Here is a 144,179-nt window from a genome sequence, read left to right as displayed (position 1 = left end):
TATTCATTGAAAGGACTGATGCTGAAGCTGAAGCTTCAATACTTTGGGCACCTGACGCGAAGAACTGACTCGTTGGAAAAGACCCTGATGCTGGGAAAGATTGAGGGCAGGAGGAGAAGGGATCAACAGAGGCTGAGATGGTGGGATGGCATCATCAACTCAATGGACATGAGTTTGAACAAATTCTGGGAGATAGTGAAGGACAGGGAAGCCTCGCATGCTACAGTCCATGGGGTCACAAAGAGTCAGACCCAACTGAGTGACGGAACAACAACAACTGTTTAGTTTGTTTTCCCATTAACATGTTTCCCACAGAACTACAGCCTAAGTTCCATGAGTGCTGAATGTTCTCACCTCTGTATTTCCAGTCACTACATAGGCATCTGGCATGAAGAGGTGGTATCACAGGCTCTGTTTAAGGACAAGCATTCTGCTTAACACATGTGAGTATGAATCCCTCACTCTGCCACTTACTTAGTGTGTGATCTTGAGTAATACTAAGCCTCAGTTTAATTGGCATGATTACTGGGATAATTTAAATTGGGATAATTATTGTACCTACCTTATAAAATGGATGGGAGAATTAAATGAGATAATACAGGTAGAGCACTTGTCACAGAGCTTAGCACACACTCAGGCTCAGTTAAGTGTGAACACCATTACTTCAGAGGAGTTAATATAAACATCTGAATGGAGCTCTACAGTCATTTTAGGGAGAGTTTCAGGAAGGAGAGAAAGTTCAACAGACTCAATACTAGTAAGAAGTCTAGAAGGATTATGGCCGTCAGTTTGCTAAATTCTCAACCAAAGCATCCTTCTATCCACAGCAGTTGGGTTTCCTTAACCTCACCATTAGGCTCATCCCTGCCCCAGTCTCTATAACAATAAAGATGAAAAAACTGGGAAAAAACAGAAAAGCACCTCCTGGACATAGTCAAGTCCTAGGATCAGCAAAAGGAGTGTGACTGAAGTCAGGATAATTCTTCTGAAATAGGAAGAAAGCAAGAATACGTGAAAATATGATGTTCAGAAGTAGAGGTGTGTTCTTGGTTTTCTTTTATAACTGAAGAAGATGGCTATAAAAGAGGCATTCACGAATAAAACATTTTGTACTCAGATGAAAGAATTAACTCAGTGATACAGCAATCTAAGCTTTTAACAAAAATAGAGATAGGACTTTCTAATTTGACATGCAAGGTCTTTTATCCAAATAGTAGTCTGATTTAGTCAACAGACTCTTACTCTTGTACATTTTAGCTATTTATATTTATAAATTCATGTTTTCTTAAGGCAAACATTCATTCATTGGTATCTAAATAGAATCTATGAGAACTAACAAAGTTATACAAATACTTGATAAACATCATGGATAGCAAATAATACTAAATATACTGATTTATTGATTATTATTTTTTAGCTCAATAGTGCAAATGTATAAAATAAATATTTTTCTTTTTAAACTGGCATTATGAAAGTGATTAGCCCATAAAATTTACATTAAATATGTCTTGTACTCTTAAATTTATAAGCTCACACAATTTAAGCAATATCACAAAATCATGCATCTAATATTCTTGCTTGTGTTTATGACTATCAATCATTACATGGGGCAGCAAATTGGTTAAACCAAGTTAAATCCAGTTCCAGAAAAGGTTTATTTGACTTGCCTGATCCCAAAATAAACTAGGGTGAAATAACCTTATGATATTAAAGCAAAGATGGACATCAAAAGAGAAACACACTATTCATAAAATCTGTGGGACGATTTCTTTTAGTTTTATAAGCCTATTCTTAGGACAGTCAGAAAACAGGTCAGATAAATGCAATATATTAGATCACACACTGCAGAAAAATGATGTGATCCTTCTACATTTATTACCATAAGAATTGAATAAAAGTTAATGGATTTGAACAATTGCATTTCCTGGAGTTTGATTTTCAATACTAAGTGGCTGGCAAGCTACCATCTATTATAAAGGAAAAGTGTTGAGATATACTTATATATAAAGATAGTGTACGATTTCACTGCAGGGCATGCGGGTTCAATCCTGTTTGGGCAACCAAGATCCCACATGCCATGCAACATAGCCAAAAAATTAAAAATAAATACTAAACAAATATAGTGTAGAAGATTTGAGATTTGTTACTACTTCAGCCTATGGGAAATAAAGCATTTAAAAGAACAAAACTGTTCTCAGACCTTCTCAGGTAAAATAAAAGAATGTTTCATTTCCATTAAAAGAAAAAAATAAAATCCAGATGAAGCACCTGCCAAGAACTCAGATCTTGATATTTCCTCTAATTTTTTTCAGCTGTGAGATACCATTCTCACTGAGCATGATCACATCTTTGATTTACTGCTGGGCTTCCATTCCCCAAACTTGAGCACATCCCCGCGGACTCTGCTTCTGGTCATGTATGATATTGGAAGTACCAGCATTCTGCCCAACGGGGTCTGTTTTGAGCTTGAACTCTCATCCATAAATGACCTAGTAATGTAAGCTATAACTTAAAATAACTTTCCCATCACCTGCTGCTACTGCTGCTGCTAAGTCGCTTCAGTCGTGTCCTACTCTGTGCGACCTCAGAGACGGCAGCCCACCAGGCTCCCCCTTCCCGGGGATTCTCCAGGCAAGAACACTGGAGTGGGTTGCCATTTCCTTCTCCAGTGCTTGAAAGTGAAAAGTGAAAAGTGAAGTCGCTCAGTGGTGTCCGACTCCTAGCGACCCCATGGACTGCAGCCTACCAGGCTCCTCTGTCTGTCCATGGGATTTTCCAGGCAAGAGTATTGGAGTGGGGTGCCATTGCCTTCTCCGTCCCATCACCTACAGCTCCCCAAATGGTGATCATGGCCAAATACACGTTCTCAAGACAGAAGACCCTGATTGGAGACCTATCATTAACAGGATAATAGATATATAACCGGAGAAGGCAATGGCACCCCACTCCAGTGCTCTGGCCTGGAGAATCCCAGGGACGGGGTAGCCTGGTGGGCTGCTGTCTATCAGGTCGCACAGAGTTGGACACGACTGAAGTGACTTAGCAGTAGTAGCAGATATATAACAGTAGAAGATTTATAAAGTGACAGTGGCAAAATAGTCCACAAATCATAGGATAAAACTTAGTACTTTGAATAACGTTTAAATTAATTTTTAATAAAATTAATTAACAATTTCCAGATTAAACACAGCATCAAATGACATTAATATACAGATAGTGATAATGACCTTAAAGAATTGATCAACCACAGCACAAACACTACTGGAAAAGATATGGATTTAGAATGTGATCAGGCTCTATCTGGAAGAAAGGAAATCCAGACAGGACTCAGAGATACTAAAGAAGCACAGAACTTCATATGAAACCCCACTGAAGAATATTAATAATTGCAAGGATATGCTTAACTTATTGTATCTTTAAATACAGGTAATTTTCATTCTATCTTGCGAGTTCCATTATTACCTATATATTCTTTTATTACCTTTGTAAAGTCCTGAAGAACTTTTTGCAAGCATTGTTACAAAAAAATATCTAGTGTAATTCTCAGACAGTAGTCAAGATTCTGGTACTCAAATGAGACAAACCAGACAGTAATAACTACTAAAATGCTCATTTTTTTTTCCTGAGTGTTCTACAAGTTACATTTGCACAAAAGCATCTCAGTGACAGCTATAATTTTAAATTTATTATTGTTTAGCCTTTGAAATAAATTAGTCCCTCAACTAAAATCCCGACATGTAGCAAAACTCCAAAATTTTTTATTCAAGAAAAGGCAATCTGATCAAAAGACACAGAGAATCTAAGGGAGCTTGGCATGAAGTTATCTGTGCAGAGAGTAAACCTATTGTTTTCCTTAGATTTTATGTTACAAAACAGATGAAAACAGCAGTATTTCCTAAAGTAACTTTTATTCACAAGATTGTGAAAATATGGCATATCCATGATTAGGTGATGATGAAGATGATAATTTTATTTGAAGGTAGCTTTTATCTGGGGATGAGAGAGAGGTGGACAATAAAGCCAAACCCTAGCAAGAGTACTCATATTCTAAAGAATAAAGACCAAACTCAGGTAAATTGAAGACTCTCCATGATTTCATACCAATTTTCTTTCCAGTTTTGTCTTTCACTAATCACTCCTTGTCTCCTACTCTGTAGCCAATCGGGATTGATTACTAACCATTCTGCCTACCCTCTAATATTTTTCCATCTCTATGTGTCTCTTCTTGCTGTTTATTCTGGATCTGAATGCTTTTTATCTAATCCCTACCTGTCAAAATGAAATCCATTCTTCACTATTTAACTCAGATTTCAACTGTTTCACCAAACCTAATATGATTTCCTCTAACCAAAATAAAGTTCTTTTATCTTCCTCCCAAAGTATTTTGTACTCTATTATGGTACTTACCATATTCTATATGTATTATAGCAAGCTATAACTGCTTGATATCTTCTTATAGAGGACTGTAAGATTTTGGAGAGCAGGGATGGACCGAACATCCTTTTTAGGAAGAATTTTCCAAATGAACTACAGCTGATTTTATAGAACAACAGCTTTTCTTTTTGAAAAATCTGAGAAAGTTATCTCTTTAAATGGCCACTAAGGTATATCCTATAAGTGACAATTGAAAATAAATTTGATTTCTCATTTTAGGAGCTACTTTTTATATATCCAAGTATATACTTTCTATATCCAAGTGAAAATGTAAAGAAGAGTTACATTATTAGTAACCTTCCACCAAATGATAGTAAAAATTGAAAATGTGATTGACTGATCTCTTGTTGTTTAAAATACAGTATCTTTTCACTGGATAAGGAGCAAATAATTAAAACTAATCAGGGCTCTGTTCAGACTGCCTTCATTTGCCAGATAATCCTGAAATAACTATTTATACTGTTTGTGCATCCACTTAACTAATCTGAAATCTAAAATATGGATTATCTGCTTTGCAAGTTGCTACACATATTGGTCATAAGTGATTTCCTCTTTTGGCTGTGCTGGGTCCTCGTTGCTGCTGCACGCGGGCTTTCTCTAGTTGGAGCAAGCGGGAGCGCCTCTCCTTGTGATGTATGGGATTCTCATTTCGGTGGCTTCTCTTGTTGCGGCAGAACTTGGGCTCCAGGTGTGTGGGCTTCAGTAGCTTCAGGACACAGGCTCTAGAGCCAGGGCTCAGTAGTTGTGGCCCATGGTCTTAGCTGCTCTAAGGCATGTGGCATCTTCCCAGACCAGGGATCCAACCTGTGTGTCCTACATTGGCACGTGGCTTCTTAACCACTGGACTGCCAGGGAAGTCTGGTCATTTAAGTGATTTTAAGAATTACTGGGTCCAGTATTCTTGCCTGGAAAATCCCATGGATAGAGGAGCCTGGCGGGCTACAGTCCAATGGGGTCACAAAGACTCAGATAAGACTTAATGACTAAACAACAAAATAACAAAATCTCTTAATCCATAATAAAAATTTAATCTGTAATGAAAAGAAAAAAAGAAAAAGAACTATTGGGAGGCTTCCCTGGAGGTCCAGTGGTTCTCCCAGTGCAGGGGGTACAACTTCAAATCCTGATAGGGAAAGTAAGATCCCAAGTGCCACACGGCATGACCAAAAAAAAAAAAAAAAAAAGAACCCTTGAATGACACATTGCAAAAATCAGCTCAAAGTGATTGACAAACAAATGTCAAAATGATAGGGTTTTTTAAAAATAGGAGAAAATCTTTGTGACTTTGGATTAAAGAAAGATTTCTTAGATACAACAAAAGGACCACTCATTAAATAAAAAACTGATAATTGGACTTGATTAAAAAAAAAAACTTGCTCGAGAAAAACACTAGAAAGAGAATTAAAAGAGAAGAAATAGACAAAGAGAAAATATCAAGTCATATATCTAACAAAGAACTTGTCTCCAGAATATATAAAAAACTCTCTCAACTCAAAAGGAAAACAACAACTCAATTTAAAAGATGGCCAAAATATATGGACACCTCAACAAAGAAAATGTTGCCAAAAGCATTGAACATCATTTGTTATTAGAGAAATACAAATTAAAATCACAATGAAATGCCTCAGTGGATCGAAATGCCTCAGTGGATCTATTAGAATGACTAAAACAATGCGGGGAAAGGCCTTACCAGACTTGGAGCAATAGGAACTCTCATTCATCCTTTCATCAAAGGAATGCAAAAGCAGGACAGCCACTTTGGAAAATAGTCTGGCAGTTTCTTATAAAGTTATACATATATTTACTATATGATCCAGCAATCCTACTCCTAGGTATGCATCCAAGAGAAGTGAAAAACCTATGTTTACAACCTCTACACAAATATTTAATAGCTACTTGATTCAAAATTGCCCCAACCTGGAAACAACCCAAATGCCCTTCTTCTAAATGGCTAAACACTCATACAGTGAACTACTACTCATATAAAAAGGAACAAAATATTGACAGATGCAAGAAGTTAGATAGCTATTAAGGACATTATGTTGAGTGAAAAAAAAAAAAAAAAGCAGTTTCAAAGGGTAATGTTCTGAATGATTCCATTTATATAGCAGTCTGAGAAAGGCAAAAATATAGGGATACAGGACAGCTTACTGGCTGCCAGAGGCTGAAGGTAGGAGGATTTGTTTGACTACAGTGGCATAAGCACAAGGGAATGTTTCCAGGAGCTAGAACTGTACCATCCTTAGATTGTGCTGATAAGATACACAACTCTAAGATTCTGTCAAAATTTATCCAAAATATAAAAAAGTGAACTTTATTGTATGTAAACTAAAAAAATTAAAGATTGAAACTAATTATATCAATGAATGACTATATTCACTTATTGCTTTTCTCTCTCTCATCCTTTCACCATCTAAAGGAATGAATCCTCTTTTTGTAACTCAAATACTTTACATAACAAGAAAATTCAAAAATATAACTTACTTTGACAAGCATAAACAAAGAATAGAATTAATACTGGAAGAAACTTAAAAACCTTGAAAATGAAACCCTATTATTTATTTATTCCTGAATAAGAAGACTCTCCATTAACCCAACTCATTCTCAAAATTAATTATTATCTCAACTCATACTCAGGAACAACAAGGAAAGAGCAGGAATAACTGAGAAGCGCTCAGAGAAAACCAGGGCTTCCCTGGTGGCTCAGATGGTAAAGAATCTGGCTGCAATGCAGAAGACCTGGGTTTGATCCCTGGGTCAGGAAGATCCGCTGGAGAAGGGAATGGCAACCCACTCCAGTATTCTTGCCTGGAGAATTCCATGGACAGAAGAGCTTGGCGGGCTACAGTCCATGGGGGTCACAAAGAGTTGAACACAACTGAGTGACTAACACTTCACATCAGGGAAAACAAGAACTAAATGAGCGCCTTAGTTTCTCCTCTTAGCAACCATGAAACTGGAGAAATGCTATCTTAAAGAATACAGAAGTAGAAATGGAATTCAAGTCATTCTCATTTGATGAATTGATATAATGAAAAATATTTCAATTCTGTTGTGAATCCTACAGTTAATCAAGGCAAACCAAAGGAGAATTCCTGAGAATGGTTACACATGGCTCAAAGGAGCAAGGGTACTAAGAAGACCTTCTCCAATAGTCACAAATTAGATGAAGAAGACCAAAAAACAATAGTGAGTGTGAAATAAGGCATCAAGTGAGTGAGTGAGTGAGTGAAGTCGCTCAGTCGTGTCCGACTCTTCGCGACCCCGTGGACTGTAGCCCACCAGGCTCCTCCGTCCATGGGATTCTCCAGGAAAGAATACTGGTATGGGTTGCCATTTCCTTCTCCAAGGGATCTTCCCGACCCAGGGATCGAACCCAGGTCTCCCACATTGCAGGCAGACGCTTTACCATCTGAACTGAAGGGTTTAGAGGCCATCAAATGGACATGACCTATAAAGGCAATTCTGATGGTTTTACATAGAAATGACCTCTAATGGAAGAGAACACAAATGGGAACTATTTGAGATACATTTCTATGTAAAATATAGTTTGCACATAATTCAGCATTTTAAATGAGCACTCTGCAACCGAGACCAAATATCAATCATCTCTTGAGGTTAAGGCATCAAGACCAAGTTTTAAATCCCCACGTTGCATAGTTGCAACTTACTAGCTATGACTTTGAGGATGTAGGTTAGTTTCTCTAAACCCACACTTCTCATCTGGAAAATGGGAATAATAACAATATCTCCTTCACAGGACTGTTGGGAAAACTGTACCTTGCTTAGCATCACACCTGCCCATTGTAAATATTTTATTATTACCATCTGGGATGTCTCTAAGTTTCTACAGCAAAGAACGAACGAACACTGGTTTGCTGCCAGAAATGAAATAACACTAAGACTCACAGATCTTGGAGAAGGATTGATCAAGAAACAAGAAAAGGACACTAAATTTTACTAGTACCAATTAAAAAGGATGTCTTAGAGCTCTCCAATTCTCAAAGTAATCGATGCTTTGGAAACTCCTATCATAGCTCATTGGGCTTCCCTTGTGGCTCAATTGGTAAAGAATCCAGCTGTAGTGTGGAAGACCTGGGTTTGATCCCTGGGTTGGGAAGATTCCCCTGGAGATCTACTCACGGAAAGGCTACCCACTCCAGTATTCTGGCCTGGAGAATTCCATGGACTATACAGTCCATGGGGTCACAAAGAGTCGGACTCGACTGGGTGACTTTCACTTTCACTTTTCATCATAGCTCATCAGAAAGATAAGGCCCAGAAAGATGTTAGCTAAGTATCTTAAGTCAAGATCTTAATCAATACTCATTTAATTAACTGATTTAAATTTTCTGGCAATAGCCATAGAAATCATATGGATCTCCTGAAGTATGTAATATATGTAGACAAACTATTTCAAAACTTAGTTGCAAAGCTATCATTTCTTAATCTTTTCTTTTATGTTCAGAAAATGAATATAGAATAAATACAAAATGAAATCCAGGAAATTTGTAGTTTGGTAGCTAATTTGACTTAAATATTGTAAAAAACTAGTGAAACTTCTGTACTATAGTTATCTTGCATAGAAAATAAACAAAATATAACCTCTTTCTTAAAAGAGGAAAAAATAAATATCTATTATCTTAGGAGCCTGAGAAGATAGAGCATATTAATAATTTGTTCTTTCCCTTAACACGATAGTTATGGATAGAATGAAACTGAAGGTCATTTTTCCTTGATCGGCTCATTTTTGGAAACCTCGATTTTAACTGCACTATGCAAAGGCACTGGACTATTTCAGCTATTTCATGCTACAACAGCATTTTCCAAAAGCTAAAAAAAATTAAAAACTTTGTCTAAAAGATCAAGTTGTAAAAATAATATATACTGTTCAATATGGCATTCTAATAACAGATTAAGTAATTAAAAGATAATGAAATATATTATATATCAAATGTATGTAAACATTAATTCAGTCATACAATGACTTTTTAGGTATATACAGGTTTAGGAATTAGACTCACTATTACAAGAATGATCAAAACAAAAAGCTGAGAAATACATTTTTAAATAATGTGGAAAGGCCCCCATAGGCAATTTAAATTTCAATTACTTTAATGCTTGTCCTCATTAAAAACACCTATACCTCCTAATGGATAAGATTTTTATCTTTTTCATTTCTTTATCTTTAGGGTATGAAACATTACATTGTACTGAATAACTGTTGGTTGAATAAATGAGTCTTCACATAGCATATTTTCACTGAAAGTTAAATATACAAATTTACAAGATATATATATATATTTACTGAAAGCCTTTCTAAAATATATTTCTAGGGGCTTCCCTGGTGGCTCGGTGGTAAAGAATCCACCTGCCAATTCAGGAGACACAGGTTCAACCCCTAGTCCAGGAAGATCCCACATGCCACTGGCCAACTACACCCTTCTGCAACAACTATTGAGCCCGTGCTCCACAGCCAGGGAGCCGCAACTACTGAAGCCCACATGCACTAAAGCCCAGCTCCTCAAGAGAAGCCACTGCAATGAAATGCCTGCACACCACACCTAGAGAGCAGCCCCTGCTCGCTGCAAAGAGAAAAAAAGCCTGCACAGCAATAAAGACCCAGCACAGCCAAAAATAATAACACGGATAAATAAAATTATTAAAAATAAAAAATGTGTCTATTATATAATTTAAATGATGACCAATAAGTTTATCTGTTGCTAAAACCCATGCTATGTATTTCATTAAAATCCTTCACCTTTGGACTTTTCTGTCCTTTCAATAACACTTTTTCTGTCAATTATGGTTTAAAAACAGGAAAAGAATTCAGATTTTATTTTAATTCTGATTCAGTCCAGAATTGATTTGGAAAAAGAATTGCTAAAGAACAAGGAGAAACATGTCGGGGAACCAGTGACATAGTGAAAATACACTAGGACTGGAAACTAAAATATTTCACTGCTTCGCAGGAAAACACTTTATTCCTTCTGTTTGTTTAATTTCTGATTTGGTCAAAAATCACTTGCAGGAAAGTGGTGATGCTGCAGTCAGATGTCAGTACTTCCATTCCACCTGCCTGAATGAATCAGGTAGACCAAGATGACCAATGATTCCAGCAACCCATTTCTACATCCTATGCAAATTAATGCACCAATCACTAAAAAAGTGCTTCTGTAAGGTCATATAAATGAAAGGCTGAACAGAAGATATCAATTACTTGTATGTTGCAGCATGATGTCATTGGAAGTCCTCTAAGTAAAGTATCTACTCTGCAAAACAGCAATGACCTTTCATGCACATTTTTTCTAGTAGCTATTTTCATAATACTATTTCTTAAATCAGCAGAATTATCCTAAATATAGAATGAGACTTCAGAGAGATTCCTATGAGTATTTACATTTTACTAAAATTAACATATTTTACTTCCTCAATGCTTATATAACTATGTACACATACATACATACATATTTAGCCAAATAGGAATAAAAATTATTTTTCCTGTAGGATATGACTTTTTTAATATTGCAAATAGTAATTTCGCCTTCATTTTTAGATGTCTAAATATCACAAATATAGGTCTAATGATGCCAGCTACCACAGTTTTTCAGGGGAAATAAAACAGCTCCAAGTGCAATTAAAAATGTATTGTCACAAAATTAGAGTCTTGGATTGTGTAAGCATTTAAAACCCTAACAATTTCATTGAGACATGGAGGGCCATTTAAAAAAAGTACACATTGATTTTTTTTTTAGTCATTGCATTAAAAATGCACATAACGGTTATCCCTAAAATAACATTATCGATACACATTAAAATTCAAATGTGGCAAAGACCTTGTTAAGTGTCAACCAAATCTTACTGTCATGTTATAAATTCTAGAGCTGCTGGGTTCTTCAAAATTTCCCCACAGCTTGGAGAAAAACCATTCTATTTGACCTGATCTTCCTGCTCCATTATCCAATTTTATCCTATTTCTAAACAGGAGTTCAATTATCTTTGGTAAAGAGGTTGCCTATGGCAGTCAGGGGGATCGTATTGTCACACTCATACACTACCCTGCGCAGGGCACACTGACATTTGTGTTACTACTGCGATAACCTAAAGTGCTAATGCTATATAGCTCCTGACACTGAAATAGTAGCACAGAAAGAAGGAGAAAAAAAGAGCTCTTTTAGATACCGAATCACAGATCACAACCAGATGGAGTACTCTCATGTTTTAATATTACCATATAAACAGAAAACAGGGCTTATTCAGACAGCCAAAGACATGTGCATCACCGCCCGCCCTCCCCTTGCACTGCTGGGGAAAAACTGTGTCTCTGCAGACGTCGGGAGAACAAGAACACATGTTTTCTTTCTAGTACTAAGGTCTAATACAGGGCTGCAATTGTTGGGTGTAGCTCTGTCTGAAAGTTGAGAACTGGTAAGCAACCTCCAGACACGGTTACTTCTCTCCCGAGGGCGGGAGGTGAATGCTGCCAGCCGTCCCTCTCAAGGTCGTCAAGGGGATGGGGTCTAGGGTAGATGTCCCCCAAGAGGGCACCACGGGCTTCTTTTTCATGGTGTAGCGCCGCAGTGGGTCATGTGATAGCTGGGTGTGTGCCTCTGTGCGCGACGGGGGAATGAGTTTGCGGGGTGTGTTTGAGCCTGCGTATGTATGTATGTGTGCGCAGAAGTTACACGTCTGGTTTTGGAGAAAGCGTTTTTCTAAGAGTGCGTGTGTGTTTCTGTGCATGTTTCTATGCTCCTGTGTGAAGCGAGACTGAGGAAAGCGGATTCCGAGAAAGGTCCTGGGCCAGGCGACACGGCCAGGTCCGCCAGTGTCCGTCCCACTCGTCAGCCTCTGCAACGGGGGGCGAGGACCTCGTCCTCGGGGGAGGCGAGGACAATGGGGTGCCGGCGCCCCTCCCCGCGCTCCGTGCACCCACCTGACGAATCCGCGGCGGGTTCGGCGGGGTGGAGGCCCCGCCTTCCGGGGCCGGGGAGGTGGGAGAAGCCATCTTCCCGGTGCTCCGGTTTCCTCCTGCTGTCACGCCCGGGTCTCTCGAGTCTCCCGCGGCTTCTCAGCGTCGGGCCTGCAGCCCGCGGCCCCAGACTGGCCGGGAGGCTCCTCCGGCGCCCCCGCGGCCCCGCCCGGCCGCTCCGCCGCAGAGTGCCAGGGGCGGCCGCCCCCGGGGCTGGTCTGGCCCGGCCGGGAGTCCTGGCCGGAGCCTCTCGCCCCCTACCCGCGCCCACCTACCTCCCGGCGGGGAGACTCGGGGCCATGGCGGGCGGGGCCGGGCGCGACCTCGGCCGCGGGGCTGGGTCGGCTGCTGCTGCTTTCCGGCGCCGCTCGCCGCGCGTGTGTCTGGATGTGCGAGCGGCGGGGCTTATTCTAGCGGCGCCGGGAGAAATGCGGCTGCTTCTCTCGCTGCTGCTGCTGCTGCTATCGCCGGGAAAGCGATGAGCTCATGGACAGCTCCCAGAAATATGTCTATATGCACCACTGACTGCCGGCGTTCGGGAGGTGGGTGGGGATAAGGAGGCTCCTCGGCGGGCGCTCCCGCATCACAAGCAGACGTTCCCTCGGGAGGCCCCCGGCCGCTGGGGCGCGTCCGGCTCTTCCCTGCGCGTCGCCACACTCGCTCTGCTCTTTTCCATTCATACAGCGCACACACGTCCTATTCAAAAGTGTTCGCCGCTTTCGCGTTGTGATAGGCACCCACCCCACCGCTAGCCTCCGCAGACACGCATTCTTTGTTCTGCCAATCACTCCCTCTTGATAAGGAGGAATTAATTTCTGGAGTGAACGCAGTGTGAAATGCCACTGCGACTTCAACCTATGTCACATGTGAGCTGGCCGAGTGAAGTGACTTCAGCCGTGTGTCTTTCACGCTTTGGGCGTTTCCGGCTTCCCCAAGATCCAGCTTCTCCCTTCCCACCTTCTTCACTATGAGAAAGCATCTCCCACCTACTGTACAGGGTAGGGACGGCCCCCATCCTCACTAAGACAGGTGGCACCCCTTCTGCAGCACTGTGAAGACTGAAAGGGCAGGACGAGGTTTTGCAGACCTTCGTCTGTGCCAGGCCTCGTGGCAGGAGAGGTAGATTCCCGCACAGGGGCCAGCCTTGTGCGCATCACTATTTCTCAGGAATGCATTTGGCACTGTCATTGACTGAGGGCCAACTGCTTTCCAACACCTGATCATTATCTCCCTCAGCTGCCTCCTGGAAGTGGGAATTATGACTCTTTACAGATAAGAAGATGACTCTCAAGAGACTACTTTGTTGCCTCATAATTTTTCCATTGCCACAGACACCCTCCTCTGCCTGCTTTCTCTCTCCCCCAAGCTAGTATTCAATTTCTACACTGCTTTCCAGCAAGATCCTCTATAAAGTTTTAACATCGCCAGTTCCTCTCTTCACATTCTTCCTTGAACCCACTCCAGGCAGGCTTTCTTCCACCTTCTCCACCAAACTTTCTCTTGACAAGCTTTCCAGTGACCCCTATAGCACTATGTCCAATGGCCAATTCTCCGTCCTCATTTGGCTTGTCCTCTAAACAAGAGTGTTTAAAATCACTCCTTCCTTCTTGAAAATGTCTTCCCTTAGCTTCTGGACACCATTCCCTTTTGATCATCTTCTTACCTCACTGGTTGGTTGCCAGTCTCCTTTACTTGTTCTTCCTCATCTTTCAGACCTCTAAGCTTTGAAATGTCAAAGAGTTTAGTTCTGGCACTCCTTTTCTTCTCTATCTCAGTTGTTAACAACTCTGCTGTGGTTCTCACAGTTTCATTGCTTTGAATAAACTCTATATTCTGATATGTATTTCCAAATGTATGTCTCCATTTCGAATCTTCCCCATCAAATTCAAACCCCTATTGCCAACTGTCTTCACCTGATTGATATCTAAGAGTTTCAAACTGATCATATGCAAAACTGAGCTGCTTTTTATTTTTAATTGGAAAAAAAACTGGGCTCTGTTTTATCTTTCACTGCCAAGTTAACTGCTCTAATATAGCTTTTCCTGCCTTTCAGATGCTCAGGACAAAAACCTCAGAGATATTTTTAATTCCTTATTGTTCTCACAATCCCCACTTGCTCTAACAGCAATTCATACAGAATCCAACTACTTCTGTGTTCCCACCACAATGTGTCTAGTCCAAATCACCGTTATCTTTCATGTGCCTGATAGCAAAAGTCTTAAACAGTCTGCTTCTCCAGCCTTGCTCCTCACATGTGGCTCACTCAGAGCACCTGGGAGGGCTCAAAGTCCTGTGTCTCCCCTTCTCACTCAGAGTAACAACCAAGGCCTTTCCATCTCCTGATGTAAGATAAGATCTATGTAACCCATCCTCCATTCCTGCCCACCATCCCTCGAACTTTATTTCCAGCCATCCCCTCACTCAGTCACCATGGCCACACTGACCTTGTTTCATGTTTTGGTTTTCAGCATGCTAGGCCTACTCAGGTCTCAGGTCCCCTATATCTGGACCACTCCTCCCCTAGATATCAGCATGGATCATTCTCTTACTTCCTTCAAGCCTCGGTGCCACTATCTCCTTATCAGTGAGGTCTTCCTGATTACCCTGTTATGGGGTAAATTGTCAGTTCAGTTCAGTTTAGTAGCTCAGTCTTGTCTGACTCTTTGCAACCCCATGGACTGCAGCACACCAGGCTTCCCTGTCCATCACGAACTCCTAGAGCTTACTCAAACTCATGTCCATTGAGTCACTGATGCCATCCAACCATCTCATCCTCTATCGTCCCCTTCTCCTGCCCTCAATCTTTCCCAACATCACGGTCTTTTCCAATGAGTCAGTACTTCACATCAGGTGGCCAAAGTATTGGACCTCATCTTCAACATCAGTCCTTCCAATGAATAGTCAGGACTGATTTCCTTTAGGATGGACTGGTTGGATCTCCTTGCAGTCCAAGGGACTCTCAAGAGTGTTCTCCAACACCACAGTTCAAAAGCATCGATTCTTCAGCACTCAGCTTTCTTTATAGTCCAACTCGCACATCCATACATGAATACTGGAAAAACCAAAGCTTTGACTAGACAGACCTTTGTTGACAAAGTAATGTTTCTGCCTTTTAATATGCTGTCTAGGTTGGTCATAACTTTTCTTCCAAGGAGCAAGTGTCTTTTAATGTCATGGCTGCAGTCACCACCTGCAGTGATTTTGGAGCCCAAAAAAGTAAAGTCTGTCACTGTTTCCACTGTTTCCCCATCAATTTGCCATGAAGTGATGGGACCAAATGCCTTGATCTTAGTTTTCTGAATGCTGAGTTTTAAGCCAACTTTTTCACTCTCCTCTTTCACTTTCATCAAGAGACTCTTTAATTCTTCACTTTCTGCCATAAGGGTGGTGTCATCTGCATATCTGAGGTTATTGATATTTCTCCCAGCAATCTTGATTCCAGCTTGTGCTTCCTCCAGCCCAGCATTTCTCATGGTGTACTCTGCATATAAGTTAAATAAGCAGGGTGACAATATACAGCCTTGATGTACTCCTTTCCCGATTTGGAACCAGTCTGTTGTTCCATGTCAGTTCTAACTGTTGTATGTGCCCACCCCCCAAAATGCAGATATTGAAATCTGAATCCTTATTATATCAGAATGTGACCGTATTTGGAAATAGAATTATTACAGATGTAATTAAGTTGAGGTCATACTAGAGTAGTCTGTACCCAGTCTGATATGACCAGTGTCCTTATTAAAAGGGAAAATTTGGACATAGACATATAGATAGGGAGAACACCTGGAATGTGAACATTAAGGGAGAGATTGAGACGATCTACCTAAAAACCAGCACACTACCAGACTCTAGGAAAGCAGCATGGAACAGAATCACCTTCATAGCCCTCATTAGGAACCAACCCTGTAGAGCTATATCACAGACGTCCAGCCTCCAGCACTGTGAGACAATAGATTATTAAGCCACCTGCTTGGTGGTACTTTGTTATAGCGCCCCTAGAAAATTAATATATACTATAAAATAATAACATGCTACCCTTCTTGTTTCTATTATCTTGCAGAGCATCTCCCCTATATATTTGTCACTGTTCTGACAGAGTTTATGTATTTACTAATTGGTTTATTTACATTCACCTATCACTAGAAGGTAAGCATGAGGACAGGGAAGTGGTTTGTTCACTGTTTTGTTTTGTTTTTTTAATTTATTTATGGCTCTGCTGAATCTTCGTTGCTTCTATACTTCCCCATCTGTGAAATGGAAACAATAATAGTACTTACTTTACAGTTACTGTGACTGTTAAATGAGATAGTGTACATAAACATTATAAACACATAATGTAAAAACTCAATAATATAGTTACTGCTGCTATTGCTGCTGCTAATTCACTTCAGTCGTGGCCGACTCTGTGCGACCCCATAGACGGCAGCCCACTGGGTTCCCCTGCCCCTGGGATTCTCCAGGCAAGAACACTGGAGTGGGTTGCCATTTCCTTCTCCAGTGCATGAAAGTGAAAAGTGAAAAGTGAAGTCATTCAGTCGTGTCCGACTCTTAGTTTTTAAATTCTTATTGGCGTATAGTTGATTTACAACACTGTTAGTTTCTGCTTTACAGCAAAGTGAATCTGTTATACATATATCCACTCTTTCAAAAATATTTTCCCATATAGACCATCACAGAGAATCAAGTAGAGTTCCCTGTGCTATACAGTAGATCCTTATTAGTTATCTATTTTATTTATAGCAGTGTGTATATGTCAATCTCAATTTCCCAATTTCTCCCTCTCCTCTTTACTATTATTACCTATTTATGTAATGATAGCTACCTAGGTTGGTCATGATAGCTACCTAAAAAATAGGAGGCTGAGTCATAGGAGGGATAAATTAGGAGTATGGGATTAATAAATATACACTCAGTTCAGTCGCTCAGTCGTGTCCAACTCTTTGCGACCCCATGAATCGCAGCACGCCAGGCCTCCCTGTCCATCACCAACTCCCGGAGTTCACTCAGACTCACGTCCATCGAGTCCGTGATGCCATCCAGCCATCTCATTCTCTGCCGTCCCCTTCTCCTCCTGCCCCCAATCCCTCCCAGCATCAGAGTCTTTTCCAATGAGTCAACTCTTCGCATGAGGTGCCCAAAGTACTGGAGTTTCAGCTTTAGCATCATTCCTTCCAAAGAAATCCCAGGGCTGATCTCCTTCAGAATGGACTGGTTGGATCTCCTTGCATTCCAAGGGACTCTCAAGAGTCTTCTCCAACACCACAGTTCAAAAGCATCAATTCTTCGGCACTCAGCTTTCTTCACAGTCCAACTCTCACATCCATACATGACCACTGGAAAAACCATAGACTTGACTAGACGAACCTTTGTTGGCAAAGTAATGTCTCTGCTTTTGAATATGCTATCTAGGTTGGTCATAACTTTCCTTCCAAGGAGTAAGCGTCTTTTAATTTCATGGCTGCAATCACCATCTGCAGTGATTTTGGAGCCCAAAAAAATAAAGTCTGACACTGTTTCCACTGTTTCCGCATCTATTTCCCATGAAGTGATGGGACCGGATGCCATGATCTTTGTTTTCTGAATGTTGAGCTTTAAGCCAACTTTTTCACTCTTCTCTTTCACTTTCATCAAGAGGCTTTTTAGTTCCTCTTCACTTTCTGCCATAAGGGTGGTGTCATCTGCATATCTGAGGTTATTGATATTTCTCCCAGCAATCTTGATTCCGTCTTGTGCTTCTTCCAGTCCAGCGTTTCTCATGATGTACTCTGCATATAAGTTAAATAAGCAGGGTGACAATATACAGCCTTGATGTACTCCTTTGGACTTCCCTGGTGGCCCTGACTAAGACTTCAGGCTCTCAGTGCAGAGGGCCTGGGTTATACCCCTGATCCGTGAACTAGATGGCACATCCACCAACTAAGAGTTTGAATGCTGCAACTCAAAAGATCTGGCATGCTGCAAGGAAGAAGATCCTGTGTGCTGCAATGAGACCCGGGCAGCCAAATAAATGAATACATTTTTTAAATGAAGACTTAAAAAAATAGAGAAGCTGCAAGGATTTACTGCATAGAACTATATTCAACATCTTGTAATAACCTAATATAATGGAAAATAATCTGAAAAAAATGTATATCTGAATCACTTTGCTATACACCTAAAACTAATGTTATTGAAAATCAGCTATACTTCAGCTTAAAAGAAAAGAAAAAATAATAGGAGGCTGAAGATAAAGATGGTTAAAAAGAAAAATTCTATTTCAGAGAATTGGGGAAAACTTGGTGAGGCAAGCAAATGACAGTAATTCAGCTATGACTTCCTGCTCTTCTATGTCATGACTGGGCACATGGAAATCCAAGCAGAATCTTCAGTCTCTAGTGGCTTGGGGCATATAATTCAAATTAACAAAAAAGGAGCATATCAATAAATAATGTTAAGGTTTGAAGTAGACAGATAAGTAAGTAATAGGTACAAAAATAGAGGTAGAGATTGAGATTGATAGATATGGATAGATTTATAACATAATCTTATGACTGGGAAATATTTCCTTTTTACTTTCATAAATCTTGGCATCACTTGTCACCTGCCACAACAGTGGAGAGTATTCTGGGAAAGTCTTTGCTCCAGGGGGTTAACTAATGACATTATTCAGTCCCTAGAATAGGCAATGTTTTAAGCACAACACATCCCTTTTTTCTTATCCATCCCATCTATTCATCCATATAACAAATACTCAAAACCTGCTCCATCCTCTTCATTCCTAACCTGGATAAAGATTCACACCATCAGCTGAGTGGCTCACACGAGAAACTGCACTGTAACTCTAGGCCTCTCTATGCGTCTTCCACTCTATAATCTCTCACCAGACCCTGGGAACTCTCATATGGTAACATCCTGCTTCTTTTTCTCCATATCCATGGCTTCAGTCCAGGCTTTCAGCTATGCCTAGTGTCGTTTCTTAATAATGACACGGCAGAGCTTTTTGTATCCTGAGACATCTTACATAATTCAGCCAGAATTACCTTCCTTAAAAAAGATATTCTCTGATTTCAAAAGCCCTGATGGCTTTTCATCGCCCTCAGGATAAAATCTATAATATCCCTTTACTTTGAAGTAAAAGCCCTTCTTAATATTAATATACCTTTTGTGTTGAAGATGTTTTCAAGAATGATAGCTATATTGTTCATTCCCTAAGTCATGTCTAACTCTTTGCAATCCCATGGACTGCAGCATGCCAGGCTTCCTTGTCCTTAACTACCTCTTGGAGTTTGCTCAAACTCATGTCCATTGAGTAGGTGAGGCCATCCAACCATCTCATCTTCTGTCACCCCCTTCTCTTCTTGCCCTCAGTGTTCCCCAGCATCAGGGTCTTTTCCGATGAGTCAGCTCTTTGCATTAGATGGCCACAGTATTGGAGCTTCAGCTTCAGCTTCTGTCCTTCCAATGATTATTCAGGGTTGATTTCCTTTAGGATTCACTGGTTTGATCTTGTTCTCCAAGGGACTCTCAAGAATCCTCCAGCACCACATTTCGAAAACGTCAATTCTTCAGCGTTGTTCCATGTCCAGTTACAACTGTTGCTCCTTGACCCGCATACAGGTTTCTCAGGAATAGGTAAAGTGGTCTGGTATTCACTTCTCTTTAAGAATTTTCCACAGTTTGTGGTGATCCACACAGTCAAAGGCTTTAGTGTAGTAAATGAAGCAGAAGTAGATGTTTTTCTGGAGTTCCCTTACTTTTTCTATGACCCAACAGATGTTGGCAATTTGATTTCTGGTTCCTCTGCCTTTTCCTAAATCCAACTTAAACATCTGGAAGTTCTCAGTTCACACCCTGTTGAAGCCTAACTTGAAGGATTTTTGAGCATTACCTTGCTAGCATGTGAAATGAGCGCAATTGTGTGATAGTTTAAATATTCTTTGGCATTGCCTTTCTTTGGGATGGGAATGAAAACTGACCTTTTCCAGTCTTGTGGCCATTGCTGAGTTTTCCAAAGTTGTTGATATTGAGTGCAACACTTTCATAGCATCATCTTTTAGTATTTTAAATAGCTCAGCTGGAATTTCATCACCTCCACTAGCTTTGTTTGTAGTAATGCTTCCTAAGGCACATTTGACTTTATATTCCAGGACGTCTGGCTATAGGTGAGTGACCACACCATCATGGTTATCCAGGTCATCAAGACCTTTTGTATAGTTTTATGGATAGCTATAAAAGAATAAAAACAAAAAAGATGGATTTTTTTCCCATATGAGAGTGTAATATTTATTTATGTTAAAGCTCACATTATTATAATTTGGGTATGAAAATGTGTAATATATTTATATGTATGAAGAGAAAAAATGTAAAGAGTTAAATAACACCAATAAAAAGTATTTACACAATTTTTATGGACAGATGGAGTTAATATCCTTAGTATGTGGGGAAGACAAACACCTTATCAAAAGGAAGGAGGGATTTTAGGAAAACTCACAAAAGAATAGTGACTTCCAATGAACAGATGAAAAAAAAAGTTTAGACTCATTAAAAATAAAAGAAATTCAAATGCAAAATACTATTTTCACTTATAAACTGTCAGAGAAGAGATTTCAAGTAATGAAAATTTCCCTAGAGCTTCAGAAAGAATATTCAGGCATTGTTGATAGAGATGTAAATTGGTTCAAACACTTTGAAGTATACTTTGTCAGTCTGTACAAAAAAAAAGCCTTAAAAATATGCATAACTTTTGAATTGGGAAAATAATCATGAACAAGAGCAAATTCTTTTTTTACTTGCAACACTCTTTATGATGCTAAAAACATAAACAAATAAACAATAAAACCTGGAAATCACCTAAATTGAGTATATCCATTATATAAACTCCATATATCGGGGTGTATAATGGAATGCTATTCATGCCATTCACATACTATTTACTTTAGGCAACTATTTCCGGTATAGCTGTTGTCCTAATAAAATTGTTTCAAGTTATTAGTTGGTTGGGACTTTTTCTCCCTAGTGCCTGCCTTTCCCAGGCTGCCCACAACTGACCTTTTGAGCCTGTTTCCTTCTGTTCCTCATTGATGTTCTGTTCCTGCCGCTCCTCAGTTTTGTTTTGTTTTTTCCTTTGGCTGAGCCACATGATATGTGGGATTTTAGTTCCCAGGCCAGAAATCAAACCCTCGCCCCCTGCCTTGGAAGCTGGAAGTCTGAACCATTGGACCGGCAGGGACGCTCCACTTCTCAGTTCTTGAAAGCTAGCCTTGCCTGTGACTGAAGCCTCACCTGTGCTGGCTTCTCTCTGGCCAGAATGCCCTCATCTCTCTTCTTCATCTGATAACCTCCATGTACCTGGCAACACCTGCATCAAAAGAAAGCCTTCCTGACTCCCTGAGACACACTAGAGTTTTGTTCTCTGTGTCCCATAAGCACTTTTTCCTGGTTCTGTTTTAATGTTTGCACTCTTGTAATTTGTCTGTCTACACAGTTATCTCCCCAAACAGACTACAAGTGCCTAACAGTTAAGGCTGGGTTTTATTTTTTCTAAATTCCCAGTGCCTAGCATATTTCTTCACATTTAAAAAGTACTTAGTAAAGCTTATGATTTAAAGAACTACAACTTGAAACAATATTGAATCATAATCTATAACCAGAGATAGCTGGCTGCATTGAAGTTCCACCAAACTGTGTGTGTGAAAGTGTGTGTGTTTGTGTGTGTGTAAGGTAGGTATGTGTCTTTGTATAAATAATTTTGAGAAACCACTATATCAAATATGAAGCAAAGAAACATAAGCACAGGACTTCCCAGGTGGTCCAGTGGTTCCAACTCTGAACTCCCAGCGCAGGGGCCATGGGTTCTGTCCCTGGTTGGGGACCTAAGACCCTGCATGCTGCACAGCAGTACCTTAAAAAGAAAAAGAAAAGAAACATGACCATATAATTCTTAATTTACAATTCTCAGAAAACAGCCAACACTTCTCAAAGGTGAATGCTTTGTTTCCTCTAAGAGATTATAACTTCTTATAGACTAATAGAAATTTACACAGAAATTCATGATCTTGTGACTTTCTTAGAGTCACAAAACTCCCCCAATACTATTATATGCATCATAAATACATATATATGTTAATAATATATTTTACAGATGCATTAATTAGCATTTCAAATCAAGCTTCTAAAAACACAGAGCCCCCAGGCTCTCAAAAGTTTCCGATTAGCTCCTATTCTCTGTTTCATAATGGACACTCATTACCATCTTGCCAAAATGCATACATATTTGTGTAGGTCCAGAAAAATAAAAGTATGTCTTTTGGTGTGACAAACTTGGCTTTGAGTTTGGATTCTGTCTCTTATATCTGTTACATTAAGCAAGTTACTGCTCTAAACCTCCTCAGTTGTTTTGTGTGTGTGTGTATGTGTCTAGTTGGGGACGGAGGTCTAATTGGGGTATGTGTGTGTGCTAGTCACTCAGTTGTGTCCGACTCTTTGCGACCCCATGGACTATAGCCCACCAGGTTCCTCCATCCATGGGATTTTCCAGGCAAGAATACTGGAGTGGGTTGCCATTTCCTTCTCCAGGGGATCTTCCCAACCCAGGGATTGGACCCAGGTCTCCCACATTGTAGGCAGACGCTTTACCATCTGAGCCACCAGGGCAGAATTGGGGTATAAAACACTTAATTATTGTGTCTGGGAATTAAGTGAGTGTGAAACAACATTAGATATTATTTTTTCATTAATCTAAAGTTCCCATTAGACTTACTCTTTCACTCCAGTACTCTTGCCTGGAAAATCTCATGGATCGAGGAGCCTGGTAGGCTGCAGTCTATGGGGTCGCTAAGAGTCGGACTGAGCGACTTCACTTTCACTTTTCACTTTCCTGCATTGGAGAAGGAAATGGCAACCCACTCCAGTGTTCTCGCCTGGAGAATCCCAGGGACAGTGGAGCCTGTTGGGCTGCCGTCTATGGGGTCACACGGAGTCGGACACGACTGAAGTGACTTAGCAGCAGCATACCTATCACAGATTTGGTCTTCACAACTAGTACATGGGGTAGCAGAAGAGCATGACACTTATGTTACAGTTAAGGAAAACAAGGCCCAGAGAAGTCTCCTTCTATGACCCTAGTCACATGGCTAGTAAGCACTGTTTTCAGAACCCTTGTCAAATACTTTGTCAATTTTACCACTGTGGAACCTTATTAAAATTCCCAGGTGTTTTCTGATTCTGACTAAAAAGCGTTCTTTTCTTTCCTTTTCTAGCTCGGGGGCTTGATTTCCCTCCACCTGCTTTTACTTGTCTGCTCAGATGAGCTGAAGACCATGAATAACATGAAATAAATGCTTCAATGTGTAACCAGACTAGGTCACATAAAAAGCTGAATCAAGCCCCTAAGAAGTTATGGGTCTGCCACTAATATGCCATTACTCCACCCATTCGGATGTTTCTCACGGGCCGCACGCCCGAGGATGAAGTCCACGTGCTAGCACACTCTGCGTGGTAAGTGGGTATGGCACATGAATGCTGAGAATCATTACCTGCAGCACAGCATCTGGCAAGAACTTTGTAGTTGGCTTGCGGGCATTTTCTCCTCCTCTACTTCCATATATAACTGGAAAAGAATCTAAGGACCCATCTTATTCATAAGAGAAAATAGTTCTAATACAGTATAGTGGATATTTTAGCTGGGATTTGTAGTCTAAAACCCTAGTCCTTGAATTCCACAATATACCCTGTTGTTGTTCTTTAGTCCCTAAGTCATGTCTGACTCTCTGTGACCCCATGGACTATATAGCCTGCCAGGTTCCTCTGTCCATGGGATTTCCCAGACAAGAATACTGGAGTGGGTTGCCATTTCCTCCTCTAGGGCATCTTCCCTACACAGAGATCAAACCCACATCTCCTGCACTAGCAGGCTGATTCTTTATCACTGTGCCACCAGGGAAGCCTAGCAAAGGTTAAAAAACTCTTTCTCCAGCTTCCAGACAAATTGGAAAAGGGTAATAAATCTCTAAAGATAATTGGGCCCATTCCCAAATAAACATGCTAAAACAATATTCGCTTTTCAAACCAATATGCATAAGCTCCAAAACAATCTTAAAACTAATCAACTAAAAAGACAGGAGTTTCCATTACACAAAACAAACCAAGAGACTGAAATTCAGATATTCTAGCTTATATAGATCTTTTTGTTTTTGTACTTTTATTTTTTTAATTTATTTTTAATTGAAGGATAATTGCTTTACTTATATAGATCTTGATCCAAGTTTTATTTTCATATTAAATATAGACTGTTAGCAAACTGATATTGAAGACTACATGTTAGAACTGACCTGCTTGTCTTCAATTTTATTTCCTATCTTTTCTCTACATAAATCTTTGTAGGGCTGAACCACTCATTAAATAAATCCCCACATCTATTTTGGCCTGCTAGCAAAAGTATTATTGGATTTCCCTAAACTTCTGTAACTGCCTCATCCTCTGATAATTTATTACCACTTACTGTCTGTAGCAATTGTATAATTCTTACATATATATAATACTTATGTATAATGCTTATTGTACAGTATCTATATTTTATTTCTATACTCTATTTCTCAGTAGCTATATCATCATCTTGAAGTCAAAGAGTATGTCATATGCTTGCTTTTTTTTTTCTCAAAACCCGGCACAAATACTACAAATAGACATGAAATAAAAATGATGATTTTTTATTATTTGAGGGAGTTGCCAGAAAGAGAGGGAAGAAAACAATAAAAATGAACTTGATTTTACAAAGGAACTTTTTAAAAAAGTGTTATTTGGGGGGCCGCCGGGGCTGGACGTAGCCGGGCCTCTGGGTCGGGACGCGCAGGGGCAGCGCAGATGTGGAGAGGTTCTGGCTCACGAGGGAGTGGACCTAGAAACCCTATTTCAACGTTAGTTTCATGACCTCAGGAACTTTCAGTTGGTTTCTCTTTCAGGAAGCCGGAACTCTTCATTCCTGTCTCCAGGGCAGGCCTTCCTCTGAGACCGCACACCCTCCAGGCCCCTGCAGGACACGCTCGGCCACCTTGGATGAACTTGAGGTGGGCGTGGGAACTTGGGTCGCGGTCGCCGAGTAAAGGGCGGAAATGGAGAGCCTCCAGCGAGGAGAGTCTACAGTCTGGAGTAGCGTGAACTAAAGACCCCAGAGAGAGGCCTTCAGCCGCTGCTCCCCCACCTGCCGGTAGACCTTGGTGAGGGCAGACCCACCCACCACCTGCCCCACCCCCGTCAGTCGCGTGATCTTCGCCATCAACCACAGATTAACGACGTTCCAGAAGGATACTCCCTTAGCGTGCTCTCCAATCCACCCTGTCTCCACACACTCTTCTTTCTAAGCAAATTGTAGTTCAATATGTCAGTTAAAAATCCTTACATGGATTCCCAGTGCCTTCAGGATAAAGTCCGAGTTTAAGCATGAACTGGGCCCCATCTCCCTCTCTGAATTAGCATGTCCCCCATCCCATGGACTTGCCTGAAAAGTCACACCTCTGTGTTCCTGTGTCTTTCCTGTCCCTCCTTTCATGTTGCTCACCCCTTCGCAGACCGTTACAGTCTTCAACACCCAGCGCAGGTTGGATGTTCTCTGATCCTCCCAGGGCTTCCTTGTGGGCACCTCGCCTGTACCGCTGTACGCTTTGTCTCCATCTGACACAGCTGACCTTGACTTATTTTCCTTCATCTCCACTGCACAGAAGCAGCATGACTGCACAAGCTCCTGTTGACGCTCTCTGTCCTCATTAAGACTATACTTAATAAGTGAATGATAGACTTATAAACCCATATATTATTTCAACTTCATTAATTAAAAAAGTTCTTTTCAAGATTCCACATTGTATTTAGTTGCATTGAGCAGCTCCAGCTGCATGCAACGAATTCTGGTAAATAATCTTTTCATTTTTATTCTGTTACAAATATTTTCTAATATAATTATATTATATATAAATTATATAATTTATAAATAATTCCTTGTTACAGCTTCTTGGTCTTGTATGTACTCAATTGTGTCTGACTGTTTGTGGCGGACTGTGGCCCACCAGGCTCTTCTGTCCATGGGATTTCCTAGGGAAGAACACTGGAGTGGATTGCTATTTCCTCCTCCAGGGGATCTTCCCAACCCAGGGATCAAACCCGCATCTCCAGCATATTCTGCATTGGCAGGCAAGTTCTTTACCACTGTGACACCTGGGAAGCCCATGGCTTCTTAAATACACCCATCATTGAAAAGTGGACATTTAATTTCCAAATACATAGGGTTTTTAAAGTTAAAAAATATATATTATGTTTCTCATTTTCAAGTCATTTTTGGTTTCATCAAAATAATATGGTGTATAGAGAGGCAACTTTTGAAGAACACATTGGTTTTTAGTTGACAGCTTATTGATACCATACTACCTAAAGTTATTCCAGATATTTTTGACTCTCATATTTACAAATATATTTCAGTATTTCATAAATGTTATTAAGATTTAGAATAGTTATTAAGCTATAATCTTTTTTGTAGACTGTTAATTAAAAAGGTAAAGGTAATATCTGTTCATGGTAAACAACAAATATAAACATTACAGGAGTATATAAAGCGCAAATTAAGAGTCCTCCATTCCCCATTATTCTAGTACCATGTCTCAGCAGCAGGCTACCAAAAACTGTCTCTTATTGTCCTTCCTAAATTCTTAGCACACATATTTGCAAAGAGATAATAAGTATAATTTGGTGATTGTGTTATACACCCTATTTCTTTTTCACTGTACAGTATAGCATGTTTCCATATCAGTACATATAAATCTACTTTTAAAAAATTTTAATACCTACAAATAACTTATGTAACAAATTTATAATAATTAAAAAATATGAGCCTATATTGATATAATCAAACTATGAATTCTTCACATTACTTATCAAATTGTAGTTTTTATTGAGATAATTGTAGATTCACTTCCAGTTATGAAATAATATGCCTAGATTCCTTGTACACATTGTCTAATTACCTGTCACGGTAACATTTTATGAAGTTATAATTTCACAACAAAGATATTGACTTTGATACAATCTACCAATCATATTCAAATTTCCTTAGTATTATTTGTATTCATGTGTGCAGTTGAGCTATTTCAAATCCTGAAAGATGATGCTGTGAAAGTGCTGCACTCAATATGCCAGCAAATTTGGAAAACTCAGCAGTGGCCACAGGACTGGAAAAGGTCAGTTTTCATTCCAATCCCAAAGAAAGGCAATGCCAAAGAATGCTCAAACTACCACACAGTTGCACTCTTCTCACATGCTAGTAAAGTGATGCTCAAAATTCTCCAAGCCAGGCTTCAGCAATACGTGAACCATTAACTTCCAGATGTTCAGGCTGGTTTTAGAAAAGGCAGAAGAACCAGAGATCAAATTGCCAACATCCACTGGATCACCGAAAAAGCAAGAGAGTTCCAGAAAAGCATCTATTTCTGCTTTATTGACTATGCCAAAGCCTTTGACTGTGTGGATCACAATAAACTGTGGAAAATTCTGAAAGAGATGGGAATACCAGACCACCTGACCTGCCTCTTGAGAAATCTATATGCAGGTCAGGAAGCAACAGTTAGAACTGGACACGGAACAACAGACTGGTTCCAAATAGGAAAAGGATTTCATCAAGGCTGTATATTGTCACCCTGTTTATTTAACTTATATGCAGAGTACATCATGAGAAACGCTGGACTGGAAGAATCACAAGCTTGAATCAAGATTGCTGGGAGAAATATCAATAACCTCAGATATGCAGATGATACCACCCTTATGGCAGAAAGTGAAGAGGAACTCAAAAGCCTCTTGAGGAAAGTGAAAGTGGAGAGTGAAAAAGTTGGCTTAAAGCTCAACATTCAGAAAACGAAGATCATGGCATCCGGTCCCACCACTTCATGGGAAATAGATGGAGAAACAGTGGAAACAGTGTCAGACTTTATTTTTCTGGGCTCCAAAATCACTACAGATGGTGACTGCAGCCATGAAATTTAAAGACGCTTACTCCTTGGAAGGAAAGTTATGACCAACCTAGATAGCATATTCAAAAGCGGAGACATTACTTTGCCAACAAAGGTCCATCTAGTCAAAGCTATGGTTTTTCCAGTAGTCATGTACGGATGTGAGAGTTGGACTGTGAAGAAAGCTGAGCGCCGAAGAATTGATGCTTTTGAACTGTGGTGTTGGAGAAGACTCTTGAGAGTCCCTTGGACTGCAAGGAGATCCAACCGGTCCATTCTAAAGGAGATTAGTCCTGGGTGTTCTTTGGAAGGAATGATGCTAAAGCTGAAACTCCAATACTTTGGCCACCTCATGCAAAGAGTTGACTCATTGGAAAAGACTCTGATGCTGGGAGGGATTGGGGACAGGAAGAGAAGGGGACGACAGAGGATGAGATGGCTGGATGGCATCACCGACTCAATGGACATGGGTTTGGGTAAACTCCGGGAGTTAGTGATGGGCAGGGAGGCCTGGTGTGCTGCGATTCATGGGGTCGCAAGAGTCGGACACTACTGAGTGACTGAACTGAACTGAACTGTGTGTGTTTCTGTATGTGTGTGTGTGTGTGTGTGGACGAAGGTAGGTATACATTTAGTTCTATACAACTTTACCATTTATGTGACTCATATATCCACCACCAAAGGTAATATATTGAAGAGTTTTAACACCACAAGGATCTTTCACATTGCCCTTTTATAGACACCTCTCTCTGTCCTTAACCCTGGTAAGCACTAATCTGTCCTTTCTATCTAAAAATGTTGTCATTTCAAAAATGTCATACTGAATATAAATGAAATCATATATTAGTATGTCATCTTTTGAGATTAACTTTTTTGTTGAATTCCCAATTAAGCTGTTGCATCCACCAGTGAGTTTTTCACTCCTTTTTACTGCATAGCAGTATAACTTAGAATCTTAATACTATAAGAAGTGTGCTGTTATCAGATGCCACAGGATCTCCTATCACAACTTATTTTAAGAAATCACATCACAGTGGCTCTAACCATCAGGAATTATGTTATGAGGTTGATATAGGCCATGCCTGTTTTCAGGAGTGTAATGGTAACTTCATGAATATTGTCCTGGGTGTGACTCAGGACAGTCTTTCCAATAGAAAATATGTAATATTCAGAAAACATTTCATTTGTTATGTGATTTATCATTTGGTCAACATGATTTAATTTGAACTTAAGAGACAGAAACAGTCACCTTGGGTTGGAGGAAACCCAGAAGACTTCTGATGTTCTTCTCTACTGGGATATCTTCCAGCTCAACCAGGGCAGAGTGCCTGGTGCATAAAGAGCTAAGGTGAAAACCAGCTATCCGAGGAGGGCACCCAGGCAAGCAGTCTTTCATGGACTCACCCTTGTGTTTGGAAAAACTTCCTCTTGAAGAACAGGGAGTATCTTAGTGTACTAAGATAATATCGCCCCTTCAGAGCAGTTAGCAAACTGTGAAGGAAAAGGAAGACTGAGGAAAACTACAAATTTAGGACACATTTAACTTCACAATTGCTGAAACAGCTAAAGTGTTTCAGAAAATGTGAAATAGTATGCTCTCAAATAGCTCTGTTCTAAAAAAGGAAACTAGAAGAGAAAACAATTGTGCAAATTCTTAAGAATTCTTGCATATAATAGAACTTGTTTCCTTAGCGATGTTAATTCTTGGTAAGGGAATAGGGGGAATATAAGCATTGGACGGAAATCAAGTTAGACATAGATTTTTAGATGGGAAAATGTACATTTGACCTTCTTTGTATTTTTAATCAATTAAAATGTGATATAAGAATCTGTAAATAGAAGTAGAATATTCATGGGCAACTAGGAAAATCTGAATAGCAAATTTCATTGGTTTGCAGATGGCACATAAATGTGACTTTGTAAAAATAGATCAGAAAGAACAGGAGAGAAATGGAGAGTAGTTTATGTCTGTGGCAAAGAAAATAACGTCTAGATCCCCAAACTAAACAATTATTTTCCTATTTCTGCAGAAAGTGCTTATATATTAGTTAGCTGTTAAGATAAATATCTCTATTTTTTTCAATTTAACACGCAAGCAAATTTCAGTTTGTGTCCTTGGAATAGATTCCTCACTTTTATGCCTTCTTCTTCTTTTTTTTTTTTTTACAGTGCAAAGACGAATATGGAGAATAATAATGAGAGACCTGAATGAGGATGAAACATCCTTTATAGGTCAACTATTCAGGCCCTGTCAGCATCTCTAACTCAGCATGTCCACAGCCACTTCAGCTGCTTCTCCATGTTCTCACAGAGAAAATTGGAAACTCAGAGGTTATCTCACTCTTCTTTCTCTCTTCATCCAGTCATATCCACATCACTTATTAAATTCTCTTCACACCAGTTTCTTTTGTCCCAGTCCACTTCTCTTTCTTCATGGTTGCCACAATCTCATTTCAGGCTCTCACTGCTTTTTTTTTTCCTCCTTCCTGTTTTAATGCAGGAACTTCTTGACTGGCCTGTCCCACTCCAATCCTGTGATCTATCCTAGAATGATCTTTTTAAAGCAAATGTCTAATCAGAGGACACTTCTGCTTCCACCCCTTCAAAGTTTCTGTATCGTACTCAGGAAAAAATCTAAACTCTTGAGTTCAGCGCATGAAGCTCTTCACAGTCTACCCCCATCTACCATTCCTATACCTGCACACGTGTTCCACCGTCTTGCCTTCAGACATCCTGCTCCTTATCACTCAAATGTTCTTCCAGTCTCTAAAACCAGCTTAAGATCCCTTTTCTAAGTCCTGCTACTCCTACTCCCATATCAGTCTCATTAAATTTATCTGTCTTACATCCTTATTTTACCTATCTTACTCATTCATTCATTCAACAAACGTCTGAGTGCCTACATGTGCCAGGTATTATATGGTCATAATGTGATGATGATTTATGTGTCTCTCTTCCCCACTTGAATGCAAACTCCGTGGATTCTGGGTTCAATTTAAATACAGTGTCTAGTGGATGGATGGAGATATTTAAGGATAGCTGACAGTGTTTCTTATAAGCATCAAAAATTTTTTATATTAATCATTTTATGTAGAAAAATTTCTAAGATGTATTCTAACCTCCCTGCATTCTAAAAAAAAAAAAAACACGAAGACTGCTTGACTCTTCTAGATGACTCCTTATTGCTATTCTTTGAAGTATTTGAGTTTTCCCTCTACATTTTTCTGTTTCCTTCCTTGCTGATATGAAATCATTTGTCACTTAGTACTGTTGTCAATTTGCCTCCTGAGGCATCTGCTCTTCTAACACCATTCTGATCTGTTACAAGTTTGGAAGCCACATTGTGAAAATTGCTATAACTGAAACAGAAACAAATTGCTACAACAAAACACAGATTCAGAACAAGGTCCTGAAGACTCTCTTCTGAGAATGGTCATGAATTCTAGGGTTGTAGTTGTACTCTTGCCTGGCAAATCCCATGGATGGAGGAGCCTGGTGGGCTGCAGTCCATGGGGTCGCTAGGAGTCAGACATGACTGAGTGACTTTACTTTCCCTTTTCGCTTTCATGCATTGGAAAAGGAAATGGCAACCCACTCCAGTGTTCTTGCCTGGAGAATCCCAGGGACGGCGGGGCCTGGTGGGCTGCCGTCTATGGGGTCGCACAGAGTCGGACACGACTGAAGCGACTTAGCAGCAGCAGTAGCAGCAGTCATGACAATTATTTTTGCCTACTAAGATTGCTTTCCTTCATGATTCTTTGAGCTTTAGATAGAAATGGTATTAATGTATGGTATTGTAAAAGACAAATCACAAGATCAACTTAATTAAAAAATCTGACACAGTCTGTGTATTCTTCAGTATATGAAAAGAGCATGAGCTTTGGAGACAGATAAATACAGGCCCAAATCTTTGTTCACTTTTTGGGTGACCTTTGGCTATCTCCCTTAATTTCACCTATAAGATCTGTAACCTGAAAAATAGAGATAAAATCACCCTTCTTACTGACTTGTTTGCAAATAGAGTAAGATAATTTAAATAGTCAACAGTGATGTGCATTTAAAATTTTGCTGAGAGTAACTCTCATGTTAAGTGGACTTACCACAGTAAAATAAAAGAATTTTAAAGAAAATAATTTAAGAGTAGTTGCCTATTTGACATTTCGTCTCGCAAAAATGAGCACCTGCAAAATAAGATAGGGGTATACTTCAATAATAAATAGAAAGTTGAAGTTTCAGCAAAATGATAGATCATTAAAATTTCACTGGGCAAATCCTATAAACCCTTTAAATGTATGCTATCAGTGCCTCTTACAAGCAATCTTGTGACCTTTGCTAGTTTAGGATTATAGCCTTACTTAGGCTCCTGTCAGGAGCTCTCCCTTCTACTCTGAGTGTCTTCTCTTCCCTCACAGACCACCAGGCCATTTTTTGGAGAGGGTTTTGTTATTTGGACTCTAAAACTGTGGTGAGCATTCATATCTAATAACCTCATTTAATCACACTAGACAGGGTTTTTTTTTTATGTTATCTTCATTTTTAAGTGAGGTATAATTGACCAATAACATTATATTAGTTTGAGGTATACAACATGATTTCAATATTTGTATTATTGCAAAATGACCACCACAATAAGTCTGGGTACCATCCGTCACCATGCAGAGTTACAAAATTTCTTTTTCTTGTGAAAACTTTTAAGATTTACTCTCTTAGCAACTTTCAAATATGTAATACAGTACTATTAACTATAGTCACCATGGTATACATCAGATCCCTATGATCTATTTATTTTAAAACTGGAAGTTTGCACCTTTTGACCTTCTTCACGCATTGCACCCTCCTTCCTACCCTCCAGATTGTACTGTTCTTACACACAGTTTACAGATAGGAAAACTGAGGCAGAAGTTTAAGCCGAGATGTTCAACATGATAGCCATTAGCTCATGTGGCATGTGAGCATTTAAAATGTAGCTTGTCTGAATTGAGATGTCAGGGTGAAGTACACATAAGATTTCAAACACAAATTAGCACAAATTTAAAGGATGTAAACTATCTCGTTAATATTAGTTTACATTGATTGCATGATGAAATAACATTTTGAAATAACATATATTGGCATAAGTGAAATACGTTATTAAAGTTGATATCATTTGTTTCTCTTACTTTCTTTAACATGGCTATTAGAAAATTTTAAATCGCTTGTGTGTCTCATATTATGTTTCTGTAGGACAACTCTGGTTTAAGCAAATTACCCCAAATGACCCTGGTAGTGTGAGAGGCAGGGTTAGAAACAAGCGGTCTAGGGGACTTCCCTGGTGGTCCAGTGGGTGGACCACTGGGTGGTTAAGAAATCCACTTACGATGCAGGGGATGCAGGTTAGATTCCTGCTCGGGGAACTAGGATCCCACACACTGAGTAACTGAACCTGGCCTGCCCCAACTACTGAGCCTGCATGAAGCAACCAAGATCCTTTGGCCACAACTAAGACACAACACAGCCAAATAAATAAATAAATATCAAAAGGAAAAGAAAGACCCAGGTAATCTGGTCTGGTCTCAGAGCATGAGCTCTGCCCTACTGAATAAAGCACTTACTGAGTCTGGGCACTTAAAAGTGAAAGTGAAGTTGCTCAGTCGTGTCCGACTCTTTGTGACTCCATGGACTGTAGCCTACCGGGCTCCTCAGTCCATGGACATTTTCCAGGCAAGAGTACCGGAGTGAAGTGCCATTTCCTTCTCCAGGGTATCTTCCCGACCCAGGGATTGAACCCAGGTCTCCGGCATTGCAGGCAGACACTTTACTGTTTGAGCCACCAAGGAAGTTTGGGCATGTAGTGGAAGCACAAATTTAGCAAATGCAGTTTCCTTCTATATTCATTAATAACGTGTCCCTTTTCCTGCACCTCTCCTTTCTTCTAAACTACTTAATAGATATTATCTGATTTAATTTCTACAGAAAGCCTACTGCTGCTGCTGCTGCTAAGTCGCTTCAGTCGTGTCCGACTCTGTGTGACCCCATAGATGGCAGCCCACCAGGCTCCCCCGTCCCTGGGATTCTCCAGACAAGAACACTGGAGTGGGTTGCCATTTCCTTCTCCAATGCATGAAAGTGAAAAGTGAAAGTGAAGTTGCTCAGTCGTGTCCGACTCTTTGAGACCCCATGGACTGCAGCCTACCAGGCTCCACTGTCCATGGGATTTTCCAGGCAAGAGTACCGGAGTGGGATGCCATAGTTGTCTGCTATTATTATCCCCATACAGACAAGGATATTGCAGTCTAGAGAGGTTAAGTCCCTTGGCCAAGATCACAAAATCAATGAGGAGTTAAATTATCTCAGAATACATTCATTAGCAAGGATCATAACATTCAGTGCATCTAAATTGCTTGAGACAACTCTACTGGGCATGCTCTGTGGAACCAGTTCAGTTCAGTTGCTCAGTTGTGTCCAGCTCTTTGTGATGCCATGGACGTCAGCACACCAGGCCTCCCTGCCCATCACCAACTCCCCGAGCCTACCCAAACTCATGTCCATTGAGTCGGTGATGCCATCCAACCATCTCATCCTCTGTCGTCCCCTTCTCCTTCTGCCTTCAATCTTTCCCAGCATCAGGGTCTTTTCCAATGAGTCAATTCTTCGCATGAGGTGGCCAAAGTATTGGAGTTTCAGTTTCAACATCAGTCCTTCCAATGAATAGTCAGGACTGATTTCCTTTAGGATGGATTGGTTGAATCTCCTTGCAGTCCAAAGGACTCTCAAGAGTCTTCTCCAACACCACAGTTCAAAAGCATCAATTCTTTGGCACTCAGCTTTCTTTATAATCCAACTCTCACATCCATACATGACTACTGGAAAAACCAAAGCTTTGACTACACAGACATTTATTGGTAAAGTAATGTCTCTGCTCTTTAATCCTCTGGAGAAGGAGATGGCAACCCACTCCAGTACTCTTGCCTGGAAAAATCCCATGGACGGAGGAGCCTGGTAGGCTATAGTCCATGGAGTCGCAAAGAGTCGGACACAACTGAACAACTTCACTTCACTTTAGGTTGGTCATAGCTTTTCTTCCAAGGAGCAAGTGTCTTTTAATTTCATGGCTGCAGTCACCATCTGCAGTGATTTTGGAGCCCAGAAAACTAAAGTCTCTCATCGTTTCCTCTGTTTCCCCATCGATTTCCCATGAAGTGATGGGACTGCGTTTTCTGAATGTTGTTTTAAATCAACTTTCTCACTCTCCTCTTTCACTTTCATCAAGAGGCTCTTTAGTTCTTCTTCACTGTCTGCCATGAGGGTGGTGTCATCTGCATATTTGAGGTTATTGATATTTCCCCCAGCAATGTTGATTCCAACTTGTGCTTCCTCCAGCCTAGCGTTTCTCATGATGTACTCTGCATATGAGTTAAATAAGCAGGGTGACAATATACAGCCTTGACGTACTCCTTTTCCTATTTGGAACCAGCCTGTTGTTCCATGTGCAGTTCTAGCTGTTGCTTCTTGACCTGCATCTAAGTTGTTTGAGACAACTGTACAGGGCATGCTCTGTGGAACGAGTATTTCTAGGTATTTGTTAAGACAATCTGCAGTCAGGAGGTTGAAATCAAGTTTCAGATCCCCGTAGTCACATAGAGACAACCTCAGGAAAATATCAAGAAATAATTGCTGCCATATTTCTTCTGTCATAAGTTATACATCATTTCCAATATGAATTAATGCTAACCAATATATTTTAAATTTGTAATGCAATCAATCAAAATATTTCCAATTGTATACAAGTTACTTTGTAGTACCTTGTATGCCAGATAGCTGCTGCTGCTGCTAAATCACTTCAGTCGTGTCTGACTCTGTGCAACCCCATAGACGGCAGCCCACCAGGCTCCTCCGTCCCTGGGATTCTCCAGGAAAGAATACTGGAGTGGGTTGCCATTTCCTTCTCCAATGCATGAAAGTGAAAAGATTTCTAGTACTTGTCATTGTACAGTCAGCTTAACACATTATTTTTTATAGGATATTTTGGAACTTTTCAGCTTTCAAAATTGAAATTAAAGAACAAATACATTTAAGATGCCCTTATTACAAATCTTTGAGATAATTCAGAGGGGGGATCATATCAATAATCATTTAACAATTACTAATTGTGTTTTAATTTTCAAAAAATTAATTTTGTGTCTAGTAGTGAAAAAACAACAAGAAAATACCTTGCTTCAACAGAGCTTATGTTGTAGCCAGGGGAATGGTAGGGGTGGTAGATATTACAAATGAATATGTAATATGATTCAGGTGGTTAAAGGGCCTATGCAGAAACCCAAAGAAGAATAAAGACACAGAGAATGACAGGAGAGTGGTGGATGGAAATGGGGCTATTTTTAATAGGAGAATCTGGGAAGTTCTTTTTGATGTGCTGACATTTACACAGGGACCTAAATGAAGTGATGAAGCAAGCTTTGCAGTTATTTTGGGGAAGAGAATTCCAGGCAGAGGGGAAGGCAGGTGCAAAGGACCTAAGGAAGGAGCAAAAAGCTAATGTGACCAAAATGGACTGAACACGGGTAGGCGATTAGGTCAGAGAGATGTGAGGTGGGACAGAGGCAGAGGGCTGGATAGGCCTCAGTAGGGACTGCTAACTTCATTTTGATTGACACTGAAAGTCATTGGCGGTTTTAGAGTGGAAGAGTGAGAAATTCTGAGTCATGCTCATACTGCTTTATGGAGAATAGATTGTATGCAGCAAGAATGAGTAGGGGCAGGGGCAGTTAAAAGCTTCCTACAAACGCTCAGTTCTGGAAGTTTGGTACATTAGATAGTACCAGTGCAGGTGATAAGAAAGGTCAGATTTGGGTTATTTTTGGAGCGAAGGCTGGCAAAACCTGATTGGATATGAGATATGGGGAAAAGCTGCATTCAGGCAGCTAAACCGGCCTGAATGCATAGGACTTTGTCTTCATTCATTCATTCATTCATTTGCTCATCTTTTCGTAGGGCCTGAACTCTGCCATTTGTCACCTGTGCCCAAGCCAAAACTCATGTTCATACAAAGTAATCCCTCTTCTTCCCGGATTGTTTTTTGAGTGATGCTGCTGTTGTTTTTTTAAAGATAATTTTTCCCTTTAAAAAACAAGCTACATCTATAAAAAGATATTTTTTAAAGAAATAGAGGGAAAATTATCCTAGTTACGTCTCCCTAAATCTACTACTAATGTTTTGTATATTTGTTTCCTAGTACTTTGTGAGACGCAAGCATATTTTTACATAATGACATTATTGGGCATTATCTATCATCTTATTGCATATTTAGCTTTGCCTTTTGTCTACATAGTACTCAAAAGTAGCATTTATAATGGTTACTATTTCAATCACTATTCTGCTTGTAGCTCCTTCCAATTCTTCGTTATTTATTATAAGCAGCCCTGAAGGAATGTTTCTAATTTTGGATTATAATTTTACACCAAATTTTCAGATTTGGATTGCTGGGTCAAAAATAATGAATAATTTGCCTAATAACATTCATTTAAAATATATCTATTAAATACCTGTATAAATAAGACCAAAATTAAACTGAACTTGGTGAACATAAACATTTTTTGAAGGCCTAACATCTAAGTTTTCAGTAAAAAATCCCAGAAGAATAATCTTTCTCAAATTTTTTGGTTAATAGATGAAAAGGCAGTTTTAAACTTCTAGTACTATGGCTTTACCATTTATTTCAAAAGTAACACACTTAAAATGTTTTAGAAATATTGAAAAATAGAAGTAGGAAAAACACTTTACTCATGTTACACCCTCAAAGTCACTGATAGAATATTAGTGGACTTCCTTCCAGTCTGTTTTTTAATGCTAAGATTATTTTTATTTTTTAAAAACTTATTGAAAAATAATAATATTTTTCCTGGAGAAGGAAATTGCAACCCATTCCAGTATTCTTGCCTGAGAAATGCCGTAGGCAGAGGGTCCTGGTGGGCTACAGTCTATGGGATCGCAAAGAGTCAGAAATGACTGAGCGACTGTACATGCCGCAGTGTCATGTCCTGGAATGGAGTACAGCCACAGCTTCAGGTTTCCAAGAGACAAAATCATATTGGCTTAATTGAAGAACGTATCCCAGAGAAAGCACAGCATATCAGTTCACAGAATTTAAGAAGGTAGACGTTGCTAATCCCGATGCCCTGAGAACACTGGTATTTCAGACTTTGTGGCTGGTTCTTTGGAAGGCTGAATTGCTTAATATTTTGATTGTATCTGATGAGTCAGAAATCCAAAACCACATCCATGTTACATAAACATTAAATCCAGAGCAGCCAAAAAAAAAAAAAAAAGACCATTTGTTTTCCTGCTATAAATACAATTTCACATTCCAGTTTATTCATTTAACATCTTTCCACACAGTTTTCATGCCGCTGCTGCTAAGTCGCTTCAGTTGTGTCCGACTATGTGCAACCCCATAGACGGCAGCCCACCAGGCTCCTCTGTCCCTGGGATTCTCCAGGCAAGAATACTGGAGTGGGTTGCCATTTCCTTCTCCAATGCATGCATGCATGCTAAGTCACTCAGTCGTGTCCGACTCTGTGTGACCCCATAAATGGCAGCCCATCAGGCTCTCCTGTCCTTGGGATTCTCCAGGCAAGAACACTGGAGTGGGTTGCCATTTCCTTCTCCAATGCATGAAAGTGAAAAGTAAAGTGAAGTCGCTCAGTCGTGTCCAACTCTTAGCGACCCCATGGACTGCAGCCCACCAGGCTTCTCTGTCCTTGGAATTTTCCAGGCAAGAGTACTGGAGTGGGTTGCCATTGCCTTCTCCTTCCTTCTCCACATAGTTTTCATAAACATACTTAAATAAAAAACTTTTCTTTCTTTCTTTTTTTTTTTAGCCACAGGGTTTTGGGGATATTAATCTCCTGACCAGAGATTGAATTTGGGGCCCCAGCAGTGAAAGTTTTGAGTCCTAGCCATTGGACCTCCAGGGAATTCCCATCCCAACTGACTTTTTAAATGACTGTCAGTTGGAATGAAATGGAATGGAATTTACGTGGATGTTAATACGATCTGTCTTTGACTATTGCTAACCCACCCATCAGAATTTAAGCAGGTTAATCCATCAAGCTCGGTGGTTGTTTCAGCCATTCCTTCCTCAGCAAGCTATTAGCGTCTACTGAACAGTTTTCCAAAAAAGAAGGCTTATAGAAGTTTCCATGCTAGACTCTCTACAGTTTCCTTAACTATCCACCTATTATATTTAGTGTCTTTAATTCTATCTTGGTGCTACATCTGTTCTTATGTAGCCTTTCCAATTCATATGTTGTTTTCCACTTTTAAATATATTGGTAAGTCATCATATACACATTTTAAAGTTACATATAATCTTCATCTTCTTTATTAAAAAAGCAATGTTCACTAAAGAATATTATAAAATATACAAGGGGGAAAAAAAGGAATTCAAGAGCTGTAATCCAAGCAACAATGCTAATTCCTGCCATGATGTGAACAGCCAACTCATCAGAAAAGTCCCTGATGCTGGGAAAGATTGAGGGCAGAAGAAGAAGAGGGCGTCAGAGGATGAGGTGGCTGGACGGCACCACCAATGCAATGGACATGAACTTGGGCAAACTTTGGGAGATGGTGAGGGACAGGGAGGCCTGGCGTGCTGCAGTCCATGGGGTCACAAAGAGTCAGACACAAACAGGTGACTGAACAACCATCGTCATCTTCTTTATTAAAAAAGCAATGTTCACCAAAGAACATTATAAAATGTACAAGGGGAAAAAAGGAATGCAAGAGCTGTAATCCAATCAACAATGCTAATTCCTGGCATACACTGTTCTACATCTTTTTTTCTTTTTGGCCACGCTATGCAACATGTGGGTTGCCTGACCAGGGATCAAACCAATGCTCCTTCCAGTGGAAGCACAGATTCTTAATCACTGGACCATCAGGCAAGTCCCCTCCCCTTGCCTTTTTTTTTAAAATGTATGTATATATGCCCCTTGCAGTTCACCTGCAACCATGTTATTGGTCATCAACAATTGAGAATAACCTAACTTTTCATCTTAAAGGGAAAAAAAAAGCTGCCTCCTTGAATGGAAGTTTCATATTGTAAAGTTTTTCTCAAAGGGATGCAGGAAGCCTCACCTGTTCAGTTCAGGGCAGGGAAAGGACAAAGTGAGAGAAGGCTGATGTCAAAGAAAATGGAAAGAATAAGTCAAGGTCGAAGCGGAAGGACAGGCTTCAGAGGCACTGGGTCCTCAGCTGCTGTCGCTTCTCATCTTGCATCTGGCCTCCTGCCGGACACCAGCGCCTGCCCTCCAGCCCCCACCCTCCTCCTCTGTCCTGACCTTGAGACACCCACTAAGAGGTGAGCCTACACTCCCACTCCTGTGCTAGTTGCACGGTGCAAATCCCCGTGAGATTCAGGCTGGTACTGAGTGATCCCTTAAGCTCCTAATGATCAGCCTTGTTTTAGGGAACTTCCTTGTGTTTGGGAGACATTCTCACTTCAATAAAAGATCAAAGAAATCTCTTGCCACAGGAATACACAATTTAAATAGTTTACTTACGTTCAATGTTCCATGAAATAATGAAACTGTATAGAAACTGTCTGCTTCATATTTATATTCTACTTTATAAAACATTATCATTTGTGCTGGTAAAACATGGGTTTTGGATGTAATTTAAAATTGAAATCTTACTCCTGACTTTCCTACTTACTAATTGTGGGAACTTCATTAAGCAATTTAACTCTCTAAACTTCAATTTCTTTAGATGAAATGAAGCTAATAGTTCCCAACTGCAAATGTAAGTCTTAAATGAACTGATATATTTTAAATGACTAATAGAGTGCCAGCAGATAGTTTTTTAATTCTTTATTTCTTATCACAACTATAATCGTATCTCATGTGTATTTGTTGCAACTGAATTAAATAGATTAGCATATATAAACATGAGTTTAAATCCTTTGCCAGCATAGGCATCTGAAAATGTTTGCAAAGGAGACAGAAATTGCCTTGGTCCTTCCGTGTTGCAAAATGGTGCTTAGCACTCACTCACATGTAAGTACCCCAGGTTATGGAGTCTACTTGGGTGCTTGTCAAAGGAAAGAAAGGGACTCAGAATTTCAGAGTGACCAGTAGGACACAGATCTAGGAATTTTCCCGTGTGTTGCCTGAGACCCGGCACTACTGAATTGACACAGGAGTTTGCATTAGCAATCAACTCTGCTGCTGCTAAGTCGCTTCAGTTGTGTCCAACTCTATGCGATCCCATAGACAGCGGCCCACCAGGCTCCCCCGTCCCTGGGATTCTCCAGGCAAGAACACTGGAGTGGGTTGCCATTTCCTTTTCCAATGCATGAAAGTGAAAAGTGAGAGTGAAGTCACTCAGTCGTGTCCGACTGCTAGCGACCCCATGGACTGCAGCCCACCAGGCTCCTCCATCCATGGGATTTTTCCAAGCAAGAGTACTGGAGTAGGGTGGCATTGCCTTTTCCGAATCAACTCCAGGGACTCTCAATATAAATCTGGCTCAGGCAGAGAATTTAAGAAAGAGAAGAGAAATAATTGTCCTGCGTCATCCTTGAATGAACTTAGGGTCCAAGAGGGGAAAGAATATGAAGCATTAAAAGTTGCTCAGAATTTTTTTATGATGAATTAGCAATGATTGGTCCCCCTCTAATGATGGGTTAACAGTGAGAATATTATTTCTGGAACAATGTATTTTGAAACTTTTCTCTTTACTTTTTTATTTTTATTTATTTATTTATTTTTTTCTCTTTACTTTTTTAATTTTACCTCTTGTCACTAAAAGAAGAGCTTCATGCTCAGATTGCCAGCAAAATTCAGGGCAATGCCTGGCTGGTCTTATCTATAGACACGGGAAGAGAGAAAATGAGGTGATTTCAGAAAGATGATACTCTGTGCCTAAAAATATCCTCCTACCCCTGAAATTCTATTTCAGAAGCTCCTTGTAAAATGCCTAGCACAGTGGTAGCACATATGTATTAACTGGTCAACATGTGATGGCTATTTCTATTACCAGATAATATATAAAAAATTATATATTATGTTTACTTTTTTTTTTTTTTTTGACCATGCTGCAAGCATGCAGGATCTTAATGCCCTAACCAGGGGTTGAACCTGTGCCTCTTGCAGTGAAATCTCCAAGTCTTAGCCACTGGACTGCCAGGGAATTCCCTATTTTTACCTTTACAGTTTTGTGTCTTGGAAGAGAAGTACTTTAAGATGTTTAAGGTCACATTATTCTGCTCAGAACCCTCCAGTGGCTTCTCATCTGCTCTAGAATGAAAATTTAAAAAAAAATTTGCAGTAACCTCCTTACCCTCAAGGACCTCTATCACCCGATCTCCAGCTCCGTGCTTGGCCTCACATTCTACCGAGCTGTCCCCGATCTACTCCACAGCTGCGGTGCTAGTCTTGTACCTCAATAGCCAAGGCACACTCCCACCACAGGGTTTTGCATTTGATCTTCCTGGACTTAAAACCTAGACTCCCCCATCTCATATCCTGCCAGTTCTTCACTTAGCTGCCATCTTTTCAGTGACACCAACCCTTCCTGGCTTTATTTTTCTCCATAGACTGTGCCATAATCCAAAATAGTGTATATGTGTTTCTGTATTGATTGCTGTCTCCTTCCACTAGTGCATTAAGTTCAACAAGGGCAGATATATATTTTATTGCTGATGCTTAGCCATTGATAGCTACACAGTAAATATTTGCCAAAAGAATAAATGAATGAATCATATATAGTGCCATTTGAAATGCATTATCTAAGAAAATATTTTAGTAAAAGTATAATCTTGAGAGGAGGCATGAGAATCAGATGGGACATCCAAGGAGGTAAAGAGCACGGACCAAAACAGTCTTAGCAATCAAAAAATAAACTCATCTACCTGATCGTTTTGCAGAAAGTCAAGCCTCTTTGGTGGGCCAGAAACAATACTGCATTAATCTAGGCGATTGAAGAAAACCTAAACCTCATCTCAGAAATTCCACTGTATTAAAACCCTGTTATGGACTTCCCTGGTGGTCCCATGGTTAAAACTCTATGCTCTCAATGTAGGGGGTCCAGGTTCCATCCCTGGTCAGGGAACTAGGTCCCACATGCTGTAATTAAGAGTTTGCATACCACACAAAAAAAATCTTCAGGCCTCAACTAAAGATCTTGGATGCTGCAACTAAAAAAAAAAAAAAACAACAATAAATAAATCAATCACTCTTTTGTGATCATTTCTCATTCATGTTAATAGATCTCTCCTTTTCCTCTAAGAGCACTAGAGCCAAAAAAGAAAAATTACTTCAAGGGCCCGGAAGGGAATGACTTAACTAAATATAGCCACCTCGTACTGTAAGAAATAAAGACTGTGTAAGTCTGCCAAAATAAGATGCTATCAACAAGGAACACATTCTGTTGTTCCTTTCTTCAACCCTGAGGTGGGAAAATTTAAGAAACTCAGATTTGCAATTCTCTATTTTCATATAATAATTAGAAATTTAAAATGATCTTGTATTTGGACCATCTTTTGCAAGTGTGAACTGGATATTTAAAGGCAGAGGCTACGTGACTCCAGACAAAAATACACTGTATCATACTGGGAGCCCTGTATGCCTCCCCAGCTGCTGCAGGAACATTGTCATGCAGCGACAGCATTCTTCTCACTTCTGATAGCACGCACACTCTCACACCAGTACCCAGGGCCTCTTCAAGTCTCTGTGTCTCTGTGAAGTCAGTTTTCAAGAACGCTTTGAGATTAGAGCAATGTAAGAAAGGTGTTAAGCTCCCTCCTACTTTTTCAAGCTATTTCAAAGGTTAAGTATAGGATCAGTAGAGACAACATGTCAATGATACACAGATTGGGACTGGAGGTGTAGTGAAAACAAACACTTCTTCTGCCCTGCACAGGGTCTCATAGCCTTAGGATTAAACGCCAGCTTTGGATGCCAACCAAAGCAGAGTTGTCCAAAACTTGCTCTGGAAAACTTTTAATTATAACTCTCTCTTTCTTGGCATAGGTAAGTTAGGAAGCAGTGATGGAGTGAAAGGCTATTTTAAGGATGGTGTTCTTTTTTTACTTAGACGTCTTAGGGGAAGAGAAGTTAAGTATAAATAGAGAGGGAGTATGTTGGAGGCAGACTATAGGTTACCCCAGAAGGGAATATGATGTGGGGCATAAGCAAGTAGAAGAAGCCAGATGATTGCAATAATGTGGCCTATGAGCTAATAATACACTTCCATGTATAATCATGAGACAGTCATGAGAACAGTGGTCCTCAAACTGTGGTCCCTGGACCAGCGGCATCTCCATCACCTGGGAACTTGTTTCAGCTGTAGAGTGTCAGTCCCACCCCAGACCTACTGAATCAGAAACCCTGTGGGTAGAGCCCAGCAAGTTTGCCCAGCCCCTCAAGGAGTTTGCTACACACTAAAGCTTGAGAACCACTGAACTAGTGAATCTGGGCCCTGTGCAGGAATTCTGCAACGTTAAAGAGCTTCAGGATCATCACCTGGTGATAGATCACAGCCTCTAATGCCATGCTCAGACTAGGCTTTTCATCAGTCCTTGTGGGCTTGTGAAAGAAAGGAAAGGAGGGAAGGGAGGACTATATTCATATATCTCAAAGAAGCAGAACTTAGCAACTTCCATCATTCATCTCTCGTGTCTTGGTTTTTGTTATACTCAAGTAAATTTACAAAGAGATATAAACTACTATGCATAACAAATAACAAGGACATATTGTATAGCACAGGGAAATAGAGCATTATTTTACAATGACTTTAAATAGAGTATAATCTGCATAAATATGGACCATTTTGTACACCTGAAACTAATAAAATATAACAATTATACCTTAATTTGAAAAAAACAAATTTACAGAAAAATTAATCTCCAACACCATTTAAACTGTATGCAGTGGGTGTGCGTAACATTTTACTGAGTTGAAATCAGTGTATATGCATTATCTTTGCAATATGATTTTAATTTTTTATTTATGCTTTTACCTTTATCTATTAAGGATATGAGGCTACCGCTTCTTTTTCACTCGGTACACACTCCCATGTATCAGTTTAGCCAATATGTTTTTCATTTTTATACTTTATAATCTTTCTGTGTGTTTTCTTTTCAGTGGCTTAAAAATAGAAAATAACTAACTCTGATTTTTATGACAAACAGTGGCAAGAGCATTTGAATCTCCTGCAGAAAACAGCACTGAGTGCTACCATGTGCTAAATTCAATTCAAATAACAAAGAAAAAAAGAGTCAGTCCCAATTCTGTAGAGGCAACAGTCACATGAAGTAATTTAAGGAAATTAATTAGTAAGAAGCACCACGGTACTTAAGTGATTAGAGAATACACAGCAAAGAAGTGATCAGAATGGGAAGGCTCCCTGAAGAAAATTGAGTTTTGGATCAGCATTGAGAGGAAGTGATAGCTATGGATTGGCAGAGAGTAGGATAGTCACTCTAGGTTTACAGAATGGCCTTTCCAAAGGCTCAAAGACAGGAACTAGCAAGTCATATGCTGGGTGCTATTTGCCAATTAACTTGGCTCAAGAAGAAGGTCATGTTAGGGAATAACAAAAGTTGATGTTGGAGAGTTGACAGTAAGCCCAGAATGCTAAACTGAGAGATACGGTTAACTAGTAAACAGGGACTCTTGATAGATTTATAATGAGGCAGTGATGTGGTAAAAACAATTAAAAAAAAGGTTGACATCCGAAATGAATGCTGATGTAGAAGTAAAATCCATAGGTTTATATTGTTGGCAGTATAAGTCATTTAGAGCAGGAATTGTTGTGAATAAGACATAATTGTTTGCACTATTATATCGCTCTCCTTTTGTTTCTACACTTAATCTGCTTTATAACTCCCCTATTCCCCCAGCATCACTATGTAAAATAATTCTCACGTAAGTCAGATATGACTTAGCAACCAAACAACAACAAACTTGGGCTGGAAAAAAATCTCTAACACACCAAATTTCTCTCATGCAGAAGTAGCTCAGGTTTTTCAGAACCAATGCTAACACTGTATTTCTGAACTACATTTCTGAGCCTCTGCTTGCCTTCAGCTGTGAAGGCTGTACCACTTTACCTTAGTCAATCCAGTGAAGTCACTGCTTGCTACATCCTCTGTGTACAATGTCAGTTTCATTTAAGACTTGAGTTTCACCATCTTTAACTGGAGCACCAACAAAGCTGGAAAAAGCTCTTAAAAATCTTGATATTTTAGAAATGTCAAAGATATTAAATAGGAGGAAAATGTGATGCTATCCAGTCCAGTACTAATCCTGAGCTTTATTTTTCTTTTTGATAGTCTACATGCATACCTGGAAAATCCCATGGACGGAGGAGCCTGGTAGGCTGCAGTCCATGGGGTCGCTAGGAGTCAAACACGACTGAGTGACTTCACTTTCACTTTTCTCTTTCATGCATTGGAGAAGGAAATGGCAACCCACTCCAGTGTTCTTGCCTGGAGAATCCCAGGGACGGGGGAGCGTGGTGGGCTGCTGTCTCTGGGGTCACACAGAGTCGGACACAACTGAAGTGACTTAGCAGCAGCAGCAGCAAAAGAAGGCATCTGTAAGTGAGCTCTAGTTGTTCACTCTGGGGTCCGTCTATATCAAGGATACCATGGTGAATTTAAATCAAGAGCAGATTTGACGAATAATGAATCAGTGTAGGAATTTTGCCAAGACTTCACAACCTGGAGGTGATGATTTCAAAGAAAAACTTTCCCAAACCAGTTTAGGACTCTAAGAGCTAGGGAGAACAAAGTATTTAAAAAGCAGAACTCATGGTCTTCATTCAACACATGTTAAGGGTCAGCACTGACTTTTGGCCAAAAGTATATAGAAATGAGATTTTGTTTTGGGAAAGTAAGCCTCTGGGATGGTGAGAAAAGAAGTGTAAGGATTTCCTACTTGATATAAACCAAAGAAAATCACTGGGTAGCTTCCTGGCCAGCACACACCCATCATTCTTGTATTTTCTTCTCTCTTTTCACTATTTCAGTTCCTCTTGTGTGTCTGTGGGCCCATCAAATATGATGGAGTCATAAAATATGTATGTTGACCTTGAAAAGCAAACCATATATGCTCAGAAAGGAGAAAGGGAGAAAAAGAGAGAAGAAAAGGAAAGAGGGGGAGAGGATTGAGAGTGTGACAATTTGATTAGTATGGAAAAGCCTCCATAATTGGGAACTGGGAACGTTCCCTGACTTCTTTTTCCACAATTCTGAGTGTGATTATGAAGCTACACTTCAGCGTGCTTTAGCATTTACAGATTCGTTTGTCACACGACACGACCCTCATATACATTAGTGTTCACCTGTAGGAAGAGGGACTGCTGCAAAGAGTGGTAGAAAATAGGCTCGTTGAGCTTAAAGAACAAGCTTTTGCAGTACATTCGGGGGATTTTTTTTTACCCCAGGATACACTTGACTATTCATGGTATTTCTATTATTATTTTTTAATCTCTTTTATTATTTTTATTATTTCTTATTTTTCTTTTATTCTGTTGATATACATTCTTCTATATCTAATTTGTTGAGAATTTTATTGTGAAAGGATGTTGAATTTTGGTGAATTCTTTTTCTGCGTATTTTGAGGTGACCAGAATCTCTTTTTTGATGCTTCCTATGTTCCAGGTGCAGATCTAGGCACTGGAGACACCTCATTTGAAATCCCAGCTCTGCCATTTACTTGCTGTGTGGCCTTGGACAAGTTTCTCAATTTCTCTGACCCTCAGTTTCCTCAAAGGTAAAATATATCTCCTAGGACTGTTCAGTTCAGTTGTTCAGTCATGTCAGACTCTTTGCGACCCCATGAATCGCAGCACCCCAGGCCTCCCTGTCCATCACCAACTCCCAGAGTTTACTCAAACTCATGTCTATCGAGTCGGTGATGCCATCCAGCCATCTCATCCTCTGTCGTCCCCTTCTCCTCCTGCCCCCAATCCCTCCCAGCATCAGGGTCTTTTCCAATGAGTCAACTCTTCGCATGAGGTGGCCAAAGTATTGGAGTTTCAGCTTCAGCATCAGTCCTACCAATGAACATCCAGGACTAATCTCCTTCAGAATGGACTGGTTGGATCTCCTTGCAGTCCAAGGGACTCTCAAGAGTCTTCTCCAACACCACAGTTTAAAAGCATCAATTCTTCGGTGCTCAGGTTTATTCACAGTCTAACTCTCACATCTAATACATGACCACTGGAAAAACCATAACCTTGACTAGACGGACCTTTGTTGGCAAAGTAATGTGTCTGCTTTTGAATATGCTACCTAGGTTGGTCATAACTTTCCTTCCAAGGAGTAAGCGTCTTTTAATTTCATGGCTGCAGTCACTAGGAGTGAATAAATGCACAGTGCTTGTAACTGTGCCTGGCACAGTAACCAGCTGTGAGTGTTCTTTTACTGTTAATTCACACAGACATGTGTAATGTAAAAGATGAAAATCAATACCCCATCCCACTCTGCATACATAACCAGTGTTAATAGTCTGGCTAATATGTGTCCTATTTTTATATGCATATATCATAAATTGCAGCAAGAGTTGGACACGACTGAGCGACTGAACTGAACTGAACTGAACTGATAAAATTTCCACCTGAATTAGGTGTGTTAATTCTCTTACATGAGTGGGATCATTCTGCTCTTGAACTTGTTTGTTCACTTACCTATGTTTATTTCATAATCAGAAAGAAACGGATATTCACAATATATCACATAGAGTTAAATACAGGGACTTCCCTGGCGGTCCAGTGGTTAGGACTCCATCCATGCTTCCAGTGCAGGGGGTGCAGGTTCAATTCCTGGCCGGGGAACTAAGATGCCACAATTAAGTAGCCAATTTTTTTTTACTTAAACAAAATTCAATACACTATACATAAATTAAGTCCCTTCCTACACACCTGTGCTTCCCTGGTGACTCAGACTGTAAAGAGTCTGCCTGCAATGCAGGAGACCCAGGTTCAATCCCTGGGTTGGGAATATTCTCTGGAGAAGGGAATGGCAACCCACTCCAGTATTCTTGCTTGGAAAATCCCACAGACAAGAGGAGTCTGGCAGGCTCAAGTCCATAGGTCACAAAGAGTCAGACACAACTGAGTGACTAACGCTTCACTTTCCACACACTCATAATAAAATATGGATAGGATAGTGACTTCCAGGCTGCCTTGAACCAAGCTGGATATTTTCCGGTTAGAGAGGATAAATGTGTAGTAGAGAATAGGGGCCTTTGGTAAGCTGGTAAATCTGTTTATTCATCATCATTAAGGTCAGCCTTTCTTCTTTAAAAGTAATCTAAGAAATCTTGATATATGATATATTAAATCTGAGACTAATGCCAGATCCATCCAAACCAAAATAAGTCCATAGAAACAGAGAACAGTCCTGAGGGCTGGTATTAGGTAGGATCAGTGAGGAATGCAAGTGAATAGCATAATGTGATTAGCAGTTTTTTCGTGTTCAGTTGCTAAGTTGTGTCAGACTCTTTGTAACTCCATGAACTGCAGCATGCCAGGCTTCTGTGTCCTTCACTATGTCCCGGAATTTTTTCAAACACATGTCCATTGAGTTGGTGATGCCATCCAACCATCTCATTCTCTGTCGCCCCCTTCTCCTCCTGTCCTCAATCTTTCCCAGCATCAGAGTCTTTTACAAGATGCTTCTTTGCATCAGGTGACCAAAGTATTGGAGCTTCAGCTTCAGCATTGGTCCTTCCAATGAATATTTAGGGTTGATTTCCTTTAGGATTGACAGGTTTGATCTCCTTGCAGTCCAAAGGACTCTCAAGTCTTCTCCAGCACCATAATTCAGAAGCATCAGTTCTTCGGCACTCAACCTTCTTTATGGTCCAACTCTCATACTCACACAACTACTGAAAAAACCATAGCTTTGACTAGATGGACCTTTGTTGGCAAAGTGATGTCTTTGCTTTTTAATACTCTGCATAGGTTTGTTATACCTTTCCTTCCAAGGAGCAAGCATCTTTTAATTTTGTGGTTGCAGTCACCATCCCCAGTGATTTTGGAGCACAATAAAATAAAACATGTCACTGTTTCCATTTTTTCCAATCTGTTTGCCATGAAGTGATGGGACCGGATGCCATGATCTTAGTTTTCTGAATGTTGAGTTTTAAGCCAGCTTTTTCACTCTTCTCTTTTATTCTCACCAAGAGGCTCTTTAGCTCCTCGCTTTCTGCCATTTTAGAGTGGTATCATCTGCATCTCTCAGACAGCTTATTCTTAGAAAAGTGTTTTAATCAGATAACTAAAACACTGAACACAAAATTGGGAAGAAACAGCGTATCCGAGGATTCATTCAGGCATCAACAGTGAGCAACTGGTGCTCAGAAACAGCAGGCATATTCAGAGGTTAAAAAAAAAATTATAGTGTCTTAGAAATTTCTCATTAGGTGTTCCTTTCTTCCAGTTTCTCTTATTTCACTTTGAAGATGGAAGGTTAGATCCTTTAAAGTGGCAGGAGAGAGACATACTCAGATTACTTTAGAATATGACACAGATGTCAACTCACCAGCCATTCCAGTCAAGCCTGGGATGAAAGCAGTCCTGCTGGAGAACCTCCCAGGAGCTCAGCTTGTTCCTCAGCGACCTACACCCGAGAGTGAAGATACCGCGGGGCCCGCTGGCACACTGAGCGGAGTGACTGGATTCCCCCAGGCCAGCACACACGTGTGCCTTTGCTCTGGTCTAGCCAGTCATGGTCACAGTAGCAAGTAGGTTCTTGATGTGCATAGCATAAACCACATTAACTTTACAGGAGGGGCAAAGAAAGGCTGTTAGAAATATTCAGCAGGCCCTTACTGAGGATTTCATGGCCCAGCCTCCTCTATACTCCACTCCTTACCTGCCGTGAACATATCTAGGAATTTATCCTAAGCACACACGAATACTTAGAATAATAAAAAAAACAGAAAACTGAATGTCAAGCAATAGTGGGTTGATTCATAAACTTTGGGAGATAACATAATGGCATACCAAATAGCTATTAAAAATAAGGATGCTATTTTAAGAGATTTGATGAATGATTACCATATGCCAAGCATGTGCCAAATGGTAGGTAATATTACTATCTCTACTTTGCAGATTAAAAACCTGACTTGAAGATATTTGTTGACAGAAAAACCTTTATAGTATACTACTCAGTAAACATAGAAAGTTATGAAACAGTGTAATATGATATATAGAATTTTGATGAATTTCTTTTTTTCTCATATATTTTCTATTTTGTTCCTCAGAATTTGTATTATTTATGTATCTGAGATATAATAGCAGGGTAACATTTTATTTTAAATCAAAAATTTAAAGTTAATTTTCAGTAGTTGAGATAATTTAAAAATAAATATATTTCCATTCCTTTAGTATTCCTTCCTTACCCTTAATAAAAAAAATTTTTTTTAATCTAAAGAAGGGGCAAATAAAGTTGGTTTCCTTAGTAATAGCACCAAAAGCTTCCAAACATTCTTTTTGTTCTTCACATTACTTTCTTTTAAAACTGTTTGGATTTCCTGAGTAATAGATATGCATACTAATTATCAGTCCAATTTTATTCCAGGGTTTTTCAAAATGATGACTGTGAAAATGGCCTGATTCAAAGTTTAAACCAACAATTTTAACAGCTTAAACAAACAATTAAGTGGGTCACCATCTCCTCCTAGAATCTGCAGAGCCTTTCCAACACTAGTTTAGGTTCAAGGGCCAATGTCTTATTGCACAAATGTCAGGAAGGGTTCTCATTTTAAATGTAAGGATTGTGTTTAGAGGATTCAACTTTCTATTCATATTTTAAAAATTAAATACAAGTAATGCATTTTTAAAAATATGCAAACAGGACAGAAAGACATAATATTCTTTGTCTTTACTTGGTTCTTCTTCACTGAAGGGATCGCTATTACCAAGTTTCCTGTGTATTATTCTAAAGTGTATTTAATACATTTAACAGCACATATATGATATATGCTTTTTTAAAGGAGATATTCTCTTTTTAATATGTTTGCCCAGATGGGCTCATACTATAATACTGGTTTGTAACATCTTTTCTCCGCTATAGTTTAAATGTAACAGAGTATTCAATTGTATAAATATGGTGGTAGTATAGCCACTAAGTCATGTCCAACTCTTGTGATCCCATGGACTGTAGCCTGCCAAGCTCCTCTGTCCATGGAATTTCCAGGCAACAATACTGGAATGGGTTGCCATTTTCTTCTCCAGGGGAATCTTCCTGACCCAGGGATTGAACCTATGTCTCCTGCATTGCCAGCAGATTCTTTACCAGTGAGCCGCCAGGAAAGCCCTGTGTAAATGTACCATTATGTAAACAATTAGTCTCTTTCTGATGATTTAGGATTTTTCTTTTAGAAGTAATTCTGGAATGAGCAAAACAGTGATCAAAAAAGAACATCTAAATGTTTGATTCTATTTACATAAAGCACAAAATCAGGTGAAATTAATCTCTGCTGAGTCCTCACTTGGTGAAGGGAGTGGGAGAAGTTTCTAGGGTACTTATCTGTTTTTTGATTTGGGTGCTGGTTATTCTGGTTATTCAGAGAAGGCGATGGCACCCCACTCCAGTACTCTTGCCTGGAAAATCCCTTGGACGGAGGAGCCTGGTAGGCTGCCGTCCATGGGGTCGCTCAGAGTCAGACAGGACTGAGCGACTTCACTTTCACTTTTCACCTTCATGCATTGGAGAAGGGTTGCCATCTATGGGGTCGCACAGAGTCAGACACGACTGAAGCGACTTAGCAGCAGCAGCAGCAGTATCCTGGTTATTTAGGTATAAATGTATTCCTTTTGTAAAATTTCACTGATGTTTACTAAGCTTTAAAGTACAGTTTTCAGTATACAAGTTGTACTTCAATAAGAAATTGAAGAGGGTTGTTAGTGCAATTGCTGTTTGTAAGACTTAAACGCTGGTTCTTCTGGCAGCACACTGAATACGTGGGTTACTTTCATTGAGTTTTAGTTCTGTACTTTTGCATGTTTAAATGACTAAATATATGTTACAAATAAATGAATGACATATGTGACCTTATACCCTCTTCTCCAGAGTACCACTCTAGCATCACAGCCTCAATAGCACAGCTATGTGGGGGAAACCCAAATCCCTGTGTTTGGCCTCTTGCTGTTATCTGATCATGATTCCTATTCGTCTAATAACCTGTAAAACATCACCACTTAGAATTCCACCCCCAAATTAGCACGTATTAAGAAGCTAAGAATCATGCCTCTACCTTACCAGTCTACCTCTTGAAAATCAATTCTCATTTTAACCCCTTTTTATTCTTTTTTAAAAATCAACTGCTGTATTCTGTTACCCAGCCTAAAATCCCAGGCTTTGGCTCTTCCACTTCCATCAACATTTATGTCTGATGAATCAATACAGATTGTCAACTCTTCCTTGGACCCAGGCCTTGCATTCTTCATACCCTTTCCATTTTCACTTAACTCCACTAGAGTTAATATCTCTCGGTATTATTCTAGTGGGTTTCTAATCTTGTTTCACTGGTATCTGATTTTCCTTCTTCACTTCAAAGAGTTACATACTGATGTTGGTTTTATTGGACTGATATTTCATGATATCTTTCCCTTGCTTTTCCATGGGGATGGTCTTGATCCCTGTTTCCTGTACAATGTCACAAACCTCTGTCCATAGTTCATCAGGTACTCTATCTATCAGATCTAGTCCCTTAAATCTATTTCTCACTTCTACCATATAATCATAAGGGATTTGATTTCCCTACTTTCTTCAATTTAAGTCTGAATTTGCCAATAAGGAGTTCATGATCTGAGCCACAGTCAGCTCCCGGTCTTGTTTTTTGCTGACCGTATAGAGCTTCTCCATCTTTGGCTGCAAAGAATATAATCAATCTGAGATCGGTGTTGACCATCTGGTGATGTCCATGTGTAGAGTCTTCTCTTGTGTTGTTGGAAGAGGGTGTTTGCTATGACCAGTGCGTTCTCTCAGCAAAACTCTATTAGTCTTTGCCCTGCTTCATTCCATATTCCAAGGCCAAATTTGCCTGTTACCCCAGGTGTTTCTTGACTTCCTACTTTTGCATTCCAGTCCCCTATAATGAAAAGGACATCTTTTTTGGGTTTTAGTTCTAAAAGGTCTTGTAGGTCTTCATAGAACCGTTCAACTTCAGCTTCTTCAGCATTGCTGGTTGGGGCATAGGCTTGGATTACTGTGATATTGAATGGTTTGCCTTGGAAACGAACAAGATCATTCTGTCGTTTTTGAGATTTCATCCAAGTACTGCATTTCGGACTCTTTTGTTGACTATGATGGCTACTCCATTTCTTCTAAGGGATTCCTGACCACAGTAGTAGATATAATGGTCATCTGAGTTAAATTCACCCATTCCAGTCCACTTTAGTTCACTGACTCCTAGAATGTCGATGTTCACTCTTGTCATCTCCTGTTTGACCACTTCCAATTTGCCTTGATTCATGGACCTAACATTCCAGGTTCCTATGCAATATTGCTCTTTACAGCATTGGACCTTGCTTCTATCACCAGTCACATCCACAACTGGGTATTGTTCTTGCTTTGGCTCCATCCCTTCATTCTTTCTGGAGTTATTTCTCCACTGATCTCCTGTAGCATATTGGGCACCTACCGACCTGGGGAGTTCCTCTTTCAGTATCCTATCATTTTGCCTTTTCATACTGTTCATGGGGTTCTCAAGGCAAGAATACTAAAGTGGTTTGCCATTCCCTTCTCCAGTGGACCACATTCTGTCAGACCTCTCCACCATGAACCGTCCGTCTTGGGTCGCCCCACACGGCATGGCTTAGTTTCATTGAGTTAGACAAGGCTGTGGTCCGTGTAATCAGATTGGCTAGTTTTCTGTGATATGCAAAAAAGCAAAATGGCTGTCTGAGGAGGCTTTACAAATAGCTGTGAAAAGGAGAGAAGCAAAAAGCAAAAGAGAAAAGGCAAGATATAAGCATTTGAATGTAGAGTTCCAAAGAATAGCAAGGAGAGATAAGAAAGACTTCCTCAGCGATCAATGCAAAGAAATAGAGGAAAACAACAGAATGGGAAAGACTAGAGATCTCTTCAAGAAAATTAGAGATACCAAGGGAACATTTCATGCAAAGATGGGCTCAATAAAGGTCAGAAATGGTATGGACCTAACAGAATCAGAAGATATTGAGAAGAGGTGGCAAGAATACACAGAAGAACTATACAAAAAAGATCTTCACGACCCAGATAATCATGATGGTGTGATCACTCACCTAGAGACAGACATCCTGGAATGTGAAGTCAAGTGGGCCTTAGAAAGCATAACTGCAAACAGAGCTAGTGGAGGTGATGGAATTCCAGTTGAGCTATTTCAAATCCTGAAAGAAGATGCTATGAAAGCGCTGCACTCAATATGCCAACAAATTTGGAAAACTCAGCAGTGGCCACAGGACTGGAAAAGGTCAGTTTTCATTCCAATCCCAAAGAGAGGAAATGCCAAAGAATGCTCAAACTACCGCACAATTGCACTCATCTTACATGCTAGTAAAGTAATGCTCAAAATTCTCCAAGCCAGGCTTCAGCAGTACGTGAACTGTGAACTTCCAGATGTTCAAGTTGGTTTTAAAAAGGCAGAGGAACCAGAGATCAAACTGCCAACATCTGCTGGATCATTGAAAAAGGAAGAGAGTTCCAGAAAAACATCTACTTCTGCTTTATTGACTATGCCAAAGCCTTTTACTGTGTGGATCACAATAAACTGTGGAAAATTCTGAAAGAGATGGGAATACCAGACGACCTGACCTGCCTCTTGAGAAACCTATATGCAGGGCAGGAAGCAACAGTTACTGGACATGGAACAAGAGACTGATTCCAAAGGAAAAGGAGTCCGTCAAGGCTGTATATTGTCACCCTGCTTATTTAACTTATATGCAGAAACACTGGGCTGGAAGAAGCAGAAGCAGAAGCACAAGCTGAAATCAAGGTTGCTGGGAGAAATATCAATAACCTCAGATATGCAGATGACACCACCCTTATGGCAGAAAGTGAAGAGGAACTGAAAAGCCTCTTGATGAAAGTGAAAGAGGAGTGATACAGTTGGCTTAAAGCTCAACATTCAGAAAACTAAGATCATGGCATCTGGTCCCATCACTTCATGGGAAATAGATGGGAAAACAGTGGAAACAGTGTCAGACTTTATTTTTGGGGGCTCCAAAATCACTGCAGATGGTGACTGCAGCCATGAAATTAAAAGACGCTTACTCCTTGGAAGGAAAGTTATGACCAACCTAGATAGCATATTCAAAAGCAGAGATATTACTTTGCCAACAAAGGTCCATCTAGTCAAGGCTATGGTTTTTCCAGTGGTCATGTATGGATGTGAGAGTTGGACTGTGAAGAAAGCTGAGTGCAGAAGAATTTATGCTTTTGAACTGTGGTGTTGGAGAAGACTCTTGAGAGTCCCTTGGACTGCAAGGAGATCCAACCAGTCCATCCTAAAGGAGACCAGTCCTAGGTGTTCATTGGAAGGACTGATGCTAAAGCTGAAACTCCAGTACTTTGGCCACCTCATGCGAAGAGTTGACTCATTGGAAAAGTCTCTGATGCTGGGAGGGATTGGGGGCAGGAGGAGAAGGGGACGACAGAGGATGAGATGGCTGGATGGCATCACTGACTCGATGCACATGAGTTTGGGTGAATTCCGGGAGTTGGTGATGAACAGGGAGGCCTGGCGTGCTGCGATTCATGGGGTCGCAAAGAGTCAACACAACTGAGCGGCTGACCTGAACTGAACTGAACTTCCCTTGCTTAAAATCTTCAGTTGCCTTTAGGGCAAACCTCTGAGTCTGACATTCAAAAAATTTCTATAGACTGATCCTTATCAACCTATCCTTTTATCTTTTTCTTCTTTCTTTTTACTTATCTTTTCAGGGGCTGAGATCCTTTGATATGTTCCAAACATGCCAGACAAGTTCCAAATTTACTATTTTTACATTTGCCGCCCTCTCAGTTTCTGGAGCAAATGGCCTCCACAGCTGGGTATTGCAGAAGCGTGGAGAATTCTGACTCAACACAAGCAAAAGGTAGAGAACTCTCAATTGACTGAGATTAAAATCCTCTATGGGATGTGGGGCTTGAAACTGAGTTGAATTATATAGGAAAATAAAGTTACATTTCTAGGACACTGTAGTTTGTGGGCTGACTTCTACTGCAACAGAAACAATGGATTTTGTAGTATTTTAGGTAAAGATGTACATTATTATTTTCTATACTCATTTGGTTCAGAATGTAATTTATCAACTGAACAATGAATTCATGAGTTAACCCACAAGATGTTTAATTGCTAACGATCCATCCTAATTTTGTCCATATCCATTTATACTAAAATAAGGATTAGGCAGGTGTACGTTTGAAAGGTTACTTCATAAGTAATTCCACGAATTGCTCTAAGTACTGGAAAATAAACTCCTTAAATCATGACAATTTTTATTTACTCATGCCACTAGAGACTCATGGAAATACAAATCTAAATCTATTCCAGGCAAAAGATTAACAAAGCAAGGGGCTTATTAAATGGATTCAAGACATAAAATAGCCTTTTCTTTGCCTGGCCATCAGCTATGTCTATTGCAGGGATATAAGCATGCTGATATTGGTATTGTCATTCTTTCAAATAACTGCTCATCGGTATAATTATTATTGTGTATACTACTATGGATTCCAGTTGCATGGTGATAAAGTTCTATCAATTCACAAAACAGCATATTACCCCTTTAACCCTATCCCTGACCACACTGGGTAATACTAATCTTTTTTGTCAATCTAATCAATCCATAAAAGGGCAGAACACTTTATTTTCATTGTCTAGATTACTAATGAATTTATGGGTCTGTTCATTAAGTTTATTGGCCATTTATATTCAGTTCAGTTCAGTCGCTCAGTCGTGTCTGACTCTTTTGTGACCCCATGGACGGCAGCACGCCAGGCCTCCCTGCCCATCATCAACTCCCGGAGCCTTCCCAAACTCATGTCCATTGAGTCGGTGATGCCATCCAACAATCTCATTCTCTGTCATCCCCTTCTCCTCCTGCCTTCAATCTTTCCCAGCATCAGGGTCTTCTCCAATGAGTCAGTTCTTTGCATTGGATGGCCAAAGTACTGGACTTTCAGCTTTAGCATCAGTCCTTCCAATGAATATTCAGGACTGATATCCTTTAGATTGACTGGTAGGATCTCCTTGCTGTCCAAGGGACTCTCAAGAGTCTTCTCCATCACCACAGTTCAAAAGCATCAATTCTTCGGTGCTTAGCTTTCTTTATAGTCCAACTCTCACATCCGTGCATGACTACTGGGAAAACCACTCACTAGATGGACCTTTGTTGGCAAAGTAATGTCTGCCTTTTAATATGCTGCCTAGGTTGGTCATAGATTTTCTTCCAAGGAGCAAGCGTCTTTTAATTTCATGACTGCAGTCATCATCTGCAATGGTTTTGGAGCCCCCAAAAATATAGTCTGCCACTGTTTCCATTGTTTCCCCATCTATTTGCCATGATGTGATGGGCCAGGATGACATGATCTTAGTTGTCTGAGTGTTGTTTTAAGCCAACTTTTTCACTCTTCTCTTTCACTTTCATCAAGAGGCTCTTTAGTTCTTCACTTTCTGCCATAAGGGTGGTGTTATCTGCATATCAGAGATTATTGATAGTTCCCCTAGGAAATGGCAACCCACTCCAGTGTTCTTGCCTGGAGAATCCCAGGGACGGGGGAGCCTGGTGGGCTGCCGTCTATGGGGTTGCACAGAGTCAGACACGACTGAAGCAACTTAGCAGCAGCAGCAGCAATATTGATTCTAGCTTGTGCTTCATTCAGCCTGGCATTTCTCATGATATACTCTGCATGTAAGTTAAATAGGCAGGGTGACAATATACAGCGTTGATGTACTCCTTTCCCAATTTGGAACCAGTCTGTTGTTCCCTGTCCAGTTTTAACTGTTGCTTCTTGATCTTGACATGCATACAGATTTCTTAGGAGGCAGGTCAGGTGGTCTGGTATTCCCATCTCTTAAGAATTTTCCAGTTTGTTGCGATCCACACAGTCAAAGGCTTTGGCGTAGTCAATTGTTCTTATGGAACTCTCTTGCTTTTTCGATGATCCAACAGATGTTGGTAATTTGATCTCTGGTTCCTCTGCCATTTATAGTAATACTTGCTAATCCTTACTCACTTTTCTATTGGTGAGTCTTTCCTTGTTGGTTTATAGTATTAAAAAATAAAACACTTTTCTTAAGACCTAGCCCTGTTTAGTCAAGACAAATCTAAAAACTTCTGCTAACATAAATTATATTCCATACCTTTGGAGTGGAGTGAAGCTTTAAGTTCTGCTACAGAAAAGAATCATGAAAAACTAATAGTGTCCTTTAGTAGTTGAAAATCTCAGGAAGATGGACCACATTTAGAGATTCTTAATTCCTGACCCTGAAGTCTCTACTTAGATGATGATCTGGTCTATATTTACAAATCCTGACTCTTGCTTTGGATTACCTCAGACCTATTTGTGATGACTTAAAAGAATGTTAAGTTTTCGTTTTGTTTCCTTCAACAGTGAAGAATATTCTCAAGTACAAAGTACAAAAAGCTGAACGTTCTTGTGTAGTGGGCTGCCATGAACAGTGGGCAGATTGTGCACTGCACAAATCCAAGAGCACCATTCACACTGTAACCTATGCAAGTGTTAAGACTCGTGCCTCTATAGGAACAAGGCAGCCTTGTTGGTGTGGTATCATTAAGAAGGTCACCAGACAAGTGTGGACCAAGTACAAGTGACAATGTTGACTCTTTCTTAGTGTAACTCTTTCCTAGCTTTTCATTCCAATTGCTTTTCTCTATTATGAACTTTCTGAGGTATTTTTTAAAATGTGTGATTTAAAAACAAGGACCTACTGTATAGCACAGGGAACTGTATTCAGTATCTTGTAATAACTTATAATGGAAAGGGATCTGGAAAATATATATACATATATCACTTTGCTATATACCTGAAACTAACGCAACATTGTAAATTAACTGTACTTCAATTTTTAAAAACGTTTAAAAAAATAAGGAAATTCAGGGGAAAAAAAATTAAATGAATAGTGTAACTTTGCCACAGAAGCTCTCTTAAATCCAGAGAGAGGTAAGGAACCAAGATAGCACAGAAGTAGGTCTTAACACAAACCAAGGATGTGGTTATTAGCATGTGGAATTCTCTAAAATCAGATAGGAAGTCTGCTGAGTTTTTGAGAAATTACTACTGCCTAATAAATTCATGAACCTAAAAGTATGATTTATTTTTTAAAGAATAGTATTGCTTTTTTTTGAAGTATGATATTTATTTAAGGTTGTGGTTGGCTGCAAAGAACAGACTCAACTCATGCTAACTCAAGAAAGAGTTCTGCTTACAACTGTATCTTCTGGGTATCAAAATCAAGAAATGAAATACAGACAGGGCTCACAGGTTTCAGAAGGAGAAATCAAGTTCTGTTAACAGCAGATTAAAAGATAAGGCTCTAGGAATTCCCTGAGGGGCCAGTGGTTGACTCTGCTTTCATTGCCATGAGGCCATGTTCGATCCCTGGTCAGGGATCCCACAAGCCATGTGGTGGGGCCAAAAAAAAAAATAGAAAACAAAGATATAGCTCTGTAAAAATATAAAATATCTATAAAATAAAAGTGCCATAAACCAAATCGAAAGGCAAGAGATTGAATGGGAGAAGATATTAATGAGAATGCAATAACTGTTGCTGGCAGTGAAAGTCTATACAGCATTTTTGGACTATTTCACTCACGTTATATAAAATAGATTTCTCCCAGCAATCTTTATTCCAGAAATCCATCATGTAGACATACACATGTCAACAAAGGTGGGGGATACAATGTTCATTGCAGCATTGCTTTTAGTAGTAAAATAGAACAGACAACTATAAGTCCAGTAGAAGCACAGTTATATAAATTGCAGTACATCTCTACTACGGGATGCAAAGCACTGATTAAAAAGGAAATAAGGAAGGAAGAAAAGAAGTTGGCAAGAGGTTGGGAGAAAGGGAGGTATCCTAATCATTAAATGTGTGATCTTCAGAATAAGAGAAACTGAGTTTAAGTCCTAGACTAGCTATCTATTATGACCTTTGGCAAGTGCTTCAGCTTCTTCATTTTTAAAGTGGTGATACCATTGGCACCTACTTCACTGAGGTAACACAGCAAACAACCTACAAAAGACAATAGCCAATAAGGTTTTCTTTGTGAAAGTGATACGGAGCTACTGCAAGGTGCTTAAATCAGTACTGCAGTTAAGGGAAGAAAACCCCATTGACACGCACAGATAGGCGTGTAGCACACTTGAAAAAAAAGGAACATGAACACTGAGAATCAGAGACTTGAAAGAGAAAATATCCTTTATGCAACTAAATCAATCTCTGATCCTGGGGAACATCCTGAAGCACACATTCAACTCACATTTATTAATCAGCTACTATGTGCTAAGTGTTGGATAAAGAAGGGAATATACTTACCTGAAGGATCAAAGGTTATATATCTTGAAAGATCATGCAGAATTAGGACTCTGCTTTCAGGAACCTATACGGGTATCATCTGGACTAATTGTCCTGTTACTTATATCGTACTGCCAGTTTATATTGTTGACTTGCCAGTTTCCCTCAAGGCTGTAAATTCCTTAAAAGCAGGGCACATTACCTTTTCTTCATGTCTCTCAAATCTACAGTGTAAGTGTCTGATATGTTAGTTAGTGTTAATGTTAGTCGCTCAGTCACGTCCAACTCTTTGCGATCCCATGGACTGTAGCCTACCAGGCTCCTCGGTTCATGGGATTTTCCAGGCAAGCATACTGGAGTGGGTTGCTATTTCTTTCTCCAGGGAATCTTCCCGACCCAGGGATCAAACCCAGGTCTCCTGCACTGTAGGCAGATGCTTTACCATCTGAGTCACCAGGGAAGCCCGGGTCGAGTAAGTATTCCTTTAGTTAAGTGAACTGAAGAATAAATGCAAGAATGAATGAATGAAATTTTCTCCCCCTCCATCTTTTTCTGTTTGTCCCTAGGACTTATCTAACATTGTGTAATTTTTACTTATTTTTATTTATCGTCTCTATCTACTGCTGGAATATAAGCACCGTGAGAGAGGGATCTTTGATTTACTTCACTAATGCCTCCCAAGTGCAACAATAGTGTCTTGATTAGGCTTCCCTGGTGGCTCAGACGGTAAAGTGTCTGCCTACAATGTGGGAGAGCCAGGTTTGATCCCTGGGTAGGGAAGATCCTCTGGAGAAGGAAATGGCAACCCACTCCAGTACACTTGCCTGGAAAATCCCGTGGATGGAGAAGCCTGGTAGACTACAGTCTATGGGGTCACAAAGAGTCGGACACGGACTGAGTGACTTGACTTTCTTTCTTTCTATCTTGTTTTAAAGAATGCCAAGGGAAGAATTTCTGAAAGTTTACTTGATAACCTCTCCAAAGTCACCTATGACAGCCCTCCTTGAAATTAACTGAATTCTTGAGACATACTCCTACTATTGATTATTCTAGATCAACCAGAGCATATGTAGTCATAATCCTTATAAGAGGGTTTAGCAACAATTTACTGATCATTCTTTTTCTTCATGAGTGTGTATGCTAGCTTTTCTTCATGGGGAGAGAAAAACTAGTGAGTCAGTGGCAACCTGCCAGCATGCCTATTTTTGGTAGTAAGCTGCTGCTACCCCAACCTGATGCAGCCAATTTACTTAAATCTCTGGCCCATAGGAGTGAACAGATTCTTGATTCTTTGCCTCCCACAAAGCACCCAAGGGATATCCAAGTTAATCCCCCACTGCTGGATAAAGCTGATGGGACTAGAAATGGGTCTGTAGCCCAAGGAAATGAATCCCAAGGTTATCCAGAGTACTTTCCTGATATCCTGATGAGAGATTAAGATGCCAGTCATGTACATCCCTGGACATTCAGTTCTAGGAAGGCCTTCAACACTCCCTTCTGTGATTTTCCTGAATAAAATGATACACTTCAATTATACCAAAGGCTGGTTCCTAGAAGATATTTTTTTCTGTGTTTACAGCATCTGGTACATTTTATTTTGTCTAATCAAAATAAAATGTTTAACTTCATTTATGAAAACAAACTTAGTATGTTTAAAACATTTAAATTGCAAACAGTTCATATAGTCAGTTCAATGGAAGCTCGGACAGGCAAAGTACAATAAACAGAATGAAATACCACACACATGTCTCTGTATAAATCAACATGAAAGGATATCTAAGATATTTCAAATGGAAAAAGCAAGTTACAAAATAAAAAGCACAATGAACATTCTCTGTTAAACATTTCCCCCAAGCTATTTATTTAGATAGTATTATTATTTTTGCATATATGTTGTTTTTGTAATATAAAAACATCAACCTTAATGATAATTTCAAACACATTTATTTTCTAAATCACTTGGAAGTTTATTTGTGTCATATAATTTCAACAAATGCAACGTTTACAGAAAAACTGTGGTAAACAATGTAACTGTGTCCAGGAAAAGTATTTACAAGTCAAAGAACAACTATTTAATTAAATGTAGGTTTTAGAAAAACATTATGCATTACCACCATAAAAAAAAGATATTCCTAAGAATAGCTCTAGTATCCAGTGAAATCTGAAGAGGTACACAAAAAATTTTTTTCAGTCATATTCAGAAAATCTTATGTGTTGACTTGCTTGTTGAGTCTTTTCGAGTCTAATCTTTTCAGCTTTTGTGATTAACTACAGAGAAAAAAATCAGAAATTAGAAGGAACTGGATACCTAAAAACAGAAGATAATTACGACTAGAAAAATCTCACAACTATTACCTTGAATAAAATTTTTTAAAAAGGAGAAGAGGAAAACAAATGAGATAATTAAGCTCAGGTCAAATCAGTTACAGAGAGAACTACCTAAATTAGAGCTTATTAAATATAGTAGATATTAAATCTTTGAATTATCTAAGATCTTTGCATTTTAGTTCTAGACTACTAAAATTTTTTCAATTAAAAATAACCAATAATTTGGTTATTAATTAATTAATAAATAACCATAATTCCACCAACATGGACCTACTATTCAGTATAGGGAATGCTCCTCAGTATTCTGTAATAACGTAAATGGGAAAAGGATCTGAAAAAGAACACATGTATATGTGTAGTAACTGAATCACTCTGCTATACACCTGAAACTAATACAACACTGTTAATCACCAATGTGCCAATATAAAATTAAAAAAATTTTTTTGACATTTTAGGAGGGTTGAGGACCAATCTTTGTTTCATCATATCCCTTTGGGTTTGAGTGTTAAGACACTTTGCTTAGAAATTTGAGAAATATTCTAAATAAGGATCTGCTATTAAAAGTACTTAGTATACACCCTTACATAAATAATCAAAAATTTTAAAGAAGGCAAATGAAATTATGCAGAATGAAGACCATTTAAAATGCCCAAAAGCTTTCTTGATAGAAAAACTAAAGTAGCATATTTAGCTTTGGAGGAAATGAAAATCTTATTCTCTTATAAACACAGATTCTAATGACTATTCATTAAAATAGTTTTTTTAAACTGGTGATAAGTGGTCATCGGCAGGAAGTCACCGTTATTTCTTTTTCTTTTTATTGTGGTAAATTTTTAGGAAGTCACTTTCAGATTAAACTAAACGCAAACTGATCAGTGGAGTCAAAATTTAAGTGTTTAAAACTCACAACCATATACTTTTTGCAAATTTTATGAATTCTATCTTTATCTGTTTAATAGCTGACCTGTCAGTACTTTATAAAGGAAAGACGATTTTGATAAAAACAACAAAAAATTCAAATGTGCTCTACAAGCTAAAGAAAAATGAGAAAAGCCTCACTGTGTCTCCAATACCTGTTATCTAATTTTACTAAAATGCTCAACGTGATAGGGTACACTAGAAAAATTTGATTGAGGTAGAATGAATGAGACCCCTTAGGGCATGTCTTTCCTTCATCTTACTGATCTTTTGTTACAGGTCTTCATTTATCTGCACTTGATTTTTATATGTCAAAATATCATACATAGAAAACAAAGTATTTCTTTATCACTTGTCTTTTAATTCTATACAAACTGAACAGAACTTAGAAAAGTGTCCCCAGTAGCCCTCTCCTCCATAAAGTGAAAAAGAAGAACCAGGATTTTCTATATAAGTATTTTTCTTTCACTCAAGTATACTACTGTGGAAACAGTAGAATGGCATGTCAGTGAGGTATTTACACTATACTTTTGGCTGCTAATTTTTTCTAAACACTTATTTTCTATTACTAATATGCTTGCTTGCTTCCTGTACCCCAGCTACACTGGCCTCCTAAGTCTGACAATCTCCCTTCAAGACCTCTGTACTCTCAGTTGCCTCAGAGAGTAAAGTGGACTGCCTAAATTCTCCTGGCTTGTCTGCTCACTTCCCTCAAGTCTGCTCTATGGTCACCTTTGTAGAGAACTTTCCAAGGAACCTCATCTGATGTACCCCATTATACTTTTGAGTTTTCTGCACAGCACTGGTCATCATCTGACCTATATTAACTCTAAGCCTCATGAAAGAAGGAGACCTTGTTACTCATGGCTAGACACTCAGTTCTAACACAAACCAATACCAAAAATGTTAATTAAATGAATTAACAAAGTAGTAAACTAATAATCTCCTCTCCTCTGAGAAGCTAGGTTGTGTGGAACCTTTTTCATTTTATGAAATGAGCAAACTAGTACTTTCATTGCTTTAGCTAGAATTCTATACTTTCAGATGACTGCTTACCATACAAATCATGCTAATGATAAAAGCCTGATCCTGTTAATCAATACATGAGAACTCTTCAATTCAATGATAGAACTACTCACTGGTTTCAACCCAATTTATAAAATTCTCTGTCAATGTTTATTTCCTTGTCTCAAATTTAATTTGTACGGATGGAGTCTTTCTTAAAAACAAAACTGCTTTTTTCTAGTTTTAAAAATATACACAATTTAAATGATATTTTACACCAATTAGAAGGAAAAATATTACTTAACAAAGTGATTTCAATTGTGAGTTCTGGATTAATGATTTTAACATTTAAGTTAATCAAAGCTTAAGTAGGCTTTGAAATTAACACCTCATAGACCTGAAAGAGTCCTTAAAGAGGAAGGAGGCCTCTCTATCTCAACAAATTCAGTCTGCATTCATGGAAAGAGAATTAACAAAGATCAGTAGAAAACCTCCTCCCAAGTCATTTTAAATTCCAATGAATCCTAGGAGATGCAAGACTAATGAAAAAAATTTGATTTTCCAATTAAAAAAAAAAGAATTTTATAAATAGGAACAATTAACAAACCCAGAACACAGGAAGTATGATCTTTCATAAAATAATGCACATACATCTTTTTGGATTTTACTGATTTTTACAGTATACAATTAGAAATTGATAATATTAATTATTTTGTGCCCTATTTTGCTCTAAGCACTTTAAGATGTACTTTTACACATATAACATTTTTAAAAAGAATAAACAGCTTACTAGCAATAATAAACATCTGATAAATTCTTAAGTGTCATTTAAAGTAAAATTATTAAGAGACTTGCTTTAAATTATTTTTTTTCCTATAAATTATTATTTTTTTTTTTTTTAATTTTATTTTATTTTTAAACTTTACGTAACTGTATTAGATTTGCCAAATATCAAAATGAATCCGCCACAGGTATAAATTATTTAATGTACTAATTTAAGCTTGTTTATTTCCCCTGTCAGCTATTCTACAGAAAAAGGAATAAAGCTTACCATCACTATTGGGAATGATATGCATAGTTTCTCAATCGTATCTGTGGAGACTCATATCTTTAAAAACTACACTCTAAATACACACTGTGCTTTTTACCATTAAGACAATCTTTAAATAATCATTTACCACCAAGTTATGAAAGAAAACAGCCAGAAATTGAAATTACAAAGTATGAACTGATTACCTTCTCAGTGCCTCTTTTCTTTTCACGAGGTTGATTAAGTTTGGCCTGCCTATCTACCAAAATCTTCTGCCAATACCTCTGTTCATGATCACCTTTAAGAAAACAAACACACACAAACATGCTTATCACTGAACATAAGGATACAGATGAAGAAACACATCCACAGCTTTGTATTTTCAGTAGAACCAGAACAGTTGTCCAAGTTATTTAATGCCTTTTACGTATATTAGTGTAAAGAAACCTCCCCCTAGTTTTTCATCTGCCAAACTCGGAAATTATACAACAATCACCCCAAAATAAGCATTGTTAAAAATAAAAAAAAAAGGAAGTTCTATAAAGTTTTACCAGAAAGAATCTCTAGTTTCCAGCAGTGTTTCTTTTTAATTTCCGAATGTGCAGTTACTACTGCTTGAGCATCCTCAGGAGTTTTAAATCTAGCATGGCATTCTGTATCTCCTTCCAGCAAATCAACATAAACAACTTCTGAGATTGCTGCCAAAGTATCCTGCATTAGAATTTAGAAGGGCTTAAAATAAATAATAAAAACATTTCATTATAATTCTAAAATTATTCCAGTATAGGATCTGTTGTAAAATTGAGCCATGTATCATTTCAAATGAGGAGTAACTATTTCATTTCAGTTAGCTTCCAAGATATATACAAATGGAGAATTCCTTGGCAGTCTAGTGGTTAGGACTCTTCCCTCTCACTTCCAAGGGTACAGGTTCAACTTCTGGTCTGGGAGCTAAGATCCCATAAGCTAATAAGATGCCCAAAACAGACCCCAAACCAAAAACCAAACCACCACCTAAAAAAAGACCTCAAACAAAAACAAAAAAACAAATGCTCTTAGAAATGGACAAAGTTGAGGACCAATTTAACATCAACTCTAACAACTTTCTTTCATTCAACAGTATCTTTAAAATCATGCTAGATGGGAATATGGCATAAGGCAAAAAGATCTATAATACAGAATGTACAGACACTTTCCTCTAACTCTCAAATTTAGAAGAAGGGTTCCATGTCTGGGCGTAGTTAAAGAGTAAAATAAAAAACAAAACTGAAATGGCATTAAGGAAGAAGTTGTGTTTCCACTTACCTGTATAAAATCACTTAGGACTTAAAATATATGCAAACTTTTTATAACCACTTGTGAAAAATGTTTCAAGGAGCACAGAAAGATGCTTGGTTCTCAAGTTGTCTATGGGAATACAGACAGGGCCAGAGTTTTTACTCTGATAAAACATCTAAGCAACCTCTTCGAGTCACGTAGCAATGAGAAGTTTTACCTATAAGGCCTGCTGTGAGGGCAAATTAACAAGATTCCTGCATTCCCAAGTCATTTTTTTTTTCACAGCAGGTTCTACAGTGTAAGCAAGGTAATTATGCAGGAATGTTACACTAATTCTTAATTCATCAACTTCCATTCATAAAGCTAAAGTAACTGAAGGTTCCCAACTGAAAGGAAAAAAAAAAAAAAAAAAGCCCTACCTACCTCAACCCCTTCAGTTTAAACCCAAAATTTCAAGGTGCAACTAATTTAGATTATTTATTAAAAGAAATATTTATTTGGCCACGCCTCTTGGCTCGTCGTGGGATCTTAGTTCCCCAACCAGGGACTGAACCCAAGTCTTTCACAGTGAGAGCTTGGAATCCTAACTACTGGACCACCAGAGAATTCCCTAGATTACATTTTGATGTTGAATTTTAAAATTCTGAATTACAGAAAGAACTCAGCAATACCTGGAAAGGTTACTTCATAAGAAAAGTGCCTTAGTTAATAATAAAGAATAAGTAGTAAAAATCCATGCTTATATATTAATACAAGCCAGGTACTAAGTCTTAATTTATCCCAACAGTTAAAACATTGCCTATCACAAAATAGACACTTTATAGGCAAATTCAATTTAAAAACTGAAAACTGGAGAGAAATATACTTGCCAATTCTTCCCATTTCACTATCTAGTTAATGAGTATTTAAACACAAAGAAGGAAATATAAGGTATTAAGTGATGGAATTTGAATGTTTATTGGTAGTAGTGAGAGTTTTTTAACTGATATATTTACTAAATATCCATTATAATGTCAGGCTAATCTCCAGATTTAAAACCCTTCTTAGAATGACAAATTAACCTGGCAATCACATGGGGAACTCAGAGACAGCAGTAAGAATCATAGCTCAGTTTTTGTTCCAGCAAAATGTAAGTAATTAATAACTTGCTTAATGCACTTATTTTATGATTTTGGTGATCAAAAATGAAGAATTTGTAATTGACATAATTACCATTTAGATAATAAAATCTCTCTGATAAATATAATTAAACCTATTCCAGTTATTCAAAATAACAAACTTTGAGTAATTTTTCTTTTAAAACTTGGGCCATCTGACTAACCACAGCAGCATTTACATCTTCAATTTTTTAATCCTTCTTATTGCAAAGTCTATTTTGCTACCAAATTTTGAAGTTCAAGCTAGTATATCAATTTGGGATTGACCAAATTCCTAATCAATACTATATTGAGAGTCTAGATTTACGTCTTAGTGACAGCTACAGGATTTTAAGGGATAGGGTTTCAGATAAACAGTGCTTACGGATGGTTACATTGAGCAACTTTAATGGTGACAGAAGTTAAAAAATGTTGACTGGTAACAGTCTATGGAAAACCAAAACAACATACCACATGGTGCTGACCTCAGCGTATTTATAAATACACTTGCTAGTTACAGAACACATCACATAGTTTAAAAAGAGAGTGTTTCACTTAAATGGATGACAAAATTTAAAAGTAAATAGGGTACTCCAACTAAAAAAAGAGTATGTGAATAACAAATATTGCCATGCTAGTACAAAATGCTGTAGAGGATAAACTCTATAAAGTGAAAAAAGACGAGAACAGCAGGGATAGGAATTTAAAGTGTAAACTATAAATTTTTGGAGATTTTCAAAATACTTTACACTTTCTTGTAATTGTTTCAAAATCTTAAAATAATTGGTGTGGACTGAAAATACCAAAAAATTTTTTTTGGATTAAAATTTTTAAAGGCTATTCTTGCCAAAAACAACAACCTTGCATTTTTTTCAGAAGAAAATTTCAATTCTCAAGAGGATTCATTAACAGACAAAAATAAACTAAGTCTACGGTAAGTGAAAAATATGCACACTATCCCTTTTATTTCAAAATAGTTCTGATTTTTTGTTTTAAGTCACAAAATCTTTCAGGAATTTATTGAAAACTAAAAGCTCTAATGAAAACAAATTACAAATTCTCTAGTTTGCTCCAAATAAGACAACAGCAAATAGTTACAGTTTTATTTTAGAAACAATCACAAACAAACTTTAGTGTTAGTTCAGTCTTTATGAAAGTTTTATCCCTAAGTATTGCCCCCAAATCTAGTTTCTGTTGATTTTTCTGAAAAACAGAAAAGGTCCCCTGAGAAAACGAATATTGGGAAAGCATTTTACTTAATCTCCTCTTTTGCTATAATAACTACAGTAGGGTTTCATCCGTTTCCTATACACAACCATTGGGCCACCAATAAAAATAAGCACAAATTGCTGTTTTCCTATAAAAGGATTAAACTAAATTCACTATAAATTTGATTCAGTGAGGAATTTCAGGTATCAGAATTTGCTTCAAGTCAGACTTAAAGGGTTATTATGGAATCAACCCAATGAGCAGTTTACCACAAGAGAACAAATTCTAATTTGATTCGCCTCATTTTCCATATTCAAAATACTTTCACATGGGGGTTTTTAAGAAGAAAGAGAAACAACTATCATGGGGATTCAAAAGCATTACCCTGACTTGTTTCCTGCCAGGTAAAGGCTCGGTGCTAACGATCTTCACAATCACACCACTCACAAACTGCGGTCCTGCTGAATTAACTTTCTCCTGAGGACCACATTCTTCACTGTTTGCTGCTGATGCAAAAAGAAAAAGACCAAAAAATACCTCTTACTTTAATAATGTAACGCTTATAGGCCTGCTCTAGAGTATCAATAATGGTCTCCCAGCTTTATTTAAGTAATTTAAACTTACTCATAAGGCCATTATGTTGTAAGTTATACTATTTAGTACAGATTACCATAAAGTAAAATACAGAAACTCTTATTACTGTAAATGCAAACTTTTACCATTAGAACAACACTTTTAAAATCTTAAAAATGTCCCCTTTCACTGAACCAATAACAAATTGTTTTACTCATAAAGAAATAAACAGGCATAGGTACACCATTACAATTCAAATGTGGAAATTTATATTTTCAACTTATGAGAATTTAAAATATAAATATCAAAGATCATCTTTGTTTCTACAAATGTGATGAACTACAGACTAGGGACTCATCACTAATTTTGATTACTAATGAAAACTGTATAGAGAAAATTTACGTGATTAAAAAAGATTCAGTTTAAAATGAGCCCTTCAAATATTTTTAGGTTAAGGATAAATCATATCTGGACACTTGAGAAATCAGTAACTGCTCTAATAACAACCACTATATAATTGAGTTTCAAAAACTAAAATTTATCCTACAATAACTCAGTGCATTTTAGCATAAGTACAATATAATGCTACAAAAACTATCATATTGATGCTTACTTTGTTCATTTTTCATTCCGGAATTAGTAGGTACTCCATTTGTTTCCATTTCTGATTGTGATTTTATTTGGGATATTGTTTTTTTTAAAGAAGCCATGCTGGCTTTTTGCAGTGCTAAATACTCTTTCTTCAAATCCAACCATTCTGTTCTGTAGTGAAAATAATTGTACTTTTAAACAGTGACAACAGATCATTAAATAAAAAGTAAGCCTCAAAATATAGACATTCAGTGACTTTTAACCACTCCTTCTCCCAATCTTTCTTTAAACACAGTTAAATTATTTCCTGAGTTCTAAGTCTATCTGGCAAACAAGAAAAGGGGAGTTCCCTCTGTCCCAACATTCAGATTAAATGTTTTATATTTGCTGATTCAATTCTTTAGTATTTTTCAAATATGTGAGCGACAAAAATAAAAGCACTGAGTTAACTAACTAGTAACATTTACTAGAAAAGTCAGTTAACTCTGGGTGAAAAATTAAAATTTTAAGATTTGTTAAACTGCTTCCAATTTGAAAGGTAACATTCCTCAGTATTTACAGGAGTCAAAGGAATTTCTAAGAAGAAAAAAAACACCCCATGGAAGCAATTTATTTATTTACATACATTTAACGTGTAGAGGTTTCTTCAAACAGCTAGAGCTCCTCCAGATAGAAACACAATGCCTCTCCTGGCTCTGCAGGAGCACTCATTGTTACCCTAATCTGTGCCATCAAACAAGCAGATAGGGGATTTTTTTTTTTTTAAAGAGGAGAATATCTGTGGTAATGGTTTTAGCTGTTAACATTGACATCTGTATACTTCAAAAAAAAAAAAAAAAAAATCCAGACCCACCCAGGACCATACATTCCCTGAGAGCTGATACATTAGAATAACAAAGGGCTCTTGTAATGATTCTCTGAGATAAAAAGGGAAAAGGAATTCAGGAGTTAAGAATAGTATAAATAGAAGTACCCAAAGTCTTTGCCTTTTAACCCTCCAAGAGGAAAACTGGAATCTTTGCAAACTGTAATTCAGGAAAGTTAAGAAAGAAACTCTTTTAAAAGGTATGCCATTTTCTTTCTTCTACTTATCTTCCACCTCTTGAGAAGATGGACTCCCTTTAACTTTAACATGGTAGTACTTTCTGTGACTTTTGAAATAGTAAGTGCTTCCATGTTTTAGTAGAAGTGAATCCAAATTACGCCCCTGGATACAAGATGGCAACTTTTATAATTTATCGAAGCTAAAAGGGGATCCCCTCTGCTTTAACATGGGGGTACCTGCTGTGTAAAGCAAAAGTAAGTGCTTCCATGTTTCAGTGGAGGTGTCTCCAAGTCAATACTTTAAAAGGATTTACGATCTGGCATTTTACAGAACAAACTTGAAACTGGCTATTAATGAAGCTCTGAAAGTAATGGAAATGTTGCATTGCTTAATTTCAAATAAAAGATAAAAAGTAGTCCTTTTAACGATGACATTGCTATTTCCATGTTGCTTAATGTAAGTTTGTCAGGCATTTATTCTGTTTCCAGATTATTCTCTAAATGTACTTTTCAGGTTAAAGAATATTCACGATTTTTCCCAAGACTGGGCTCCCCACCACTTAAACGTGGATGTACTTGCTTTGTAGCTAAAAAAGTAAGTGCTTCCATGTTTTAGTGATGGTAAGTCTTCTTTTTTCATTTTATCTTCAAGAAAATGCAAAGAGTACTTACTTAACACTGCTGGTCTTTGGTATATTCAAGATGTACGTTTAAAGCTATTAAGGAATACCCTCTACTTTAACATGGAGGCACTTGCTGTGACTTCATAAAAAAATAAGTGCTTCCATGTTTTAGTGCGGTGGTTCCTTTTTAAACCTCAACATTGTGCAACTTCTGTGCAGATCATGGCTTCAGGCCATTACTGTTGCTAATATGCAACTCTGTTCAATTCAAATTGGAATTGCACTTTAGCAATGGTGATGGAGTGTGTCATTTGCCAACAATATAATTTGTACTGGTGACTTACTTTGATAGTACTCGTAATGGAATAACCTCTTCTCCCATTTTATGCCTCTCTTTATGTTTTTTCTTATGCTTTCTTTTTGCTTTCAGTAGGGATCCGTCTTTTATATCTCCAGTATCCTTTTCCTCTTCCGTAGAGACTTCTAATTCTAAATTAACAGAAATAAAGACATGAGTTAAGAAGAAACCCCTCCTTATCTAATCCTAAACATAAAGTCAGAAATACCTTTGTTTTCTTTACAAACTTCTGGAGCTTCTTTTTTAACGTCTTTCTGTGACACTTTCTTAACTTTCACTTTGGGAGTGAGGCAGTCTGCATCTTCAGAGCCGCTTCTTTTCCTCTTTCCTGCTTTGACTAAAGGTAAGCTGGATACTTCAGTTTTTTCTCGTTTTTTCTTTTTCTTTGTGGGTTGCTTCTGGGGTTCTGTAACCTCTACTTCAGAGCTCTCAGATGTGGTCCTTGATCTTTTTTTACAGACACTTTCCTTGCTCGCGTCCATATTTGACTCCTTGGTCTGGATATTGTCGTCTTTCTTTGTTCGGCCTTTCTTCTTTTTTTTCTTTTTCTTTTCTTCTGTAACAATATTATTTTATTTACTTATTTTACTTCATCTACGTGTAAATAACGTATTTAATAATAACTCACCAGTTACACTGAGAGCAGGAATGGGCTTGTTTTTCACGGTCTTGGGAAATACACCAGGTTTTCTTGGTGCTTCCTCTGGTGGGTTATTAAGAAACTGAAATGAAATAAGCAAAATTTTGTTACTGTTTAAAACACTTAGTAATTTTCTTTCTCTTTCTTTTAGGTTGTGGACCTACCTCAATAGCTTTTGCAGCTTGTTCTTTTGTTTCAAATTCCACGAAGGCAAATCCCTTTGGGTCCCCAGTAGATTTATAATGTGGTATACTTATATAAACAACATTGCCACATTTCCCGAATACTCTCTCAATCCAGCTGTGGTTAACATTTTTGGGAAGTAATTCCTATGATAAAATAGTAATAATAAATTGTTAAAAACCTTAACTGAAAATAAAGCTTTACTTAAATTGACTACTACTACAATGTTTCTGTTGGGAGACAACAGTTCTGAACTTTTCCAGAAAAACTGCTTACCACATACACTGTCCGCTCATCCTCATCCTTTGGCCTTTCACCCAGTGGCTTTTTCCTCCTGATTCTGGTGCCTTCTAAATCCAGCTTTAAAACAGTACATAAAGTCAATATTAATTAACAGTATCATGTGACACATAATATATGTAGCAATTCTTACCTCTACAACAGCAGAACTTTTCAGTGCTCTGGCTATTAACTTTCCATCAGTGGTCAATTTTTTCATTTTGTTGAATGACACAAGAAGTGATATATCAACATCTAATGAAAACATAAGTTTAAAAAAGTTTCAAAAACATTTTCAACTGTTTAATGTTTTATACACAGTGTATATTGTACATTATATGCAGCATATATAGATTAGAAGTAGATACAGCTCTTAAAACTTGTATAATACACTGAAGGAAACTTACATCCATCTCTAGATTTTTCTATTTGCTCTCGAAGAAATCTATCCTTGTGGAGATTTGCATCTCCAAACCAGAAGTCCACTTGCTTCACAATATCTGCAAGCACCTGTTTAACTCTAGACCGTTTCTTTTTTTCTACTTCTTTTCTCTTTTCTATGCTTTCTTCCATTGCCTTTTCTTTATTTCCACTTTCAACTTCCATTTCTGTCAAATAGGAAGAAAAGGTAAATATTATAAGTATTAGTGACATAAAAAAGACTTAATTTAGCCTTTATCTGAAGGGAAATGGGCTCAAATATCTCTACCAGAGAACAAACTTTGGATATTTTCACTATTAGCTGTGGAAACTTTCATTTTGCCTGTTTATCTCCTATGTTAACAGCGGTTTTTCATACATTCGAGTATAAATAAGGAATGACAGACTGAAGTGTTCATTTCACAACCTCCAATGAGAGAAAAACACTTGATTTTTAAAAATGTTCTTTGCTTGTTGAAGTGTCAGATCTCTTAAATCAAGACTGCAAAGTTCTAGACAGACAACTATCTCTCTGCCCTCTTTTCTATTGCCCTTTGTAAAACCTTACTGTTTATCCTAGAATGTAAAAATGATGTTATATCTTTGTTTTGCTCACTGGTACATTCCCATTTCCTGGTATATAGTAATTCAAAAATCTGTTGGATGGTGTCATCTTAGGTGATACACTAAACTTACACACACACACTAAAAATGAGTTAGCAAAGACCTAACAGGAGGCCTGGGGTGATACTAAGACAAATGGGAAGTTTCATCTGTGTTCTCTGGTGCACTGGTGTGGGAGATGCTATTAGTTGGTATGCAGGCCTTGAGGCTGTGACCAGCATGACAACAGATTGGTGGGCTAAAGCTTTTGGGTATCAAGGTGACCAAAACACCATACTAGTCTTTTAGATAAGGGTGGGGGAAAGCAGTGGATTTGGGTTAATTGCTGTATTTGGGGAAGACTGGGACTACATCTCCAGAAGAGATGAAGATTCTGTCCCTACTCTTATCTTCTGTCTTCTATCCTTTAAAGCTCAGTAAACAGTTATTAGATTAAAGCCTATCTGTGTCTCCTGAGCCCGTCAGCTATGATCTGAAAGTGCAGCAGTGATGCTGCAGATAGAAACAGATTTTGTTTCAAAGTGACATCCAGGAGGAGGGTAGGAAGCCATTAATGCATTTCACTTCAAACCTCCAACTCAATGTGCATTCTCATCAAAGGAAGAGTATTTTGGCATTTTTAAAACAGGCTTCTGTTGGTCGGGTAAGCACTAATTTCTAAAACATAAGTAATTTATTTAGATGATGCTAGCCTAACTCATAAAATGGAAGTACATGCCAAAATTAATCATTAGAAAAACAATCAGGTGCTGCATAACCATTTATTTCTCACCTCACTCTCACTTCAACCCATCCTGTCAGGCTTTCCTTTCCATCATTCTAATGAAACTGAAAACTAGGGTCTCCACTGTCTACCAGACCTCTCAGGAGCATTTGCAGTTGCTAATGCCCTCGCTGAAAACATTTTCTTCATTTGGCTTCCAGGAGTTGTCTTCCTTCTCCATTTCCTTCTCCGGACCCTCCGACTCTGTCTGCTCTACCTTTCCATGATGCTCAGGACTGCATTTAGTCCTGGGCTCCCTTATCTACACAGATGTCCTTTCAGAGGGTCTCTGGCTTTAAGCTCCATGGCTCTATATGTTGATGTTTCACAAACCTATCTGCCCCACTCCCGACTTAACCCATTATCTCCCCATTCCAACAGGCAAATACCCACCTGACCTCTTCACTTATTTATCTGAAGCATATATCAAGCTTAAATTGAACTCTCAAATTTTAGTAAACCTTGTTTTTTGCCTAGTTTTTCCCATCTCAGAAAATACCAGTAAAAATTGCTGAGAGGGCAAAAACACTGAAATCCTTCTTAATTCCTCCCTCACACCCCACAGCCAATTTATTAGCATTTCTGTTAGCTCTAGCTTTTCAAAATTCATATGAATTCTCATTTCTTCCATCACAACCACCTGTTCCAAGCTATTACGGGTGTCTTGCCTGCAGTTCAAACACATCCTCACATTTACTTGCTTCTACTCTTCTTCCATTATCAATTCTCCAGACAGCAGCCAGAATGATCATTTAAATATATAAATAAAATGTCAATTTCTTGAACAAAATCCTCCAAAGCTTTCTTATCCCTGTCAGAATAAAATAAAAAAATCCTTATTATAGGTCCTATTAGATCTGGCCTGGAGATTTCACTCTAACTTCATCACTTGCAACTTCTTTCAGGGTGCTCATTACAACCTCAACACACCATGGTTCCATTCCTTGAACAGTCTAATGCATTCTCACTTTACAGCTTTTTGTCCTGCTGTTCCCCAGCTTTCCTGTCACACCTGCAGGGATTACTTCCTTGTTCACCCAGGCCTCTGCAAATGTCACTTTTTCAAAGAGGCTTTCTCTTTCATCAAATCTAAAATATCCCTTCCCTGCCAACCATAACCCTACCCTCTCCCTCACTCACCACTTTCTATACTTATATCCTCTTATTCCTACCTGGAATTATAATTTTATTGCCTACCTGCTTCATTATAATATAAACACTACGAAGGCAGAGACTTCAGCTTGATCACAACCTTGGCATTTATTGAATAGTTAAGTAATATAACTAACAGTATCTAATAAACTGTCTCAAGTATCGAGCATTTCAAGTTATTTTGTAAGGGGGTAGAATTATGAACAAAATACAAATGTAGGCTATGATTGTCACTACAGAAATCACTACTAACTCTTCTGAAAAATCTATAAAGGGCAGATTACCACTTCTCCATTTGTTTTCATAGTCAAAGCCACCATCTAAGGAGATGGTGGACAGAACTACATAAACACAGAAAGCCACAAATCTCCAAGAAATCAGACTTTTCCCAGCATTCTCTTCTCAGCCCTGATACTCTCCTTCCCTCCTCATATATATATATATTTTTTTTTTTTGGTGGCCTGGAGAATTAAGTTCAGAAAATCTTGCCCCATGTGAATAACACTCATCTGCAATTTTTAATCTTAAAAATCTGTAGAGAATCAAATATATCTTCATTTTTGAGTACGGATATGGATTAGATTAAACAGGAAATAAGCTATGGTACAAGTTCTCTTCCCTACCTACACATTGGTTTCAGAAGATCAGGAAGTTACATGATAGTCATAGTTTACTTTCTTAATGTCCTATGATAACAAATAGGTCATTCCAAACATTCCAAATCAAAGTTGTTATCTTTCTTAGCAATGTCTGTTCTGCTGTTCTCACCACCCTCATTTTATTTAAGGATGACATATTCTACTTAGTTAACCAGTCAAGCTATTTACTAGCTGTATGAATTTTGGGCAAGTTAACTTTCTACGATCTACAAAGTGGAATAAAATTTATACTGACATAATTGGAGAAGGCAATGGCACCCCACTCCAGTACTCTTGCCTGGAAAATCCCATGGACGGAGGAGCCTGGAAGGCTGCAGTCCATGGGGTCGCTGAGGGTCGGACACGACTGATCGACTTCACTTTCACTTTTCACTTTCATGCATTGGAGAAGGAAATGGCAACCCACTCCAGTGTTCTTGCCTGGAGAATCCCAGGGACGGGGGAGCCTGGTGGGCTGCCGTCTATGGGATCGCAGAGTCAGACACGACTGAAGCGAATTAGCAGCAGCAGCGGCAGCAATAGGGTTGTTGTAAAAATTAATCAAAATGAATAAAGCACTTTCCATTGCTGCTATACAGCACACAGTCAACAATATGTAACTGTTATTTATTATCATTTTATCATTTACCAATCTTTCATTAAGTCCTATCAATGTAACCTTTGGAATGGCTCTTATCTTCATCCAGTGTTTTCCACAACTACTGTTATAATAATATGGAAATAGTTTATAAATTGTTCGAGAAGCCATCCATCCTTCACAGAAGCTGTGTAACTTGTCTAGACACAGGTCTAATTTTGTGACTCTGATGTTAAAACTTTCAACAATAATAATTCTTTAGCATCTTTTGGTAACACAGCATGTATTTTTAAAAAATTGTTAAATGAATCAACTAGTTTCATAGGCTTTAAACAAAGAATAAAAGTTACTGTGTAACACCAGTTACTTTACACACCTTGTTTTAAATCCTCATAATCCCTCTAGGTTGTTTCTCTTAACTTCTTTTTACAAAGGCTCAAAGGTTAAGTGACCTGGCTAAAGCTAGCTAGGTAAGTAAGCTCAGGTATGTTTAACTCTCACCCTGTCTACGTTTTAGTAGAACCTCTTGTAACCTCTTACCATGTAGTCTATGTTTTGACTCAGAAATCCTTTTTTTAAATTGTTAAAAATTTTTTTTACAATGTTGTGTTGGTTTCTGCTGTACAACAAAGCGAATCAGCCATTTGTGTGTTGGTGCTAAGTGGCTTCAGCAGTGTCTGAGTCTTTGTGATCCCATGGACTGCAGCCATCCAGGCTCCTCTTCTCCAGGCAAGAATACTGGAGTGGGTTGCCATGCCCTCCTCCAGGGAATCTTCCTGACTCAGGGATCTAACATTGCATCTTACATCGCCTGCAATGGGAGGCAAGATTTTTTTAACAGTAGCGCCACCATCAGTCATAAATATACGTATATCCCCTCACTCTTGAGCCTCCCTCCCCTTTCTCCATCCCACTCCTCTAGGTCATCACAGAGCACCAGACTGGGCTCCCTATGTCATACAGCAACTTCTCACCAGCTATCCATTTTACCATGCTACTTTCTCCATTCATTCACTCTCTCCCTCCCCACCCCCACTGTCCACAAGTCCATTCTCAACATCCTGGCTCAGAAATTCTTAACCTGAATTCCATGGAATTTAGGATGGATTTCAAAAATTATTGTGAATCCCAAGAAATTTTCAAAGGTAAATTTTAAAGAAAAGGTGAAACCATGACTTTTCTACATTTATAAAATGAACACATGTCAATCATTTTATTTAAGTCATTAACCAGGGAACTAGTTAAGTCCTAAAAACCAGTTCAAAGGTGAACTCAAAAACTAGACAAGCATAAATACAAGCAAGCAAAAATATTGAAATGAACAGATGTAACACTAATCAGGGTAATAACTCTAAGACTTACTTCAATTATAACTTACATAATTGTAACATAGCTCAGTGACAATGAAAAGCAGAGGTAAGCTGGAAAAGTAAGCCAGACACTTTTTATTTTGGCCATTTTAACCTCTTTCACAATTTTTCTTTAAAAGATTATAGAAAATATTTAGACATGTATATGCATTTTCCTGGGAGGCTCATTCATATCTTTTAAATCACATTTTAAAAGGAAATGGTGTGTCAAAAAGGTTAAGAACTATAGTTCTAGTCACAGCTGACTATCCAGCGGTGCCCACTTTCTTGTCTCTGCCTCTGCTTTAAATGAGTCTTCTCGTCTTCCTTGTCTTATCAACTCCTATTCAGTTTTCAAGGCCCAGGTTAAACGGCATCTTACTCTTTCTAGCTTTCTGCTAGCACATTTTCCCTAAACAATCGCCTCATCTGTTTCCCTTTAGGTATGTCTATTAACGCACTCAATAATACACTATATTTTTTCTTCCTTCCATAACTGGATTTTCAGCTCTCTGATAGAGACAAAAGTTCTGAAAAAGGAAATGACTTAATTTTATTTTTTGACTTAATTTTAAAATACAAGTCCACATTCGCTATCTGTTGGCCACCAAAACTCGAATCTGCGAAGAAAAGCTTTCCCCTTTTACCTACTGCCCCTTTAGGTACCCGTCCTTCCTCGCGGAAGACGTCAAACGCGGGACTGCCCCAAACCTTCCAAAACCGGACGACAGGCGCCCCCAATCACTAGAAAACTGGAACTGCAAGGGCTGCAGGAGGACTCTTGCGCGTGCGCACAGAGAACTAGGACACTAGGGCAATCGAACTGATGGGTGCGTGGGAGGGGGCGGGATGAGAAGGACCAGAGACGACAGAAAGGACTGCATAGAAAAAGACTGAGAGTAATTGAGACCTCACCCAACCTGGGCTACCCTAGAGTCCACTTAGAACTTACTCTGTCCAATTCCCAAAATACAGGGCCAGAGCCTGCGTTCTTCAGGTCTTCGCGTCCCCCGAACCTTATAGTCGTGGTTATTTTAGCGTCACATGAGCGACACTTCTTCCGAACGCCTTGGAAAAGATGGGCCCAGAGGCTGTGCGACTGTCATTTACGTCACAGGCGTAGGCTCGCTCAGCGTGGGGGCGGGACATCGGAGAACGCAGTCGCCACAGAGGCTCGCAGCCAAAGAGGAATTTGATTGGCAGTTTGAAAACGGCCGTTCAGGTCCGGAGCCCTGGTGGGCGGGCTAAATAGTGGGGTTTGATCCGGTGCGGTCGCGAATTGATGGTGTCACGGCTTTTCGCGGGAGAAGTTCGAAAGTGGGTGTTGTGCAATGAGCAAGTTAAAAGAGCTGTTTCTACTCGGTAGTTTCTGGGAAGTGAGGGTAGATAGGCTGGAGTTTTGAGCTCCAGGTGCTGTCACTGATTTTGACGCGACGGGCGAAGGAGTTTGCTCCGCCAGACGGGGTCCGGTAAGGAAGCTGTGTGGAGACAAGGTTGGTTCACGGCTTGCCTCAGCAACTTGTAAATAATTCGTGCTTCGTCTTTACCACCTTCCCCCAACTCCTGCTGTGCAGTTCCGGTATCCGTGTGAGAACCCGGGATGGTTTTGCTGTTTATTTTTAGGACTGACAAAGGGTCTCTTCTTCATTGTCATCTGGTTACCCAAGATAGTGCTAATTAGAACGTTGGCAAATGAAATGTGAGCATCTTTTGGTTGTCTGAACTGGACGGTTTCTTAAAAGCCTCTTGGGCTCGTGATTCTTAAATTTTTAAATCTGTGAACCATTTAGGGATTCGAAAGATCCTGCTTGTTCCAAAAGAAAAGGACCAAAAACATCTCATCGTACTTAGTAAGAACAGCTCATATTTTAGTGATAACACCGAATTTTATACATAAATCGGAAAAACAGCACAATAATGTATGTGTGAAGATATGTATGTATTTCTGTACTAAATTATCACAAAACATCTAATCTCTCCTCTTTTTTTTTTTTTGAAGTGTAATCCTTTAAAGTAATCTACCACTTAAAAGAATTTGGACCTTCTCAATACCTTTTACATTGCAAATCCCTCAAGTAATATTTCTAATTTAGGAAAACAATGGGGGAATTTATTTTGCAATTGGTAAGCAGCATATAAGTAATCCTAAAGAAGTAAATACTGGATTTCTAACCTGTAAATTGTGATGGTAATAACAACTTTTCAGGATTATGAGACTGATAAATATTATATGTAAAGAACCCAGTCCCATTCTTGCCTGATACAGTAGGTTTTCCATAGTCACATAATGTAGTTTTTGTGAATGGGAACACCAGAATTTAGACTACTTAGTTTTGAATTCTGAATCTGCCATTTATTTACTTCATGATCTTAGGCAAATTACATACTTATTATGTACCTCACTTCCTATTTTTGTAAAATGAGTATAAAAAATAGTATCTGTACTATAAGGTGTAAACATTTAAAGCATTTTAACAGTGTCTATCATATAATTTGCACTGAGTAAATAATAGCTGTTATTAAAGCGATCTAATGTTAACTGCTACATGCCAAGCATTGTGTTGACACTATGTAGTCTTAACTCGGAGAAGGCGATGGCACCCCACTCCAGTACTCTTGCCTGGAAAATCCCATGGACGGAGGAGCCTGGTACGCTGCAGTCCATGGGGTCACTCAGTCGGACTTCACTTTCCCTTTTCACTTTCATGCATTGGAGAAGGACATGGCAAGCCACTCCAGTGTTCTTGCCTGGAGAATCCCAGAGACGGTGGAGCCTAGTGGGCTGCCGTCTGTGGGGTCGCACAGGGTTGGACACGACTGAAGCAACTTAGCAGCAGCAGCAGCAGTCTTATCTACACATATAGGATGTCTAACCCATTCAGTGGCTAGAAGCAAGTTGCTGTAAAAGCAGCAGTGAGCGATGTGTTTCTTTGGACCTCTATTACCTTCTTGGCATTCACTAGGCATCTAGCAATCCTGTAAGCTGGAGGGGAGGGATTAGGATATGGAGTTATATTTCTGAAAGGCAGTGCCTCTGTAGGTCCGGTCCTGTGCTGTGAACTATGTCGTGGGACAAGTATTCATATCTCAGTTGTGTACCGTTTGCCCTGCCCTTTCTCCATTTGGCAGCCAGAGCAATCTTTGTAAAACCCAAGTCAGATCATGTAATCTTATTCTTAAAATTCTGCCTTGGCCTCCTGCTGTCTTTTTAAAAAGTCTAAACAACTTAGCATAAAATAGAATGCCCTTCGCATCCTGTTATTGCTCACTTTTTCAGTCTTCTCTCTCACAACTCACTATCTTACACTTGATTATAAACTAAAGTTCCTTGATTATGCCTTGCTAAGTCTTCCACAGCTTTTTTGTACATGTTATTCTTATTTGGAAATACCCTCCTTGGAATTTTTCCTTAGTTAATGATTATTTTGGTTTACAGTATATGCATTATGTCTTTCAGGAAACCTTGTTTGATGCCCTAGACTGAGTTGGGTGCCCCTCCAGTGCTTTTCCTTCCATATTTTTTGTAATTACTGTTTATTACCCTGCTATACTGAAAATTCCTTGAGACTAGGAGCAGTATTTTGTTTGTTTTAGTATCTTGGCCTAGTGCTATGTACACATAGTACATAGCACACAGTAAGTACTAAATATATGTGATTTATAAATAACATGTAGGTGGCCTATTTTTATACGTTTTGTATGTATAAAGGATGAATTTAATCCAGAATTGCAAATTATTGCTCTATTGAATACCTGTAGGTTTCCAACTTGAGTGTGTATCACTGTCACCTCCAGTGCCTTTTAAATTACAGGTACTGGACCCCAATGCCAGCCTTTATGATTTAATAGGTCAAGACTCAAGAATTGGAATGTCTAACTAGCTCCCAGGTGTTGCTAATGCTATTGGCCCAGAGATCTAAGGCAGTGCTTAAAAATAATAATACTTTCTTTGGCATCTCTGTTTACTTCTTCAGTTCATCATCAGTGATTTTAGATTACCAGATTTGCCCACAATAACAATTTTTCCAATAGCATGGGATAAGTATAATTGCAACTCATTGCAATTATATTGAAAAAGTTTTTCCTTGGAGATGTATTATAATGTATATTTGGTTTTAGATACTATGTTACATTGACTTTGAAAAATGTAAAAGGAAAAATTTGAAATGCAAGGGGGCCATCTTGTGGTGATCATAGTAATTCAGAGAATTTTAGAAATTGAAGCTCTTTCTCAGAGAAACCCAGCTTCTGGGGCAGGGGAGAATCAATTTTCTGATACATATTATGGCACCTGGAAAAATGTCTGCAGCCTACTCATTATTTTATATATTTTACTTAGTTTTCTCTTTACTTGGGAAATTCTTTTTCCACAGTGTGGTGTCACTATTCTGTTGGGTCCTCAGTGGCAAATAATTTGATTACATCTGTGGGTTGTTTTTTTTTTTCTTTTGGCTTACCCTGGGAGCTTGTGGGATCTTAGTTCCCTGACCAGTGAGTCATACCAGCCCTTTGCGGTGAAAGCACAGAGTGCAAGCCACTGGACTGCCAGGGAATTCCCTACATGTGTGTTTCCCTTGGTGATTACATGGTCTCAACACTTAAACACCTCTCTCTGGTCAAGAGTTTGTGGGGAAAAATTGTAGTTGATACTTATTCTGTTCATCAGGGTTGAATATTTGTCATTTTTCATTTTAGGTGCTATAAATAGTTGAATGACTACTGATTATTTTCTGGACCTGACTGTAATATCAGAAGAAATAATGGAAAGCCAAGAATTTATTGTAAGTCTTATTTGTTTTCACTGTTTCCTTTTTCCTTCCTTCCTTTCATGTTTCACAAATGTTTTGCCAGATTTAGCTAAAAAACCTAAAATAAATTTTTAAAAAACCCCAAACCTGGGACTTTACTGGTGATACAGTGGCTAAGACTCCTTGCTCCCAAGGCAAGGAGTCCAGGTTCGATCCCTAGTCAGGGAAACAGATCCCACGAGTTGCAGTTAAGAGTTCACGTGCCACAGTTAGGGATTCTGCATGCCATGGTGAGGATAGAAGATCCCACATGCTACAACTAAGACCTAGTGCAACCAAAGAAAAACAAAAAACAAAAACCCAAACCTAAAATAGGACACTCTGTTAAATTTGAACTTCAGATAAATGGTGAATAATTTTTAGTATAAGTATGCATCTCTTAAATATTGCCCTGTATTCTGTCTGGCAACCCTGTATTTTGCCTAGAGTTCACATTGGTTATGGAAAGTTCTTTGGAACAAATTCTTTGGAAGCTTGGAACCCGGAAATAATTTCTTTGCCTCGAAAGACTGGCACATCTATTCTATCTAGATTAATGGTTCTTAACCTGTTTGGTGTCAGGACCCTTTTATTTATTTATTTATTTTTTTAATTTTATTTATTTGGCTGCACCAAGTCTTATTGTGGCATGAGGGAAAATCAGTTGAGGCATGCGGGATCTACTTCCCTGACTAGGGATCGAACTCCAGCCCTCCGCGTTCAGAGCACGGCGTCTTAACCACTGGACCACCAGGGAAGTCCCCAGGACCCTTTTATACTCTCACCTCTCCTTTCTCCCCTCCATTGTCTTTAACGACGAGGTTTCTTTCTTTCCTTTTTTTAAATTGATGTTTCATTGTTATGATATCTGTGTTTTTATTTTGATAAATAAAAGATCCTTCTGATGTTTTACATATTTTTTGTATAAAGGAAGGGTATAAAAATATATAACATTTAATACGTGTAAGTAGAAACCATTTCTTTGTTTTATACTTTTGGAAATAAGGTACTATATACTCATCAAAAGACGAAGAAGTCAAAAGTGTGGCAAGATGGAATTCTGAAGATCACTCACTTAGGAAACAAAGTAAGTGCAAAACAGTGGACTAAGGAGTCTAAAAGTTGGGTTCTTTTGATTGAATATTAAGAAAAGTCTGTAGATAAAACCTTACATATGTCCATAAGCTGATATGATGTGAAAACAGAAGTTGTCAAATGATTCCTATATCACAGTGATTAATTTGTGGATTATAAAAGCTTAGTTAATACTATTTAATTTCCTTTGATTTTTTAAAAAATCAGATTTTATATGAAACATTTTAGGAATTTTGACACTTTTCTTCTTTGCAGTAGTAAGAGTTTATACCAAAAAAACTACTATAAAATATATTTATACCACAATAATGCTCACAGTGTAATGGTACATACAGAGTTGACATATTTTAGAAAAGCTGACAATTTCTGAAATTATGTATAGGATTCTTTTCTTCTGTTTTTGGATTTTCTTCATTATTTTCTGATATCCTATCAAGTTTTGAGAGAACTATTTACTAGGATAAATCTTTGACCCTACTAGATATAGTGATCCTTCTTTGGGTTTCTTTTCCCACCCTGATTATCATTATCTCCATCTGTCAAATTTAAATGTTCTACTCTTACCCATTCTCATGACCTTATTTAATACCCTTGTGTCCTCATTCATCGTATCACCTCTTCTTCATTTGACTTCTGTGACACCACACTCTCCTAATGTTGCTTACTGTCCACTTCTAAGTATTTTCTACTGGCTAATTGTCTTCCCATGATTAAAATTTTTACTCAGGACTCAGGCCTTTATGCTTTTGTAGACATGTATAAAGATACATAAATTATCTCTTCCTCTATGGAGGAAAGGGAGATTTATTGGAAGGAATTGTGTAATGTGATTGTGGAGGCTGACAAGTTCCAACATTGGTAGTTGGCAAGCTGGAGACCCATGAGAACTAATAATGTGGTTTTAGTGTTTATGCCAACAGGCCTGACACCCAGGAAGAGCCATTATTTCAGTTTGAGTTATAAGTTAGCAAAAAACTGATGTCTCAGGTCAAAGACAGGCACGAGTTTTTCTCTTACTTGGGCTTTTTGTTCTGTATAGGCTTTCTACTGAAGGGATGAGGGACAGCAATCTAGTCATTTATTTTATTGAAGTATATTTTTGACATGTCATTATTTTAGTTTCAAGTGTACAACTTAATGATTTGTGTATACATTGCAGAATGATCAAAGTAAGTCTATTTCCCATCCATCACCATCCATAGTTAGAAAAATTCTTTTTCTTTTCCTTGTGATGAGGACTTTTAAAATTTACTCTCAGCAAATAAACAATCGTTGTTTTTTAGTTGCTGAGTTGTGTCTCTTTGTGATCCCATGGACTATAGCCCGCCAGGCTCCTCTGTCTATGGGATTTTCCAGGCAAGAATACTGGAGTGGGTTGCCATTTCCTTCTCTAGGGGATCTTCTCAACCCAGGAATTGAACCTGCATCTATCGTATATTTTGGACTTCCCAGGTGGCTCAGTGGCAAAGAACCCATCTGCCAGTGCAGGAGATGTGGGTTCTATTGTTTCTCTTAATATTACCAAATTTAAAGAAAGAACTATTACAGATGAATTGATAACATATTGGACACATTGGCAAGATTGTATCCTCCTGAATGAAGCCAGCAGTTAAAGATCTCCATATTCCCTCCTTATTCTGCTTATACATATCTATCACTCTGAAATTATCAGTAAAAGAAACTTTTTAATATAGAAAGACTACTTGTAAGAAAACAAACCTCTTAACCAGGTACCAGGCACATTTAAAGCATGCAGTGAATAGTAACTATTGTTATAGATTTTGTCTTCAAGGGACTTTTATCTAATTTTTATCTAAGAGCCTAATAATTAAAATATGTACAATGATTCGCTTAAGGTTCTATGAGATGATAAATGAGAGATGTCAAAATTTGACTCTGGTTCAAAGAAATCTTTCTGGATGAAGAGTATTCTTTTGAGTATTTGTTTCGTTTTGTAAACAAAGTTGTTAGGTTTGAGGGAAGGAAGCTGAGCGTGGTGTCATGGCTGTAACAGTGTGGAGGTGTAGCACAGAGTGAAACACTTCTGGGAACTAGAAACAGTTGACTGTGGCTGGAATAAGGGTCCATGCTGGAAAACTGTAGAAGATACAGCTAAAGACGTGGGCAGGAGGCGTATTATAAAGGACTTTGTGTGCTCAGCCTGAGGTGCCACTGAAGAATTAGGAGCAGAAGAATGACGTAATCATGTTCCTATTTTTAGAAAGATCCCTTTGGCAGCTATGTCTAACATACCTTTTAAGTGACGTAGGATGAAAGATTGGATTTAGAAAGACTTATAATAAAGAGGTTGTAGAGTAATATAGACAAAACGTAATGGGACTCTGACCATGCAGGCGTTAGCCTTGACATTGGAGAGAAATGATAATAGAAATTGTGAAAATATAGAATCTGAAGGTCTTGGATATGAAGGAGAGGAGAATCCAGAATGACTTTCAGGTTTCTGTATTACGCTCATGGTACTGAGTGAGACAGGATCTCTGAAAAAGAAAAGCACATTTAGAGGAAGCAGTGAAGATTTTGAGTTTTATTTTGAAACTCTGTTTCATCGACTAGGCTAAAGCCTTTGACTGTATGGATCATAACAAACTGTGGAAAGCTCTTAAAGAGATGGGAATATAGACTATCTTACCTGTCTCCTGAGAAACCTGTTTGCGGGTCAAGAGGCAACAGGTAGAACCCGGTATGGGACAACTGATTGATTCAAGATTGAGAAAGGAGTACGACAGGGCTGTTTGCTGTCACCCTGTTTATTTAATCTACACGCTGAGCACATCATGAGAAATGCCGGGCTGGATGAGTTACAAGTTGGACTTAAGACAGGCTGGAGAAACAGCAACAACCTCAGATATGTGGATGATACCGTTCTAATGGCAGAAAGCAAAGAGGAACTAAAGAGCCTCTTGATGATGAGGGTGAAGGAGGAGAGGGAAAGACCTGGCTTAAAACTATTAAAAAAACTAAGATCATAGCATCCAGCCTCATTGCTGCATGGCAAATAGAAGGGGAAAATGTGGAAATAGTGACAGATTTTCTCTTCTTGGGCTTCAAAATCACTGCAGATGGTGACTGCAGCCATGAAATCAGAAGATGATTGCTTTTCAGCAGGAAAGCTATGACAAACCTAGACAACATGGAAAAGCAGAGACATTACTCTGCTGACAAAGGTCCTTATAGTCAAGGCTATGGTCTTCCCGGTGGCCACGTACAACTGTATGGTTGTGAGAGCTGGACCGTAAAGAAGACAGAGCACCAAAGAATTGATGCTTTCAAATTGTGGTGCTGGAGAAGACTCCTGAAAGTACCCTGGACAGCAAGGAGGTCAAATCAGTTAGTCTTAAGGGAAATCAACCCTGAATACTCGTTGGAAGGGCTTATGCTAAAGCTCTAGTATTTTGGTCACCTGATGCAAACAGTTGACTCATTGGAAAAGTCCCTGATGCTGGGAAGATTGAGAGCAGAAGGAGAAGAGGGTGTCAGAGGATGAAATGGCTGGATGGCATCACTGATGCAATGGACATGAACTTGGCAAACTTCAAGAGATGGTGAGGGACAGGGAGGCCTGGCTTGCTGCAGTCCATGGGGTCGCAAAGAGTCAGACATGACTGAGCGACTGAACAGCGAGCAGCATGGCTAGAGAGCTAGAGATACACAGGAGAAAGCCAGAAAATGATCATCACCTTAGTTTCCTTTTTCTCCCATATCCTGCACATTGAGTAGGTTTTACTTTTTATGCCTCAAACAATTGTCTTATCCCATTGCTGAGGACCTATTTCAAGTTCTAATCATCTCCTTGATCCTTCATATCACATTTAGAATAAGCTCTTTACTGATACTGTTTCCTGATTTGCCTCCTCTAACTTATTCCAATTCTGTTTTCTCCCCAGTTTCATTCTAAGATTCTCCTGAAGTGAAGTCGCTCAGTCATGTCCGACTCTGCGACCCCATGGACTGTAGCCCACCAGGCTCCTCCATCCATGGAATTTTCTAGGCAAGAGTACTGGAGTGGGTTGCCATTTCCTTCTCCAGGGGATCTTCCCGACCCAGGAATCCAACCTGGGTCTCCCACATTGTGGGCAGACGGTTTACTGTCTGAGCCACCAGGGAATCCCAAGATTCTCCTGGTAGGGATTAATTTCTTGAATTTATGAGTATGCCTTTGATCTCTTAAACACGCTAAATGGATGATTAGTAAACATTTGAGATAGATGCACTTTCTAATCCAAGTTTACAAAGTGGGTAATCCTTCAAGACATGATTTACTTATATAACAACTTTTTGTTTGCTTTGAAGATATTTAAGAAAAGTAGAATTCTGTTGTGTCCTTTTTTTAAAACATTGTTAATATTTGTTTTGTTTTAATATAGGCAATTTTATATGATGACAAAGGAGTATGTTTGGAGAGTTTATTTCTTAAGTGCCTTGAGGTATTTTAATATATCTTATTTTTAAGCTGTTGTTAAAAAAATCTTTTACTTCCTTTGTGAATATTGTTAAATAGTATAGTAATGGTACTAATGTTAATAATTATAGATAGTATTTATTGAACATTTATTATTAGCCAGACTCTGCTAAAGGCTTTTAGATATTGTTTCATTTAATATTTATACAGCCCTGTGATTTTTATAGACTAAGAGTATAGTACTGAAAGATTAAATAATTTACCCACGTTTATAGAGTTAAAGTGGTAAGGCTAGGATTTGAACTAAGAAAGTTATTCTAACTCTATTATGTGGTTTTGATAAGCAGAGAACTACAGTGGGATACATTTTGTGAAATTGCTCTTATTTGAAATATTTTCTCAAATATTCATGTTTTTTCTCTGGAGAAGGAAGAAAAGGGAACCAAAAGCATATTTTAGTATAAAGAATAAGACAGTAGAAGTTGTTTGTTCTGGATTTATTTGCCACTTTCACATACTTCCTAGCTAACCTAACCTCTCTGTGTTCACCCTCTCTACTATAAAATGAGGACCATGGATGTATTCTACCTGATTGGTCAGAAAATTAGAAATAGCTTAGGTAAAGTGCCTCGCTGTTTAGTACAATGATTCTCAAAGTGCTAAAATGTATATTTTTATTATCATTGTGTTGATTTTGGTCATGGTACTTGATATGTTTTAAAATTTTATGACAAAAATGGTGGTAGAATTCTAATATTTATCAAAAGAGGGTCTAGGAGGAGCATTATTTTATGAGATACTTAATTGATGGTAACAGTGGTTATTGTTATTTCATTTAAAGTAAAGATTGAAAAAAAAAAAAGAAAAAAAAATAAAGTAAAGATTGAGTACCTTATCTGTGATAATACACAGATTTTGCATATTACCAACCAGGTTAATAATCTTTTTATGTTGCAGTCTGAAATGGTAATAGTACTGTATTCTGTTTATTAAAGTGATTAGAAATGCTATTTCAGAATATAATTGTTTAAGTAATAGTTCATAATAATTTGTGATAATTTTATGTATCTAATTCAATTAGTTTATAAATATATATAACATTATTTAATAGCTCTAATTTAATAATTACATTTAATTTTATGAATTCTAAGTGAAATCCTTGAGATGAAGCACAGTTTTCTTGTTTGTCTTTGTATCCCAGCATGTAGCAAAAAGGCTCATATAATCCTTAATATGTATTGTTGAATAAACAAATTAGTGAATTTATTTTGTTGTATTACTTTTTTGTGTGCTTGTTGATGGTTAGTGCATATTAATAAATAATTTAGTTATTGATTCATTTAGCAACTATTTATTGAATATCCATTGTGTCTTTGCCAGTGCTGGAAGCTTATTGCAACACATATATAATCAAATAATTAGACATATATGATTTTGATGCTTATTCTTTAAAATTTAGGTTAAACCTGGAGATGATTTAGAAAGTGATCGGTACTTAATCACAGTTGAGGAGGTTAAAGTTGCTGGAAGCACAGCTGTGAAGCAGGATATCATTAAAGAAGCACCAGCATTAAATTCAAAGAGGTTTATGTCTTCTGGCCGATCCCTTGGGTGTCAGCCTGCTGGTTTAAAAAGGAAGTTCACTGTAAGTTTCTCTGTTGAAAATAATAAATCAATATATATTTATAAAATCATTTCAAGAAGTAGTGAATTGCAAAACTGTTGTACTGTATGATTAAAACAGTACTTTATCGTATATGCTATGGTAGAAAAGACTTCCCTGGTGGCTCAGACAGTAAAGTGTCTGCCTACAATGCGGGAGACCTGGGTTCGATCCCTGGGTTGGGAAGATCCTCTGGAGAAGGAAATGGCAACCCACCCCAGTACTCTTGCCTGCAAAAATCTCATGAATGGAGGAGTGTGATAGGCTACAGTCCATGAGGTCGCAAAGAGTCAGACATGACTGAGCGACTTCACTTTCACTTTCACTATGGTAGAAAGGAAGTAAACTTAATACAAATGAGTGTTTGCATTTTAGCATAGCAGAATTTATATCTTTTTTTTTTTGGCTATGCTGGGTCTTAGTTGTGGCATGTGGGATCTAGTTCCCAGACCAGGGATCAAACCCAGGCCCTCTGCACTGGTATCGCAGAGTCTTAGCCACTGGACCACCAGGGAAGTTCCCCAAAATTTATGTCTTCATTATTACTTTATCTTGTAAAATACGCACATTCTTTTTTAGCCAGTTCATTTTACATTTTCTTTATTGTCTATAGAACAGCTAATAATTGTTTAATATTTTTAGGGTTTTCAAGGACCACGTCAAGTACCAAAGAAAATGGTTATTACAGAAAATAGTGAACCAGCTGCTTCACTTGAGTCTGAGAAACCTGGTCCTGCTTTTCTTTCTCCATTGTACAGCACACCTCCTTTGTTTTCTACAATTGGCAAGAAAGATACAAGTAATATGCCAACAGACTCTGAGAACATTGTCACTTACAAGAACAGAGAGCGAAATGGCATACCTTTTTCTTCAGTTATCTCTACTCCATCCTTCAAGATTAACCCAGAAGTGCTATGTGAAGAAAATTATGTTTGCTCTCCTGTCAGTTCTGTAAATAAGCGTTCAGATTCTTTACTGACTGATGAGTCCATGAAAAGAGACAGTTTGGTATCTCATGGTTTAGGAGTTTCACAAAACATTAGAAGCAAAGCCCAGATATTAGCTCTTCTGAAGTCCACATCCACAAGTACATCTAAGGAGTTAAATTCTGAGATTATAGGCCATTTCCCTCAGATACAACCACAAGGAAGTTTAGAAATTCCTGCTGAACCAAATTGCTTAACCGAACAGGAAGAATATGCTGAAATGAAGAGCACAGAAAGTTTACACAACCAGCATCAATCAGAAAATGCCATGAGAAATAAAAGCCGGTGGGCCATGTATTTATCCTCACAGAGTTCACCTGTACATTCTTCTACAGTAGATGGAAAAGATATAGAAAAGAAACCCAAGACCCAAGAAGGTAATTTAAACTTGAAAGACTTTTCAATGCAAAAAAGGATCCAGTTCTTTGAAACATGTGCTGAAAAGGGAAAAAGGTATAATGAAGATAAGCCAATAGATGATAATGATCAATCCTGGGATCAAGAAGGAAAACTAGAAATTCCTTCATTCTATGAAAACAGTAGCTTACCAATTAATTGTAACATTGTGGTAAATGATGGCTTATTATTAGATTCTGACATTCAAAAAAATAATAAAAGATCTGTTGATCAAAATGACCAGATAGGCAAAAAAGGATCAATTCTTCTTAGAGAAAAAGCACAGGAGATAAATATAAATGGAACACCAGAAAAGAAGTATGAACATCTACAAATCAAATCTTCACTAAGTAACAATTCTGGGATCTCTGATGATATATTTTCTAAAAGTAGTACTAACAATGAAAGCCTTAGTAGTATTCATGAACCCATGAGTGATATATCACAGCCATTTGTGGAAGTCACATTTAATCTAAACAATTTCGAAACCAGTGACACTGAAGAGGAATCACAGGAAAGCAGCAAAATTTCCCAGGATTCAGAGAATTCAACTTTGGTTAATAGCAGCAATTCAAGATGGGAGAATATAAGCTGTAAAGAAGTTGGCAGTGAACATCTGCCTCTCTTAACGTCTACTGGGGGCAAACTTTCAGAGACATTTCCCATGAAAGAGATTCTGCCTTCACAGTTTTGTGATAAAACTTGTGTAGGTTATGACACAGAAACTTGGAAAGCTGGAAACACTGGAAAAGAAATAAAGGAGGTGTGTAGTGACACATTAAGCAATTTTGACTCATCTTTAGAGTGGACTGATGATAGATATGTAGAAAATGATGAGGGCGCTAATAAATCCATTAGTGCTTCCTTCCCAAGTAAACCTGAAAGTATGAACACAAATTTACATATTCTTCATCTTTTAAACATAGCCACTGATCAGAAACCTGAAAACAACCAATTTTCAGAACAGGCTCAGACTCGGCCTTTTATTATGGGAAGTGACTTAGACAAAAATACCAATCAGGTTTTACCATTAACCTCTAGCAGTGGCAACAGTATCCAGATATTAAATGCCAAACAGATTCACTCCAAAGAATGTACTGCACTTGATAGATCACAGACCCAAGGTTCCAATTCTTTGTGTTACCCTTTGGGAAAAACACATATTTCCAAAGACACAGAATCACATATTTCTGAATCTGAAGAGGTGGGAAGGAGTCGAGGTTTATCCCAGGACCATATTGATGTAGAAACTTCTGGAGAAAACAAACAATACGGGAATAATCTTAGAAATTCTTCAGAAATTTCTGGATTAGTAAATAGCATTTCTCTCTTAAAATCATTGACTGAACACAGTACGGCTTTGGAAGGCTTGGAAGTATTGAAAAAGAAAAATACCTCCTTGAAACAACAAGGAACTCTGCAGACATATGAGCCAGATAGCAGTCCTGAAGGTTAGAATGGCAGGTCTCATCCTCGTTTTATTTGTTTACAGCTGTGTAATATTTTACTGTGTGGTTGAACCATCATTCATGCAACCAGTCTCCAGTATTTTGTTATTGCAAATAATGTGACAATGGTAACCTTTTATGTCTGTATAACTCTGTGGGTGTTTTGCATGTTATTGCAGGTATGTCTCCAGGGCAGATTCCTTCCTAACAGGTTTGTTGAGTAAATGTGTGTCTACTAGATGCCTCTAAATTCCCTCAAAGGAATCATACCATCTCTCACTCCCACTAATAATGTGTCAGAGTGCCAGTTTCAGCATAGCATTGCCAATAGAGTATGTTGCCAAGCTTTCGAATTTTTACCAGTCTAATAGATGAGAAATGAGAGTATAAATTTGTATTTCTATTACTACAAATGAAATTGAGCTTTTCATATACTTAAACATCATTTGTCTTTTTTCTCAAACTGTCTATTCTACCTTTTTATCCAGTCTTTTCATGGTTGTTGGTCTTTTTATTCTCTTTTACTTGGAAGAATTCTTTAAAGATTAGAAAAAATCAGCCCTTTATCTATGATATATGTTGCAAATATTTTCTTTTAGTATGTTGTTGATTGATTGGCTTTTTGACTTGGCTTATGGTATTTGCCAACAGCATATTTTTTAAAGAAAAATAACATAGGACATAATTAATACTATGTACATATGAACAAATGAACAATGTACTTTATAATATTCAAAAGTTAAAACTGAACTTTTATTTGATTATCTCAAGGAATCCCTGAGAAAAATAGTAATAAATTATTGTATCTAGAAAAATTTTTTAATGTAGTTAAATTTGATGGTTATTATAGTTTATTTTCTAAAAAACTAAAAATAAAAAACTATTGAAAAATAAATGTGGGTAGATGTAGTTATACAATATCAGATAAGGATATAAATTTCTAATATAAGATTTAGGAATTACAGATTTTAGTTTTGGGAAATTTTTTCTTTTTTCTCATCAAGTTGGAGAAGAGGATTTTAGTTAATTCTCATTATTCGTGTGATATATGTGCTATACAGTTACCAAACAGTAAGTTAGTGAACAGTAAGCCATTGCTTCTAGGAGAAATGAAGGGTAGGAGAAATGCATGGTTAGTTTCCTTCAAACCTCTGGTCAGAACATTTTCATCAGCTAATCAGTATAAAACCTTGGTTTTTTATTTATTTTATTGAAGGATAATTGCTTTACAGAATTTTGCTGTTTTCTGTCAAACCTCAACATGACTCAGCCATAGGTATACATATATCCCCTCCCTTTTGAAACTCCCTCCCATCTCCCTCCCCACCCCACCCCTCTAGGTTGATACAGAGCCCCTGCTTGAGTTTCATGAGACATACAGCAAATTCCCATTGGCTATCTATTTTACATATGGTAACGGAAGTTTCCATGTCACACTCTTCATACATCTCACCCCCTCCTCCCCTCTCCCCATGTCCATAAGTCTATTCTCTATGTCTGTTTCTCCATTGCTGCCCTGTAAATTCTTCAGAACCATTTTTCTAGATTCCATATATGTGCGTTAGAATACAATATTTATCTTTCTCTTTCTGACTCACTTCACTCTGTATAAGAGGTTCTAGGTTCATCCACCTCATCAGAACTGACTCAAATGCGTTCCTTTTTATGGCTGAATAATATTCCATTGTGTATATGTACCACAGCTTCTTTATCCATTCATCTGTCAATGGGCATCTAGGTTGCTTCCATGTTCCAGCTGTTGTAAATAGTGCTTCAGTGGACAATGGGATACATGTGTCTTTTTCAACCCTGGTTTCCTCAGGGTATATGCCTAGGAGTGGGATTGCTGGGTCATATGGTGGTAAAACCTTGTTTTATGTGTGTTTCCATTTAAAGATGCCTTACTTAATGTATACTGGTGATTGATTAACACTGAAGTTATGACCAAAGGCACTCTAATTCATGCCTGAATGAAACTTATCACTTGTTTTCTACATGAGGGACACCATAGCCTTCTTGCACTTAGGAACACTATGCAGCAGTACACTTAGGAAACATTTTAAATAGCAGAGTCACCAATAAAACACCCTCAACTATGAAAAATGTACTAAAGAGATCACAAAAGGGACACTTGAAGCAGGAGAGCTGAAATTAGCAGGCGGAGTGTCTTCTACCTCAGCTGGGAATGTGCACATCAAGACACTCATTTTTTCATAGTTCTGCATGTCTGCAAATGACCTCAGAAATATAGCTTTGATTTGGGGGTTACAAATAAATTTTAGTAAGTAAGTGGGATCTGTGAATAATAAGGATCGACTGTATTTTCGGACATAGATGTTTCTCTAAAATATGACTAAGTTGGTTTTCTTGAGACAGTTTGAGGAGATGAAATTTCTTATTAGAATTTAACAAATGACTTCATGGATTTTAATTCAGAATTAGATAAGAATCAGTTTTACCACCATTTTAGGATGTGTGAAAATGTTTAAAAAAAAAACAAAACACATTTTCTCCAATATTTTAAAGTTTTTGTGAGATAATGGGATATATTTTAGAAATGTTAATTTAGAAGTTTATTCTTGAGTGAAGGCAGTGAAGGAAAAAATAATTTTCATCCAGTGCCTTTTAAAAATTCTCTTTATAAATAAGCTCAATTTCTAAGATTTTTGTTTCATTTAAATATAGTCTGAATGTTTACAGGAAAATAATGAAACCAAAAATAATAATTGGTAAAAAATGAAGTTTACACTGGATATAGCTATGTTTGTTTCTTTGTTTTTACCAGAAGTAATCACTTAAAAATTATAGTCTTATTGGTGACTTTAGAAGAAACTGAGATTATTGAATTTCTTTTAAGGGAAAAAAAAATCCTGTTTTAAACAGATAACTGATAAGGTGTTTGACTTAGCCACCCTGTCCTCCTTTCCATTCTGCAGCCTTACCAGCTTTTCTGTCTTGAAGAGTCTTGACACTTCTTTTGCCTTTTGCCTGAACACCTTTATTCCTGTATAGCTGGTCTTCTTATCCTCAGGTTTCAGCATTTCTTCCCATGAGAGATCTCTCCAGATCATCCTGCTGAAACCACTCTAGCATATTGCCCTGTGTTATGAAATCCTTTTGTATCACAAGCTGAATTTATTTACCTTCGCTGTCCCTCTGTTTTCAAGGGATCTTGTTTGTTTTGTTCACTGCTGTTTCCCCAGTGTCTGGCATACTGTAATTTCAAAATAATGGTTACATTCCTTGTTTCACTCAGTTTTAGAAATAAGTTTTAAAAAATTTTAGAGCACTACTGTATGTTTGATGAATAAGATCGTTGGATTTTGTCCATTATAGCTGAGAAACCATTGACTACAATAGTTTCACAAGCTATACCAAAGTCTCCTCATCTGAACCAGGATCCTCATCAGGTACATTTTTTTTCTGTCAGTATATTTATTATTTTCATATAGAATGCTCTAGAATTTGTAATGATATTATAGAAATACTGAGAGTTTGAAGCTATCTTGGTTCACCACCTCCCTTGTATCTCAGTGATTTTATGCATCGCTTGGCCAAAGGAAATACCTAGCAGTTCCATTTATTCAGTTCAGTTCAGTTGCTCAGTCGTGTCTGACTCTTTGTGACCCCACGAATCGCAGCACGCCAGGCCTCCCTGTCCATCACCAACTCCCGGAGTTCACTCAGACTCACGTCTATCGAGTCAGTGATGCCATCCAGCCATCTCATCCTCTGTCGTCCCCTTCTCCTCCTGCTCCCAATCCCTCCCAGCATCAGAGTCTTTTCCAGTGAGTCAACTCTTCGCATGAGGTGGCCAAAGTACTGGAGTTTCAGCTTTAGCATCATTCCTTCCAAAGAACACCCAGGACTGATCTCCTTTAGGATGGACTGGTTGGATCTCCTTGCAGTCCAAGGGACTCTCAAGAGTCTTCTCCAACACCACAGTTGAAAAGCATCAATTCTTCGGCGCTCAGCTTTCTTCACAGTCCAACTCTCACATCCATACATGACCACTGGAAAAACCATAGCCTTGACTAGTTAGTAGTATTAAAAACTTACCATGTCCGATTTATTTGGCAAGCATTTTGGTTTTTCTTTCCAGTTTTATGGAGATATAATTAACAGTATAACATTGTATTAGTTTAAGATATATAACATAATAACTTGATATATGCATATATGATTGTGAAATGATTACAATAAGCATTTTATTTTTAAACATTTACTAATGGAGTGCATGTGCTTGTTGGACACTGTCCAGTTTCTCAAACCTTGGAATAGATTCAGTTTCTAGGTCCACACTGATTTTTGCATGGTAATTGATTTTTATCATAGCAATTTCCTAAAACCCAGCTTCACAAAGATAAGATGTCACTGACAGAAATGACAGGGGATTTGATGTTGAAACTGAGCTACCTTGAATTAGTTTGTTCAGTTTCTGACAGATGTCTAATGACACGGTGTTTCCCTCAAATTTAAATCATCTTGTGGAGCCCCCATTGAGTACACTGAGGCACCCCAAAGTACCTTGTTAAACCAGTTTGGGAACCATGGAAATAATGTAAAAAATAATAATACTAATTAGGGTGAACTGAAATTCTAGAATAATGTAAATTAGTGTTTCCCAGTGAAGATGCTTTTAGCACATTTGAAGAAACAGTTCTTTTATTGTTTCATTTACCCCTAGTTTGTATCATATTTTATTTTTCATGTTACTGTTTTTTAAAAATCAATTTTTTCCTCATTTTTTTAAATACAGAAAAAGGTAAAAAAAATAAAACTTACCAAACCACCGAATGGTAAAGAACCTTTGTGCCAGTGCAAGAGATATAACAGACATGGGTTTGATCCCCTGGTTCAGGAAGATCCCTTGGAGGAGGAAATGGCAAACCACTTCAGTATTCTTGCCTGGAGAATCCCTTGGACAGAGAAGCCTGGCAGGCTACAGTCTGTAGGGTCTCAAGAGTCAGACATGACTGAAGCAACTTAGCATGTATTATCACCTGGAGATAATTACTGTTAACAGTTCCAGCTTTTTTTGGCATATTAAAAAATGTGGGTAGATTAATGGGTACAAATAGTTTTATGTCCTTTCTAAATAGTTTTATATCCTTTCTGCTTAATATCATATTTTTTCTCACATTATTAAAAACTCTTAAATGTACCTTTTAAAGGTTACTTATCATTCCATCCTGTGGATATCCTATGCTTTGGACAAGGAGTTCCCTATTTTGGACATTTAGATTATTTCTAGCATTTTGCTTTTGTAAATAAAACTTTAGTAGATAATTTTGCATGTAAATGATTATTTACATTTTAAAGTGTTTCCTTAGATTTGATTCTCAGAAGTGGAACTGATAATTTGAAAGGCCAAGAACAACTTTCTTAGATGTTGATAAAAGTCAGATTGAAATATTTTAATGTTTTACAATATGAATATTTGTTTCACTTTATATTTACCAGTACTAAGATCTTTTAAAATTCTTCCTAAGTGAAATAGTATTTAATCCAACACTTACCTTTTAATTCTTTGATTGCTAGTAATGGTGTCCTTTATTTTTTCTAACTTACTATTACCTTTTGGCTTATATTAATATTCTATTCCTAAGATGATAAAAGAAAATGAAGCTGAACCAAGTGAATCACATCAGTCTTTGCAGGTGAGTTAACTTTTAAAATGTAATACAGTCAGATATTGTATCTGTATATATAGGTATGGCATGTAATTATATGTTTGTGTTTTATATTGCCAGTTTTCAAATTTATTTGTAATTAGTTACCCTTTTCTACTCATTTAGATGAGCCTACTGGCTTGTATAAGTGCCCTGTGTAGCCAATAGGATTTGGTTAAATAACAAATCTTTTATCATAAAGCTAATTTTGCAGACTTGCAAGCATTACCTAATCCAAGAATTGCCATTGACAGTTACAGCTGCATCTGCAGGCTGTGTTCCTTAAAACAGCACAAACACAATTCATTGTGGTGGCTCAGTCATTTTTCACCCTTATGTTAGTATTACAAGATCAAATATATAACATAAGAGCAGCTTCCTAATTTAACTTACAAATGATCACATTATTACTGTTCTTTTTTTCACTTAAAAAAATATGGTTTAAAGTTTTTCAGTGATAATTATTCAAATTAACACTGTCACTGTTTTTCCCTTTAGGATGAGTTACCATTTAAAATAAATGTCATATATTTTTAAAGCAAAATATTTTATAATCTCGCAGTAATGAAAAAGGTCTTAGAATCTTTTGCAAAATAAAAGTAATTTAAATCTCTTTAGTATTAATATCGAAGTACATTTTTGTTTTTATAATAGCTTTCTTGCTACAACTCTGAAACAAACTCTTCATATATAGTAGTGATAGAAGAAACTTTCAAAATTTAAAGTTAGGGTGCTCTTTGAGGATATACTTAATGCCACCTTCACTTTGGAGAAGGCAATGGCACCCCACTCCAGTACTCTTGCCTGGAAAATCCTATGGATGGAGGAGCCTGGTGGGCTGCAGTCCATGGGGTCTCTAAAAGTCGGACACGACTGAGCAACTTCACTTTCACGTTTCACTTTCATGCATTGGAGAAGGAAATGGCAACCCACTCCAGTGTTCTTGCCTGGAGAGTCCCAGGGACGGGGGAGCCTGGTGGACTGCCGTCTATGGGGTCGCACAGAGTCGGACACGACTGACGCGACTTAGCAGTGGCACCTTCACTTTAGTTCTGTATGTGTAATTAGTCACACATAGCAAAGGAGCTAGAAGCTATTATACTATGCTAATTAATTTTTAAAATTCACTGTTGTTAAAAATGCTAGTTCTAAAATATGAGTTGATTGTTTTCAAGAGCTACTTGATTGGCAGTTGTGCTTACAGAGTTATAAAAGGAAAGTGACCATTGTGTGAACAAATACAGTTTACCTCTTTTAGTGACAATTTTTTTCTTCATAATTATTAAACATAAAATTTCTCCTACAATTGAGTTCATTTGTTAAGTCTCAGAGTCTCAAGTCTGTAATTCACATTAGAAATTATGGATATTTTAGTTACTTGAACTAAAAATGACTAGTTGCTGTTGTCTATATCTTGTGTTTTATAGTTGCTAGAAAATGATTCATTTTTTAAATAAAGTGTTACACTATTTATGATTTTCCTCTTTTAATTTCACACTGATTTTTGAATTAAATAATCTGCATTAACATAAATTTTAGTATGGGATTTATAACATACTGTTTTAGAAGATTTCAATTAAAGTTTAGAATTAGAATTTTCTAATATGCTGAGGTTTTAAATTAACTAGTATAGTCCTTTCTTTGCTAGAGCACTCCTTTGCCAGGAGTAGTTTATTTTGTGTATGTATAGAGAGACGTGAGATGGAGATGACGTGTACTTTTAAGTTTGGGAATATTTTCCCACCAAACTCATAAACCACCTATAAAATTATTTTAGCTAACACACTAATTGATATTTTATCCTAGTTCATTCCCTTGGGCACTGAAGAAGAGACTGCTTTTCTAGCTGTTATTCCTAAACAAATGGAGAGAGAAACCTGTAAAGACCCCAAGGTAAAATTTGTGAATTGATTTTTTAACCCACTGTTTTCCTGCTGTTTTTTACACAACTTTAGAGTTCGTAGACAGGTTAGTGAGCAAAATGAATTAACCTGATTTTAAGAACAAGAAAACTAATGACTGTTACCCCTTTTTTGGTCTTGAGCCCTCTCTCTGTTACTGATTAATGCATCATAGGATACCCTAGGGATTGGACACAATGATATATATAAAGTACAGTTAATGAATGTTCAGTGCAGAACAAAGTGAAGATGGCCATAGCTTTTCATTTACTATAGTTCACTTCACCACTCTTACTTCAGGCTAAATGGGTAGAAGTATATATAACCAAAGCTCTAAGTAGTACTACCCACTTGGCAGCAAAAATTGATAGAGATAACAGGATATATATGGGTGGGTTTTGTAAATGATGATTCTGTTCTTAAAACTCAGCGTACCTCTGGAAAAGATAGACATAGCAGCAAAGAAAGCAAGGCATCTGTTTGCTTATAGAGAATTTGTATTCCCCATCAAACAATGTAGAAAATACAGTCTTTAAAAATTTAGACTTTTTTTTATTGATATGTGTTATATTTTAAAAATCAGTGTTTTCAACAAAACTCCTGTTCCAGAGTCATTTTAGTTCCTTTAAAATGTGTGGTTTAAAATCTTCATTTTTAAGTAAGAATGTTCAGATTATATATTATTGTCACTTTGTTAATTTATCAGTTAGAAATAAATTCATTCTTTACATACTTTCCTTCAGCTCTACACACTATTTTTCCATCTTGTGGGTAGACTTTGTCACCTTGTGTAGAGTAAAAATCCTAGAACCCTCAAGGGGGCAGCAGAGAAAGTCTTGTGCAGTGTGAAAGCAGACCAGGTCTCTTGAGTGGGTGAGAGCCCCCCTCTGAGGTACATGTCCGTCTTGGTACTCTTAGACCTCCTTTGTCCTCAGAGCTACAGGAGCCGATTATCTGGGAGGCTAAGAGCCCAGCATCTCCCTTGCTAATAGCCTGATGGTTTACAAAACCTTTAAACAAAGGAAATGCTTCCTCTGTTCCTTCTCTTTCTTCCCTTAACACATTCCAAGCATGGTGTTAAATGCACACGATACCTTGATGAAGCAGAAGAGTTTCTGCCCTCAAGGAGCTTGCAGTTCAGTTAGTAGACAGAAAAGAATACACTTCATTGTAGCGTAATATGATGTCTATAGGGGCTTCCCCAGTGGCTCAGCGGTAAAGAATCCGCCTGCAGTGCAGGCGCCACAGGAGACACGGGTTCAAACCCTGGGTCAGGAGGATGCCCTGGAGGAGGGCATGGCAGCCCAGTCCAGTATTCTGGCCTGGAGAATCTCATGGACAGAGGAGCCTGGTGAGCCACAGTCCATAGGGTCATAAAGAGTTAGACACTGAAGCAGCTTAGCATGCACTCACGCACATCATGTCTGTAATGCAAAGCTGTGGGGAAGTTCCTGGTGGTTCAGTAGCTAGGACTCTGTGCTTTCACTGCCTAGGGCTTAGGTTTGATCCTAAGTTGGGGAACTAAGATCCCACGAGCTGTGTGTCGTGGCCAAAAAAAAAAAAGTAATACTTAATAGAAAACTGAATTATGCATTGTTTTCTTTGTATATATACACTGTAAATATATTTCTCACTACTCGTTTTTAATAATTCACTGTAGCCTGTTGAGTTTCAAGGGCACCAAGTGAAAGGCTCCGCTTCTAGCGCTGTGATGGTCAGAGGACACAGCTCACAGGTTGAATGCAGTCAGCTTTTGGATAGCACTGTGTATGGAAGCTGCACGACAAACACTTGTTTTTTGACACCAGAGTTGCCTAGCACTCGTATGCAGATGGGCTTCTTGCAGGTAAAATGATTCTTATAGTCGCACCTTGCCAAATCATTTTCTTTATGTCAATACTAAATTTTGCAAAGAAAGCATATTTACATCCTTGTACAGCTGTAAGTTAAAAAACAGTTTAGTAAATTCACATGAAGCATCATAAATCAAACTAAGACAAAACTGTTTGAAAGATTTACTGCCTTTTTTTGGGATCAGGAACTTAAAGGATTACTTTTCACTTCAGAGAATATTAGGAATTCATGACAAGAGCAAATAGGCGGATTATATATAGAAAATACATTTTATAACAGCTACTAGATTTGTTTTCCTTCTAATATCCACCCCTCTCCGCCGCTAAGTAGATGCCAAGTACCTCTCATTGCTACCAAATAGAAGGGGTTATTGAGAAAAGGATGTATGCACGTATTTGAAACAGTATCTGTTAAAGAGATTTAAAATTTTTCCATTTTTTATTAAAGCATAAAACACATACAAAATAAATGCACAGACCGTAAGTACACAGCTCAGTAATTACCACAGGGTGAAGACAGCCATGTAACCTCCACCCTTAAGAAACAGAGCATTGCCATGGTTATTGGGGTTTATCAGTTTGTTGATTTCTTATTGGGATCTCTTGTAGTAGGTACTTTGGTTTGACTTTCTTCCATATTGCTAAGCCTATACTGTTTCCCTGTCCTTTTAATATATTGTAATTCAGGGATACCATTATTTCTTAGTTTCATGAAAGGTAAGAGGTGTTTCTATTTCTCATTTCTTGTTTTTTTTTTAAAGAGGAGAATTGAGAAGTACTCCATACTGAAAAAGAAATTTACGTCCATTTGTTTTATTTTTAAATATTTTCACATACATCAGTATGGTCATGTTTTATATCCCAAGTTTCTAAAAAATGTTCTAAGGCAAAATGACTGGACTTACCAACAGAGATAAGAACTTTTAGAAGTGTGACAGATTGCTTGCACACAGCAGTATCTGAACTTTAGAAATTATCTTGTATTTCATAAAATCCCAAGGTATTATAATTAACTGTAAGAAGCACCATTGTAATGTATGATACTAAGAAATTAACACTAGTCAATTAACATTACACAGTGCTTTTTCACTGCCTTTTTAAAAAATGTGGTAAACACATACTATAAAATTTACAATCTTCACCATTTTATGTGCACACTTTGGTAATGGGAAGTACATTAACAGTGCCATGAAATAGATCTTCAGAACTTTGTTCACCTTCACTTGGATTTTTAATGTTATATTTAGTGAAAGACTCTTAGATTTATTTGAACATAGAATTTTATTGTATATCACACTGCTTTGTTTTCTTGTCTTTCCATGAATATAATACTTTTCGTTTGATGCTAAACCCTAGTTTGATCTTCTTGAGGACATATAAACAATAGAACTACTTTAATATGTCTAATATTAATAATGCACAAATTCATATTTGTGATCATTATTTGACCAGTATGACTCTTTGCATATAGTTGCACTGCACAGGCAGAGATAACCATGTCATAGCTGTTGTCTGTGCTATAGAGATGTAGAAATGTCATTATTTTTAAGGTGTATCCCCATCTCAAAGATGTTAAGAGATAAGAAATATGAGCCATAAGAATTGATGAAATATAATATATTCTACTTTCCCTGAATGGAATTGGCTTCATAACATCTCTTTGTTTTTCTGTGTCTCAAGTTATAAACTATGCTATGCTATGCTAAGTCACTTCAGTCGTGTCCGACTCTGTGCGACCCCATAGACGGCAGCCCACCAGGCTCCCCCGTCCCTGGGATTCTCCAGGCAAGAACACTGGAGTGGGCTGCCATTTCCTTCTCCAATGCATGAAAGTGAAACGTGAAAGTGAAGTCGCTCAGTCGTGTCCGACTCTTAGCGACCCCATGGACTGCAGCCTACCAGGCTCCTCCATCCATGGGATTTTCCAAGCAAGAGTACTGGAGTGGGGTGCCATTGCCTTCTCCGTATAAACTATATATATATGTATATATATACAGATAGGTAAAGTTATGGATGTATACACAGTTTTTTCTAAACTGATAAATGGATCTCTATTTTCTAGTTCCCAAATGAAGAAAACTGTCCAAAAGGAGATACTAGCTTTACTATTGAAGACAATTTTCAAGTGAGAGCTGAGTTTAATAAGGACTTGACTAAAAATGATTGTAAGTATATTATAAATAAAATATAATATTAAAAAGTTATTTGACGTTGAACAAACTAGTGTATAAATATTCATGCTTTTTCCCCCCCGACAGCAATTTTAGATTTCCCTCCTAAAGATTCAGACCATTTATATAATTATTTGGATTATAATTGTAAATCAACAGAGAGGACTTCGTGGGAAAAAAATAAGGTATAATGTGAACAAAGTTGTTTTTCTTTTTGCTTTGTTTGTTTTTGTGGCCACACCTTGCAGCTTGTGGGATTTTAGTTCCATAATTAGGCATGAACCTGGCCCCGATAGTAAAGCGTTGAGTCCTGACCACTGGACTGCCAGGGAATCCCCTAAACAGTTTTAATAGTTGTGAGTAAAAAAATTTCGTGAATCTTAGAAACAGCAAGTGAGATTGGAGAGCTGGGTGGGTTCAAGAATGTGAACGAAGGCCATAGTAGCTGGATTGTGGAAAGTCACAGGCAAAGCAGTAATCAGATGAAATTGGGAAAGTGAGCAGGATCAGATACACGAAGACTTGCAGGTCAGATTAAGAGGTTTAATATTGGTCTACGTTCCATTGCGAAATTACTGAAGGGTTTCGGCAGAAAACTCATTACATTTACATTTTTAAAAGGTTTTGCTGGCTGCTGTGTGGAAGATGGATTTGATGGACACTGTGGTGGAAGCAAGGAAACCAGTTAAAATGAGCTGTAGATGATAGTGACTTGAAGAGACTGGCAGTGAAAGGATAGAGGAGTTGGTAATTAGATTTAAGATAAATTTTGGAGTCAGAAGCATGGATGTTGCTAGATTGGATGTAGAGAGCAGAGTGAAGGAAGGGGAGGAGAAAGCCTCCTGGATTTCTGACTTAACAAAGTGGACTGAAGTGGGCTTTACTGAGTGGAGTCAGCTGCAGGGCTCTATTAGTCTGCTAGGGCTGCTGTAACGGAGGATGAGTGACTTAAACAACAGAAATTTATCTTGTCACAGTTCTGGAGGGCAGAAGTCCAAGATCATGTTTCTGATGAGAACTCTATTCCTGGCATACGAACGGCTACCTTCTCACTATGTCCTCATGTATACTTCCTTGGTATGTGCACATGGATAAAGAGAGTGCAAGAGAGTGAGAATTCTCTTCTTATAAGGACACTAATTCTGGTGGATCAGGGTACCACTCTTACGGCCTCATTTAGCCTTTACCTCTTACAGGCCCCATCTCCAAACACAGTCACACTGGGAGATGGGGAAGAAAGCAATAATAAGAGGTGTTGCTTCGTACTGGGGACCCACTAAGAGGCCTGTAAAACAAAACTCAGGATTGTCCTCCCTGAAGAATAAGAAAAGAAAGGTATTCACATACCAGTTCCCATCTGTCTTTGGCTGAAGGTTACTCCTGGTCATATTAACCACCTGGCACGTTTGGCCTGCTGTACCTGCTGTCCCAGCCACTGTCCTCAGACAGAAAGATGCAGATGCTTGAGGTAGGAAGCCTGGGACAGGTGGGGGAGCAATTCTCCAACTGTAGATGACCTCAGAGATAAGCCAGGGGCACATGGCAGGATAGCAACAGCGTCTGCTGCAGTGGTTAACAGTGGGAATCTTAGGAACTTTTCAGTGGGCTATGCTTCCTGCCATGCAGAGGAGTCTGGTCTACTGGGAGAGCACAGAAGCGGACTTTCAGAGAAAGAGACAGAGTTAGTGGCAGCAGAAGCCCTGATTCCAGCTGGTTTTGAGGCCCTGGGCCCAGCTCTGTTCAATTTATACTAGATTTTTTTTTTCATTGGAGGATAATTGCTTTACAATGTTGTGTTGGTTTCTGCCACATTCAAGATGAATCAGCCATAGGTATAGATATATCCCCTCTCTTTTGAACCTCCCTGTCACCTCCCACTCCATCCCTCCCCTCTAGGTTATCACAGAGCACTGCAACCCATATTAGATTTTTAAGGTGATTAATTTCTAGAAGTAGCAACACAATTAAATCCTATTAGAAGGAGAATAACATAGAGAATGATATGACTGTTCAGATATGGAATATATTAAAGAAGAGTTTATTCCATTTAGAAGCAATATTTTGAAGTTTTACATCAACTGTAGATATACCCTAGACCTAAGGACATAAAGAAAAAGCTGTTCAGGCCTTGGGTTTGCAGGAAGTGTTGTCTTCCCAGCTCCAGACATGAGATCTGCTTAAGCCTGTGTCCCTAAGACTGGAACCTGATCTTCACAACCAAATGCCCATAACTCATATCAATCCAAATCAGAATCTGACCCATTTCAAATAAATCCAACAGGTTTATGTTCTGTATTTCACTTTCCAATATCCTTGTTTATTTTAGTGCATTTATTCTGTCCTGCCCCTTTTGGAAGGAACTTTGCCCCACTATAATTCTACACAATGTGCTTGAAAGCATTGTTTTTATAATACAGTTACTAGAATTTGTTCAGACTATAGGGGAAAAATGCAATAAGAGGATTTTGGTCTGTAGTTTTGTCTCTTCTTTGTGGATAGGTGACATCACCAGAACAGAAGATCTCAACATTAAGCCCTGTTTCTACTTTATCTTTTAACTCGAGAGATGATGACTTCATGCTAGAATTCTCTGAGGAGTCCCTGAAAGCGCAAACTTTACCTGGTAATGTTCACTTTCTCAGCGTAGATAATTGCTCCCGTATGGTTCTAATCTATCTGTCCATGTAAAATGAGATTTTTCATTTGAGAGATTGCTGCTGCTGCTAAGTCGCTTCAGTCGTGTCCGACTCTGTGTGACCCCATGGACGGCAGCCCACCAGGCTCCCCCGTCCCTGGGATTCTCCAGGCAAGAACACTGAAGTGGGTTGCCATTTCCTTCTCCAGTGCATGAAAGTGAAAAGTGAAAGTGAAGTCGCTCAGTCGTGTCCGACTCTTAGAGACCCCATGGACTGCAGCCCACCAGGCTCCTCCGTCCATGGGATTTTCCAGGCAAGAGTACTGGAGTGGGGTGCCATCGCCTTCTCTGTGAGAGATTGCTACTAAACTAAAAATAATCTTGAAACCAGACTCAGTGTCTTATACCCTCACACCTTCCCACACTCTGCTTTGACTTTTTCTGTTGAGGATGGCTCTTACTTCCAAATCCAGTACTCCCTTCTATCTCTCTGGTACCTTCTTCTTTATCCTCTCATCTCATCTCAGACCTCTACCATTGCCAACACTTCTCACAGCTGTAACTCCAGAGCCTGGCCCCTCTGTAGCCCCTTCCCCCGCCCAGGGAATGGGTTCATTGTGAATGTCAATCATGGTTGACCTTCTCATAACCTCTTAGCTTCCCCTCTTTTGCTTTGGGATCCTGGCATTATCAGGGAGCTCTTCAACTGCTGTGACCTCAACTGCATTCTCAGGCTTCTGTGTCTTCATACTTTACACCTCTTCTTCCCTATGAGTAATTTCCTGCTTCTTGATAAGATAATACATTTATAGGATCTCTTCCACTACTGTTCCTTAATCTCATCAATGTATCTTCCCTTGATTCTGAAGTTAGGCTGAGTGAGGAGTAAAGTTGTAGGTAATTTTTTGGTCGTGGGTGGATGATATAAAAATAAAAGCTTAAAGTGTCTGGAGAATTGGGTTGGAGAAGGTTTAGTGGGTGTGGGTGGCAGAGGAAGCAAGGTAGGAAGGAGTCAGTATGGGAAGAGTGAGCATCTAAGACAAGTGAAGCGACAGTGACAGACAGATGGTCACACAGTCCTGCCATGACTTACTATTTAATCAGGTTTTAACTTTTCATCAATGTTGCTTAATCAGTTTGTTAGGATTACATCATAACACTTTGCAAAAGAATGCCATCGACTTACCTGCTGTCCTGCTACCTTCCCAAGTGACCGCCAGGGTTTATTTCCAACGAAACAGAAACTGTCAAGAAGGAACATTATTATAGAACAGGAGACCATAGCATTTTAGGTAAAAACTTTAAGCTGATACAGTTCTCATGCAGTATTACTATTTATTCAGCAAATTACTGATTTTAATATTTTCAGGAATATATCAACTACTAGTGATGCTGAAAGGAATTCTAAAACTCAGCGAAAATCTGCCATAACATGTGTTTATCACAGTTGAACTCTTATCACATAACAATGTATCAAAATAAAGCTAAAAGTCTTCTTTACCCTGAAGGTCAACATATTAATCCATGAGTGTAATAAATATATGAGAGGTTATAACACATCAATAAATAAACCTTGAACTTCAGTCTCTGGAGAAGGAGAAAAAAACCTAAGTTTGGTTTCTTGTCTTAACTCTGCTAATTGGTAGTTATGTTACCTCTAAGCCTTGGTTGGCAACCTCATCTGTAAAGTGAGAATGATGAATCCCTTCCTGGTTGTAAAGTACTTGAAAGGTTCAGTGTTATATAAATATAATGCAGTATTTGGTGGGGTAGGTGTGGTGGTGGTGAGTGGAAATTATTAGCTAAGAAAGAAAAGAAAAAGAGAAGGATTTCAAGTTTATCAACCTTAAAAAAGTTTCAGAGTCTAAAATTAAATATGAAATCTTTATTTTTTTGAGACTAAAAAATTAAAAATTTTTAAAAGGAAATGTGATTTTCTTTTTCTGGCACAAGGCATGTTGGTACTTTTTGCTTTTTTGTATGGATACCCACCGTTTTCTAAAGATTGAGTGATATCTGTAATACATTTTTAATCAGCTCTCTTTTTTTCAGTAATGAAAAAATCAAGTTCTCTGGAGAATAAGAACCTTCAAAGGCTTTCCTTTGAAGTAAGTAGAACCCGAGCTCCACTTGTTACTTTGCCGCCTGCCAGTGGGCCACCTGACTTAGATTCTTGTTCATGTATGATGGACCGTGACAGGCAAAAGTCTTCTGGTCCTCCCATATTCCGCCTGTGTGAAGAGTCAGCAGTTCCTTCTTTCAGCTTTGGGCCCAAGGACCAAAGCGAAGCTTCTTTCTCTAACGAATCTAGGGAAGTGACTCCAAGTGAGGTTTCACTTCTTGATAATACATCTACTCAAAGCAAGTGGCTGAAATATCAAAATACACGCCAGTGCAACTTGACTACTCCAGACAGAGTTGATGAGAAAGTAACAGATGGCTTCTTTGCTGAGGCTGTTTCTGGGATGCATTTTAGTAACACAGGTGAAAGAGAGAATGATGCTGTGAATGAAAGTTCTTTAGACTCTGTGCATTTACAAATGATGAAACACATGCTTCGACAGCAGCAGCAGGATTTTAGCAGTCAAGATTCAGTTTGCAGAAAGAAGGCATTTTCTTTGACTATAAACGAGGCTTCTAAGACTGAGAAAATTCAGAATATGTTAGGAGAGTATGCCTGCTACAACTGCAGTGTAACAGGAGATTTACAGGTGAGGAAATGTACCAGTGTTTTCTTGGTGCATCTTTTCCAGTACTTATCTGAATTTCAGCAAAAGAATTACCAAAGTCATACAGGTGAAATGATTTTAGTCTTGAAGCCAGTGGCTTTGGATTATTTTTTTTTTTTTAAGAGTTTTCCAGAACTTTTGCTACAGTCACATTTTTTAAAAAAAATTCTTTTTATTTATTTAATGAATTTATTTGGCTGCACCAGGTCTTAGATGTGGCCTATGGGATCTTAGTTCCCCGATCAGGAATCACACCCAGGGTCCCTGCATTGGGGGCATGGAGTCTTAGCCACTGGAGCACCAGGAAAGTCCCAGTCACATCTTCTTTGACTTAAGACCTTTCTAGAGGTTGTAAACACTAAATTACGTATTTGAAAGTGTCTGGTGCAGTATCTGGACATAAACGGTACTTAAATTATAGTTCTGTTTCCACCATCACTTCCACTACTACTATTACTATTGTTTTCATTTTTACTATCAGCTCAGTTTTGATTATTTTCATTTCACTATCAGCTCAGTTTTGCTGACCAGATCATTATTAGGGTAAAGGCACATCCTGCTTACATTGGTTATGAACAATTCTTACTGTAATTGTGACCAGAAGTAGAGATACATAATGATTCACTCACATCAGTTAAATTTTTCCTACAAAAATATTTTAAAACTTATTAAGGGGCCGACAAGAAAAGTTAGTCTTATTTATCATTAAAAGTGCCATATCATAGCCTTTCCTGCTATACTCAATTTCCCATTTAAAATTAGAAAATGATTTCATGCATTCTGAAAATCAAAAGAAAAATTAATAGCTATAGAATTTGCTTATTAGTAAACAGTATTTTTCTGGAATTATTGTAATAACTTGAATTATTGCATTTCAGGGGGTAAATGACTCTGAGCTATGCTTCCCAAGTGGGCAGAAAGTAAAATCTGCATGTCTTCCCCAAAGGCAGATTCACATACCAGCTGTTTTTCAGTCTCCTGCTCATTATAAGCAGGTTTTTACATCTTGTCTCACAGGTATGAGACAAGATTTTTTTTAATTTTATTATGATTGATTGCTGCTTAATGTCAATAGTATAACTGTGAGAAAGTGTAACATCCTATATTATGAATTTTTATATTAAATTTCTACTTGAGATTTGCTATTTTCTGTATATTTAATCCAGGTTTTGACAGGAACTCATATTTTAATTTCAGATCAAAATTGAGTTTAAGAGTGGGAAATGACAGCATTATCTTGTTCAATATGTAGTGTAAACATTTTTTTAAAACTAAAAGTGTTACAGGTAGTTTTGATAAATCAAGTAGGAAATTTTAAGTATGGTGTATGATTAGTTTTGATTGTTTTTTTATACAAGAGTAATACTCATCTTTTTAAAAATGGATGTTAATGTTATGTTACAGTTTACTCCGTCAAAGGCTATTTTCAGATTTAACTAATAGTACATATCTGATACAAACATGAAATTATTTTGTATTTAATTTTCATCTGTATATATTTTTAAATTACCTTAAAAAAATTTTTTTTTAGAACATTTAAATATATTGCTATTTGGATTGGCACAAAGGTTGCACAAAGCTCTTTCAAAAGTTGACATATCATTTTACACATCATCAAATGGAGACAAACTGAAAAATGTAGAAAATAATGTGCCATCCTGCCATCATCAGCAGCCTGCAAAACTGGTCATGGTTAAAAAGGAAGGTCCAAATAAGGTATTTTTCCCTCTTCCCCTCCTTTTGTTAGACTTACTTGTTTATAAAAGTCTTGGTACCTGTTGCTTTACAACAAGTTTAAAGTGTTAAGTCTTGACTAGGAGTCTTCTGCTTGAGGCATTAGTAACTAACATATAGTACACACTCAGTACATTTTTCCTGAAAGATGATCTGCCTTCGAGGATACAAAAATATGAGTTAAGATCAGCTTTCAGATTGCTTGGGAACTTGCTGCATAGTAGCAGATGGAGAACAAGATGTAAAAGGAAATTTTATATAATACTGGAATGTATAAAATAGGAGGGATGTGCAAATTACTGGAAGGGCACTGAGAAGGGAATATGTCCCCACCTGAGGGCTTAGAGAATGCAGGGATGAGCCTGAAGAAAGTAAAGCTGAGACTGGCCTCTAGTACGAGTAACAAAGCTGATACGGCCAGAGGAGTAGAGAAGCACACTGCCTTAATTCATATTGCTGATGACATTATTATGGAAGAAGTTAAGTTAGTGAAATGTGGGTAATGTTGACTGATGATTTGTACTCGAAACTGTACTTTCACTCATAATACAGCTTTCCTCCACTGCTTGCATATTCCACTTCGTTAATTGAGTATGTAAATTTGGATTTAAATTTAGTTACAAAAGCAAGAATTCATAGATAATATTGGAGAAGTCTCCAAGCAGCCTTTAGAAAAGTCTTGACAAACATGGTACTAAAACAGTAAAATAAATAAATAAAAACATGATTTTTCTCACTAAGTTTCAATATCTTTGTCCCCTCAGGGTCGTCTCTTTTATACCTGTGATGGACCCAAAGCTGACCAATGTAAATTTTTTAAGTGGTTTGAAGAAATGACCCCAGGATATTTAACACAGGAAAAATCTCTACCTAGCATGGTTTTAAGTGATATAAAAAGTATTGGCTTCTACTTAAGAAGTCAAAAGATACCCCTCTATGAGGAATGCCAACTTTTCGTGAGGTATGTTTTATGATGCTAAGTAACTGCCTCTAATTGTATCAAAATAGTAACCTCAAAGAATTATCACCAGTTTTCAAAGAGTTTGAGTTAGGAAAAATATCTCAAAGATACCTCAGTTTTTATAACTATAAAATGGGAATAATTCTCTAAAGCTGTTTTTGGTCCTCTCTAAATATTGAGCAGATATTTGGGGTGGCTCAGTGGTAAAGAATCTGCCTGCAAATGCAGGAGATGCAGGACATTCCTGATCCCTGCATCAGGAAGATCCCCTGGAGAAAGAAATGGTAACCCACTCCAGTATTCTTACCTGGAAACTCCCATGGACAGAGGAGCCTGGTGGGTTACAGTCCATAGGGTCGCAAAGAGTCGGACACAACTTAGCAACTAAACCACATTAAACAAACATTGAACAGTGTCAGCAATATGAAGATTACTGGCAGGAATGCCATTTTTCTAACCACTTTTACATTAATCATAATCCTAAGGAAAACTCTGTGGAACAAATCCCAAGAATAATTTTTATCAGTGCAGGATAATACATAGTGATCATTCACAAACCTCAACTACATAGTTTATAGTATCATAGAATGCTACTTTTTGGAAACAGTCGTTATAAAAGTTGAATTACCCAAAAAGTGAAATAATGAGCATTTGGATGATAATTTAATAATAACAGCATTTATTGGGAGCTTGTATATGTCAGGTACTCTTCTAAACACTCTGAAATATTATTTCATTTAATTGCCATAATTTATAAGCTTATGGAAATATAGTCTGTTACTCCATTTTACAGTTATAGAAACTGAAGTAGTCTTTTAGATACTATTCCTAATTGTCTCTTTTAAAAGTAATGATGTTTCTGTGAGGCTTGTCTTTGACACAATATATTTTTATTGTGTATATATACGAGATCCAACCAGTCCATTCTAAAGGAGATCAGTCCTGGGTGCTCTTTGGAAGGAATGATGCTAAAGCTGAAACTCCAGTACTTTGGCCACCTCATGCGAAGAGTTGACTCATTGGAAAAGACTATGATGCTGAGAGGGATTGGGGGCAGGAAGAGAAGGGGACGACATAGGATGAGATGGCTTGATGGCATCACTGACTCGATGGACGTGAGTTTGAGTGAACTCTGGGAGTTGGTGATGGATAGGGAGGCCTGGCGTGCTGCAATTCATGGGGTTGCAAAGATTCGGACAAGACAGAGCAACTGAACTGAACTGAACTGAACTGATATATACATATGAAAGTGGGTTTCTCAGATGGCTCAGTGGTAAAGAACTCACCTGCCAATGCATGAGTAGAAAGAGATGTGGGTTTGATCCCTGGGTCAGGAAGATCCCCTGGAGAAGAAAATGGCAACCCACTCCAGTATTTTTGCCTGGGAAATCTCATGGACAGAGGAGCCTGTTTGGCTACAGTCCAGTTCAGTTCAGTCACTCAGTCATGTTGGACTCTGTGCGACCCCATGGACTGCAGCACACCAGGCTTCCCTGTCCATTACCAACTCCCAGAGCTTGCTCAAACTCATGTCCATCAAGTCGGTGATGCCATCCAACCATCTCATCCTCTGTTGTCTCCTTCTCCTCCTGCTTTCAATCTTTCCCAGCATCACAGTCTTTTCAAATGAGTCGGTTCTTCGCCTCAGGTGGCCAAAGAATTGGAATCTCAGCTTCAGTATCAGTCCTTCCAATGAATATTCAGGACTGATTTCCTTTAGGATGGACTGGTTTGATCTCCTTGCAGTCCAAGGGACTCTCAAGAGTCTTCTCCAACACCACAGTTCAAAGGCATCAATTCTTTGGTGCTCAGCTTTCTTTATAGTCCAACTCTCATATCCATACATGAATACTGGAAAAACCATAGCTTTGACTAGACAGACCTTTGTTGGCAAATTAATGTCTCTGCTTTTTAATATGCTGTCTAGGTTGGTCACAGATTTTCTTCCAAGGAGCAAGCATCTTTTAATTTCATGGCTGCAGTCACCATCTACAGTGATTTTGGAGCCCAAGGAAATAAAGTCTGCCACTGTTTCCATTGTTTCCCCATCTATTTGCCATGAAGTGATGGGACTGTATGCCATGATCTTCATTTTCTGAGTGTTGAGTTTTAAGCAGCTTTTAAACTCTCCTCTTTCACTTTCATCAAGATGCTCTTTAGTTCTTCTTCGCTTTCTGCCATAAGGGTGGTGTCATCTGCATGTCTGGGGTTATTGATATTTCTCCATAAGCTTTCTTGATTCCAGCTTGTGCTTCATCCAGCCCAGCATTTCTCACAATGTACTCTGCATATAAGTTAAATAAGCAGGGTGACAATATACAACCTTGATGTACTCCTTTCCAGATTTGGAACCAGTCTGCTATTCCATGTCCAGTTCTAACTGTTGCTTCTTGACCTGCATACAGATTTCTCAGGAGGAAGATAAGGTCGTCTGGTATTCCCATCTCTTTAAGAATTTTCCACAGTTTATTGTGATCCATACAGTCAAAGGCTTTGGCATAGTCAATAAAGCAGAAGTAGATGTTTTTCTGGAACTCTCTTGCTTTTTTGATGATCCAACGGATATTGTTGATTTGATCTCTGGTTCCTCTACCTTTTCTAAATCCAGCTTGAACATCTGGAATTACACAGTTAAAGTCCATGGGGGCTACAGTCCATGGGGTCACAAGAGAGTTGGACATGACTTAGTGACTAATCATAACAACAATATATAAAAGCATATAAACATAACACACTCTTTGGTTCTTTCCTTTTCATACTCTGTTTTAAAGAAAATTTTTAAAAAACATTTGTACTTTCAAACTTCCAGTTGCAAAATAAATAAGTCCTGCAGATGTGGTATACAGCATGATGACTGTGGTTAATATTATTTTACTGTATATTTGAAAGTTGATAAGAGTAAGAGTTCTCATTACAATAAACAAATTTTATTTAAAAAAATTTTATACATGCAATGAGTTCTTCAGTGCTTTTTAAAAAAATTCAAGATATTTATTTATTTGGTATGCCTTGCAGCATGTGGGATCTTAGTTCCCCAGCCAGGGATCAAACCCAGGTCCTCTGCAGTGAATGCTTGGCATCCTAATCACTGGGCCACCAGGGAATTCCCCTTAATTTATTTAAAAATAAACAAAAACACTTCATTTTTTTTTTTTTTTTTTCACAAGAAAACAACTTTGTGACTGTGTGGTGATGGTTGTTAACTTGACTTACTATGGTGATAATTTCATAGTATACACATAAATCATGATGTTGTACACCTGGAATAATATAGTATATGTTAATTATCTCAAAAAAAACTTCATACTTTAATATTCAAATTCAGGTTTGTCTCTTACTCATTTTGCAGAAAAGGATTTGATTTTCAAAGAAAACGGTACGGTAAACTAAAGAAGTTTACTACTGTAGATCCTGAATTTTATAATGAACCTAAGAGCAAACTTTATCTTAAACTGAGTCGGAAAGAAAGTTCATCTGCTTACAGCAAAGGTGGGTTGATATGATGATGCTGTGACTGAGTCTAGCCTTGTATCTCAGTTATATGTGTGGTGTGCTGTGTGCTCAAGTTGCTTAGTCGTGTCTGACTGCTTTATGACCCCATGGACTGTAGCCTGCCAGGCTCCTCTGTCCATTGAATTTTCCAGGCAAGAACAGTGGAGTGGGTTGCCATTTCCTCCTCCAGGGGATCTTCCTGACCCAGAGATCGAACCTGAGTCTCCTATGTCTCCTCTATTGGCAGACAGATTCTTTACCACTGAGGCACCTGGAAGCCCCATCTCAGTTACATACAGCTCTGTATGTAAATTCTTTGTATTAAAGAGATTTTTAAAAGTACACTTTCACAGTATATATCGTGAATTATTGTGTAATGAATTAAACCATTTCTTTTGAAGATAGCATATTTTATTCTCCCCCTCACCCCTAGAAAATATATTTAAAATTTTATTTTTTAAAAAACCTTATTATAGGCTGCCAAAAACTGTTTAATTTTGTTTAAAAAGTCACATTAGCTCTTGGCATTGTATGAACTGAATTTAATATCAAAAATAAGCTGAAAATGTAGAGTTTATTGACACTTCTGTCACTGCTGCACAATATGACAGCACTGGACCCCGGGTTTTGTATATTTGGAGATAAAATTCTTAATAAATTATTTTTCTAAGGACCTTATGTACACTAATTTGGGTTAATTAATATGTTGGTTTCATGACCTACTCTTGTGATTTATCCTCACCTAGCTTGCTTTAGTTATTTGATTAGTTATTTTAAATGATAAAAGTGAATCAACAAAGCAAAGCTAAATCTAGTACCTATTATAGCTACCTATAGTTCATACAGAGAAACCCCACTAACTTACCAGTTGCTTCTCCTAACCTAAGGCAGTTAGCATTTTCATCCCTGTGTTCATCAACATCTTGCTTTCCTTTGTATATGTTTATATAAATGAATTCCTTAGAAAGCATATTTTAAGTTTTAAGGTTTGTAAAATGTTACTCAAGTGATACAGTTCTGTAAGAGAATTTATCTTTTTTACTTACTAGTATAATATATTGCTGCAGTATATAGATATTATTGATGTTGATCTAAAATCTAGTCTAGATTACTTGTGTATCATATTTATTTTGTGACGGTGCCACAGTTCATTCATTCACTCTTGCATCGATGATCATTTGGTTTCTAAGTTTTGCCGTTGTGAACAGTGTGCCATAAATATTCTTATGCTATCCTGTAGATGTGCAAGAGTTTCTTTTAGATACAATCCTAGGAATGAAAATGCTGTTACAGGAAATGAAAATGCCACACAAACCTGTAGGCTCTAGTGCCCAACTGATTTCTAAAGCGGTTACATCAATTTATGCTCCTGTCTGGTGACTCAGCAGACTCAAATGAGTATAAAATGATCTCACTGTGGTTTTAGTTTGCATTTCTCTGCTTGCCAGTGATGTTGAATAGCTCTTCATGTGTTTATTAGTTATATATTTCTTCTTACCCATTTTATTATTGTGTTGTTTATAATCTTACAGTTCTTATATATTTTTCATGTAATCTTTTGTTGATATATAAATATATATATATAGTGACTATCTTCTTTCATGTATAAAACAATAATAATAATACTACCTATCTGACATTTAAAATGTCTGCTGACCCAGAATGTAACATAGGTTATTGTGTTTTACTTAAAAAACAAAATTCCCATACATACATGACCTGCTGATGGACTCTGATCTATTTACCTATCCTAGGTTCTTAGCAGTTATGTGGGTTGCTGCCCCATTTCTCATGCTCAAAGTCCTCTCTGTAGCCTTAGTTTTTTCCCCAGAGTTTAACCTCAGGATGGATTCTGGAGTCAACTGCTCCAAGAGTGATAGGATTATTCCATCATCTATTAAATAATGTCCCAGTTGGCCTTCTGTACCCATAATTCCTTGATTGGTAAGCTTGGAGTTAACCTAGGAATCTGTTGGGGGAAATTCTTTGTGTGTGTGTTTTCAGAATTCCTTTCTCTCTGTGAAGGATTAGTGGTTTTCCAGCTTTGTAAGATTTTATCATCCTTTTTGTTCCGTTCCCTTTGTGACTTCCTTAAGAACCTCTGAAATAAGTCTGGCTTTCCCTGCCCCACTGCTGGCTGTTTTCCAGTACTGTACTGGATTTGGATTTCATATTTCTTCTGTCATTTCAATAGGATTTAGGGAGAAAGAGGTTTTTTTCTGTCAACTATTTTGAATTGGAGATCTTTTTAAAAATTGTCAATATTAAATAAAAAAGTATTTGCAAATAGGAAATTGCTTAAGTATATGTTACCTCAATTGGCAGATATTTTTAAATAAATTAGGTATAAATTATACTATAGGTCAGCTTTTCCTGTTTCCTAAACATATTTTCTTAAAAAAAAAAATAGTTCTGTGGGGGTATTGAATGTGAGTTAATATAAAAATTTAAAAAATTGGCTCCACATTAAACAAATAACCTTAATTCAAGATTTTTCAGTTTTAATATGTGATTTACATTGGACTTACCAAAGTAGGAACGTAGTTTTCTTTAAACAATAATTTTCCCCTTCATACTTATAGTGATTAAGTTATAGAAGAGTGAGTGAAGTTGCTCAGTCGTGTCCGACTCTTTGCAACCCCATGGGCTGTAGCCTACCGTGCTCCTCCGTCCATGGGATTCTCCAGGCAAGAGTACTGGAGTGGGGTGCCATATCCTTCTCCAGAGGATCTTCCCGACCCAAGAATTGAACCTGGGTCTCCCGCATTGTAGGCAGATGCTTTACCATCTGAGCCACCAGGGAAATCACTAAGTTATAAAAGTATAGTAGCAAATACAGCTATTAATATTATAAGTAAGTTTTAGAACAAGTGCAATTGACTCTTTGTAGGTGTAAATTCAAACTGATGGTAGAAATAATGCAGGGGCAGTCTGGAAAGTAGCCTGCTAGCCATGAGTGCTCAGTGTACTGTGGAGAAGAAAGGAGAACATTCATTAATCTGGAGCATCTCTTAACTGGAACTTGTATTCTGTGCACAGATTGCCAGATTAATTTGAGCATGGAAACCATTAAAGGGCAGAGCATGTTTTTAGGCTAATATTCTCCCTTGGGAAAATAAAATGTAGCTATAAAACTGTTTTATAAGAGAAAAATGAGTTAGATGTTGTTTTTATTTATAGTGTTTTTTAAAAAAATAATTATGAAGTAACTTTAAAAGCATAAAATTGAGTTAAAATCATGGAAATGAAATGTTATGAGTTCTGCTCTCTGGGTGGAATCATGTCAATTATGATAACCATATTTGTTTTTTGAAAAACAGTGTAGGACTAAGCATCAACGAAAATCCGAGGTAGCTTTGGATTGAGCATTGTTCTGAGACCTGTAGAAGTGTTTGTCTTTTCAGATGATCTTTGGGTGATTTCGAAAACCCTAGACTTTGAATTGGATACTTTTATTGCATGTAGTACTTTCTTTGGACCATCATCTATCAATGAGGTAGAGCTTCTACCTTTGAAAGGTTATTTCCCTTCGAACTGGCCCACTAACAGTAAGTATTACTATGACCATATTACTTTATATTAAAAAAGGATGAAAGACATGTTATGCACTGTAAGCAAGCCTGCTAACTTTGTGTGGAATTATTTGATTAAAGCCAACAAAAAGGGAGAAGGAAATGGCAGCCCACTCCGGTATTCTTGCCTGGAAAAGTCCATGGACAGAAAAACCTGGTGGGCTGCAGTCCATGGGATCGCATGACTGAGCACACATGCATGAGGGGGGTGGAGGCAGATGGATTGGTAGCAATAACAAAGCCAACAAAAAACATCCGCCTCTACTTCCTATTGGGCTTCCCTGATAGCTCAGTTGGTAAAGAATCCATCTGCAATGCAGGAGACCCCAGTTCAATTCCTGGATTGGGAAGATCCACTGGAAAAGAGAAAGGCTACCCACTCCAGTGTTCTGGCCTAGAGAATTCCATGGATCATATAGAGTCAGACAGTGGGGAGTTGCAAAGAGTCAGACACGACTGGGCTACTTTCACTTTCACTACTTCCTATTACTGTATACGATGTTCCTAAAAATGTGTATTTGGAGAAGGCAATGGCACCCCACTCCAGTACTTTTGCCTGGAGAATCCCATGGATGGAGGAGCCTGGTAGGCTGCAGTCCATGAGGTCGCTAAGAGTCGGACACGACTGAGCAACTTCACTTTCACTTTTCACTTTCCTGCATTGGAGAAGGAAATGGCAACCCACTCCAGCGTTCTTGCCTGGAGAATCCCAGGGACGGGGGAGCCTGGTGGGCTGCCGTCTTTGGGGTCGCACAGAGTCGGACAGGACTGAAGTGACTTAGTAGTAGTAGTAAAAATGTGTATACAACAAAATATTTCTATAGCTCAAGTCCCAGAGCACTAACTAACAGTACAGTAAAATCTTGACCTCTCACTTAAGTGTTCTGTTATAGTTGAATTTTACATGGTATATACTTGATTTCTAAAAATATAAATAAGAATTTTCTTAATTTCTTAGAAGTTCTGGTTCTTGATTTATTTAATTCTCTTGGTTTGTTGTAGTAGTATATATTTAATAAGCCATTTTTATATTGAGAAGGTCTTGTAGATTTTACAAGAGACTTTGTGAGCAGTTGGATACAATGATTTTCATTTTGAGGCTATCTTATCATCTGCCTTTAGAAACTCTTTTTTTTCTTTTTGGCCATATTGTATGGCATGCAGGATCTTAGTTCCCTAACCAGGAGTCAACCTGTGCCCCCTGTATTGGGAGCATGGAATCTTAACATCTAGATTGCCAAGGAGGTCCCAAGAAATTCTTAATAACACAATAGGGTATGCTGCTGCTGCTGCTAAGTCGCTTCAGTCATGTCCAGCTCTGTGCGACCCCATAGACGGTAGCCCACCAGGCTCCCCCGTCCCTGGGATTCTCCAGGCAAGAACACTGGAGTGGGTTGCCATTTCCTTTTCCAATGCATGAAAGTGAAAAGTGAAAGTGAAGTCACTCAGTTGAATCCGACTCTTAGCGACCCCATAGACGGCAGCCCACCAGGCTCCTCCGTCCATGGGATTTTCCAGGCAAGAGTACTGGAGTGGGGTGCCATTGCCTTCTCCAAATAGGGTATGAGCCTTATTTATTTATTTTTAAATTATTATTAGTTTTTTTTTTTTTAATTATTATTAGTTTTTAATAAAGCTTTAGTAAGCTCAAAGTGAAAGTGAAGGTCACTCAGTTGTGTCTGATTCTTTGCGACCCCATGGACTATATAGTCCATGGAATTCTTGAGGCCAGAATACTGGAGTGGGTAGCCTTTCCCTTCTCCAGGGATCTTCCCAGCCTGGTAAGCTGAATCCCTATCCAATTCTATGAATCTGTTACTTCTCTATAAATTTTGATCTCTGGAATAATTTCTGATGGTTGAATTTGATCCCTAACTAATTAAGACGTGGCATTTAATGACCCACTTCACCTATTTCATAGACTTTTTAAACTTGATTTTTTTTCCCTTTAGAACTGAATAAACCTAGTCAATCAGCTTGAGTTCAATAAGAGCCTAATTAAATGAACATTTGTCATTTTTCAAATGCATATTTTCAAATTTGTTGCAGTTGTTTCCTCACCAATAAACAGCATTCTAATTTTCTGCTTTCCTTATTTTTCTATAAAGTAACTGAGGGAAAAAATGTTGAAATTACACACACACTACCATCCAATACAGTGTGGTGTGCTGGTTAAATGGAACTGCCAGCTGCTAAGCAGTGTCACCACGCCCTGGCTCAAAACGGTTGTCCTTGTTTCATTAACTGGTATATGGAAGTCCAAATCTGATCTATTATGCGGTTTATAAAGGATGAATGAGCAGGTAGTATACTGGTTAATGGATAAAAGGACCTCTGCATATACTTAAGGATTTATTTTATGTTGTGACTAATCCATATAACTCTGAGTTATATGGACATTTAATAGTTTTTTTAATGGCCCATTTGTTTACATTAAATGTTCATTTTTTGTATTCTGTCTACAGCAGTGGTCCACGCCTTATTGGTTTGTAATGCCAGCACAGAGCTGACCACTTTAAAAAATATTCGGGACTACTTTAATCCAGCTACTCTACCTCTAACACAGTACCTCTTAACAATGTAAGTCATTATTTACCTTTGGGTCATTGGTATTCAAAAATGGTGACTAATCATGAAAATGAAAATGGAGTAAAAGTACATTACACAAATTTTTGCCAATGAAGTGTTAATTTTCTTTGGGGGATTATGGGGTTCCTCTTCATTAGTAATTAAAAAGAGAAAGGGGGGTACACATCATTTCCCAACAATTCATCTATTTATTTATTTATTGTGGCTGGGGCTAACAGGGATTACTGCAGATATTTCTCCTTTTTTACGGAATAATTTCTTAAGGATCTTTTGAGTGTTTTTATTTTTTTATTTGTACTTTTATGTTGCAAATTATTAAACATTTAAAATTATGTAACATTTTACAGCTTTAATACAGTATATGTATTGATACTGATTTTATTCTTGACATAACCTATATCTTCATTTTTAATTTGTCAACCACCTTGTCCCTTTCTTTAAAAAATTGGAAGTGACATGTTGAATTCACTGTAAAGTGATAGAAAAAGTCTACATTCTAATTTGGATTGTTATGATCTAACTTGTGGTATTTCATTTTTTTCACCGTAATGACATCCTAGGTAAAAAAGTAAATATCCTTATCCAGTATGTCATTTATCTACTTTGAAATGAATTCAGTCTTAATAGAAATAAAACCAGTTTATTTCCATTTTACCTTAAATGGAAGCTATATTAATTGTCTAAGTTGATTTTGTTTAACAGAACATGGGCTTTAAAGTCAGCATATACACTTATTAACTGTGTGCTTTTGGGGGAATAAAAGGTTAATATTTCTATATCTCTATATGGGATAATTAAGTACTTAGTATTGTAAAAATTACATCAAGTAACATAAAATGCTTAGCATGATGCCAGCATATAGTAGGTTTTCAACAAATGTTCTGTTTTCATCCACCTTCCTCCAAACTGGGGTATATGTTCATTTGTGTCTCCAAAAAAATATTCTCTGTGATGCTTATTAAGTGAAGGCTAAGTTACAAATAGGTCTACTTACCTGTTTCAAAAGCCTTTCATTAAAAAAAAATCTTTTTCACGCTGCCTTTTTACTAGGTCTTCATCAACTACAACGAGCAACAAGAGAGTCAATAAGAGAAAGTTTATCCCACCAGCCTTCTCAAATATCAACACAAAATTTGAACTACTCAGTATAGAAGCAACATTGAAGTTGGCTAGTGAGTTAATTCAGGTGCACAAGTTAAACAAGGATCAAGCTGCAGCTCTAATTCAGATAGCTCAAATGATGGCATCACACCAGAGTGTTGAAGAAGCGAAGGAACTGGCAATTCATACCCTCCCTATCACGATCATACATGGTAAGAAGCAGGAAAGAAAACAGTTCTAGTAAATACATTGTTATATAAGCTTGTGTCACTCAATCTGCACCTTTGTAATTTCCTAGTCCAACAAGATTCCAGAATAACTCAATAGATTATTTCAAACCTGAATCCCCTTTAGTATCTTTCTCTCTAGATTAAGTGATTTTCTCTTAACCGTCCTCCCTCTGTCTTACTGTTTCTTTCCCCCTATTAGATCAGTCACTGAGATGTCACTTCTAGTTTCCTATTTTTCATATTGATATTTCATTTTCATTTCATATTTTCTGTCCTCTCCCACCCATTTGTACCCACTCAGTCCAGGCCTTTAACGTACCTCCATATCGCCTAGTTAGTGAGAGTGTGGGCTCTCTTAGCTTTAATTCCTTCCTCTGTAAAATAAGGTTTGATAATAGCATCTGTCTCATAGGTTTGGGGGATCAAATGTTAAATAGATAAATAGCTCAGAATGGTACCTGGCACATGGGAGGCACTTAGTAAAGTTAGCATGTATGCGTTACCATGATCTCACACAGCTTTCTAATTGATCTACCTTTTTCCTTTTTTCATATTTTCACTCAAGTTGTTGTTCAGTCGCTAAGTTGTATCCAACTCTTGGCAACCCCATGAACTGCAACAAGCCAGGCTTCACTCAAGTAGTTTTTCTTAAAAAAAAAAAAATAATAATAATAATCTGATTAAATCAGTTCCATTGCTTAAAATTCTTCATTGATTTCCATTGGCCTTTAAGATATAATTCAAACTTTTAGCCTTAGCACGCAAAACTCTGTGATTTATCCCCTTGTCTTCTTTGTCAGACCACCTCCTCTCTTGCCTTTTTGTTACAGGCCATACAGAAATATTTACCGGCTTCATGCTTTGTCACATCTCTGCCTGGGATGATCCTTTCCTTAAGAGTTGGGATATCTTACCCTGGAAGACTTAGTTCTCCTATTCTTTTTATTTTCAGGAAGCATTCCCATCTCCACCAAAGGAAAGAGAGATGTTCTTTCTATGATGCCAATAGTGTTGCTTAACCGTACTGTTTTATCATTGTTCTTTACTTGTCTGTCTTCCTAAGTAGACTGTGGTCTTGTTAAATGTGAAAGTCTTTTGATTATCTATGCATGTACTCCTTGTGCTAATTAAACACATGGTGGGCACGCAGTATTTTTAAATAAATTAATTAAATGAAGGAGAGAGGGAGATGGATGGATATTTCGTGTGCTTTTCAGAAATTTATTTACGATATTGCCTTTACTTTTCTTCCCCCCCTTTAAAATAATTAGGCGTTTTCGGAGCAGGAAAGAGTTACTTGCTGGCTGTGGTGATTTTGTTTTTTGTGCAACTATTTGAAAAATGTGAAGCTCTTACAGTTGGAAATGCAAGACCGTGGAAACTTCTGATTTCTTCTTCTACTAATGTAGCTGTTGACAGAGTGCTTCTTGGGTAGGTAGGACAGGAGTATTTAAGTGCTTGATGTTTTAGGTGGTTGTTGAGAGGCGGTCTACCATGGGCCCTGAATGTCCATGCACATTTGTGCTGGGCATGCCGGACAGGCAAGGCCTTTGTCTCTGACTCAAGAACCAGAGTCCATGAAATAGGAAGAGGCTGACTTAATAGTTTGTAAGCAGGATAAAATACATATGAAACCTGACAGTTTTGACACAGGATGGGATACTCATGTAAAAATCTAGCCAAGGACATATATTGTTGGGGGAGGCAATCCACCATGCATGCCCTGACCACTCTAACCCAACATGTTTTTCCCGGTTGTGTTTGCAGTAAGCAACCTTCACTGATGGTGTAATATCTCCCTCCAGGACCAAGAGCAGAGTTGCTGATTTCTTGTTTAAAAATAGTGGATGTCCACGCTCAGTGTTCCTTTCCTACAGCTCAGTCCACGCAGGGCAGGTGTCCATCTGATTCTCTGTGTCTCCTCATACGACTTGGGGACCACAGGAAACCACTGTAGATACGTTAGTGCCTATGCTGCTTCCTATGCCACGAATAAAAGTCCTTTGTCTCTGACCCAGGAACTTAGCGTGGCTACTTTGAAAGTAGGCTGAAATTGCAGAACCAAGTTACAGGTTATTCTCTCATCTACCTGCCTGTATGAACACATAATACTAAAATAGCTGAACAGTTTGATTAAATTATGTTTTGGTTTCAATAAGAGGGATCCACCTTTAGTTTTACCTTTATCCCATCCTTGTGCCAAATCATCAGGTTTTGTATCTGATTTTTTTCCTTGTTGCTGTTGTTTAGTTACTAAGTTGTATCCAGCTCTTTATGACCTCATGGACTGTAGCCCACCAGGCTCCTCTGTCCATGGGATTTTCCAGGCAAGAATACTGGAGTGGGTTGCCATTTCCTTCTCCAGGGGATCTTCCCGATCCATTGTTCTAGGGATTTAACCCAGGGATTAAACCCATGTCTCCTGCATTGGCAGGTAGATTCTTTACTACTGAGCCACCAGGGAAGCCTGATCTTTTTTCCTACTTACAAATTAAAAGGTTAGCCTCTTGCTGTTTCGTGGAAGCAATAGTGCAGTCTGTTACACAGGATAAAATTTTTGTGTAAGATTTTATTAAAAATGCAAAGAAGGTATTACATAATGTTTTACCAGTATTCCAATGTTTAATGATCTGAATTTCAACATAAATGATAAAGCTTGATTAGGGGAAATAATCCATTATTTATAAGTATAGCCTTTTTAAAAATTAACTTTTATAATTGCATTAGGTAATGGGTATAGTAGAAAATATGCAGACCTCAATGGCACCCCACTCCAGTGCTCTTGCCTGGAAAATCCCATGGACGGAGGAGCCTGGTAGGCTACAGTCCATGGGGTTGCGAAGAGTCGGACACGACTGAGCGACTTCACTTTCACTTTTCACTTTCATGCATTAGAGAAGGAAATGGCAACCCACTCCAGTGTTCTTGCCTGGAGAATCCCAGGGACGGGGGAGCCTGGTGGGCTGCTGTCTATGGGGTCGCACAGAGTCGGACATGACTGAAGTGACTTAGCAGCAGCAGCAACATTTTATTATATTTCTTTACAGACTTTCAATACATACACACACATTCATTTTGTTTTCCAAATTTAGTTTTCAACAGTATATACTGTTTGTTTTGTGTCCTGCTTTTTTTTTACTCAAAGATTATTTCTTTATGGTATTAAATCTTAGAAACCAAAATTTTCATAGCTCTATTATATGTCATGATTTTTGATCTATAAACAATTTTTGTACTATAAACAATTTTTGATCAGTAAGGTCTTTCCAAGCTTTTGCTATTATAAATAATATTGTAACCAAGATCCTTAAACATAAATCTTTGTCTCCATTTTTGATTCTTTTCTGAGGACAAACCTAGGCCTAGAACAAAAGATATGAACATTTTAAAGCTTCTTGATAGATTGCCCTCTAGGCAAGTTCTACCTGTGTGTACTATTCTAAGTAATCTAAAACGGTGGCTGAGGACATTTTTTGACTCAGGATAATGAGCAGTTACTTGGGGACAAACTGGAAAGAACTTTAGATTGCTTAGCTTGAGATAAAAATTTAACTCTGATCTGTTTAGTAGAGAAAAATCAAGAAGCTAGAAGATTGAGGACTGACTATGGAAGGTAACAAAAAACACAGAAGAGATTCTTTGATGCTTAAGCCTTTGATGAGGGCCTGAGGACTGTGGACTGCAGTTAAGATCTGTATTTATCCCAACTGCATGTAAGCTGGACCCAGACATTTCTTCACACTAAACTGACATTTAGCTATGTACTTGGATAACGCATTTCAACTGCAATGGACAGAATAGGATGAAGAATTTCTTAAGAAGAAATAAAATATTTTTTGCTCCATGATGAGGATACTACAGTGTTCTCATAGAATTAACACACTTATATTGAAAAAAATATATAAACTAGTTTTTCAGACTGAAAAATAGCTATTATCCAAGATAAAAACTAAAAAAGTACAAAACCTGAAGTCTGTTCATGTATTGCTTGACATTAAACAAATTGCTTCAAGATTATCTAGGAAAACGATGTTTGGAGAGCCATAGTTTCTTTCGTTTTCCAGTTCTTTATCCCCCATTTGAGGTGATAGATGTTTCAGAAGTCCGGATGTTCAGTGAGTCCCTCCTCCGTTCCTCACATAAAGCAGGAGCTGTAAGATACGTAAGAAGGAAGGGAGCTGAGGGCTGCAGCTGCACAAAGCCCTTACTAGGGGGTCATGGATGTGGAAGAACAGTCACCTGTATCTTTTGGAGGTAGACAGACTTGCCCAGGTTTGATTCATGATTGCCTCACTTATTAGCCATGTGGCCTGACTTAGCAAAATACCTGACTTAGAGCTCTGAGTTTCAGTTCCTCATCTCTAAGATGAGATATCGTGCAGAGCTGTAAGGAGTATTAAATTATCAAGGCAACGTATATAAAGAGGCTAACACTCTTCCCACTAAGTCTTGATGCTAAAAATATGGTAGCTATTGCTTTCCATGATGTCTTTAGGGCAGTTTTGTCTTTTTTGTTTATTTTTGTGGGGTTTTTTTTTGGCCATGCCATGCGGCTTGTAGGATCTTCTATAATTCCTCAACTAGGGATGGAACTGGGCCACAGCAGTGAGAGCACAGAGTCTTGATCAGTAGATTGTCAGGGAGTCCCTAGGGCAATTTTATTTGTGATAAATTCTAACATCAGTATTTTATGAACATTTCATGAGCCCTCAACATAAGATAATACATACTTTTAAAATTCTCTGAAACACATTTTATAAAAAGTTTTTCAGCTGCATTGCCTTTGAGTTTAGGCATTTCACATTAAACTACATAACTATAAAATATATTGTTACACAAAGTTATTTTAATAATGTGTATATTATATGAAAGTTTGTTTTAGATTCTGTTTTCTAAATAGTCAATCTGTTTCACCCTGTTTTCTTTAAAGGCTTCTTAGTCTTGGATTTGAAAAGTTTGTCAGAGTTGGGAGTGTCAGAAAGATTGCCAAGCCAGTTTTACCTTACAGGTAAGAATGCCAAATTCCAAAAGTCACAGAATGTGCACAGACGTATAATTTTACATAACTCTTACCTTAAGTTTGGTTTTTGAAGAAGACTAGAGAAAGCCTTTTTCTTGGTGTTAATTTAGGAACTCTTGTGTTTTGCTTTTTTGTGATACTACTAAAATAGAATAAAAGGGTATTCTTTTATGTCATTGTTTTTTAAGTTTGTATGCTGGCTCAGAAAATGAAAATGAGCAATTAAAGGAACTGCATGCACTCATGAAGGAAGACTTGACTCCTGTGGAAAGAGTCTACGTGAGGAAAAGTATTGAGCAGCATAAACTGGGGACCAATAAAACCCTGCTGAAACAGGTGAGAGGAAACAGCGTCAGTTGTTTATTTCTTTAATTTATGTATACAATTTATGTTATTTTTATTCCTATTGAGAGGAATATTATTCCTATTTTATTTCCCTTAAGTAAATTAAAAAAAAACCAACTATGATAGCTTAGATTCAACTAAAGTGTGCCTGTCTATGCAATCCATGTTTTATTTTATTGACACTGGGCAAAATATCCAAGTGAATTTTATCTTTGATGCTTTCCTAGAAAACCAAGCCCTTCAGGGTCTGTTTAAAATCTGTCCAAGAACCTGGGAGGCTCAGACCATGGATCCCAGGTATTGGGAGCCACATTGGACACACAGGGTCTCTGGCTGTAGCAAGTAGCATCATCGCCTTTGTCAAGTTCTGACTCAAGACAGGGTGTCAGCTTTGAGGAAAGAAGTCTTCAGTAGCTTTCTCCTATAAAACAAAGCATGGGAGAAGAAAAGGGAGTGGAAGGAAAGGAGGTTGTCCACTTGTTGGACAGTGTGGACATGGGTCACTTTCTGCAAGAGATTTGGGACAATCAGCGTGCTTGGCACCGTTTCAGTGAGCTACTGCTGAAATACCATTGCTTAACGAACAGAATCTCAGTAACTAAAGACAACAAATTTAATGATTCAGTGATTCTGCAGGTCAGTTGGTGTAGGTCAAACCTCTCGTTCTGAGAACAGTTGTCTGTGGCATGATGGCCCTCTCCTGACAGATGGCAGAAGTGCAGGAGGGCAGGCTGGATCATATAGATACATGTAAAGCTTTTGTTCATAGCATGTCTGCTAAGATTCCTTTTGCTGTAACAGGTCATATGACCAAGCCCAGCGTCAGTGGGGCTGGGAAATATACTTCACCTACTTCTCTGGGGGGAAGCACTGCAAAGTCATACAGTTAAGGGTGTGGATGAGTAATAAATACTCTCATGGTGAAGGAGAGAAAATTGGAAATAACAATGTCTACAATAAGTTTTGGTTCCAGGAGTCCTCAAAATGCTTCAGACTAGCTTGTTATTATCACAAGTATGGACTTAACTTCCCTCCTTTTTCCCCAACCAAATCCAGAAGGGCTTAGTTTGACTACACTCAGCTAGTGCAAATTAGTCATTTATGTGAACTACTTGGGCTTCTCTGGTGGCTCAGACGGTAAAGAATCTGCCTGCAATGCAGGAGACCAGGGTTTGATCCCTGACTTGGGAAGATCCCCTATAGAAGAGAATGGCAACCCACTCCAGTATTCTTGCCTGGAGAATTCCATGGACAGAAGAGCCTGGTGGGCTGCAGTCCATGGGGTTGCAAAGAGTCGGACACGACTGAGTGACTAGCACACACACACTTATTTTACATCCTTGTCCAACATACTGATATGTTACTATAATCTATTGCTCATTGGCGTCACTTGTTCATAAATAAAATTCTTTTAAGAGGAATTCCTTATGTGGGAATAATGAAAACGTAGATGTCAAGGGGCCTATTTTCTGATTGGTGGTGATTAAATTAGGACTAGCTCATTTATGGTTTTAGCCTACAAGTTCTTTGGTAAGTATATTCTTTTGTTTAATAGTTGTTAATAACATTCTCATTACAATGAAGGTTCGAGTAGTTGGAGTTACCTGTGCAGCCTGCCCATTCCCATGCATGAATGATCTCAAATTCCCTGTGGTTGTCCTGGATGAGTGTAGTCAAATGACAGAACCGGCTTCTCTCCTTCCCATTGCAAGGTAACCTAAAAGGTTCTTTTCCAAAGACTCTCGGATGTTACAGTTATTTCAAACATTTCCTCAGTTCAAACTCTTACCAAACTTTTGTGACAGTTCCTAGCAATTCAAGTACTAAACTGATTCTTTAAAAGAATGTGAAAGGAAATTTGAGGGGGGGAGGAGTTAGTATATCAAAATTTGGTTAGATGACAGTTTAGACACCTGAATCACATAATTCATAAAAGCCTTGAAAGTTCTAGTGCTAGATTCTGTTGGAACATGCAGATATCTTAACCAGATTAAAGGTGCCTCTTTAGTCACAGTTTAAGAACCTAACTCTACTGAAGAATGTTCTTTAGTTCTTACCTTGATATAATTCCAGTGTTTAGGTTCGAAAATAGTTTTCAGATTATGAAAGTAGATAACATATATAAAGAAAAATAAGTTGAAAATGAAAAATTATCTACTAAAATGTAGGAAACTATGAAATCTTCTAAGCTGTCTCAGCCCATTGAAACGCTGCTTTTTTTTTTTTGAAACACTGCTTTTAAAGCGTCTTTTTCTGAGGAATCCTAAAGGCAGAGGAGGGTGTGCTAAACTAGACCAGACTAATGGGCTCGAGTCCTAGGCCTTGTTCTGTCCCCCTTTGTTGTTTTGCGTTTTCCTTCTTTATAGTAAATGTTTAATCTTCTGATTTCCAGTTTACAAGTGTTGAAAATACACAAGAAAGATTTTACTTCACCAGTACTTTCATGTTAATATATTTTGATGCAATATATATGGCAATAAATCTCTACACATCATAACCAAAAGTATGGGGTTTCTTCCCTTAAAAAAAATGGGGATGTAACATTAACAAACACTTTTAAAATAAAGCACACAATTATTTTGGTGAATTTACAGATCTTTTTCCCCAGGCGTAAAGGATGAGGGAGGAGGGCATCAACTGTCATGCTCTGGCTGAGACTTGGGAGGTTCCTGCATCAGGGGGCTTTCAGGGTTTAAACTGGGACATCATGGGCACCAGGACCAGTTGGTCACCCTAATCAAGAGCCAGGGATGGAGAGAGTAAGGCCCTGCGTAGAGGGTAGAGGAGCAATATTTGTGGAGCATCTACTGTATACTAAACACATTACATGCTTAAATGCTTACAACAGCCATGCAAGGTATTATTATATCAAGGTTACTGATAAACATACTGACACTGTAGAGATTAAATAACTTGCTGTGTCCATAGACTATAATAGAGCTAAAACTTGCATATAGGTTTTTCTACAAAACTTGGATTTTCCCCCACTATATATTACTCCTATTTAAAAAGACATTTAACCCATGAGAACCTAATAGGCTTCATCTCTAAAACAAAAGTTTAAGCTAAATGACTTCTAAGAAAGTTTTTAAGTCTTAAGTTTATAGATTCTAAAAATCATTATTCTCAAAGTGTGTTCTGTGAAATACTGATTCCTTGCCAAGGCAGGGGACACTTAATAGGTTTTATGTGGAGACAAGTGAAGTTATGTAGAGGATTCTTTACTTACTGCATAACTTTTTAAAGCCTTTGAATACACCTAGTAGCACTATTAAGCCTTGTATGTTCTCAGTACATTTCATGGTATTCAGATTCTTTGAAATACATTTTAGAAAATAGTGCAGTAAATTTTGTTAATGCATATTTTTCTCGTTGCTTAGATTAATTTGTAGAATTTTGTTTTAGGTTTGAGTGTGAAAAGCTGATACTTGTTGGAGATCCCAAACAGCTTCCTCCTACTATTCAGGGTTCTGATGCAGCTCATGATAATGGACTGGAACAAACTCTTTTTGACCGACTCTGCTTAATGGTACTACTTCTAAATTCATACAGTTATCATTTATTGATTATAAATGATAGAAAATAAAATATATTTAGGAAAAGACCAGGTCCTTGCCCTAAAATTATTTTAATTGGAGTCCTTTAGAAAGTACTCATCTTAAAGATAAGGAGAATACTAATAATCTAACAATAAAATGAATCTTTCCTCTGTGAATTTTAGTAGTGGGTAGTAAGTATATTGATTTTGCTATAAAATAAAAAGTCTATAACGTTTCTCTTATCCATGTCCACTGTTGTACAGCTCCAGTGCAACTGCTGGGTCTGATGCTATTTCTATATCCAACTTTTGAGAAACTGCAAACTGTTTTCCATAGCAGCTGTACCATTGTACATTCCCAACAGCAATGTGCAAGAGTTCTAATTCCTCCACATCTTTACCATAATGTTATTTTTCATTTTTAAAAAATAAAGAGCTATCTTAATAGGTGTGAAGCGGTATCTCATTGTGTTTTCCCTAATGTATAATGATGTTGTGCATCTTTCATGCACTTATCTTTGGAAAAATGCCTGTTCAAGCCCTTTGCCTATTTTTGAATTGGGTTGTTTTTGTTGTTCAGTTGTAGGGGTTCTTTATGTATTTTGGATATTAATTCCTTATCAGATAAATGATTTGTAAATATTTTCTTCCATTTGGTGGGTTGTCTGTTCATAAATTTATGCCCTAAAAGAGTTTTGGGAATTGATTTTTATTTTTCCCTTTTGTCCATGTGATCACTAACCCTGCATTTTATTACATATTATTATCAGAGTACCTTGTAACTTTTCAAAATGTTCAAACAATATTATAGAACATTTTGCAAATAAAGACCAGGAGAGCCCTGAAATAGATGGGAATTAGTTTATGACGTGTTAAAAATTGGAAACTTGTTTGAAGATTCAGAGTGAAAAATAACTTGTACCCAAGGAGGAAAGTTAATGGGTAATCACCAACAATTTCTGATTTGTTTTTAAAGATTGCTTTTCAATTTAGTGTTAGGCCAACTCCACATAAGTTCTGAAGGTATAATGTTAGATACCAAATTTATTAGTCTAAGATTTGTTTGTTTTATAATTTTAATATAAAAAGTTTACTATGAAAATATTTTTATTAAATTTTTTTAAAGTTCTATTTATTTATAGTCCATTTTATCATGGTTGTAATTTATTTACTAAGGGCACAATATGGCAGTAATTTTAAACTTTAAAATATTATTGTGGATTTTTTCCCCTAAGGAAAAAAAATGTTTTAATTCCTTATTTTTCTGTACTTAAATTTCTTAGGGCCACAAGCCAATTCTGTTGAGAACTCAGTACCGTTGTCACCCCACAATCAGCGCTATTGCTAATGATCTGTTTTATGAAGGAAATCTCATGAATGGCATTTCCGAAACAGAGAGGAGCCCTTTACTGGAATGGCTCCCAACTCTGTGTTTCTATAACATAAAAGGACTGGAACAGGTAAATAACATTAATGTTGATAAGAGTCAACACAGTTTAGTTTCCTGTTTTAATTGTATTGTTGTCTGTATGATTTTCTTGGACTTTCTGTATCATTTCTGGGAAATATAATCTAGGTTCTGTTTCTTATTCCAGATTGAAAGAGGTAACAGCTTTCATAATGTGGCAGAAGCTGCTTTTACACTCAAGTTGATTCAATCACTGATTGCGAGTGGAATAGCGGGCTCCATGATTGGGGTGATAACATTATACAAATCCCAGATGTACAAGGTCCGTACTACATATGATGATACTTATCATTATTAAATATTATAATTTCATATTATATTATTTGGTATTACATTCATCGTGCTTCAGGTTGTATTGGTTTGGTGCTAGAAAAGCTTTTAGGACTTTAAGGTATTAAAAATCAGCATTTAGATTTTTGTCTACTGTGGCTTTTTTCTATATAATTAGATGTAAACCTAACAAGGTGTAATTAAATTCCGTTTACAGCTGTTGGGGCAAAAATGCAAATAAACAAATTAGAGGGAAGGAAATACGGTGTATGCTTTGTGTTTTGGGACAGATGGGATTGAATCTGTTTTCCAAAATGTTCTTTCACTATTGTTATATTTTATCAGTAAATCAAAGATAGATCCCAGATATTAATCTACTCACAGCCAGTTACTTCTAACTAGTTTTAATTTATATTAATTTACTTTTAGGATTTTTCATGTTTCATTATTAGTTTATCAACTCTAAATTAGCATATCCAGATGAGTTCCCAGCAATAGATAAATCACCACTTTGATTTTGCTTTGCAACTTATATTATCATCTAGTTATTTATCATTTCAGAAACTAACTAAATCTGTGAGTAATAACAAAATGAAAATTGCCCACTATTAGTTAAATGATAAAGGCTGCCAGGGGCAGGTGGAGAGGTGTAGGTTCTTCATGAAGACGCTCTGCACTGTGTGATTCTTGCCATCTTTCCTCTAGCTCTGTCATCTACTCAGTGCGGCGGACTTCGACCATCCCAACATGAAAGCTGTGCAGGTGTCCACAGTAGATGCTTTTCAGGGAGCTGAAAAGGAGATCATTATTCTGTCCTGTGTAAGGACCAGACAAGTAGGATTTATTGATTCAGAAAAAAGAATGAATGTTGCATTGACCAGAGGAAGGAGGCATTTGTTGATTGTAGGAAATTTAGCCTGTCTGAGGAAAAATCGACTATGGGGGCGTGTGATCCAACACTGTGAAGGTAAAACAAAAATGTATTTAATTCAAGCATTTTGAATTAAAACTGACTTTTGTGTTAGTGCCTGGGGTGTTTCGGGTAGGAACTACTCTGAATTTGCCACTATAGGTGATGAATGAAATGATGAAATGGACACCACTGTAAAATATAGTTGTCTCATGTTTTGTATCTTTTTAAGGGAGGGAAGGTGGATTGCAACATGCAAGCCAGTATGAACCACAACTGGACCATCTCCTTAAAGATTATCTTGAAAAACAAGCAGAAGAAAAACAGAAGAAAAAGGCTGAAAAAGATAAATTGACAGATAAAAAATCTTATTCACAAAAAGACATGGTATAGTTTGTAAAGTTCAAATTCATTTTACACTGTACATTTGTATATTTTTATTACTCCCTAACCCTTGTAATTGGGGGGAAAAAAGGATTTAAATATAAGTAAAATCTGCTCTTCATAAAAAGTGTAATTACTTAAGATAGGCAAATGTTGAAGGAACTATAAAATCTCACCAATAGAAATTCTTTCTGAAAATTATGGCTCTGTTTCTAAAGAAATGAATTTTTCAAGGAGCAGGAAAAAGCTTTTTTGGGGATGTTACTTCAAAAATAAGTGATTATCTCAAAAACTCATCTTTTAAAATGCATCTACACAGTTATACCAATATACTCCTTTCTGAACTACAGTGCTATCAGAATCTTAAGAAATATAATGCCCTATCATTCTGTAAGTAAAAACATATTCACAATAAAACTTCCTTTAAAAAAATATTTATTTGGTTATGCTGGGTCTTAGTTGTGGCATGTGGGATCTAGTTACCTGACCATGGATCGAACCTGTCCCACATGCCCAGATTGGGAATGCAGAGTTTTAGCCACTGGACCATGAGGGACATTCCTTCACAGTAAAACTTTTAAGAAGTACAAAAGAAAGAAAAGAAAAAAAAAAAAAGTATCTAAAAGTTCATTCCTAGAGATCAGATCAGATCAAATCAGATCAGTCGCTCAGTCAGGTCCAACTCTTTGCGACCCCATGAATCGCAGGCCTCCCTGTCCCTCACCAACTCCCGGAGTTCACTGAGACTCACGTCCATCGAGTCAGTGATGCCATCCAGCCATCTCATCCTCTGTCATCCCCTTCTCCTCCTGCCCCCAATCCCTCCCAGCATCAGACTCTTTTCCAATGAGTCAACTCTTCGAATGAGGTGGCCAAAGTACTGGAGTTTCAACTTTAGCATCATTCCTTCCAATGAACACCTAGGACTGGTCTCCTTTAGGATGGACTGGTTGGATCTCCTTGCAGTCCAAGGGACTCTCAAGAGTCTTCTCCAACACCACAGTTCAAAAGCATCAATTCTTCGGCACTCAGCCTTCTTCACAGTCCAACTCTCACATCCATACATGATCCATCCATAGCCTTGACTAGACGAACTTTTGTTGGCAAAGTAATGTCTCTGCTTTTGAATATGCTATCTAGGTTGGTCATAACTTTCCTTCCAAGGAGTAAGTGTCTTTTAATTTCATGGCTGCAGTCACCATCTGCAGTGATTTTGGATAGCGGTGCTCAAAACTGGCCATGACTCTGCAATAGTAGGTGCTCAATAACAATCTGTTGGATGAACAAAGAATGAATGAAAGACTCCCTTTGGCTCATTTCCTTCTGGTCTTTTTTTTGTGCATTTGTTTGCACGGTAGTTACCGGTATATATTATAATGGATTTTAACCACTGTAAAAAGAATACATTCCCCTTATAGAAAATTTGAAAAATTCAGAAGAGTATACAATGAAAAATAAAAAGCATCTAGAGATTCCCTACCCAGAGATAATAATTGCTAATATATTGCTTCAGTGTTTTTTCTATGCTTATATTCTATATTTATGTATGTAAATAAGTTAAACCATTTGTATGATTTTTAGCCATTATTAACAAAGGAACATTTACTTATCCTTCATGGAAAAATAGCAAGGGCTTGATTAATAATCAATAAAGTATTTGTCTTTACCAATTACAAACTCATGGCTCAAGTCACTCAATATTTATTTTAAAGATGCAGGACTTCCATGGTGGTCCAATGGTTGAGAATCCGCCTTCCAGTGCAGGGGACATGGGTTCAATCCCTGGTCATGGAAGTAAGATGCCACATTGCACAGGGCAGCTAAGCCCGCACTGTGCACCTAGAGAGCCTGCCAGCTCTAGAGCCTGTGTGCTGCAGTAGGAATACATTGCCACAATAGGAATAATATGCCACAATATAGATCCAGCACAGCAAAAAAAGATGCAGAAAATTGCTTACTGGAATTACTTCACTATGAAAAATGACTCAGTCCACCTCTATGAAACTCTTCTTTTGTTTGGGAGAAAATGAATCTAACAAACAAAAGCTGTAATTCGCCAAGCCTTGTCCACAATGGGTTAATGTTTACAACAGCAGGTGCTCTTTAGATGTAAATGAAAGCTGTAACTTGAGTTCCAGATGATACACAACTGGATAGGAGACACCCCAGGAATCACCCATTGCCTGCTGCAGACCCCTGTGAGCTCCGCGTGTCTTCAGTAGGTTAACCCAGGCCTGGAGATAGTGTGTGAGATGCCACCTGCAGGCTAGTCAGCTGAGTGCCCCAGCTGAGCTCTGCATCACCATCTTGAAAACAGGAGCGGAGAGAGGCCTTTAGTGATCTGTCATTACCCTAAACAGGCCTCACTGAGCCAGAAGTTACTATCCTACCCTGGAATTGTGTGTCTTAACAACCGGAAGAAAAGGAGTAACCTTAATGGACCAGTTTACTCCCAGGCTCTCTTGAGAATTCAAACTTGAGCACCACATGATGTCAGTTATATGAACAACAAAGGAGCCACATTTTCATGATGTGAAAAGATGGCAGAACAGAAGGACTTTGAGCTCTTCTCTCGTGAGCACACCAAAATCACACTGACTGCTGAACGACCGTCAATAAAAAGACTGGAACCTAGCAACAACAAAAAAATATTCTACATCCAAAGACATAATGAAGAAACTCAACAAGATTTTATTTGATATAATCAAATCCCAAACACTCCAGGTGGGCAAGCTGCAAACCGGAGAACAATTACATTACACAAGTTCTTCCACAGGAGTGAGGGTTCTGAGTCCCACATCAGGCCTGGGGGTCTGGCATCAAGAGGAGGAGTCTAGAGCATTTGGTTTTGACGTCTAGCAGGGCTTGAGGGCAGGAGCTCCACTCTTGGAGGGCACACACAGTCTCACATGCACCAGGACCCTAGGCAAAAGTAGTGACTTCAGAGGAGCCTGGGCTAGATCTACCTGCTGGTCTTAGAAGTTCTCCTGGGGTGGTGTGGTGCAGCTGTGGTGTGCTGTGGAGCTCACCAGTGACAGAGGTACTGGGAAGCATCCACTGATGTGAACTGTCCTAGAGGCTGCCATTTGGGGACCAGGACCTGGCCCCACCCAACAGCCTGTAGGCTCCAGTGCTGGGACATCTTAGGCCAAACACACAGGGTAGGAATACAGCCACATCCATCAGCAGTCAAGCTGCCTAACGATTTCCTGAGCCCATAGCCACCTCTAGACACATCCCCTGACATGGCCCTGTCCCCCAGAGGGCCAAGACCCAGCTCTACTCATCAGTGGACAGGCACCAGCCCCTCCCATCAGGAAGCCTGCACAAGCCTCCAGACCAGCCTCACCCACCAGTGGGCAGAAACCAGAAGTAAGAAAACTAAGATCCTGCAGCCTGTGGAACTAAATCTGCAGGTGCAGATCACAACCTACCCTGGGACCAGCTGGTGCCTGGCCCTTGCTAGGACACATAGGACATTCCCCCCCAGACGGCCACTTATCCAAGGTTGAGAATCATAATTAACCTTCCACATACAAAAAATACAGATATAAATGGGACGAAATGAGACGGCAAAGGAGTATCTTCCAAATGAAGGAACAAGACAAAACCCCAGAACAACTAAGTGACATGGAGATAAGCAGTTATCTGAGAGGGTTCAGAGTAATAATCATGAAGATGTTCCAAGAACTGGGAAAAAGAATGGATGCACAGAGCAAGAAGCTACAGAAAGTTTTTAACAAAGTCAGAAAATATAAAGAACAACCAGAGTTAAGAATACAATAACTGAAATGAGAATCACACTAGAAGTAAACAATAGCAGAATATATGAGGCAGATGCCCTGGAACAGAATAAAAAGAATGAAAAGAAATTGTGACAGTTTAAGAGACCTCTGGGACAACGTCCTGCACTCTGAAAACTCTAAGATGCTGATGGAAAAATCAAAGATGATACAAACAGATGGAAAGATATACTGTGTTCTTGGATTAGAAGAATTAATATTGTCAAAATGACTATACTACCCAAAGCAATCTACAAATTCAATGCAACTCCTATCAAATTACCAATGGCATTTTTCACAGAATATTTTTTAAAAATTTGTATGGAAACACAAAAGACCCTAAATAGTCAAAGCAATCTTAAGAAAGAAAAACAGCTAGGAGAATCAGGCTCCCTGACTATAGACTATACTACAGAGCTACAGGAATCAAAACAATGTCGTACTGGCACAAAAACAGATATATTGATCAATGGAACAGGGTAAAAATCCCAGAGATAAAACCCATGCTCCTATGGTCAATTAACCTATGACAAAGGCAAGAATACAGAATGGAGAAAAGAGAGTCTCTTCAGTGAGTGGTGCTGGGAAAACTCAACAGCTACATGTAAAAGAATGAAATTAGAACATTCTCTAACATCACATACTCAAAGTAAATTAAAGACCTAAATGTAAAACTGGATACTATAAAATTCTTAGAGGAAAACACAGGCAGAACACTCTTTGACATAAATCGTGGCAATGTCTTTTTGGATCCACCAGGTAGAGCAATGGAAATTAAAACAAACAAATGAGAAGAAATAAACTTAAGAGCTTTTTTGCACAGCAAAGTAAAACATGAACAAAATAAAAAGACAACTTACAGAATGGGAAAAAATATTTGCAGGCAATACTACTGACAAGGGATTAATCTCTGAAATATACAAATAACTCATATAGCTCAATACCAAAAATACAAACAACCTAATCAAAAAATGGGCAGAAGATCTAAATAGATTCAGTTCAGTTCAGTTCAGTTCAGTCGCTCAGTCGAGTCTGACTCTTTGCAACCCCATGAATCGCAGCATGCCAGGCCTCCCTGTCCATCACCAACTCCCGGAGTTCACTCAGACTCAGGTCCATCGAGTCAGTGATGCCATCCAGCCATCTCATCCTCTGTCGTCCCCTTCTCCTCCTGCCCCCAATCCCTCCCAGCATCAGGTTATTTCTCCAAAAAAGACATACAGATGGCCAACAGACACTTGAAAAAATGTTCAACATCACTTAGTATTAGAAAAATGCAGATCTAAACCACAATGGGCTATCACTGTACTCCAGTCAGGATAGCTATCATCAGAAAGTCTACAAATAATTAATGCTGGAGACATTGTGGAGAAAAAGGACATCATACAAGGTTGGTGGGAATGTATATTGGTACAACCACTAGGGAGAACACTATGGAGGTTCCTGAAAAAAACTAAAAATAGAGTTATCACATGATCCTGCAACCCCGCTCCTGGCCAAATATCCAGAGAGAGCCATGGTTCAAAGGATACATGCACCCCAGGGCTCACTGCAGTACTATTTACAAAAGCCAAGATGTGGAAGCCACCTGAGTCCCTGTTGACAGGTGAATGGATGAAGAAGATGTGTTATATAATGAATACTACTCAGCCATAAAAAATAATAAGAATGTTCTCTAAATTTTTATTTACAAAAAATTCTGTTTGTGTATCATAGAATGAAACAATCCAATTTCTAGACTGAAATCCACTCATCAATCGCCTTTGCTTTATACAGGCATTTGGGTACATATGTTAGGTTTTTTCCAAGATTCTTTTACAAACACCACATTGATCCCTAGGGAGGAGAACGAATAGTCTCCCCACTTTATAAATGATAAAGCCAACAGAGAAATTGAAGTGATCCATCTAATTGACCATAAGTAGTACAAGACAGGGCTAGAACCCAGACTAATCCAACTGAGGCTTTTCTACTACACTGTACTGCCTGAGTGGTAAGTCATTCACTTTATCAAACTGTGAAAGACACTGAAACCAAAGCTTCTACAATCCTCTTTGATTAAACCAGACTGATTTCCTGTTAATTTAACTTGGTTAATTTATATGCAACACTTTACTAGTAATTTGTTTGAACAATCTATACCTTCCTCGCAAATTAACTTTGCTAGAAAAATGGGATTGTTGATTTTTCTTTGAAGTTCTTGAAGGTCTACATTTGCTACTAGAAGATCTGTTTGGATACAATGGAAGAAAAACTGATTTATCAACAAAAAGGTAGTAATGTGGCTAAGCTGGTAATTTTTATTATCAAAAGTTAATGAAAAACAAATAATTATGATTCATATTCTGCTCCACTCTGCAGCAAACCCCTATCCTTAGAAACATATGTTTCAATATTTGAGTTACTTGTGAAAA

General features: G+C 38.1%; 2 protein-coding genes and 1 non-coding gene across 12 annotated transcripts; 1 reads left to right on the top strand and 2 right to left on the bottom strand.

Annotated features, from left to right (window-relative positions):
* Nucleotides 1-63,816: 63,816 nt before the first annotated feature.
* Nucleotides 63,817-81,728, bottom strand: LARP7 (La ribonucleoprotein 7, transcriptional regulator). 4 transcript variants are annotated; one of them, XM_055587990.1, is made up of 13 exons: nucleotides 81,566-81,728; nucleotides 75,477-75,677; nucleotides 75,224-75,324; nucleotides 75,067-75,150; nucleotides 74,772-74,936; nucleotides 74,596-74,689; nucleotides 74,176-74,520; nucleotides 73,954-74,098; nucleotides 71,965-72,113; nucleotides 71,163-71,284; nucleotides 67,707-67,866; nucleotides 67,362-67,453; nucleotides 63,817-64,142 (listed from the first exon to the last, which is right to left on the bottom strand). In XM_055587990.1, exons 2-13 carry the CDS (start codon nucleotides 75,673-75,675, stop codon nucleotides 64,062-64,064), a joined length of 1,737 nt encoding a protein of 578 aa, XP_055443965.1. In that variant the 5' UTR covers nucleotides 75,676-75,677; nucleotides 81,566-81,728; the 3' UTR covers nucleotides 63,817-64,061. The 4 variants fall into 4 exon arrangements, with proteins under 4 accessions (XP_055443965.1, XP_055443961.1, XP_055443963.1 ...); XM_055587986.1 differs by having other exon boundaries at nucleotides 74,176-74,523; nucleotides 81,566-81,726; XM_055587988.1 differs by having other exon boundaries at nucleotides 71,163-71,281; nucleotides 74,176-74,523; nucleotides 81,566-81,726.
* Nucleotides 81,729-81,824: 96 nt separating this feature from the next.
* Nucleotides 81,825-138,110, top strand: ZGRF1 (zinc finger GRF-type containing 1). 7 transcript variants are annotated; one of them, XM_055587980.1, is made up of 30 exons: nucleotides 81,825-82,106; nucleotides 85,309-85,394; nucleotides 86,407-86,487; nucleotides 90,881-90,940; nucleotides 92,375-92,560; nucleotides 93,221-95,411; nucleotides 98,745-98,818; nucleotides 101,018-101,068; nucleotides 102,887-102,973; nucleotides 104,642-104,827; nucleotides 106,897-106,999; nucleotides 107,093-107,190; nucleotides 109,505-109,628; nucleotides 111,693-112,351; nucleotides 113,248-113,386; nucleotides 113,901-114,085; nucleotides 114,868-115,064; nucleotides 118,414-118,553; nucleotides 121,961-122,104; nucleotides 124,594-124,708; nucleotides 125,768-126,030; nucleotides 127,320-127,479; nucleotides 130,979-131,056; nucleotides 131,257-131,404; nucleotides 132,998-133,125; nucleotides 134,819-134,942; nucleotides 136,235-136,411; nucleotides 136,547-136,681; nucleotides 137,395-137,656; nucleotides 137,832-138,110. In XM_055587980.1, the coding sequence occupies exons 2-30, from the start codon at nucleotides 85,326-85,328 to the stop codon at nucleotides 137,990-137,992; spliced, it is 6,525 nt and encodes a 2,174-aa protein (XP_055443955.1). In that variant the 5' UTR covers nucleotides 81,825-82,106; nucleotides 85,309-85,325; the 3' UTR covers nucleotides 137,993-138,110. The 7 variants fall into 7 exon arrangements, with proteins under 7 accessions (XP_055443955.1, XP_055443957.1, XP_055443960.1 ...); XM_055587985.1 differs by lacking the exon at nucleotides 81,825-82,106 and adding an exon at nucleotides 90,401-90,637 and having other exon boundaries at nucleotides 85,339-85,394; nucleotides 111,693-111,748; nucleotides 124,597-124,708; XM_055587984.1 differs by lacking the exon at nucleotides 81,825-82,106 and adding an exon at nucleotides 90,401-90,637 and having other exon boundaries at nucleotides 85,339-85,394; nucleotides 111,693-111,748.
* TRNAQ-CUG (transfer RNA glutamine (anticodon CUG)) lies at nucleotides 86,085-86,157 on the bottom strand. Its single transcript has one exon. It is a non-coding gene; the product is annotated as a tRNA-Gln (tRNA).
* Nucleotides 138,111-144,179: the final 6,069 nt, after the last annotated feature.

This window comes from Bubalus kerabau, chromosome 7 (genome assembly GCF_029407905.1).
Source record: "Bubalus kerabau isolate K-KA32 ecotype Philippines breed swamp buffalo chromosome 7, PCC_UOA_SB_1v2, whole genome shotgun sequence".
Taxonomy (NCBI): Eukaryota; Metazoa; Chordata; class Mammalia; order Artiodactyla; family Bovidae; genus Bubalus; species Bubalus kerabau.
Note: the sequence above shows the minus strand (reverse complement) of the source record. Positions and strands in the feature narration are given on the sequence as shown.

Excerpts from the sequence above, each read along its gene's own strand:
- LARP7 (XM_055587986.1), bottom strand. The coding sequence starts at position 75,675 with ATGGAAGTTGAAAGTGGAAATAAAGAAAAGGCAATGGAAGAAAGCATA. Across the intron at positions 75,325-75,476 it reads AGAAAAATCTAGAGATGGAT|ATGTTGATATATCACTTCTT; the intron begins GTAAGTTTCCTT and ends TGTTTTCATTAG. Across the intron at positions 74,690-74,771 it reads AAGCTGCAAAAGCTATTGAG|TTTCTTAATAACCCACCAGA; the intron begins GTAGGTCCACAA and ends ATTTCATTTCAG.
- ZGRF1 (XM_055587979.1), top strand. The coding sequence starts at position 90,440 with ATGTCCGACTCTGCGACCCCATGGACTGTAGCCCACCAGGCTCCTCCA. Across the intron at positions 90,638-90,880 it reads GGAATCCCAAGATTCTCCTG|GCAATTTTATATGATGACAA; the intron begins GTAGGGATTAAT and ends GTTTTAATATAG. Across the intron at positions 98,819-101,017 it reads TGAACCAGGATCCTCATCAG|ATGATAAAAGAAAATGAAGC; the intron begins GTACATTTTTTT and ends TCTATTCCTAAG.